A 115,989-nucleotide genomic window follows, 5' to 3' on the forward strand; every position below is an offset into this window, starting at 1 on the left:
TGTTCTTTCTCTCTCATTCAACCACTCAGGACAGGACTGTGGAGAGGGCAAGGATGGGATTATGCTGCCCATTTTAAGAATGAGAAAATCAAGGCTCAGAGGAGCAAATGGGGGGAAGCGATTTGATCAAGGCCACAAAGCTGATTAGTAGTAGAAGAGAAAGAGGGAGAGGCAGCTGAGTGGGAAGAGCATCAGAGTCTAGACCCACGGACTCGCAAAGCTGGAAGGGACCTCCCAGCTCTTACTAGTACACCCAAAGAGTAAAACATAGTCAGCCACTTACTCAATCTCTATGGTTGAGGCACTGTACTAAGTGCTGAGGATACAAAGAAAGGGGGGGAAAAGGTGAGTTTTTGTTTTTGTATGTCCAGTGCCTAGTAAAGTGCCCAGTGTGGAGCCACAGCTTGGAAAAAAAAAAAAGCTTGTTGAATCGAATGAAACAGAAACTTTCTTTATAACATCCTGCACAAGTGATCATTCAGTACCTACTTGAATACCCCCAACAACAGGAAACTCTCTACCTTGAGAGGCATTCCATTCCGACACTGTTAGGAAAACTTTCCTTCCTAAGAGTCAAAATCTGCCTGTCTGAAACTCCCACCCACTTCTCAAGATGGATTTCTGGAGTGCTGAGTCCAAGCAGAATAATGATCCTCCACCTGTCCAGCCTGGAGCTAGATCGGGCTTTCGATCCCTACTACCTGTGGGATGCTGGGTAATTTAACCTCTCTGGCCTTGGGTTTCAAGCCCTGTAGGCCTTGCTATGCTGACACCAGTCATGGTGTTGGGTGCTGCATTGGCCTGGGGACCCCTTCCGAGTGTGGGGTGTGCCGCACGGCTGCCCTAGTGCCTCCCAACTGGAGACAAGGGAACGGGATCCAATAATTGCCAGCCCTAGGTAGAGACTTGTACCTGAGTCTCCAGACTCTCACTCCTCCCACATATTCCAACACACCATGGGGAAGCCTTGGCTGGCCCATGGGCAAAGCAATCCACTCCGGAGATTACATGAGTGCACAGGGACGTGCCTGGCCGTGGGGAGAAAGCAGCTTCTGAGACTGGAGGGTGGGGGTAGGGGCCCTGAAGGAGCAGGGGAGGAGGCAGTGCCCCCGAAATGGGCCCCACTTCCTGATCCCCACACAAAAAACGCTAAGAAAGCTAGACTTAGGCCTGAAGCTGCCTCAAGCCCAGCGATACAAAAGCCATCTAGGTTCCAGGATCTACCTGATACCCCCAGGTCTGTGAAGCTCAGATGGCACAGAGGGAGGGGGCCTAGGTACACAGATGCCACTAACCCTGGGGCGGCGGGAAGCATGGCAGAGGCATGACAGGGTAGAGAAAAGAATAATGGACTTGGAATCTTTTGAATCCTGCCATCGGTAAAATGGGAACCACAGCAACAGCTCTGTGAGGACCAAATGAGATAATTATAAAGCCCTTAGAATATTGCCTAGTATACAGTAGGTGCTATATAAATGTTAGCGATTATTTATCACCTGCACAACCTTGAGCAAGTGATCTAAGTCTTCCAAGCCTTCGTTTCCTCACCTGAAAAAGTTATCAGTTGGACCAGGAGACTTTTGAATTCCCTCCTCTAAGGCTAGCATGGTATCTGAGGTAATATTGGATCAGATATATCTTCCCGATGATAGGCCCAGCACTCTATTCACCTGCATCTACAAAGGCAATACAAGCTGGGTCAAGAGTCCTGGACTGGAGCCCTGGCTCAGCAACTAACTCAGTGTGATTCAAGAAGAGCTTCTTCTCTCTGGGCCTCAGCAATGTCTCCCTCTGTAAAATGGAGAGATTGGCCTAGACAATATCTTAGTTCCATTTCCAGTTCAGCGTCTCTCCTTGGTCTCACCGGGAATAGGTATTTCTCAATTGCTCAGCTATAAAATCAAGGGGGTTGGATTAGGAGGCCTCTAAGATCTCTTTTCAGCTCAGAGGTGGAATTCAAACCCAGGTCACCTCTCACTCTGAGTTCAATAACCTTTCCATTAAATCATATTGACTCCCTTTTCTCCTCTGATAGTGCTCCTCTCCAGTGCAGACCCTTACCACCCCATACCTGGATCACTGCAATAGGCTTTGGGCACTTTGGCCTGCCTCAAGTCTCTCCCCACTGCATCCATCCTCCATTCAGAAACCAAAGTGACTTCCTAAAGGTTGGACCAGCTCACCCCACTACTCAATAAAATCCAGTAGTTCCCAATCACCTTCAGAATCAAATACAAAATTGAATACACACCTCACACCTATCAGATTGGCTAATATGATAGAAAAGGAAAATGATAAATGTTGGAGAAGATGTGGGAAAATTGGGACACTAATGCATCATTGGTGTAGTTGTGAACTGATTCAACCATTCTGGAGAACAATTTGTAACTATGCCCAAGAGGCTATAAAAGTGTGCATACCCTTTGACCCAGCAATACCACCTCTAGGTCTGTGAACCAAAGGGGTCATAAAAATGGGAAAAGGACCCACATGTACAAAAATACTTATATCAGCTCTTTTGGTGGTGGCAAAGAATTAGAAATTGAGGGGATGTCACATCAGTTGGGGAATGACTGAACAAGTTGTGGTATAGGAATGTAATGGAATATTATTGTGCTATAAGAAATGACGAGCAGGCAGATTTCAGAAAAACGTGGAAAGACTTGCATGAACTGATGCTGAGTGAAGTGAGCAGAACCAGGAGAACACTGTACACAGTAACAGCAGTATTGTGCGATGATCAACTTTGATAGACTTATCTCTTCTCAGCAATGCAAAGATCCAAGACAATTGCAAAAGACTCATTATGGAAAGTGCTCTCCACATCTAGAGAAAGAACTGTGGAGTCTGAATGTGGATCGAAGCAGACTATTTGTTTTGTTTTGTTTTTTCTTTCTCATGATTTTCCCCTTTTGCTCTGATTCTTCTTTCACAACATGACAAATGGGGAAATATGTTTAACATGATTGCACATGTATAACCTCCATCAGATTGCTTGAGCTGTCTTGGGGAAGGGGAATGAGGAAGAAGGGAGAAAAATTTGGAACTCAAAATTTTATTAAAAAATGTGTTGAAAAATATCTTTGGAAAAAATAAAATACTATTTACAAAAAAAGAAGACTCAAACACAAAATCTGGTGTTTAAAGCCCTTGATCACCTAACTCCCCTGTCCCTCCCCCCATTTTCTAGTCTTCTTACACCTTACATCCTTCTATACACTCTTCAATCAAGTGACACTGGCCTCCTGGCTGTTCTTCAAACAAGACCCTCCATCTGGGCTCTGGGCATTTTCACTGGTTCTCGCCTGTGCCTGGAATTTTCTCCCTCTTCATCTCGGCTTCCTGGCTTCCTTCAAGTCCCAACTAAAACCCTACCTTCTACAGGAAGCCTTTTCCCAATCCCTCTTAATTTGAGTGCCTTCCCTCTACAAAGTATTTCCTGTTTTATCCTGTCTGTAGCTTGTTTGTATATTATTATTTACATGCTATCTTCCCCCATTAGATTGTGAGCTCCTTGAGGGCAGGGACTGTCTTTTGCCTTTTTTTGTATACCCAGCACTAAGGTGGTAAAGTGGGCCTGGAATCAAGAAGACTGGAGTTCAAATCCAACCTCAGACACGCAGCAGCTGTGTGACCCTGGGCAAGTCACTTAACCCTGCTTGCCTCAGTTTCCTCATCTGTAAAATGAGCTGGAAAAGTGGCAAACCACTTCAGTATCTCTGCCAAGAAAACCCCAAACGGGGTAACAACTGAACAACATATAGTACGTGCTTAATAAATGTTTATTGACCAAACCGACCAACTGATTACTGGACCTACCTTCTTCCTCCCCAGTCTGACCCCTTCCTACCTTTCCAGTCTTCTCACACTTTACTCCCCTCTAAGTACTTTATTATTCAGCTACATAATCCTCAAGATTATGTGCAAGATACAATCCATTTCCTGACTCCATGCATTTATAATGGCTAGCCTCTATCCCTAGAATGCTTTCCCTTCTCCCCACCAATGCCTAAGGTCCTGGACTGCTCAAATCAAACCCTCCACAGGGATGCCTCCCTCTAGTATCTTCCCTCAGGGATTGTCCTCCATTTACACGGCATATATTTTGTACCAATATAACTATTTGCATTTTGTCTCTCCCATTAGACAGTAAGCTCCTTGAGGGCAGGGACTATATATTTTGCCCTTCCTTGTATCCCAGAGCTGAGTACAGCGCCTGCAGGTAGTAACCACTTAATGAGTGCTAGCTTAATGAAGGCTAGCTGAGTCACTGGCTGACTGACTTCTCCCCATCCTGGGCTTGCAGTAGGCCCAGCATTCTCTGGACAACCCCACAGAAGTAAGACTGGATCCTGCCCCACTCTAGACATGCAAAAGTGGGTTGTGATCCCTTAGAGGGAGGTAGTAGACAGAGCTGGAGAATAATTTCTACTCCCATCTCCCCAAAGGAATCAGGAAAGGGGAGAGGTTGAGGGAGGGCTCAAGATTTGCTCTAGGGTGTTGGAGAAGGTGGGGGCAGGGAGGGCTTGGACAATAGACAGCTGGAGTGGCCAGCTCTGGCCACGGCACCAGACACAACATCCCTTCCTCCTCTCCAAACCACAGACCCCACTCCAACATTCTGAGACATTCTCCCCTTGGGCCCCTTCCCCCTCCTCATGGGTTTGTCCCTTCGTGTCATAGGATTGCACACCTGGGAGGGACTTCAGAAGACATCTATTGAATTAGCCCCTTCCACAACTTGCCCAACAAGTGGTCATCCAGCCTTTGCTTGAAGACCCCCAAAGGAAGAGAAACCCAGACTGGCAGTTTGGAAACTGGACCAGGCCCAATCTCCTCTGGGCTCCTAGCTATTCCTATACCCGACACCTCCCCTCCCCCCCACTCCCGAAGCCCCAGTCTGGCTCCTTGGGATCCATTTCTCCACCTCCCCCCCTCCCTCCCCACATCGCCTCTAGGATCCTCAGGCTTTCTCCCTGGGATCAGACCCGCCCACAGATTCTTTTGTCACCACAAAATGCCAAGAATGCGCCGGCTATTTTCTTTGTAAATGAAGAGCAGCTGTTCCCAGAGGTTTAAACTCTATTGCCAGTAGTCTGACAGGCCCCCTCAAAGCCATTCAGGAGGGGCTGGCTGGGCCTAACCAAGTGGGCAGGGACACCAGAGTCCAGGGCCACTCCCAGGCCAAGTAGTCCTGAAACCAGCCTCAGTGGGCTCCCTATCACCAAGCAAGGAAAGTTGAAGGATAAGAGAAGTTGGGGCTGGAAGAGGTCTTACAGTCTTCATCGAGTCCTGCCTGCTCTTTTATACAGAGGAACCAGACGCTCAGAGAGGTCAATCAATTTGCTTAGGGTTGCACAGCCAGTCAGGGACAGAGTTGGGATTTGAACCCAAAGGCTTCTACTTCCAAGCTGGGGAAGTCCCCTTGAGAAGCTGAAAGTCTCTCTCTGTTGGAGGGCTAAGAGTGAGACTCTTCCTGGGCCATTAAGTAGGAGTTCTGAACAGGTCAAGGCAGGCCCCCTCTCCTCACTCCCCCACACCCTGTACAGACCATAGAGAGCATCCTCTGGAGAAAAGATGATGCAGTAGGAAGGATTCTCCAATTAACTGTTGGCCAGAGAGTACCCCTAGTCCACCACCCAAATCCTCTACTATACCACACTTCAAATACCTCAGCCTGGTATTTGAGGCACTCCACACCTTTTGTGACACTGTGCCTTTGACTCCCTCTCCCCCTCTATTTCTGCCCCACCCCCTGATTCCTGTCCTTCAAGGTCTCCCTCAGCAGCTTTCTCTGTTCCCCCTCATCTGGAAAGAACCTCTTCCTCCTCACCCCCCTCATACAAGACCATGTTTATCTTTCTCCCTATCCTAAGGTACCTATCCCCTCCCACCTCATGTAGTGATAACATGTCTCAGTCTGCTCTCATCCCACCCCCCATCTTAGATGGGGAGCTTCCCCCCAAAGGCAAGAAGCCGTGTCTTATTAAGTCTGTTGTCTCCATAGTGCCAAGCACAGGGCTAGGCGCACTTGGCCTGGTGTCATCTTTGGCTCCAAGGAGGGTGTGGGAGCAGTTCAGCTGGTTTTAAGCAGGTTGTTTTGCTGCATCTTAAGAACTCATGTCTCCGCCATAGCTTGGATCATCTTTAGCATCATTTTCTAGAAGATTCCGTACATTTGGGAGCAGAGCTAAGCCTTCGACTTCTGTTCTGACTGAAAATACTCTCCAGAGGCTAACAAAATATAAGGGAAAACTAGATTCCTAAAATGTCCAAGTTGGAAGGGATCTTAGAACATAGAATATCTGTGGTGGAAAGGACCTTAGAACATTAAAAAGTTAGTTTTGGAATGGATCTTAGAACCAAAAATTAGAACCACCTAACAATGGAGTCACCTCAGTAGAAAGTGAGCTCCCTATCCCTGGAAGATTCCAAGCAGAAGTTGTCAGGAATGTTGTAGGGTGGGGGTGGGGGGTTGTTCAGTTAGGTGTTAGACTAGGTGCCCTTCCAGATTTGTGATTTTCAGGATTCTAAGCTTTAGTGGATGTTGTTGAAAAAGTGATGACTTGGGGAGGGGGGTGGAGGGTGAGGGAGAGGAAGAGTTTCTAGCTTACACCAACAAAAACCAAGGGTCTTTCTGTCCCAGCCTGGGAACACTGAATAAGTCACTCTCCCCATTGGGTCCTGGCCAGTGTCCCCAGATTGCCCACTTGTTCAGATTAGCTTGTACTGTGATTACGGAGGTTCCCCATACAGAGTCTTCTGTCTTCCCACCTCCAGGAGTGGCTCTGAGTCATGCAAGAAAGCCCAAGAGGTTGACACAGAACCCTGAGACAAATGAGGTTGGCATCAGAAAGTCCATTCAAAGAGAACTCAGGAAGACCCCTGCCTGATGCCTTCTGTTTCCCCATCTGCAGAATGGGCATTATAATGTAGCTTCTGGGGTCAGAGGGTGGGGGGAACTGTGTAGAGATTGGAAGAAAGGAGGCATCAGAGAATCACAGATTCCTTTGGTGTCCAAGTCAGAAGAGATCTTAGAACACAGAATGTCGGGGGTGGAAAGGATCTAAGCACATAGAATGTCAGAGCTAAGAGAGAATTTAGAACATTGGGAGTGACTTTATAAAACTGAATGCCAGAGCTGGAAGGGACCTTAGAACATAAAATGTCAAAGCTGGAAGAGAACTTAGAACATCAGATGTCAGGGCTAGGAGGAACCTTAGAACTGAAAGAGCTGAACCGGACATTCTCTTAAGAGAACAACATTTTTATTTCACAGAAGAGCAAATTAAGATCCAGAGGTGAAGAGTGATTTGCTCAGGCCTAATCTACCCTCCCACCCAAGTCCCTGGCTTTATATTCTTCCTGGATTCCAGAGGCTAAGAAAGGTCTGCTTGGCACCTCTTCCCCCTTCCCCAACATTAGTCACACTCTTCGGAATGGGAAGAAATAGCCCAGTGAAATTAGACTGTTTCTATGGTGCCTGAGAGTGGGACCATGTTCAGCCTGGTCCTAGATGTTTCCTGTGGACAGCCAGCAGGGGTAGGCATGTCCAAGCAGGCTGTTGGGGCTCCCCCAACCTTTGGGCTGGCATGCGGGGCCTTGCAGGGCTCTGCCAACAACTATGTTGCCACATTCTGTGGTGCCACTTGAGATGCCCATTCCTGACTCAACCTTAGCCATGGAGGTGGGGTGTGATGCAATCCCAGAGTGCACCACCACCATGCCTCTCCCCAGTTCCCAAATAGCTCAACATGTAGACCTGTGTCCATTCATGTGGCTTACAGAGTGGGGTTTGAGACACCAAGATCCTGGGGCTCTTGCACACTTGGAGCGTGGAAATCAAAAGATCACCCCTTTCTGTTCCCCCCCAAAGGATACCCACAAGAAGCCATCAACTAGGAATCAGGAGGGCTAGGTTCTAATCTCACCTTTTTCTAGGTTCTAATCTCACCTTTTTCATCAGGTGTTTAGGTGCAAGTCCTAGCCTCAGTTTCCTAACCTGTAAAATGAGGGCAGTTGGAATGGATGATTTCTAAGGTCTCTCCTAGTTCTAAACTTCTATATTCTAGGATTCCCAGCTCTGAAATTTTATAACCTCCTCCCTTCTGGAGGTCTAGGATTGTGGAATTTGAGGTTTGGGAATTATAGAGCCCAAACCGAGGCCCAGAAAGGGGAGGTTAGGATAGGAGGGAAAGGCACAGTGAGAAGCTCTGGGTAAGTTTAGAGTCTGAGACGCCCTCCAAGTCTCCACCCCATCCCACCCCTGTCCCTTTAAACTTCAGGGAGGAGATGGGGAAGGAGCAGGAGGCTTCTGTTTAAGAAGCGGTGGCTAACTCCACCCACCCCCACTTCCTCTTTTTGAATCCCTTCTTCTCCTCCCCTCCCCCCTTAAGGTGGCCAGCAGGTGCTGGCTTTGGCTAAGGGGAATTCCTCCTCACACACCCCCTAACCCCACCCCCACAAATACAAACACACACCCTTCTACAGAGCTGAGCCAAACGGAAATTATTGTAGGGTGGCTCCAGGAGGGCAGGGTGCGGCACCAGCCACCAAGCATCTCATCCCTAGGAATCCGATGAAAACCTTCCCCCCCAGATCCTGTATCCACGTACGTCTTCCTCTCCCCGCCCCCCCCAATCCATTCTCTAGCCTCGGGATAGGATCCCGATAGAATCCCAGAAGGTTGGACCGCAAGGACATCAGAAACCAAGTATTTCGCCCAGCTTTATTCGACTGACTGGAATGCAGAAATCGTGGCCCAAAGGGGAAGGGACTTGCCCACGGTCATACAGCGAGTTAGCCTCCTCTAATTCCTCTTAGAAGACAGAGCTGGGGAAGGACAAATGCTCAAGAGAGGCGCCCCAACTTTAGACGTGGATACATGGGTGAATGAAGAGGATCCTAGAGAAGTTGCAAATCTCTCTCCTAGAAGAGGGAGACTGCGGATCCAAATGGGTCAGATTCTAGAGTCCTGCCCATAACAAGCCAGATCTCCCTCCAGAAGATGCTTGGGGTGAGGAGAGGCTCCTCTGGGAATAGCCAAGAGGAGTGAGAAATTAGCCAGAAAGTCCCCCCGGGTCACTCCGAGATCCGCCACTCCCCAAACCCGGCAGGGAGAGCCAAGCTTCCCCCATCCTCTCCCACAAGCCCTCCTCCTCTTTACTCTGTCCCTGTCTGGGGTCCTGCCCCGCCACTCACCCGGTTCTTGACCTCGGCCGACAGACCGTAGGACGGCCCCTTGTTGAACTGAGTGGAGCTCATGGCGTGGCCGGGTCAGGCTCGAGGGGACTGACTGACAGGCCTGGAGTGGACGGGAGCTGACGGGACGGACTGGATGGGACAGGACAGACGCGATGCCACTCTCTGGACTCTTTCTCGGCTTCGGAGTTTGGGACCCGGCCACGCCCCCGGCCGCGGATTGGCCGCGAGTGGAAATGCCCTTATAAGGGCCGAACTCTTCAAATTCCTGCGGGGTGGGAGCTTCCTGAACCCCCCTACCCGCGCCCCAGCCGCCCCTCTGCCCCCTGCCTCCGGGGCGCCTAGCCCGGACCCCTCCTTTTTCTGTCTTTGTGCAACTCCCGCCCCCAAGCCCCCAACCCCTCCCGATGGAGTGACATCGGAACCAACCTGGCCTTCCAGAGCCCGGGACCCTGGCCAGGGGCACGCCTACGGACGTCAGGACCTACCTACACTCAGGCCGACGGACACGGACACCCTGGACACACACCCAAGAACCATCCGTAGGTACATGTCCACACACCGGCATGGGCAGATGGACACACACACACACATCCAGGCAGAGCATTTAACCCAGGAACACACCTGGATGGTGTGATTGACACATACATACATAGACATATACATCTCTGAATGGGCCCTAACACAGCTGGACGGACTGATGAGGTGCACATTCGATGACAGACACACCAGGATGGAGGCTGGAGTGCACGCACATGAACACACACGCCTAAGTCCAGGTGACACACACATGCACACCTGGAAGAAACCTGGACACAATGGGCTGGATACACAGGCCCAGACTTAAAACCCCCAGCCAGACGGAGAAACTGAACAACACTGCCAAACACCTGGAAAGAAGGAAATGCGCAAGACGTCTGCACAGATAGAAACCTTGGATAACCAGATCAGATACAGATCAGGAGTAGGGGTGGAGTGCGTATGTGGAGAGGCACATGCTCCTACAGCTGTCCTCCCTTGCAGCTGACTTACTGCTGTGTGTTATGCTTTCATTGTTTCAAGTGTGGGAACCTTATCTCCCCAAGTGAACAAAAGCCAGCGCTGTCCCTGCCAGAGCTCAGTGACATATTGACACCTTCTTGTGTCAATTTTTGAATATTCCCGAATACTTTCCATTTGTTGTTGGGTCTCCTTGGACTCTTTGTGACTCCTTTTGGGGTTTTCTTGGCAAAGATGCTGGAGTGGTTTGCCATTTCCTTCTCCAGCTCATTTTTCAGAGGAGGGAACTGAGGTAAACAGGGGGTACGGACTTGCCCAGGATCATCCAGCTAGTAAGTGTCTGAGGCTGGATTTGAACTCAGGTCTTCCTCACTCTAGGCCCAGCACTCTCTTCATTGTGTCACCTAGCTGCCCTACTTCCCATTTACCTTATATCTATCTTATATGCATGTAGTTGTTTGCCTGTTTTCTACATTGTTAGAATATAAGCTCCTTGAAGGCAGGAAACATGGTTTTGCCTTTGTGTCCCTAGCACAGAGCGTGGCATACAGTAAATGCTTAATGAATGCTGGTCGATCTATTGATTAATTGAGGAGTAGCCTGGGACACACTCACAGATAGGGTCCCTCTCAGGTACTGTCTTAGATGTGTATAAATCTATAGTTACAATCAGATATTCATGTGTGTTCACATGTAGCTACACGCAGACACCCTAGAACATGTGCACATTAACACAAACATGGAAGTGCTCAGTCAGCCCTCCAACATACACCATACTGGATACATTCACCAGGCTGGATCCTGAGCCAAGCACACAGCTCTGTCTTTAGGTTCATGCCTCACCTTTGAGATAAGAGTCTTAGGCTGGAAGTACCTTCCCCGGGATTCCACACCCTCTATGTCTCCTGAGGTCAGAGCTTGGCTTTTACTTTCCCCCCACTGACACCACCTAAGAGGCCTGGGATCTAGGCTGCTCTGGGTCTTCCCAGTGCTATGGTCCTTTCTCCCCCTCTCCACCCCCATGCCCTGGGAATCCTTAGCTCAGAATTCCCCCAGCCCCTCCCTGGAGCCAGAGCCCAGACCCAAGACTGGGGAGCCCCAGGGCTTCCTGGCTGCCCCAGTGACTCAGATGCCAGGCCAGTGATGTCAGGACTGAAGAGCTGGCTAGCAGCAGGAAAGAATGTATGAATGAGGTGTGGGGGGAAGGGGGAGGAGAATGGGATGCTCAGGACCCCTCTTACTGTGGAACAAAAGGACCTGCCAGCTATGTTAGCCTCCGACCCAATAGAGAATCCACGAAGTGAAGCCATAATATAGGAGGTTTTGAACTTAGCAGGAGCTGTTTTCCAAAAAGCTATTTGCAAATTGGGTATTTGTGATTTGGAGCACGTTTCCCCAGAGGAACAAGGTTAAAAATAAGGGTTAGTTCCCAGAACAGTTCACAGAAGGCCATTGAGAATTATGAAACATGAAGAATGCAAATGCCCTTAGAAAATACTGGGATGGACCTTCCAAAACAGAATGTCAGGATTGGGAGAGCTCTCAGGTCACAGAATGTCAGAGGTGGGAGGGATCTTAGAATAGAGAATTCAGGCATGCAATGGCCTTTAGAATCTACAATGTCAGAGTCTGGAAGGGCCCTCAGGACACAGGATGTCAGAGCTGGGAAGGCCCTTAGAATCTACAATGTCAGACTCTGGAAGGGCCCTCAGAACACAGGATGTCAGAGGTGGGAGGGCCCTTAGAATCTAGAATGTCAGAGTCTGGGCATGACAAAAATCCCAGTACTGAGAAGGCCTTTAGAGATCATCTAGTAGTTCAACCCAAAGGCAGCTGGGTGGATCAGTGGGTAGAACACTGGGCATGGAATCAGGACTGCATCTTTTTGAGTTCAAATCCGGCCTCAGATGATTACTAGCTGTGTGACCCTGGGCAAGTCACTTAACCCTCTTTGCCTCAGTTTCCTCATCTGCAAAATGAGCTGGAGAAGGAAATAGCAAACCACTCCAGCATCTTTGCTTAAGAAACCCCCAAATGGGGTCACCAAGCGTCTGACATGATTGGACAACAACAAAGTTCAGCCGGACATCATTTTGCACATGGGGAAACTGATACTGAGAGACATAAAATGACTTGCCCAAGGTCACATAAATGGTGAACTTCCAGGGACAGAATTCAAACCCAAGTCCTTTGATTCCAAGTTGAGTATTCTTTCCATGACTCCATCATGCCTCCTATGTCCTCAAAGGAGTTGGTGATTAAATATTTCAGTGTGTCCATAATCTCACTAATTTTGGAAGCATAAAGAAGGAAATGCTAGGCTTCCAGTCTGGAAGGCTTGAGTTCAAATCCTGCTTCTGTCACTGCGTAGCCCTGTTTAAGTCACTTAACCTCTTTTTCCCTCAGTCTCCTCATGTGTAAAAGGGTTTAATAGTACCTTATTACTGCCTGCCATTTATTCTATGCTTCAAATAAGCTGGGTGAATCTTTGCCTTCCTGACTTGTACTTTCCTGCCTCCAAGTCTTTTCCTGTATCCGGAATGGATTACTCCCCACTTTCCTTATCAATCAAATAACAAGCATTTATTTATTAAGTGCCTACTTCGTGCCAGGCACCGTGCCAACGGCTGGGGATACAAAGAAAAGGTAGATGAGTCCCCATCCTCAAGGAAGGCATACATTTATTTTTGAGGGGCACCAGGGAATGGCGAGGGAAGGAAAGGATTCATGTAGAAGATGGTCCTCGGACTGATTCTTGCAAGAGAATAGGGTTTCTAAGAGGCAGAGATGAGGAAGGAATAATTCCAGGCGTGGAGATGGTGCCCACCAAGGTAGGAAAGTGAAAACAGAACCTCACACGAGGGAAATGGAAACAGGCCAGTTTGGTGGGAACACGGAGGAGGTGGGGAATCTGAGTCAAGCCGGGAAGCTCACCGTCCATTCTCAGCTGTGCCAGCCCACAGAGGAATGAATGAGGGAGTGAATGAATGGATGGATAAACGAGCATTTGTTAAATGCTTACCAAGTGTCAAGTACCATGCTACACATTGTGGGGATGGAGAGGAAAAAAAAATCCAAACAGTCTGTGCTCTCCAAGTAGGGTGGTAATTGGGGAAGAAAGCTCAGCTCCAGGGTGAATGGAAAGGCCCAGAATGCCTTAGGTTCCACAGGTCATAGACATGATCATGCCAGGGAGGAGTGCAGGGAATTGAGGCAGGGGAGCTGGGAAGGCCTGCTGCTTCTCTATCTCATCAAAAGGAACCGAGAGCAGTCAAACAGACTGGGAGAAGAGGGAAGGTAATCCTTCCTCCATGGGTGCAGCTTTCCCTCACGCCTAGCCCTCCCAGATGGGATATAGATGTTGTTGTGGTCCAGTTGTTTTCGGTCATGTCTGACTCTTTGTGACCCCACTTGGGGGTTTTCTTGGCAGATATACTGGAGTGATTTGCCATTTCCTTCTCCAGCTCATTTTACAGATGAGGAAACTGAGGCAAGCAAGGTTAAGTGACTTGCCCAGGGTCACACAGCTAGCAAGTGTCTAAGGCTGGATTTGAATTCAGATCTTCCTGATTCTAGGCCGGGTGTTCTATCCACTGTACCACCTAACTCATAGACTTCTCATCCAGCAGCATGCTGTAATCCATGTAATGTATACTACTGAAAGTGTGGTGAAGGGGATGGAGCTAGAGCTAGACAGAGTCTGGAGGACCTGGGTTTGAATCCTGCCATACACACTTTGTGTAACTGTCCATTTCTCAGGGTCTCAGAATCCAGCAATTAAGTGACAGGTAGAACACTGGGCCTGGAACCACGAAGACCTGAGTTCGAAACTGTCTTCAGATACTTACCGGCTGTGTGATCCCAGGCAAGTCCCTTAACCTCTGTCCACCTCAGTTTCTTCCTCTGTAAAGTGGGGATAATAAAAGCAACTGCCTCCCAGGGTTGTCATGAGGATCCAGTGCCTGACGCATAGTAGGTGCTTAATAAATACTTGTTTGTATCTCACACATACCCTTCCATGTCTGTAAAATGAATAGAAAGAATACTTGCAAACTCCTCGCCTCCCAAGCCAGCTGTGTAGAAAGCGCTGTCTAAGCCTCACAGGCGTAAGAGTGGAAATGTGAATGTTTATTTAGCTTCGCACACTTGGTTTTTCAGCTGTTGTGATGCTCACTAGGGAGTTTCTGTCGTTTTCTTTTCTTCGAGGGGGGAAGGCAGGGCAATTGGGGTTAAGTGACTTGCCCAAGGTCACACAGCTAGTAAGTGTCAAGTGTCTGAGGCCAGAGTTGAACTCAGGTCCTCCTGACAGCAGGGCCGGTGCCCTACTCACCGCACAGATGGACTGTCAGTTGCAAATGGGGGCATCTGGAGGACTTCAGATGGATCTCCAGGCAATCCCACTTTAGGGCTCAGCACTGAATGTTCTCTGGGACACTGGCAAAGACCTCTGAGGTTGAGCAAATGGGTCCCTGTTTTCTATCGCTTTTGATATAAATAATTGGAGGACAATTGAACAAAGTCGCGATTGGAGTTACAGCCCTCTTGCTGTTTCTCACATAGGGCACACCATCTCTTGACTTCACATCTTTGTGGAATGATCTCCCTTTTTTGTCTCTTGGAAGCCCAAACTTCAGCTGAAACAATTCCATCTATGCTTACTGGTCCACCCCAGCTGCTAGAGACTTCATCCCCAAGGTTACCCTACATCCGTAGATACTGGAGAGCTAGGGTTGTGTGTTCAATGGAGAGCCTCCAAAAAGCCAGAAGACCTGAGTTCAAGTTGGACTTCTTTTTTTTTATAAGTTTGTTTTATAAGTTAATTTATTTATTTTTAGTTTTCGGCATTCACTTCCATAAGTTTTAATTTTCTCCCCCTCCCTTCCCTCCCTTTCCCTACCCCAAGACAACATGCAATCCAATATAGGTTCTACATATACATTCCTATTAAACATATTTTCACATTAGTCATGTTGTAAAGAAGAATCAGAATGAATGTGAGTAACCATAAGAAAGAAAAACATAAAACAAAACAAAAAAAAGAAAATAGTCTGCTTCGACCTGCATTCAGATTTCCTGGTTCTTTCTCTGGCTGTGGATGGCATTTTCCATCATGCGTCCTTTGGAATTGTTTTAGGTCCTTGCATTGCTGAGAAGGGCTAAGTCTGTCAAAATCAGTCAAGGAACACTGTGGCTGTTGCTATGTACAATGTTCTCCTGGTTCTGCTCCCATCACTCAGCATCAGTTCATATAAGTCTTTCCAGATTTTTCTTAGGTCTGCCTACTCCTCATTTCTTATAGCTCAATAGTATTCCATTTCATTTATATACCACATCTTGTTCAACCATTCCCCAATTGATTCCCCTCAATTTCCAGTTACATGTGGGTCCTTTCCCCATTTTTATGATCTAGAAGTGGTATTGCTGGGTCAAAGGGTCAAGTTGGACTTCTGACACATATCAGCTCCGTGACTGGGGCAAATCGCTTGGACTCTCAGTGTTCTAGTTAACCCTCTGTTCAATTGTCTTTGTTTTTGTTTTGTTTTTTAGCTGTGTTGGACTCTTGATGACCCCATTTGAGGTTTTCTTGGCAAAGATACTGGAGAGGTTTGCCATTTCCTCCTCCAGTTCATTTTACAGATGAGGAAACTGAGGCAAACAAGGTTAAGTGACTTGTTTAGGGTCACCCAGCTACTAAGTGTCTGAGGGCAGATTTGAACTCTGGAAGATGAGTTTTCCTGACTCCAGGCCGGGTGCTCTGTCCACTATGCCACCTAGGTGACCTTCTAAGACTGTAAATTGCAGTTTTGTCACCTAGAGAGTTCTCTAAACACCAATGACATCACCCATCTAGTCCCTCTCTTTACATATACCTATACATACATATGCAAGTTTTCTCCTCCATTTGAATGAAAGCCCTTGAAGGTAAGTCAGGCAGTCAGTCAGTCAACAAGCATTTATTAAGCACCTACTATATGCCAGGCACAGTGCTGAGTGTTAGGCATACAAAGAAAGCCAAAAAACAGCCTCTGCTCTCAAGCGGTCACCATCTAACCAGGGAGACAACATGCAAACGAGTATGGACAGACCAGATGGGTAGAGGACAAATTGCAGATCGTCTCAGAGGGGAAACACCAATAATAAAGAGAACTGGGAAAAGATTTTTGCAATAGATGGTGTCTTTAACTGAGACTGGAAGGAAGCCAGGGCAGCCAGAGGGCAGAGCATTCCAGGCATGGGGGACAAGCAGAGAAAATGCCCAATCAGAGCTGGGGTGCCATGTTTGAGCAATAGTAAGTATGCTAGAGTCACTGGGTTGAAGTGGATGTGAAGGGGAGAGTGGAGAGGTAGGAAGGAGACAGTTTATGAAGGGCTCTAAAAGCCAAGCAGAGGCTTTTATATTTGCTCCTGGAGGTTAAAGGGAGCCGCTGGAGTTTATGGAGCAGGGGGATGACCTATGCTTTAGAAAGATCAATTTGACAGCTGAGTAGAGGGTGGATTGGGGTGAGAAGAGACTTCGGGCAGGGAAATCAGCCATAAACTATTGCAATCGTCTAAGTGGCAGTGTCAGAGGAGATAAGGGGACATATTTGAGAGATGTTGCAAAGATAGAAATGACAGTGATGTGGATACAAGCAGTGCCCTAAGGGTTAAGTTGCCTTTTCTCTAGTTTGTCCTCTAACTTGGAGATGCCTTAAAGTTTCTTGATACAAAGGTACCCTAAGGGATGAGTTTCTCTCCCTGGAGCCCTAAAGTCTCTTCCCCTTATCTTGAAATGCCACCTAACTTACCGTTACCCTGGGCCATGGAATTCTTTCTCTCCACCATCTGGGGTCATAAAATTTCCGGTCTCCCTTATCTTGTGTCATTGGTTGTCCTCTACCTATGTAAGGCTTATCCTGTCCCTAAATCTCCAACCCCCATAAGAAACCCTAAAATCATCCTCCAGGCTGTATAACTTTTTGTCTATATACATCTGGTCCCTTTCCTACATCAGTGCCTTTGTTTTAGCTCCTTGCTAAATCTCAGGCCCGCTGCTTTTGCGTCAATAAAGCTCCCAATGGCTACAGAGAAGATCTAAGTGAATTCTTTCACATTTGGTGAACCAGCTCTCCCAACTCTGACATCATCAACAGGATATGACATTGATTGGATATGGGGGGTGGGCGAAGAGAGATAGTAAGGAGTCAGGATGGGATCGGGTTATGAGCCTGGATGACTGGGAGCATGACAATCCTTTCAACAGTGGTTGGCAAGTGTGGAAGAGGAAATAGCTCTGGAAGAAAGATATTGAGTTTTGGTTTGGATATGTTAAGTTTAAGATGTCGACAGAACATCCAGTTAGAGATGTCTGACAGAGGTGGAGATGTGATTGGACAATCAGCACAGAGGTTCAGTTGAGACAAATTGATCTGGGAATCATCAGCATCGAGATCATAATTGAATCCATGGGAGCTGATGAGATGGCTAAGTGAAATAGTATAGAGAGAGAAGAGAAGAGGGATACCCAGGACAGAACCCTGCAGGATACCCAGGGTTAGCAGGTATGACCTGGAGGAAAATCTGACAAAGAAAACTAAGAAGGTATCGGAATAGCTAGCAGGAGACCCAGGAAAGACTGGTGTCACCAAAACTCAGAGAGGAGAACATGATGGAGAAGAGGGCCAAAGCCTACAGAGAGGTCGCAAAGGATGAGAATTGAGAGAAAGCCCTTAACCTTGACAATTAAGAGATCATTGGTTACTTTAGATCAAGCAGTTTCGTTCAGGTGAATGAGGAAATCAGAAGTAAGACAGCAGAGAGAGTTAGGAAGAGTAAGAGGAAAGGCAGTGGAGAGCTCAGGTCTCCCTGTTTCTAAGCCCAGCACTCTCCCTGCCTTACCGAGCTGCTTGGTTCCATACTTGAGTCAATTTATTTATTTATTTATTTTTTGAGGCAATTGGGATTAAGTGACTTGCCCAGGGTCACCCAGCTAATAAGTGCCAGAAGCTGGATTTAGACTCAGGTCCTCCACCTAGGTACCCCCTCCTTTTTTTTATTTTTAAATCAACAAACAATAAACACAAAAGAATCATGCATTCTCAACGGTGTCACGATGAAGATATGATCTGCTGTGAAAAATGATTTTCCCAAGTCTGCCTGTTCTCTTATACTATCATCAAGGAGGTCCTCGTACATATGCAAATTACTTACAAAATCTTTTTGGGATTTTCACCTTCGAGCAATTACTAAGTAGGTACATGAGTCTGTGGTCGTGAGTGTTTTCTCTGTCATTGTTTTATATATCGATGACAATACCATCTGTGACTGCTTCCATTTTTTTTTTTTTGGAATCTTCCCTTTTTAAAGATATTTTGAAAACCAACATCAGCAGAGATTTCTCTAGGTCCAGCTTCAGTTTCCACCTTCATCTTCTTAAATGCCATTTCTACTTCCTCTTCAGTTCATTGGGTACTAAGGTATTTCAATATGGTGTTTACCCTGCCAGACATGATGAGAGGTGATCGATCCATCAGACTGGGAGCTCCTTGAGAGCTGGGATTATTTTTGTCTTTCTTTGAATCCCCAACGCTTGGCACGGTGCCTGGCATACATGAGGTGCTTAATAATGCTTGTTGACTAGACTTTGGAAATGCGTCAGATCTGTTCTATTTTGTGTCCATTTGTTGTCCACTTCCAATCTCAGCTATATGTAAACGAGAGGGGAGGGTAGAGGGTGGAGTTGCCTCATTCCACAGAAGTATTTTCTTTACCCTGGTAGTAAGGGTTAAAGAAAAGGTTGAAAGAGCTACTCAGAGTATACAACCTCTGAGTACAAACTCTGTGCAGGTGAGAGCTGGACCCAGCTGGTCCAAATTCTCTGATACACTCCAGGCCTTCCAACTTTTCTTTCTATACCCTGACCTGGATTTATTCTAACCCAGTGGAAGAATTTATAAACCCAACAATCCATAATTAATTTGGCTCATGTTCATTCTCCTTCTATTGAGAATCTTATCTTCCCATCTTTGCACAACCCAAAAGGACTACTTGCTCTATTTAGATTAGACTGCATTTTGCTAAGGAAATTAAAGTTAAAAAAAAAGTTAGGAGCAGAGTCTGCAACCTCAACTTCCTCAGAATCTTCACTACAGTGAAAATGAAATTAGCGGTGTTTGCTCTTAAAATGCACAAGCTGAAATCTCAGTTTCTCTCCTCCCAGTCTGACCTATGGGTGTTTCCCTGGGGCACCCAAATGATTTTTTAGGGAAGCAGTCTCCAGTGGGTCCTGCTTTCAAAGTCTCATGAGGAAAGGGAGAAAATCATCTTGTTGCCCATCCTTCTCCTTTTCATCACTACAAAACAGGGTGAGAGCTCTCCCTTTCCAGTTCTAATTACTGTTATATAAACTCCAAGTTGCCACTTTGGCAGGTCTGCCCCTGTATTCCTCAGCTCAGAAAGGGCTGCTGCCACTAGGTGTTTCAAATATAATTCTTGCAATGGTCTGACTTAATTGTAACTCATGCCAAACTTTCAGCAATCACCTTTTCCTTTCTGGCTTTTTTCTTTCTTTTTATTTCTCGTGTGTGGTTTATTTTTTATTTTTTTTGCAAGGGGGAAAGTAGGGCAATTGGGGTTAAGTGACTTGCCCAAGGTCGCACAGCTAGCATGTATGTCAAGTGTCCAAGGCTGAATTTGAACTCAGGTCCTCCTGACTCCAGGGCCTGTGCTGTACTCACTGCGCCACCTAGCTGCCCCTTTCTTTTTATTTTTCAAGGATAATGCTCTTAATCTCCCATTATCTTTTCCCAAAGTACAAATGAGTTTGTACTCTAAAATAGTTTGTCCCTGGCTTGCCATGTTGATTGAAAAGAAGATCAAGATTTTACTGGCTGAGGAGATTTCCGGATTCTTTTGGCATCTTCCTTGTGGTGACTTCTTTGATAAAGGAAAAAATAGAGAGATAAGGAGAGACAGAGACAGAAACACTGACCTGTGCATCAGGCCCTGTGCTGAACCCTAGAAATGCAAAGAGAGACAGAAACAATCCCAGCTCACAGTCTATATATCTAGCCAGGGAAATACCATACAGAGGCTGGATCCCTTAGGTTCGAGAAATGGTGGGGCATAGGGTAAATTAGGTGGCTGCTGAGGTCCCTTCCAATTCTCAAATTCTTTGTGACAGGAGAAAAAGACAAAGGTAGAGAGAATGAGAAATAAGAGGTGGAGGGAAAGGGAAAAGGACCTTCACGTACAAAAAAATATTGACAGCAGCTCTTTTGTGGTGGCAAAGATTGGAAATTGAGGGGATGCCCATCGATTGGGGAATGGCTGAACAAATTGTGGTATGTGATTATGATGGAATAGTATTGTATAATGGGAAATGATGAATAGGATGCTCTCAGAAAAACCTGGGAAGATTTACATGAGCTGATGCAAAGTGAAACGAGCAGAACCAGGGGAACATTGTACACAGTAACGTAACAGCAATATTGTGTGATGATCAGCTATGAATGACTTAGCTCTTATCAGCAATGCAATGATCCAAGACAATTCCAAAAGACTCCAAAATGGAAAATGCCATTCACATCCAGAGAAAGAACTGATGGAGTCTGACTACTGATCAAAGCATACTCTTTTCATTTTCTTTGGTTTTTTTTTGTGGTTTTTCTCTTTTGTTCCATTTCTTCTTTCACAACATGACTAATGTGGAAATGTTTAACATTAAAAAAAGAGATTTATCAGTATCAATAGATAATAAGACATAGCACTCCCTCACAATGGAGAGATCCTTCCCCCACCCCCTCCACAAACTAATGGTTCTTCTAGAGGAGAGATCTTTCCAAAAAGACCATAATAGCACTGTTTGCCTTGGAGGGAAGGCCCCAAAGAGGATGGAACAGAATCAGGAAGCTGTCCTAGGGACCAAACAGGGAGAAGCGGAAGTCCCCTAGGGTGAGAAGCTCTTAGACCCAAGCTGCCTGGGCAACCCCAGGGACTCTTGAGGTAGAGATGATATGGGATTGCCTAGTTCTCTCTTTTCCTCTTTTCTTTTTCTTTTTTTCCTTCTTACAATAACCATGAGAGAAAGAGAGAGAGAGAGAGAGACAGAGAGAGAGAGAGAGAGAGAGAGAGAGAGAGACCTTCAGAGTTAAGCCCCTTTCCCCTAATCTGGAACTGTTGTGTGTATCCCCACAAGGATAGCATGAATATTATTATCTCTATTTTGTAAGAAGATTGAGGTTGAGAGAGATTAACTAATTTGCTCCAGCAAAGCCCAAGACTTCTGACTCCTGGTCTAGGGCTCCCAGAGTCTAGCCTTGTCCCTGGCCTCCTTCCGCCTCTACTTCTTCCTAGTCTCTCTCCATCTTTTAGGTCTCTTTTGTTTTGTTTATTACTGAATTATTTATTCAATAATCATAATGACAGTTTACATAGAGCTTTGTTATTAAGCACCTGTCGCATGCCAGATATTGTGGTAAGCACTTGGATTATACCGATAGAACCTGAAAAAGTTCTTACTTTCAAGGAACTTATATTTTGCTGGGGGGCGGGGAGAAGCAGAAGGGTGATGGTGGAATATAATAGGTACAGAGATCATAGGGATGAGAGATTTCAAGCCAGAAATAAACCCAAGGGATAGGCAAGGCAATACTAAGTAATTTCAAATGGAGACAGCACTAAATGGGGGAATTAGAAAGGCTTCTTGAGGGAGGTGGCATTTGAGCTAAATCTTTGAGAGGCTAGAGATTCCAAGAGATGGAAGTGAGGAACAAGGGGTATCCAAGGAACTGGGCACGGCCCAAGCAAAGGCCCAGAGGTGGGAAACAGATGCTCCATACACAGAATAGCAAATTGGCCAGTCTGACTAAAATATAGAATATATATAATGGGAAGTACTAAGAAATCAGTCTGGAGACTCATGGAAGCTGATGATAGAGAAGAATAGAGGGTCTAGGACAGCACCTTGGTGAATATCGAGTTAGGGGACCTGATCCAAAGGCAATAGGAAGCAACTGAACAGAGGAGGGCCACGATCAGAGCTTTGCTTTTGGAATACCCTCTTGGCAGCTGTGTGGAGAATGGATAGGGAGTGGAGGTGGGGTTTGAGGCACAGATATCAACTAGGAGGCTGTTGCAGTAGTATAAATCAGAGCTAGATCTGACAGTATAGTAGATAGATCTGGTAGTATAGACCAGATATGTCTTGAAGGTAGATTCAATAGGGCTAGGTAACTAATAGGAAATGTGGGGTGAAAAAGAGTGAAGAGCTAAGTTTCACATTGGGGTTGTGAGCCTGGTTGACTGGGGAAGGAGGGTAGTACCCTTGACAGAAATAGGGAAAGGAAGGGGATAAGCATTTATATAGCACAACAATGGGTCAGGCACTGAGTTAAGTGCTTAATAAATATAATTTCAGTGGATCCTCACAACAACCCCGGGAGGTAGGTGCTATTATTAGCCCCATTCTACATACAGATGGGGAAACCGAGGCAGACAAAGGTTAGGTGAGTTACCTAGGGTCACACAAGTAGTAAGTAAGCATCTGAAGCTGGATGTGAACTCAGGTATTCCTGATTCCAGGCCTGATGCTCTGCCTACTGTGCCATCTAGCTAGGAAAGTTAGGAAGAGGGATACATTGGGGTTGGCAGGAGCGGGGAGATAATGGATTCTATTTTGGATACAATGAGGTTGAGTTGCCTATAGGATATCCAGACAGAGGTTAGTTGATGACATGGGAATGGACCTCAGGAGAGAGATGGGAACTAGATCATCTAGGTGGCAGTAGGAATGGAAAGTGTATTGGGTTTAGAGAGGACCCGAGTTTTAATCCTAGCTTTGTGACCCTGGACAAGTCACTTCAACCCTTTGGGCCTCAGCTCCTCATCTGTAAACGCGAAGGACTTGAATTAGATGGTGTCTAAGGTGTCTTTCAGCTTGGAAGCTACGATTCAATGGAATGCAAAGGCCTTGCTGATACACACATGTAATGGGTATCCTATCGCTTGCCTTCTCAACAGGGAGAGGAGGGAGAGAATGTGGAACTGAAAGTTAAAAATGGATGTTAAAAATAAACATAATTCTAAAACACCAATGATATGCAAAGAGAGGATGAGTAAATGCGTGGGACCTGATGAGGTCACCAAGAGAGAGTATAGAACCTTGGGGTACACACACATTAAGGGGATCGGACTTGGACAATGATCCAGAAAAGGAGGTTAAGAAGGAATAGTCAGAAAGGGAGGAGGAAAACCTATGTCCTCTCATACGAAGAGAGCAAGGTCACAAAAACCAAGGGAGAAGAAAGTAGGAGGGTGTGGTAGACAGTGTCAAAAGCTCCAGTGAGGTCAAGAAGGATCATAAGATCATTAAAGGTCATCTAGCCCAACCTCCTTATTCTAACCTTAATTCCCTCATCTGTAAAATGGACTTTGAGGCACTGGTTACACTTGTATTGGTATTCTCAGCATTAACTCACTGGACCTTCACAGCAATCCTAGGAGGCCAGTGGTATTATATTTCAAATTTACAGTTGAGAAAACCAAGGCAGACAGAGATTAAATGATTTGCCCAGGGTAACAGAGCTAGTAAGTATCTGAGGTTAGATCTGAGTTCAGGTCTTCCTGATTCCAGGTCCAGCATTCTATCCATTATGCTGTAAGTTGGCTAGAGCAAATCTGAAGGTAAAATGAGGGAGTTGGCCTTAATGGCCTCTGAAGTCTTTTCCAACTCTAGATCCTTGAGATTAGATGGGCTGGGACTGGAAGACACATCAACAGTTTGAGCCTTAACTCATTGGACCAATCAAGTCTCAGGGACAGCTTCCACGCCTTTCAGGGGAAGCTGTAGCCTTGCCTACATGGTCTGGCCCTGTTGGAGATTTCTTCTACCACAGGAGTGAAGTATTTGAGAGAAACGGAAGCGGGGGGTGGGCTACGGTCACAGAGGGAAAATTCAGGGCTCTAGATTTCGTGGCTGAAGTCAAATGTGAGTTATGAGGGTTGAGAAGGTGGAAGCCAGGGTGTTTGAAGGGACATCGACGCGTATATTGAAGTCCTCCAGTGTTGGGCCTGGGGATGAGATGGAGGAGATCATGGAAGTACTGGGCACTCAGGTAACAGAGGGAGAATAATGTGGTCAGTAAATGCCACCAGGATCTGGCTACAGTTGTATGTCTGGATAGTGTGGAACTTGAAGGTTCCAGAGTGATGAAGAAGGAGGAAGATATGGAAGCGACTGTGGGGAACAAGGAGTGTACCTGCTTTACACTATTTCTGGTCCAGTGTGTGGGGGGGGATGAGAGAAGGGGCATCCTATATGAAAGTTGGGCAAATCAGGGATGTGGTGTCTTTGAAGAAAGCTAGAAGGTGGCGCAGTGAGTAATGCACTGGCCCTTGAGTCAGGAGGGACCTGAGTTCAAATCTTGACCTCAGACACTTGACACACATTAGTTATGTGACCTTGGGCAAGTCACTTAACCCCAATTGTCCTGCTTTCTCCCCTCCAAAAAAAAGATGGAAGTAGCATGAGACTATTTTTTAATAAGTTAATTTATTTATTTTTAGTTTTCATCATTCACTTCTGTAAGTTTTAAATTTTCTCCCCCCTCCCCCTCCCCAAGACAGCATGCAATCCAATATAGACTTTACATATACATTTCTACTAAACCAATTTTCACATTAGTCATGTCGTGTAGAAGAAATAGAACGAATGAGAGTAACCGTGAGAAAGAAAAACAAAAACAAAAAACAAAAAAACAAAACAAAAAAAGAAAATAGTCTGCTTCAACCTGCATTCAGACTCCATATTTCTTTTTCTGGATGCAGATAGCATGAGACTTTTAATATGAAGGACAGGTTGCTAACAACTGATCGAGGGAACACAATGGAAGGGAAGGGCAGCTGGGGATAGGGATGTAGACGGGTAGAGCTACAGAGGATGAGGAAGAGACAGAGGAAGAGGTGGCAATATGGCAGAAAGAGTACCGGGCCTGGAGTCAGGAAGACTTGAATTCAAATCCAGCCTCAGATGCTTACTTACCTGGACAACTCACTTAACCTGTCTACCTCAGTTTCCTCAACTGCAAAATGGGGTTATTAATAGCACCTACCTCAAAGGATGCTTATGAGAATCAAATGACATTTGTAAAGCCCTCAAAGCACTATTTAAGTGCTAGCTGTTATTATCATTATAAGTGAGAGGGAAAGGGAGACAGTCTTTGACTCAAGATTCAGAAAGATTTAGAGACGAGGAGAAAGAGAAGAGAATGGGACGGGATGGTTGGTTGTCATACCATCACCAGTCAGTCAACAAGCATTTATTGAGCACTTACTGTATACGCCAGGCACTGTGCTAAGTGCTGGGCACATGAAGAAAGGCAACAACAGCCCCTGCCCTCAAGGGGGAGACGACAACTCTGTACAAATGGGTGAGTCACTCTGGCCGAGGTCACAGCTTGGATGCTGGTTTGATTTAATTTATCACTTTCTCCCGGGAAGGACCACAGGTTCCTCCCAGTAATTCTGAGAGACAGGGCAGATATTTTCATTTCCACTTCATGGAGGAGGAAATTGAAGTGGAGAGAAAGGAAAAGACTTGTCCACAGTCACACAAACAAAAAAGCATCTGAGCCTGAAATTCAGAGCCCTTTTCTAAACATCCAGCTACTTCTCTACAAATAGCGTTGCCTCCTACACGTGGGGCTTTGTATGGAGTAAGTCTGGGGAGAGGGATGCACCAGGCCTCTTCCTGCTCTCAGGGAGTTTCTGGGCCGTGGGAGCACAAAATGAGGACCAAACTAACCATAAGAAAGAGAGGGTGGGACAAGATTCATAAGAGGAAGGGTTACAAAGTGGTGAAGGCAAAAATCCTTCCTGGCTAGAGAATCAGGGGAGGCTTCCTGGAGGCAATTCCACATCAGCCAAGCCTGGAGCGATGGGGAAGATTGGATAAACTGAGGGGTAAGGCAGATTGCAGGTGGAGAGACCTGCCCCATCCAGATGAGCAGGAAATCCTCCAGAATGTGCTGTTTCTCAACCGTTGCTCCCTCCAGTTCTTCCTGAAGCCCCGAGGGTCTCCTCACCACCATCGCTAAGACCCCTACCCTACCACTATGCCTTTCATCTGCTTCCTCTTCCTCAGAAAAGTCTTATAAGTCTTATAATGATGACTCCAGGCCCAGCAAGCTATCAACTATGACAGCTAGCTGCTTAAATACAAAATCATGTGGCTGGGGCAAGATTTTAGAAGGTAAGGAAAGGGTACAGTTTATACAGGGCCCTCATGGAGCTCCCAAATGTGTAAGAATGAAATGAGAAAATTTGAAGCTTAAGGCCATGGGTGACCGGATGTTACAATTACTTTCTATGCCCTGTGCTTCTGCCTTCCTCCAAAGCATCCTCTCACAACAGGCTAGGACAAATAGGCTTCTTAGTTAACACATCTCTCTGTTAGGCCCACAGCCTTCTGCAGGCTGGTTGTAAAGGCCTCTAACTTGCCCTATTCAACTGAAAGCCCTCAGCCCTCACTCCTAACAGAATTAGGGCAACTGAATTCCGTCTGCCCAATACTTCTCACTTAATCCTTTGCCTCCTGGAAGAACACTCTGATTGCTTTCCACTTGCCAACCTTTCATTCCTTCTCTTCTTCCCTTTTGCTATTGTTAGTCATTCAATTGACTCTTCAGGACCCTCTGGACCAAAGCCATGGCCCTTCCATCCTCCACCATCCGTCCAAGTCTGTCCAAGTTCTTGCTCGCTGTTCTCATGACACTATCCATCTCATCCTCTGTCGTCCCCTTTTCCTTTCACCTTCAATCTTTCCCAACTTCAGGGTCTTTTCTAAATGAGTCCCATCTTCTCATTATGTGGCCAGTTTAAGCTTCGGCTTTGTTATTTGACTCCCAGTGAATCGGCCAAATTAATTTCTTTAAATATTGACTGATTCGATCTCTTTGCTCTCCAAGGGACCCTCATAAGTCTTCCTCAGCACCACAATGTCAAAGCATTGATTCTGCAGCACTCAGCTTTCCATATATAGACCCTCTATCACAGCTATATGTTACTACTAGAAAACCTATAGCTTTCACTATATGGACCTTTGTCGGCAAAGTGATGCCTCCGCTGTTTAGTTATGCTGTCCAGGTTTCCTTCCGAGGAGCAAGGGTCATTTTGTGGCTGCAGTCACCATCTGCAGTGATCTTTGAACCCAAGATTATAAAATCTGATGCTGCTTCCATTTCTTCTCCTCCTATTTGCCAGGAAGTGAGGGGACCATTTGCCAAGATCTTACGTTTTTTTTCAAATGTTAAGGTCCAAGCCAGCTGTTCCACTCTCTTCTTTCACCCTCATCAAGAGGCTTCTTAATTCCCAGTTCATGCAAATTACCCCAAGGCTTGGAGTAGCCTCAAGATGGCACTGGAAAGACAGTCAGCTGGCTCAATCCTTGCTGAGGCCATGAAAGCTTATGTCCATGCAAAGTGAGAGAGTTGGACTGGATGTTTCTGGCTTGAAATGCTATCGATGTCTTGTGGGAGAGGGCCCAGGAAGAATCTACTCTTCTGGAACCCCAGATTTGTCCCCAGCCTAGTTTCTTCCTGGGTCAATGTCTTCTCCCTGAAAAATCTGGAACCTTCCTCTGGCAAGATGCCCATGGGCCTCTTCTTCCTTCAGTGTCTGGTTGGCAGCATCACTTCAGTCATCTATGAGCACATAGAATTGAAAGCTGAAAGAGACCTCAGCAGAGACCATTTAGTGCAACCCCTCATTTTATAGATAAGGGAATTACAACACAAGGCGGTTAAAGTGACTTTCCCCAAATCAGAGAGCTAATAAGTGGCAGTCAAGATTGTGAAGCCAGACCTTCCATTTCTAAATCCAAAATGCTTTCCAGTACCCTGCTGGGACAACCCCTTTACTAGTCGGTTTTCAGGAGCTACCTAGGGTACTCATCATTGTCTTGCCAATCTGGTGATGAGCCTCTCTGAAATTAGTTATGCTGGTCCTCAGGGGATTGACATAAAGGACTATTGGCCAGACTTTGGGTTTTGGCCTTGGAGGGCCAATTTGGAGATACCCTGTTTCCCAGAGCTAAGGTACAGCAAGCAGGTTGCGCCCCGAGCTTGGCATAACAATAATCCTTTGCATTCTGGATGATCTTACCCTCTGACAAAGTGTATTGTACCAGGTGTTCATTCCCTCTATTTCGCAGGGACCTGAGAGGAAATTCCCATCATGTCTCTGACATGCTCACAATCCCTATTCCTTGTACTGTACTCCTGTTCCCGTCACAGAATTCTGGTTCTGTACCCCATAGAGCAGTTATGACCCCCAAGACTTGGGACAATACTGCTCCCACAGGACCTAGGGAACAGTAACTGAAGATCTAAAAACGATTATGTGGTAGACCAGCCCACTTATGTATATAAGCGTTGCTTGTACCCCAACATGTTAAGCCCTCCTTCTCAGGAGTGAGGCTTCTTTGCATACAAGTCATTGCCTTCACTCTGAAATAAATTATACAGCTACTTTGTGTTCTGACACACCTGCCTCTAGCCTGCTCTGTTCTCCTCTGGCCATTTCCAGGTCAGCGACCAGTCCAGGACGGACTTCGAAATTCTGTTGACCACCCAGAGTTAGCCTGTTTTAAGTTGATGCTTTGGAGGAAGGCAGAGACACAGGGCATAGAAAACAACTGCAATATCTAATCGCCCATGGCTTTAAGGTTCAAGTTTTCTCTTTTCATTCTTATACGTTTGGCAGTTCCATGAGGGCCCTGTATAAACTGTATCCTTCCCTTCCCTTCCCCAGCTTCTAATGTCTTCCCCAGCCAAATTATTTTGTATTTAAGCAGCTTAGCTGTCATGATTAATAGATTACCGGGCCTGGAATCAGGAAGTTCTGACCTTGGATCCAGCCTCAGATGACAGTTGTGTGACCCTGGGCAAGTCACTTAATCGCTGCCTGCCTCAGTTTCCTTAACTGTAAAACGGGGATAATATAGCATCTACCTCCCTGAGATTGTTGTGAGAGGATAATATTTGCAAAGCTCTTTTGCCAGCTTCAAGGTGTAATATAATATTAGGCGCATAGTAGGTGCTTAATTAACGCTTAACCGTTAATTGTATCCAGCTCCCTCCCTCAGGTCCAACACGCATGTCTTGAACTGCATGTTTACAACCAGCCTTGGAGGCTAGCACTATTATCCCCATATGACAGATGGGGAAACTGAGGCTGGGGAGATGTTCAGTCACTTACCCTCAGGCACGCAAATAGTAAATGTTGAGCCGGGGTTCAAGTACACCATTCAGTTGCGGTTGCTTCTCTCCCCCTTCCTTCTCCACCCCCTGGTCGTCTCACTACACTTAACCCTGCCTCTATAGGACAATAAAGGGAGCGCCCACCGGGAAGACAGGGATTCTCCTCCCACCCTCACCTGCAAGCTTTGGGCGAAGCGTTATACGTAAAATTGGATTTGCAAAATATGGAACGCTTCACGAATTTGCGTGTCATCCTTGCGCAGGGGCCATGCTAATCTTCTCTGTATCGTTCCAATTTTAGTATATGTGCTGCCGAAGCGAGCACGAATTATCGCCTCTGGCTCCGACTATTTAAAGCTGAATAGTCAATCCATTTTTTGGTTAGAATGATCAAGATTGACTATTTTATTTTAAAATTCTTCCCAAGATGAAGCGAGTTTTAGAATAAGAAGGCAACGTACCATTGTAAAGCATAATTTTCCCACTTTATTCACGTTGCATTAAAAATACTGTTGCATTTTCAAAATTACGAGTCGTGGCTCATGCCGCGGTGGCTCATGGGAGAGAGTATGCAAAATAAGCCTTGGGTTGGCCCCGCCTGGGCGGCCGGTACTGGAGGGGAGGGCAGGAGAGGAGAAGGGAAGAGGGCTGAGGGGCCCGACTGGAGGGCGGGGCCGTTCCTCCAGCGTCCCAGGATTCCCCGCGGGCGGAGCCGTCTCGTCAGCAGGGCCGCGGTCGCGGCGGCGGAGGCGGCGAATGGCGGCCTGTAGGCGTCCGTGAGGAGGCGGCGGCGCGGCCGGAGGAAGAAAAGCGGCGGCGGCGGCGGTGGCCGGAGCGCGGGGCAGGGGCGAGGGCGAGCACCCGGCGGGAGCGCTGCGGCCCGGGAGGGGCCCAATGGCGGCCGGGCCGCCTACCCCGCGAGCCCCGGCCTGTTAGCGCCTCGGCGGCCCAGCTCAGGATGTCGGAGAACCCGCCGCCGCCCCCGCCCGGCCCCGGGAACGCCCCGGGCAGCGGCCCTGCCAACTCGGCCGGCGGGGCCGGGCCCGGGCCCGGGGGGGCGGCGGCCGGAGGCGGCGGGGCCGGGACCCCCCGCGGGGCGCGCACCCCCAACCTTAACCCCAACCCCAACCCGCTCATCAACGTGCGCGACCGCCTCTTCCACGCGCTGTTCTTCAAGATGGCCGTGACCTACTCGCGCCTCTTCCCGCCTGCCTTCCGCCGAGTCTTCGAGTTCTTCGTGCTGCTCAAGGTGAGCCCGAGGGCCGCAGCACCGCCCCCTCCCCTGCCACTTCGATCCCCCCCGCCCCAGCCCGGCCCCGCCCATCGCGGCTCTCCCCCTTCCCCAATCTGTGTCCTGCCCCAAGTGTCTAATACCCCACCCCCAGACCCTGCCCTGGAGGGCTCGGCACCCACCCCTGTGATGGACATCCTGCCCCAAGTCTCCAATACGCCCCCAGACTCCCCTCCCCGCCCCCATCCAGACCCTGCCGCGGAGGCTCGGCACCCAACTCTGTGATGGACATCAGAGTCTTTAACTCCCCCATCCCCTGGCTCTGCAGACCCTGTCCTTGAGATGTTAACTTCACCCCTTTGACATCCTGCCCCCAAAGTCTTTAACACTCATATTCTCCCCTCCCCCCCAAAAACTTTGCGCCCCCAACCTTAACCTGAGAAGGCCGAGTGGTAAAGTGGGAGGAGCTATTTATGGAGTTGGGGGCTCTGAGGCTCAAGAGCCGTGTGACTGTAGACCAGTCACTTGAACGCGTTCAGGGTTTGGCTTCCTGTCCTCACTGTGGTGGACGTTAGAGCAGGTTCTACAGGCCTCTCCCAGCTCTGAAGCTGTGATCGTGCCCCACTGTCCTGCCCCTGAGTCAGCCAACAAGTATTAAAAGCTTGCTCTGTGCCAGGCACTGCCCCGAGTGCTGAGAAGAGGAAGAAACACAGAGTGGGACCCTGTGCCCCGGGAGGTCATATTCTGTGGGAGAGCCACCCTACAGCACATAAAGCATCTACAGCGTAAAGGCCCTGAGGATTCTAATATGCTCCACCGCCAGACCCCCACTGCAGCTGTCCTGAAATCTGTGCCCTCACCCCAAATCTTAGAAGGCAGCACGGTACCGGGAAAGAAGCAATAGGCTTGGAGGGAGATCTGAATTCAAATGCGGTCTCTGCCTCTTTAGAGTTGTGAGATAGACTATTACTTTAACCTCTTTGCCACTTGTTTTCCTTTTCTATATTTCTGAGAAGTTTAGATTAGGTGACCTCTAAGACCTTTATCTGTGTTTCTTTGCTCCTGCCCAGAGATCTTTACTCCCTTCTCTCCTGCCCCCTAGGTCTTTAACCCCAACCTCCCCCCCCACCCACACACACCTCTGGTTTAAGGGCTGGCAGTCAACAAGCTTTCTTATTAATTTTTAATCTTGCTATTTTAACAATTGCAATAAAACAATAATAAATAATTTTAATCTATTTTCCTGCAGGGGCAGCTAGATGGCGCAGTGGAGAGAGTGTTGGGCCTGGAGTCAGGAAGGTTCATCTTCCTGAGTTCTAATCTAGCCTCAGACACTTAACTAGCTGTGTGACCCTGTTTGCCTCAATTTCTTCATCTGTAAAAATGACCTGGAGAAGGAAATGGCAAACCATTCCTGTGTCATTGCCCCCCCAAAAAAACTCAGATGGAGTCACAGAGTCAGACATGACTGGGGGGAAAAAAGACTGATTTTCTCTGCACTGTGCTACATGCTGGGGATACAAAGAAAGGCAAATAATAGGCCCTGTTTTCTAGAAGCATATATTCTAATGGGGGGGCGAATAATACATGAATAACTAAGTACATCTAGAGACAGGTACATAGATATGTATGCACACATATGTGTACAATAGATGATGACAATTTGAAAGGGGCATGTTACAGTCGGTTTTCCTAAGGTTTAGAGCCCAAAAAGGACTTGGAGAGGTCAATTCCCAAATTTTATATATGAGGAAAATGAGGTTCAGAGATGGAGTGACTTGGGCAAGGTCACAAAGGGTTCAGATAGCAAAATGGCATACTTGGGTTGAACCCAGGTCTCTTGACTGCCAGCTCATTACTCTTATCTACTGCACCATAGATGCCTTTTCTAAGCCTTATGCCCTATCTTGCCATATAGAAAATGATAATCTATAGACCATTGGATTTTCATAGGATTTAGAGAGGTGCACTGCTGACCCTTTTCCACCATCCCCAGGGCTTTATCTCCCTTCCCTCTCCCTACATACACAGCTGTCCCTCCTCGGTGTCCCTGATGCTGAGTCCTGCCACGCAGTCTTCTGGGATCCTATGGAAGGGTTTCCTGGCCCTTCTTCTTCCTGCCCCTGAGATCTTTGCTGCATCACACAAGTATTTGACCTCCAGGTCTTCAGCTCTCCCACCTCCCCAGAAGAATTTAGGGTGTCACCTCAGAGGTTATCTAGTCCAACCTCCCTCATTTTTGAAATGAGGAAACTACAGTAGGAATTTGAATTCGGGTCTTCTGACTACAAATCTGTTGTCTTCCCACTACATCTGTTGCTTCATTCTGGGGTCCCACTCCCAAACCCTTCAGCATTCAGCACCATCCCAAAGTCTTCATTGACCCTCTGAGACCCTGAGCCCAAGATCTTCAGCACTTCTGCCTTTTGGGGGATTTATCTGTAAGCTCTTCACCTCAGATCTCTTGCCTCTTTCAGACCCTGCCCCAAAATTACCTTCTGGTCTTCCACCGCAAAAGTCTTTACGCTTCAACCCCCTCAGGACGTTAGAGGTGATTAGGTTTTCATAGGATTTGGAGCTGAAAAGTCATCCTTAAGGAACTGAAGCCCAAACAGGGAATTTACAGGTCACACAGGGAGTGAGTGTCAGAATTAGCAGTGGTGACCTGAGGCCTTCTGACCGCATTGCACCATAATGTGATCTCTTCTAGGGCCCCACCCCAAAAGCAGAGTAGACCCCTAGAAGGGAAGAGTGAAAAGACTTCTGGGTGTGAATCCTGCCTCAGACTGCTACAGATGTGGGACAGAGGCCAGTCACTTCCTTCTTTTTGTTTCAGTTGCTTCATCTGCCAATGGCTTTTGAGGCCTCTGCTAGCTATAAATCCATACTTCTTCACCACCATACCAAGAGTTACTCCTCTGCACCCAGGCAGGTCAACCCATATTCCCCTATCCCATTTCCTGGAGTCCTGTACCCATGGTCTTTATCCTTAATCTCTTGCCCCTTCCAGACTGGGTCTTTACCATTTTCTTTTCACCTTATGCCAAGACTCCTATGTTAAAGAACAGATGATGGTGTATAGACCGGGGTTTTTGATCTAAGATCTATGAACTTTACAAAAATTAACATGTGTATGTATATGTATATACATACATATATGCACGTATACATGACATTATATATGCACACACATAATATAGTAAATCATTGCATATATAAACCAATAGAATTGATTTGTAATTCTCTGTATTTTATGCATTTAAAAATATTCTGGGAAAGGGTCCATAGGCTTTCCCTGACTGCCAGAGGGTCTGTGGCACAGACAGAGGTTGAGAATCTCTGATGTAGAAACTGGATTTTCATGGGATTTAGACAAATGATCTAATCCAACCCCCTCATTTCATAGATGAGGAAGCAGGCCCAGAGAGGGGAAGTGTTTTGACCAAGGTCACACAGGGAGTAAGTAGCAGAGGCCTGGAATTAAGTTGAAACCAGTCCTTCTGACTGTAAAACTAGTGTTCTGTTCATTACATCACAGCTACCTACTTCAGCCCCCACCCCAAAGTCTTCACCACCAAATCAAGATTTTTAATGCTCCCCATTCCCTAAGGTTGTAACCTCCAGTTTCCTGTCCCTTCCAGACCCACTTCTAAGGTCCTCCCATTTCTGGATGTTGTAGGACAAGTGTCAATGTGGAGAAAATTGAATATAGGATTTAAAGCTGGGAGGGACCTTCAATTTCACCTTGTCCAGTCCTTACAGAAGAGCAAAACATGGCCCAGAGAGGTTAAGTTACACAGTGTCACACAGGTATTAAGCAGTTGAGTCAGCAGTTCAACTGAGTCTCCTGATCTCAACTGCATTGTTCTTTACACTACAGCTGACTGCATCATAGTCCCCACCCCCAGTGCTTTCACCATCATGGCAGGATTTTTATTCACTCCTTTCAGACCCCTTCTATAGTTCTGCCTACAATGTTTTTACTTCTGTCCTTTGCCCTCTAGGGCTACACTCCTGAAGTCTTCACCATTACTCTAAACTCTTCAACATCACCACCCCCCTTTCAGTTTTTTACCTGCCTCCATCCCATTCCTGAAGGCATCGTCACAATTCATAAAATCACAGATTGAGAGAAGTCACTTAATCCATCTTATATTCCCTCATTTCGCAGAAAAACTGAGACCCTGAAAGACAGGATGACTTTCCCAGAGTCATACAGCTGGCCAGATTTGAAGCCCTAGTCCTCTAACTCCAAATTGAATTTGTTTTCTGTTGGACTGTACTGCTTCTTATTTCCAGGTCCAACTGTAATCCTACCTCCTCTGCCCCCAAAGTCTTGGAACCTTTTCCTTTCCTTCTAGATTTCCAGGCCCAAGTTCTTCAATCTCCCCATCTTTTCTTAGACATTATCTCCAAAGTCTTCACCCACTACTCCCAGTCTTCTTTTAGAGACGCCCTCCTCTTTTGGAGTGACTTGTCTGAAAGTATTCATGTGCTCCCCACTTGGACCACCCTTTTTAGGATCACCATTCCCAAAATCTTGCCTCACACATTCTCAGTCTACTATTTTTTGCTCATTTTCTAGTTTCATCTACCTCTTCCCTTTTCTAGGTTCAGTTCCTGACATGGTCACAGATGTTGAACACCTGATTTCCTCTCCTGTCTTTGTTCTTCATTCTTCCCTATGTTTTCCATTTTCTTTTTGTGTGGATAGACCCTTGTAGAGACACCCTGTATTCAGTGATCATTGGTTTAGGGGTGGGAGGAACAGACTAGTTCAGGATTGGGGAACCAAGGCCACAGGTTCCCCAACCCTGAACTAGGTCATCTATTCTAACCACTTCTATAGACAAGGAAAGAGAGTTTCAAAGGGTTGAAGCAACTTATCTAAGGTTACATGGGTACCCCCCACAGTTAGACAAAGACTTTTTTTTTTTTATTTCACTTATTAGGTTCTGGCAGATTCCCACAAACTTTTCCTGGCAGGACAATGGGTTTCAGATGACAAAACAATTTTTTAAATTCATTTGGGTACATATCATCTGTTGGTCTCTGTTGAAAAAGGAAGGAATATGTGTGATTTGACAAGACTCTAGAGGTATCCTAAAGGATTGGGCCAGGGGTAAACAGAATGAAGTTGGCCTGGTTTGTTTTACAAGCATGAGCTCTTCACATAGGTAAAAAATCAGGTTTCTTAATTGTGTTTATGATATGGCAGTGACAAGTGTGTAGAGTATGCATTAGCATAAAGCAAAGAGAGTGATTTTCATTTCTTGTTAAGGAAGAACTTCGTTTCCTTAAATAATGGTGCATTCATCTAATAAACATTAAATTTATACTGTGTTGGAGATACAAAGCTTAGATAAGACTCAGTTGCTGCCTTTGTGGAGCACATGGGACAGGGATGACAAAAACACTATGCTACATTATGATACATGACTCACTAAAGAGGTAAAAAGGAAAGTTTGATGCTGCGTGAGGTCCCTGGGAAAGGTCATTCTTGGAGGGATGGCATTTGAGTTTGGTGTTAAAGAATTGGTAGTAATTTAATAGGTGAAATGGAGAGAAGTTGTGTAGTGTAGAGGAAGTGTTCAACATAAGGGTTTTTTCAGGGGATAAAATCCTTTGGGCATTTAAAGAATCAGCTGAAAAACTGTTAAGAAAAACATCTGCCCTGCACAGGATGAGGTATTCAACTGTTTCATCTATTCTCTGTTTTAATTACCCTCATCTTAACAGACTCAGCTTTGACTAAGACATAATTTCCGCATTGATAATGAGCTGAAGACCCAGGGATACAGACACTTAGAGTTGGAGGGGGCCCAGAGAGAGCTCATTGACTTCCCTTATTGACAAATGAAGAAGTGGCTTGCTAGAGTCTACATAGTTGTTGGACCTTCTTAAGGTCTGGTCTGTCAGTGAATAAGTTAGTTCTACATTCTTGAAGTTTAAGCCAAAATTTGGCTACCACTATGAGTGCCCAAATGTATGTGGTTTCAGTTGTCTGACAGGAGGTCAGGAGATGGGTTTTAGTCCTGGTTCTGTCACCACCTTCATTGTGTGACCTTGAGTGACTTGTTTCTTCTCTTGAGGCCTCAGTTTCCTCCCCTGTCCAGGGGCCAGACTAGATGAGGAGTTGGACTATATGACTTTTCAGGGCTCTTCCAGTTCTAAATCTATGATCTTATGATCCCTGAGGTCCTTTCCGTTGCTGACATTCTGTGATTTTTACTGGTTTGGTTTCTGCTTGTTTAGTGAAGACATCGAAACAAGCTGAATCATCTCTGTATACTGTACTTGTGTCATGCACTAATGTTGGCCAATTGGCCTGTGAATTAAGGGTAAGACAAACTTAACCTACTTCTATCATGTTCTACCTGCTGTGGATATATTGGCAAGACTGGAGAAGGGGTGCTTTGGAAACAGCCTTAGATTAAGTTTTAGGAAACCTGGCTTTTAGTTCTTTCCCTGCTGCTAACTTTTTGTGTGTGGGCCAGAGAATCATAAGACTATTGACTTTAGCTCTAGAGGGAGATCTTAGAGATCCTCTAGTGCTAATCAAACACCCTAATTTTCTAATTTACTGTCCTTTTCCACCCATCACAACCCTAGTGGTCTCTCCTCTGAAAAGTAAATATGAAGAAAACTGAGAACCAGAGAGGTTAAGTTACTTTCCTAAATCCATACAGATTGAAATGGCAGAAATGGAGTCAAACCTAGTTTTTCTGATCCCAAATCTTGTCATCTGTAAAATGAAGGGACTGGACTAAATTATCTCTTAAGGTTTCTTCCAGTTCTGACATTCTGTGTATAGTATTTAAGAAGACTCCTCTCCCTAGGCCAGAAATTATTACAAGCAGGGGCATTATTTACAGTAAAAATCTATTTAGTTCATTCTTCTGGCAGTGAGGAGTCATGGGTGTTTCATCTGAAAAGGACTAACTGTTGGGCACTCCTGGGGTGCAGTTGCCAAAGCCATTTGTGCTCACTGTGAAGATGAGGCCCCTAGAAATAACAGAAACCAGCTATGTTAAACATACGTTGGTGGCTGAAAGAGTCTGCACAGTTGCAGCCCCAGTTCTCATATTTGTGTATATTAGAGTCCCTTGGAGGCCAGTTACTGAAGTGTTTATCTTATTCCTTTACCACGAGAATTGAAAGCAGTGATGTAAACAAGGGGAAAAAACCACGTTACTATTTTGATGTAAATTTTAAAAAATAATTATTATATGACTTGGATCATCCATCTGCCTATAGCCATTTGCCAAGGTGCTCCAGACTTGTCAGTGTGTTAATAGCTCTGATATTTGTATATAGTCCATTAGTGTGGAGCAGTCGTTTCATACAGATCTTACCTCACTGAATTCTCATCACCACACCATGAAGTGAGTAATGCCAGTAGTGTTGTTCCCTGTTTTGTAAGTGGAGAAACTGAAGCTCAGAGAAAGGTTAAGGTATGTTCTTAAGGTTGCACAAGTAGTGAGCAGTACAGCCAGGAATCTAAATCAGAGCTAGGCACTCTGATTCCAAGTCTAATACTTTTTCTTTAGAATATAGATGTTTTGTGTATGTGTATGTGTTTATTGTGTCCTAGAAGTCTTAGTGGAGTTTTAAGCTTTAATAATTTCAAAAGTATAAATGCTACAAACCTACAAAGATTTTTGAAAAGTTAAATTTTTAAAATATTGATGTTAAAATTCAATACTAGTCAATTTTTGAACTTAGCAGTAACTTTCATCAGTGACTGAAAGGACTGCTTTTATAAGTCAAGTAGCCTTAAGATCATCCAAAGAATGAGGTTTTGATGCATACATGACAGCTTTGACATGTCTGTCAAAGAAGATCTAATGGAGATCTGGTGATTGAGGTAGCCAAACGAGAGGCCTTCCTGTACTCATCCTCTGACCCAAGAAGTGTCATTCGGAAACTGTAGCTCACAAAGTGCATGATAACAAGGGTGCCTCATCTTGTTAAAATTAAAAATTTACAAAGCTAAATATGTGTAAAATAAATTTAATTAAAATTTCAAGTGATTTTCATAAGTTTGTAATCTTTTAAATGCTTACAAAGTTAATAAAGCTTAGAACTACCCTAAGACTTTTGGAATTCCATATATATACACACCACACAATTCGCGCTTTTTATTTTTTGAAAAGAATTTTATTTTAAAATACCAGTTACATGTAAAAAAATTTAACTTTTTTTAATTTTAAGTTCCAAATTCTCTCCTCTCCATATATTGATTATACAGGTGAAGTCATACAAAACACATTTCCATATTAGACATGTTGCAAAAGAAAACACAGACAAAAAAAAAACCCAAGAAAGTTTTTAAAAAAGTATTTTTCAGTCTATTCTCAGTGTTCATCAGTTCTCTCTTTGGAGGTGGGTAGTGTTTTTCATGATGGGTCCTTTGGAAATGTCTTATAGGACTGATCAGAGTAGCTGAGTTTTTACAATATTACTGTTACTGTGTGTGATATTCTCCTGATTCTGCTCACTTCACTTTGCATAGTTCACATAAGTCTTCCTCCTAGGTTATTCTGAAACCACCTACCTTGTCATTGTTTTATAGCACAATAGCATCCCATCACAATTATGTATCACAATTGGTGGGTAACCCTTCAGTTTCCAATTCTTTGCCACCCCAGGAAGAGCTGCCAAAAATTTATTTATTTATTGCAAATAAGTCCGTTTTCCCTTTTCTTTGATCTCTTTGAGATACAGAGAATTAGTGCTATAGGAAAAAAAAATTACTCATTTCCCAGTAACACCTCCCAAAATATTCCCCTCCTCTGGAACAAAGAAGTACAGTTAAACAAAACAGTGCACAATATATGCCTCATTACCATACCCATGAACTATCTCCTGTGAGAGGAAGGAGATTTATTTTATCAGTCCTTTGTAATTGGCTGTCATTTCACTGATCAGAATTCAGATGTCTTAGTTTAAGCCCCAAATTTTACAGTGCAGGAGGGAGTGAAAAGCGTATGGATTTGGAGTCAAGGGATTGGGACCTTAGAGGCCAAGTAACCTTCCCTCTCTGGGCCTCAGTTAATTCATCTTTGCTGGGAAAGGGTTGTACTAGATTATTTTAAGGCCTTCCCTGCTAAAAAGCTTGATGAGTTGGTGATATTGAGAACAGCAAGTGCATTTTTATAAGCCCCTTAAAATGTCTATAGGATGCTGAGCTGCATTGGTAACCCTTGTAGCCAGTTAGGAGGAAGTACAAATAGTCACATACTATGTAAAAACTCAGGGCAGTTCAGTTACACTGTTTCATGTTGAGTTCCAAGAATTCTATCCAGTTTATTTACTTCCACTTTTCTCTAGTTAGTTACAGATTACTGTCTCCAGTGGGCAGTGTTGTGAGTTTTTTCCCTTGTTAGCTTGCCTTCACTTCCCCTTTTCACTCCTCTAATTCCTGGACTAAGTTTTCTCTTTGAAAGTGTTTTATTTCTGAACCTACAGTAGAGGCCCTGAGTAGAGGTAGTGCTGTTGTGGTGGTGACTGTCCCTGTGGGGCTGTTTGTTGGTATAGTATTAAGAACCTGTTTTCTCCCTGAGCTGACTAAACATTTTCTGTGTAATTGAAACCTCTTTCACATGAATTGGTCCTTTCTGACTTCCTGGTCATATCTATTCAGGCTCCATAAGAATTCAGAATTGAGCTGAGCTGGTGGTTAGGTTTCATTTAAAGCCATTTGTTTGTTTTTAAGTCACAGATGAGATTTTTTTCAATAACTAAATCTTTTAAATATTTCTAAATTTAGTATTTTATTTTTCCCCGGTTACATGTAAAAACAATTTTTAACATTAGTTTTAAAAAAATTTTTGAGTTCAAAATTTTCTTCCTTCCTCCCTCCCCAGCACCCATGATTGAGAAGAAAATCAATTTGACAAAGATTATACATGTACAGTCATGCAAAACATTTCCATGTTAGTCATGTTGTGAAAGAAAACACAGACAAAAAAACCCAAGAAAAATAAAGTAAAGAGGAGTATGCTTCAGTCTGCATTAACTCCCATCAGTTCTTTCTCTGGAGATGGATAGCATTTTTCATCATAAGTCCTTCAGAATTGTCTTGGATCATCATATTGCTGAAAACAGCTAAGTCACAATTGCACATTATAATATTACTGATACTGTATGAAATGTCCCCCTGGTTCTGCTTATTTCACTTTGAATCAGTTCATGTAAGTCTTTTCAAGGTTTTCCTGAGAACATCCTCTCATCATTTCTTATAAATAGTATTCCATCACAATCATATACAACAACTTGTTTAACCATTCCCCAGTTGAAGGACATCTCTTCGATTTCCAATTCTTTGCCACCACTAAAAGAGCTGCTATAAAATTTTTTGTACCTATATCCTTCTTGTTTTTTGTCTCTTTGGGATACAGATCTAGTAGTGGTAGTGTTTGGTCAAAGGATATGCCTGGTTTTATAGCCCTTTGGGCATAGTTCCAAATTGCCCTACAGAATGGTTGAATCAGTATACAACTTCACCAATAGTGCATTAGCGTCTCAATTTTCCCACATCACCCCCAGCATTCATCATTTTCCTTTTCTGTCATATTAGCCAATCTGATAGGTGTGAGGTGGTAGCTCAAAGTTGTCTAAATGTGTATTTCTCTAATCAATAATGATTTAGAGCATTTTTTTTAATATGACCACAGGTAGCTTTGATTACTCCATCTGAAAACTAACTTCATATCCTTTGACCATTTATCAATTGAGGAGTGGCTCTCATTTCTACAAATTTGACTGAGTTCTCTATACATTTGAGAAATGAGGTCTTTATCAGAGAAATTTGCTATAAATTTTTTTTACAGTTATGATTACTGTCCATGTACTTCCCTCCATCCTATTCCCCCCCCCCCCGCCATTTATCCTCCTCTCTCTCCATTAACCCTGTCCATTCTCAAAAGTATTTCGCTTCTGACTTTTACTTCCCCCAGGCTGCTGTTACTTCTATCAGCTAAACCTCCTCGTGTCCCGTCCCCCCACCCCCTTTTCTTATTCTTTTCCCTTCCAACTCTCCTGTATGGTAAGATAGATTTCTGTACCCAACTATGTGTGTATGTTATTCCCTCTTTGAGCCATTTCCAATGAGAGTAAGGGTCATGTACTCCCCATCACCTCCCCCATCTTCCCTTCCACTGTAAAAGCTTTTTCATGCCTCTTTATGTCAGATAATTTACCTCATTCTACCTTTCCCTTTCCCCTTCTCCCAGTGCATTCCTCTTTCTCCTTTATTTTTTTAATTATCCCATCATATTTAACTTGTACGTGTGTCCTTAGTGTCTGTCTGTCTATCTCTCTCTCTTTTTATATATATACTCCTAAATGAAAAAGTTTTTAGGAGTTACAAGTATCATTTTCTTACGTAGGAATGTGAATAGTTTAAGCTTATTGAATCTCTTAATAATTTCTCATTCCTGTTTACCTTTTTATGCTTCTCTTGAGTCTTGTATTTGAAAGTCAGGAATGTTTGAAAGTCCTTTATTTCATTGAATACCCATTTTTTTCCCCCTAAAGGATTGTACTTAGTTTTGTTGGGTACATGATACTTGGTTGTAACCAGAGCCCTTTTGCCCTTTAGGCTATCATATTTTAAGCCCTCTTGTCCATCAGAAACTGTTAAGTCTTGTATGATTTTGACTGTGGCTCCTTGATATTTGAATTCTTTCTTTTTGGATGCTTGCAATATTTTCTTGTTGACCTGGGAATTCTGGGATTTGGCTATAATAGTTTCAGGAGTTTTCATTTTGAGATCTCTTAGGAGGCGATCTGTGGATTCAGTTTCTGTTTTACCCTCAGGTTCTAGAATATCAGGACAGTTTTCCTTTAAAATTTCTTGAAAGGTGATGTCTAGGTTCTTTTTTTGATCCTAACTTTCAGGTAGTTCAATAATTCTTAAATTGTCTCTCCTGTATCTATTTTCTAGGCCAGTTATTTTTCCAGTGCCATATTTCACATTTTCTTCAATTCATTCTTCTGGTTTTCTTTTATTGTTTCTTGATGTCTTATAAGGTCATTAGCTTCCATTCGTTCAATTTTAATTTTTAAGGAATTCTTTTCTTCATTGAATTTTTGTATGTCTTTTTCAATTTGGCCAATTCTGCTTTTTAAGACATTCTTCTCTTCATTGGATTATTGTGCCTCTTTTACTGTTTGGTCCATTCTGTTTTTTAAGGTGTTATTTTCATCAGTATTTTTTTGTGTTCCTTTACCTAGCTGTTGACTCTTTTGTCATGATTTTCTTGCATCATTCTCATTTCTTTTCTCAATTTTTCTTCTACCTCCCTATCTTGATTTTTAAAATCCTTTTTGAGCTCTTCCATTGCCTAAGACCAATTCATATTTTTTCTTTGAGGCTGTTGATGTAGCAGTTTTGACTTTGTTGTCTTCTTCTGAGTTTGTTTGATCTTCCCTGTTATCATAGTAACTCTCCATAGTCAGGATCTTTTTCTGTTGTTTCCCAACCTATTTCTTGATTTTTACTCTATGCTAAAGTGAGGCTCTGCCTGTGGAGCAGAGGGGCATTGTCCCAAGCTTTAGGTTTTTTGTGCAGCTATTTTCAGAGATAATTCTGGGGACCTGTAATTTTTTGGTTCTTCCCAAGGTGGTAGGATTTATGTTGAGATGTGTTAACTACTATCCTGGCCTGTGCTCTTTTCTATGAGCAAGGACAAGCACTCTTTTCCACCCTGTGATCAGGGTCCCAGCTTCCCTATGGCTGTAAGCTCTTGTGTGCTAGTGCTCACCCTGGAACTGAGACCCAGGTCTATGACCCAAATCCAAATATAGGCAATGCAACAGAGTCTTGCTCCCGGTGCCGACAAAAGAACCTCTATAATTTCCTTCTGACCCACTTCTGTGGGTCATCTGTGGGCAAAGAGGTCCAGAAACGGTCACTGTTGCCGCTGATTCAGTTGTCCCCAAATCCTACAGCTGATTTGCTGGGGTGTGGCCTGCACTAGACTGAGCTCCACTCTCACCCCAGTACAGCAGACCTTTCCTCCCCACCTTCTAAGTTGTCTTCGGCTGGAAAACTGTTTCACCCCATCTGCCACTCCAGAATTTATTTTGAGGCATTATTTAAAGTTGTTTTGGGGAGAGCTCAGGCAAGTCCCTGCCATTTCTCCTCTATCTTGGCTCTGCCCCTCAATATCTAAAGGCCTTTCTCATTGTGTGAGCAGTTCATGTTTAGCCTGGAGAAGAGAAGCCTTAGGGAAGGACATGAGTATTAGCATGGTCTGGTGGAAAGAACACTGGGTTCAAATCCTGCCTCTATGTGACCTTGGGCAAGTTATTTAACCTCTTTGGGTCTTAGTTTCCTCATTTATAAAAGAAGGGATTGGATTAGACTTTAATGTCTCTTTTAGATCCATATTTATGACCCTATAAAGGACTATTGTAACCAAGAGTAAACTGTTCCCTGGAAATGGGATGGTTTGGGGTGGGGTGGGGATTATGTTTGTTTTTGCCAATGTCCTTGCCCTTCACTAAAGCATTGGCTCTGCAGCACGTCTGTCTGAGCCTTTCTAGTCATCTCTGGGGAGACGTGCAGTACCCCGCAGTGCATTCTTTTAGATATCTTTTTGGCCTCTGCTGTCTGTCCTATTTATCTCACTGATCCCGAAGGCTTTAGTGCTCTCTTTAATGTGGACTAAGCGTTGGCACATACTTCCAAGTTTCAAAATCCTGAATGGTAGGGAGGGAGCAAGTAAACACCTAGACAAAATGGGGGGAAAAGTAAATTTTCACCTTAACAATCGCAGAATGTCAGTGGTAAAGGAGTGCTGAAGCCAAGGGGATAAGTATCATAGGATTTAGAGTTGGAAGAGACGTGATTAGAAGTCTTATGGTTCAAATACCTTGATTTCACAGATAGCAAAACTGAAGCTCAAAAAAAGTTGCCCAAATCAAATTAATTAGTGACAGAACTAGGCCCTGAACATTTCTGAGCTTCACTTTCCTCTGTAATATGGGGGTAATACCTGCCCCACCTTCCTAGCAGGAATGTTTGAGAGTTAAATGAGATATAATAATCACTCCCATTTTTGAGAGCCCCACATTCTTCAGATAGGCAGGTTGGTAGTTGGTACTTGGAAATCTGAAAGTCTGAGTTGTTATTCAAAACATTGCTAGTTCCTTAATTTTCTCCCTTTCCTGCACTCTTTTATTTCATCTTCAGCCTTCAGTCCCTAATTCTTCTATTCTTCCAGTGTTCTTGGCCCTTTCCAACTTCTTATACTTTACATTTAATTCATATCTTTATTGAGCACTTAATGTGTGCCTAGCCTTGGTGCTATGGAGGCTATAAATGAAATTCATAAAGATGTTAAGAAGACTGGAACTGGAAAGACTTCCCTTTCTCATCCTTCTGCCTTCCCTCCTCTTTTGTTTTTCATATGAGACTAACTACCCACTGTAAAATTTTATCCAGTGAAGGGGGTTTTAATCTTGTTTGTGTCTTGGCAACCTGTTGAAGCTTATGGTCCCCTTCTGAGAAAAATGTTTTCAAATGCATAAAATAAAGTAGGCCAATTGTATTGAAATACAATTGTCAAAATATTTTTTTAATTAAGCAAGTTCTTGAAACACTTAGTAACTCTGATCAACACAGTGATCCATCACAGTTCCAAAGGACTCATTATAAAACATGCACTCTACCTCCAGATAGAGAACTGTTGGACTAAAATTTATTTTGCATGACTATACATATTTGTAATAGGTTTTGTTTTTCTTGGTTTCACGTTGGGGTAGGGGGAGGGGGAGGGAGAGGGAGAGAATTCAGAACAGGAAAAAAAGAATCAAAAAATTCTGTTTTAAAAAATAATTTAAAAAAAATTTTTAAAAAGCAAGTTCACAGACATGGTTAAGTATTCCCCTAATGTAATGCATTATTATTATTATTATTATTAATTTTGAAATTCCATATGATGGTTGCTTTTTATTTCTCCTTTGGAACTTTTGAGAGGGTAGTTCATATGTATTTTAATATGTTTTTTATATATTTACATATAGGAATTTGTCATAGAAATATTGACAATTTTTCCCACTTGAATGGGGCTGGAATGAAGCATTTAACAATAGGATGTTAAGCTGTATATGTCAGCATATGGCACTATATTGTGAAAAGAGCCAGTGGACTTGAAGTCAGGAGACGTGGTTTCTATTACTGGCTCTACCACTAACTCACTCTGTGACCTTCAGCATGTCATTTGTCTCCTTCCTACCTTTCCAACATTCTTATACCTTACTCTTTTATAGTCACTAGGTGATCTTGCTACACTGGCCTGCTTGCATTTCCTTAAATATGACGTGACATCTCCTTCTCTGAGCCTTGGTGCTAATTGTCCCTCATACCTAGAAGGCTCTGCCTTTATGTCCTCCCCGCCCCACCCCAGTTTCTCTGGCTTCCTACAATACTTAACTCAAATCCCATCTCCTACAGGACAACTGCTTCAGCAGCTGCTTATGCATTCATGGTAATGCCTTTCAGATTACCTTCATCTACTCTGTACGTACATTTACATACAGACAGACAGACAGACACACACACACACACACACACACACACCCCATATATATTTTCTGTGTACATGGTTTTTTATATGTTGTTTACCTTGTTTACATATGCTACTTGAGGGCTTAGACTGTTTTTTGCTTTTTGTGTGTGTGTCCCTACTGCTTAGCACTATGCCTAAACATAGCAAATGTTCAATAAATACTTGGTGACTGATTGATTCTGAGACTTAGTTTCCCCATTTGTAAAAAGGGAGAATTGGATTCAATGATCTTCAAGGTCTCCTCCAGCTCTGACATTTGTATAATTTATTAGACTGTGGTCTCTACCCTGTCTCTTGGGAAGATAGAACTTTAGCATAAGAAACAACCAGAGCATTAGAGGATGATATATTTTAAAGTTAGAAATTTATCATAATCAAAATGACAGAAATGCTAAGAACCTGTCAAGTTCCTTTGATTACACCAAAGATAAATTTCCTTGTTTCTGTCCTTTGTTGCAGAAAGGTTTCATGTAACCATTGTCAGGGAATGGTGAGGGGCTCATTAAGGGTACGTCCTCCTGAGAACAATCTAAGAATCACACAGATAGCTTTGTATGGATTTTTTTTCCCCTAGTGGAGTGACCAGAACTTGTTCTTAGGAAAGTGAAGCTGAACCAACTCATCAGATTAACATTTTATTTTCTTATTTGGCAGTTTGAAAAACAATGCAGGGATAGGCCTTACATTTTTTTACTGCTTTAAGTGGAGGGTAAAGCCTAAATGACTTCACAAATCTGAGGTGCCAGGTTGTAGAGCCCAGAGATTTGATTCTGGTGGCGTGTATTTCTAGTACTATCTTTCTCAAATCTACAGAATTGTCCATAATTGATTACATTCAAGCACACACTCAGCTTGACATTTGAGGCCTTTAACAAGCTGATTCCAATTTCTCTTTCCAGCCTTATTCCATACTATTCCTCTTTATGTGGGCTGCAGTCCAGCCATATAGGATTGATGTTACTCAAACTTGTCATTTGATCTCCTGCCTTTATGCATTTTCATGAGCTTTCCCTCATACCTGGAATGTACTTCTCAGAATCCCTATCTTCCTTCATGACTCATATGTGTTACCTCTTGTATGAAACCTTTCTTGAACTGCCAGTTGTTACTGCTAGCTCTCCCTCCTTAGATTACCTTTATTTACTTATCTGTGAATTTCTACTTTCTCTTAGTAGAATGTAAGTTCCTTGAGGAATTTTGTTTGGTTTTTTGGTCTTTGTATCCCTGCTTCCCAGCATCTTAGGTACTTAGCAAATGTTTGTCATATTGATTAGTAGAATTGATGAGACTTGGATATGTAGGATGTGGGAAAGTGAGAGGTCAGAGGTTACAAACCAAAGAGACTGGAAGAACAGTACTACCTTCCATAGAAATAGGAACATTCAGAAAAGGGATGAGTTTGGGGTGGTAGGGGGGATGAGTTCTGTTTTGGATGGTTGGGTTAGAGGTGTCTACTGGGTATCCATTTTGAAATGCCTAGTAATGGTGCTGGAGCTCAAGAGAGAGACTGCCCATGAGAGCTCACAGGATCACCTAGTATATAGAGAAAAAAGAAAACTTGGAACCAAACCTGTTTAGTAGGTATGGATGAAAATCAAGCAAAGGAGCATGAAGAAGGTTCAGACAGGTAGAAAGGAGAACCAAGAAAATAATGCCATAGAAACCCAGAGAGCAGAAATTGGCCAGGGGGAGATTGTAATCACCAATGTCAAATGCTTCAGAAATTTCAAGAAAGATGGTAATTGAGAAAAGGCCATATCAATTATGGGTAACTCAGGTGAGTAAATAGTTTCATTTAACTGATGAAGTCAGAAAATAGATTGCAGAGAGTTAAGAAGAGAGGAGAGGAAGTGAAGATGCCTACTATAGTTTTTCAAGTTTAGTTGAGATGACATCTGTTCCCAAGAGGAATTGCTACTAATACCAAAGGAGTCTATCTGGCCCTGCCTAGCTTTAGGAACAAAGGAATGGATGGCTTTTTCCTTACTAGTACATTGGTGACAAGTCATGACGAATGTCAGTTTTTAACATAAAGGGTAGTGTGTATCATATGCTCTGAATAGCATTAGTGTAGAGGTGAAAACAGTAGCCAGGACTCTGGAGATCCATGTTCTGGTCTTAGTTTTGCCACTTCATACCTTGTGACTTTGGGTCATGAAAAAGATCTGTGAGTTTTGATGGATCACTGTATTAAAATGAGTCAACAGTGTAACATGACCACCAAAAAAAGCTAATGCTATCTATTCAAGAGAGGCATGGTATCCAGAACAAGGGAGGTGAGAGTCCTGCTGTAGTCTGCAGTGATCAGACCACATCTAGAATATTATGTTTGTTTGTTTTTGTGGGGAGGACATTGACGATAGGAGGGTGAGGAGACATAGCCACCACCCTGGTACAAGTTCTCACCACCTCATGCCTGGACTGTTATAGTAACCTGCTGATTGGTCTCACCTCAAGTCTCTCCCTGTTTAATTCATCCTCCACTCAGTTCATAAAATGCATGTCTGACCATATTAGTTCCATAGTCAATAAACTTGCTCCCTGTTACCTCCAGGATCAAGTATAAAATCCTTTGATGTTGAAAGTCCTTCCCAGCTTTGCCTCCTCCTGCCTTTCTAGTCTTCTTACACTTTATTCCCTTCCCCATGCTCTGATCCAGTGATACTGGCTTTCTTGCTGTCTCTCAAACATAGCACTCTGTCTTCCCACTCTTTGCCCTTTCACTGGCTGTCCTCCATTCCTGCAGTGCTCTTCTCCTTCATCTTCACCTGCTGGCTTCCTTCAAGACTCAGCACAAATTCTACATTCTATAAGCTCTCTTTCCCAGTCATTATTTTGCTTCCTTAATGCATTCCCTCCAGTGTCTACTGCATCTATCTGGTGTGTGCCTGGTTGTTCGCATGTTAGTATGTCCTGTTAGTATGGGCTGAGCCCTTTGAGAGTAGAGCCTGTTTTTTTGCATTTCATGGTATCCCCATTGCTTAGCACAGTGCCTGGCACAGAATACTTAATTAGCTATTGCTGTTTTTGTGGTTGATTCTGAGCTGAAAGGAACTTCAGAGATAATCTAGTCCAGTGCTTCTTAACCATGGGGTCTCAACCCACAGTTTAAGAAGCGCTGAAGGGATCATGAGTGGAAAAAGTTGAAGAAGCCCTGGACTGTAGTCCAGCTCCCTCATCTTAGACGAGGAATGTGTCTAGTAACTCACCAAGGTCACACAGCTAGGAAGGAACAGAGCTGGGGTTTGGACTGAGATTCTTTGACTCCAGACCCAGCACTCATTCCATGCTATCATGCTGTGTCAGAGAAGACCGAAGAGACCTTATAGTTTGGTCTTCAAGTGTTTAAACTTTAAAGTGTTGGTTAAACTTTAAGCTTCCACTTGTGTCCCCAAGTGGAAGGGAACTAGTCTTGTTTTGCTTGACCCCAGAGAACAAAATTAGAAGCAGTAGGTAGAAGATGCAAAGAGATAGATTTAGGATTGATGTAAGAAAAAATAAAATAGAATTAGTGCTCTTCAAAAATGGATTAACTTGCTACGGAGAGTTTCTTTTGTCTACAAGTTGAGGTTGGATGATCACTTGTCACTTACGTTGTAGAAGGGATTCTTGGTCAAGTCAACAAGTATTTTTCAAGCACCTGCTTTTGTGCCAGGCACTGCTGGGGATACAAAGAAAGGCAAAAACAGTCCCTGCCTTCAAGGAACTCAGAGTCTCATGGGGAAGACAGTGTGCAAACATTGATGTACAGACTATATGTGTTAAGTATGTGTATGTACATGTGTGTTTATATACACACACACAAATACAGGTTAAATTGGAGATGGTCTTGGGGGAAAGGACAACATTAAGGAAGATTCTGGGTTGGACTGGATGTGCACTGAGGTCCTTTTCAACTGTGAGATTCTGTGACTCTCCTTCTCTGGGCCTCATTTTCCCTAAATTTTCTCTAAGACCTATCCAACTCTTAAATTCCTGTGATTTAAAAGGATCAAGTGAGATCATGGATATAAAAGATATTGTAACCATTAAATTCTGTATAAATGTGCTGTCATCAACGTTATCATAATCACTACCCCAATGGTCACTTCGAGTTCTAAAAATAGTCTTTTAGTCTTATCTAGATAAAACCTTTTGTGCTTTTCTTATATTTGTACTTAAGGATCTGAATTTATGGACTCCAGTAAGGAATTTGGATTGTAGTCCCAAGCACTTAATAAGATCCTAGAATGCTGATGACTGGTAGACTATGGAGGCTGATAGACTCATTTATATACTTCCAGAGTAAACATCTCAGCCTCATGGACTTGCTGGTGTCGATCTTCCAGTGAGTAGCTGATAATTGAGAACATTTGAACTTGAAATATTGTAGTAGAATCTGGTTCTGGAAACACAAGTCTGTGTGAAGAAAAAGAAATAAAGCAAGGATCTAAGGGACAAGCACCATGAATCCAATGGCCAGTTTAGAATCTAGGCATTTGGAAATAATTTTGAGGGTATGGGGAAATGGGCAGTTGGTAGGTGGAGAAGAACGCAAAGGGACAGGATATCTTCTGCATGTGGGATTTGGGAATAATTTCTAACTACAGAAGATGAAACTGAGGCTCAGGTACAGTGTCTGCATCATGGTCACACAACGATACAGCAGTGACCCAAACCTATATGGTGTGACGTATTGTACAGTGTTTGCTTTGGAGAATTTAGTTAAAATTTAAGAGTATTTGCTTCTTCATGTAATGATACTAATAATAGCAGGCATTTATGTAACTCTTTGTAGCAGTGGTTCTCAATTTTCTTTTGCTCATGGCAGCTCAGTCTTCTTTGCTCTTTGGAATCCCAGCTGTCTCTTGCTATGGGAGAGTTGAGAGTCTGTGTAAGTACGTGCCATTGCAAGTACAATTTTCTTAAAATCTGTGGCCTCCCAAAGGTGATTGTAAGTATAAGTTCCATATGACCTAGGGCAGTTCTTTGAGAACCAGTGTTTTTTAGTTACAAAGCTCCTTATGTCCGTTGTACTTTGATTTACAGAACTACAGAACTGTGAGGCAGTCAGTGTTGCCAGTGTTAGGATTTATAGATGACAAAACTGAGGCCCAGGGAAAAGAATTGACTTTGCCAAGGTAGTGGCTGAGCTTTGACTAGGATTCATGCGTGACTTCTGTTAGTTCAGAAAGGCACACGGTCTTTCTTCCTCAGCTACTGAAAGTTATATCTTCTCCACAGCAAGCAGCACGGTAGTGAACACTTAGTAGCTACTCAGTAAATACTTGTTGATTGAAAAGGCATAGTAGTATATTAGAAAGATGATGAAGACCCTGTCTTAATTCTTGGCTTAGCCATTTTCTGTTTGAAATAGTCACTTCTTTCTCTGAATCTGTTTCCTCATCTTTTAAATAGAGTTGACAAATGCTTGCCCTTTGTGCTTTATGGGAAACCCTCTCAGGTCAGTGCCCCAGAGGCAGCATAGTATTGAAGAGAGCAGAACATCTGCATTTGAAGCAAGCCTCCAACATTTACTAGAAAAGAATATGTTAGTACTGAATAGTCTGGCTGTACAGAAGAACCCCTTTCCATTCTAGAGATCCTTATGATTGGAGAAAATGCTCACAAGGCATACTTTCTCTCCTGGGGATAGGGCTCTTGCCCATTTGCCATACTTCCATTGGCTTGTGTTTGTGGCATTTTGATTAAGGGAATGGATTCATGCTGAAATTCAAAAAGGATCTTAATGGCATCCATTCCATGAAAACTGGATAAATTCTTATCATAGTTGTAATACAGTAAGAGTGTACAGTCTGAAACTGACTGGCAAAAGGCTTTTCATCTTCTGTCAGGTTCATCCTTTTTGAGCCATCAGACAGCACTATTCACAGAATCCAAAGCTGCATTATAAAAATTTTTGGTCCATAATGGAGAGCAATAAGGCAGTTTAGGTGTTGCTGGTTGTTAGGCTCCTACCTCAAGAAAGATTTAATTTATACATACTTTTGATCATGTATGTCCTTCCTCTTCTCAAAATACTTCAGTGTCTCTCTTTAGCCTCTTGAACCCCTTCACAACCCAGTGCCAGCATGGCTATCCAACCTTATCTCACGTTCTTCCCTCTCAGTAAACTGATCCAACGGGGCACAGGCCTTTCATTGTTCCCTGAACAACATGTATTCTTTCCCACCTCCGCGTTTTTGCTCATGGTGTTCTCTTCCATTGGAATGTGCTTGCTCATCACCCCCATCTCTATCACTGCCTGTTGAATTCAACACACAGCTCAGATTACGACTCTTCTGGAGATTTCCCTGATCACTTAGTTTGAAATAATCCTACTTTCTTTGGATCTTGTACAGTTAATTTTAAGTCTTATCCCCCCTACTTCCTCAGGATGGCAGCCATATTTTACTTACAGAATGTCAGCATTAGAAGGGCCATCAGAAGTCAGCTAGTCTAGCCTATACAGTGATCTTCTCTACAACATTGTCAACAAGTGATCATCTCACCTTTGAGGACCTCTAATCAATGCAGAACTCAATAAGTCCCAGCATGGCCAGTTCTACTTTTAGTTAGCTTTCTAATGTTGTCTTCACGTGAAGCCTGTATCTGTCTCTCTGCAACTTACTCTTATTTGTACCACCAACAAGCACAAAGCACTACATATGTTAATTTTATTTTGTATTAATTGCATGTCTCTTTTTCTTTGTTGGACTGAGGTGTTTCCCAGAGGGTCAAGGTCACACCTCACTTAGTTTTGTACTTCCTCCAACACCAAAAATATCATCCTGCATATGATAGTTAATACATGATTGTTGGACTGAATTGAAATAAATATGATTATTGACTTTGGTTTTCTTGTTTCCTGGTGTTTTTAGGCACTCTTTGTGCTTTTCATCCTGGCCTACATCCACATTGCCTTCTCTCGCACCCCAATTAATTGTTTGGAGCATGTGCGAGACAAGTGGCCCAGAGATGGCATCCTTCGAGTAGAAATTCAACACAACTCCAGCCGAGCTCCCATCTTCCTCCAGTTTTGTGATGCAGAGAGTTTCCCAGGCATGGTGATAGAGTCTGAGGAGGAAGAGGAGGAGGAAGAAGAAGATGAAATGACAGTAGAAATGTTTGAGAACAGCTCAGTCAAGGTAAGGTGAACCAATGTGGTATGCTAGATGACTAAAGTGGCAACTGAGGCTTTTGCCCCCACAGAAAAACATATAAAAACTTTTTTAAGAACTAGAATTGAATTTGCATATAATCTAGTTTAAACCTTTCATTTTAAATATGAAGAGGCTGGCTTAAAGAGAAGCGATTTGCCCATAGTCCTGCTCTCAAGGAGCTTATAGTGTTATAAGACTACATACAACATGTAAATTACTATGTACAGATGTGGACAGGATAAATTGGAGACAAGCAACAGAGGGAAGGCACTAGTATTAAGGAGGATCAGGAAAGGCTGATTGCAGGAAGAGTACTTTAGCTAAGACTTGAAGGAAGCCAGGTGGTGGAGATAAGGAGGGAAGGCATTCTAGAAGTGAAGGATAGCCAATGAAAATGCCCAGGGTTGAGAAATATAGAGACATTTGCGGGGAAGGAAGAGAGGAGAAAGGGGAGAGGGGTCAGGAAGCAAGGAGACTAGTTTCACTGAATTGCAGAGTACATGGGATAAGGTGTGAAAAGATAGGAATGCTAAACAAAGGATTTTATGTTTGATCTTGGAGGTGATGGGGAGCCATTGGAGTTTATTGAGTAGGGGAGTCACATGGTTAGATCTGTACTTTAAGAAGATCAGATTGACAACTGAGTGGCAGATGGACTGGAGTGTGACCAGACATGTGGCAGGCAGACGCACCAGTAACCTGTTGTAGGAGTAGATATGAGGTGATAAGGGCCTGCATCAGGGTGGTGGCAGTGTCATAGGAGAGAAGGGGGTGCGTTGGAGGGGTGTTACAAAGGTAAAATCAGCAGGACTTGGCAACAAGCAACCAGCAAGATAGTGGCAGAATTAAGATCAGCGCCTGGTCTCATAGCCCTGGACTCTTGCTATGTCAATTTCAAGTATTCACATGGAATCCTACCATTTAGAAAAGCCAGACTAGACTTTCACCTGGTCCAATTCCCTCATCTTCAGGTGGGAAAACTGAGGGTTAAAGAAAGAAAATGACTGGACTAAATAAAGTTAGAGTGAAATAATAGCAGAGTCAATCAGTTAGTCAGCTGGTCTCCCTATCTTGCCCAGACTGAAGCCACTCAGAGACTCAATTCTACTGCTGTTTGGTACAGAAGCTTTAACCTACACCTCTGTTTTTCCCACCTTGGCTAGCCCCTTGTTAGATAGCCCAGTGGCCCTTCACTCCTAGGGGTTCACCATATTAATGTGGGACTTCTTGCAGACACCTGGTTGGCTTTAGTCCTACTGAGGCTTAGAGCTCCCAATCTCAAGCCATCCACCAGCTCTTGTTTCCCTCCAGGAGCAGGGATTGCATGTGCCTGCCACCACACCTGGCAACAAGAATTTTTCAAATGCCACTGTGTAATGCTGCCTTTGTATTTGTATGCCCAGTACCATTTTGCCAGGTTCTGAGAATACAAATATAAAGAATGACACAGTCCCTATTTGCAAAGAGTTTACAGTTCTAATCCAGAAGGCAAGTACATATAAAAATATATATAGCTTAAATATAAAGCAAATTGATGCAGATATGTCCACAGTAGTTAAAAGACATGATCATTTAGGAAGGCGGGCACTAGTTGGGAGGAGTCAGCCAAGGCTTTGTGCAGAAGATAGATGGTTGTCGAGCTTTGTCTTAAAGGAAGAAAGGGACTCTGAGGTGGAGGTAATGAGGGAATGTACTCTAGGTGTCAGGGGCAGACAGCATAAAGGTACAGCATTAACACTTGAACATCAGTCTCCTGGTCCCTGCTCTAGTTCTTCCCACTACACCAGGTATACATCCAATTGAATGTTATCTCTTTGAAAAAAGTCACTTTTGAGGCCAAATACTTTCCTGAAGAGGATTTCCTGGCTCATAGTTTTTCTGAATGATAGCTCACTTTTCTGTAGCACACCAGTTTATAAATTAAGGAATGCATATATTATTACCCCCATTTTGTAGATGAAGAAACTGAAGTGACATGTTCATTGTCATACAAAATAAGTGGCAGAGCCAGGACTCAGACTTAGGTGTTCTGAGTCCCAACTATAATGTTCTTTACATTATTCTGGTCTTCTGATCATCTGGATGAGGTGGGATCACAGTCTTCAAATATCTTAGTGTCATATGGAAGAAGAATTAGACTTCCTCTGCTTGCCTCCACAGGGAGAGCTAAGGTCAGTGGGTAGAGGTTGTAGTAAAGCTGTATTAAGAATCATAAGCTGCAGCCCTTCTGGGAGATCCTCAGCTTGTTTTTTCTCAAACTGAGAACTTCACCCCCTGAGAAAATGACATTCTCTCCTGAAACTTTTAGCACACCCTTTTCCATGGCATAATTTATAAGTAATTTCATATAGCAAAAAGAGCTCTGGACTTTGTATGTTTGAGTTCTGGGTTTGCTGCTTTCCAGCTGTATAACTTTATACAAATTACTTCTTATCTCTAAAATGAGAGTGCTAATGATATTTGTGTTTCCTACTTATTTCACAAGAGTGTCGTGAGGACAAAATATTATATACGGAAAACACTTTGTAAGGAACTTTGGAAATGTCGGCTGTTGTTGTCAGAAGCCATAGGATCATAGGACTTAGAGATCACTTAGTTCAGCTACCTCATTTTAAAGAAAATGAAGCTAGCCTAGGTTTCTGCCTGACTGAAGTCACCTGATTCGTTTGTCTTTCTTTTACTTTTAATATGTCCCATGTACTTGGTCCAATACTGTCATTATAAATAATTTTGGATTATAATAGCTAATATTTATATAGAACTTTCATGTTTGCAAAGTGCTTTGCATATATTATCTCATTTAATCCTCAGCTTAAGCTGTTCAGTTTTTCAGCTTGGGGCTAGGTCTTTGACAGTAATTTATTGATATATAAAGCATTCTTTTTTTACTGCATGCTCAACATCCTGACAGACGACTCAGTCTAGTAAAGAATTTGGTTTATCTCATGTTATTCCAGTATCCTTGAATCCTCAGGGAGTAGTCATCCATGAGAAGAATAGGACTTCTCTTGGTCCCAAAGCAGTACAAGTTTTTGGCCACTTTATTGCAACTAGTATGTCTGTGTTTTTTGGAATAGTGATCCAAGTCCCTTTAGATTACAGTAAAAAAAAAAAGCCAAACTGTGGACTCGGAGGTAGATGGCCTAAGATTGAGTCTTGGTGTTGTCATTACCTTGTGGTCATAGGCCATTTCTCTTCTCTTCTCAGAGTCTAAGTGTCCTTACTTGTCCGGTGGACTACATCTTTCCCAGCATTGTATTATTCATTTGTGAGACCTTGCTAACTCTCTTGCATCTTTTTTTTTTTTTTTTAAGTTTGAGCTGGACATTGAACCAAAGGTGTTCCTGAAGCCTTCCCGGGTGAGCAACCCTGAAGCTTTGACCCAGATGGCCAAGAACCAAAGCCAGGAGCTTTCCTTCACTGAGGCGACGACTAAAGGTATGCAGCCTCTGATCGAGACTGTGTCGGAATTTGAGATGCTAGCCAGAGCAGGTAAAGACAACTTCTTTTGGTACCCTGTTCTTTCCCTCTCCACCAACTTTCCCCCTTTCCTTTTCACCTCAACTTTCCATCCATTTATCTTTCATTCATTCCCCTGCCTCTTTCTGAGTCAAGTCACCATATGAGTGATAAGCATGTCAAGCAATGGACTGGCCTTAACCAATCATGTGGCTATCTCCCTGGGCATCTGTCTGGGGAGAGGAGAAATTAAGGGGCTCTTTGAGCCCTGAGGCCAGTGAGTGCAGTTTGATGTAATTTCTTTAATCAGTGTTGTTCCCAAATCTTTGATTTAAATTAAAGAACAGAGAAATTTGGACCTGCGTCTTTAGAGATTAACATGATGTAGTGGAAGAAAGCAGCTGCCTTGGAGTCTTTCTAGTCATAACATTGACAAGATTTCAGAATTGGAAGGGAACAGAGAGGACTTGTAGGTCACAAACCCCAAAGAAGAATCTCCTTTAATACAGGGCACTTAGCACAGAGTCTGAACTTTTTTTCGTATCATTGTATTTCAGTAGGGTTGATTTCTTGTGAAATCCTATGTGTGTATTCTTTTGTTTCTGCTTATTTCACTCTACATCAGTTCATTTAAATTTTCCCTTGTTTCTCTGAATTCCTCATATTTGTCATTTCTTACTGTATAGTAATATTCCATCACATTCATATCCCATGGCTTTTTCAGCCATTCTCCAATTGGTGGGCACCCACTTGGCTTCTAGTTCTTCCCTACTATAAAAAGTGCTACTGTGAGTGTTTAAGTATATATTAGACCTTTGTTTTTCTATCTTTTAACTTCTCTGGGGTATGTGTCCAGCAGTGAGATAACTGGTTCAAAGGGTATGGACAGGTCACTTTTCATGCATAATTCCAAATTGCTATCCAGAACAGTTAGATGAGTTTAAACCTCTGCCAGCAGTGCATTGGTATGCCTGCCTTATCCTCCAAGACTGGCTGCTCCTTTTGTTTTTTTTTTTTTTGTTTGTTTGTTTGTTTTGTCATCTTTGTCAGTTTGCTTGGTGTGAGGGGAAACCTCAGATTTGTTTTGACTTGCATTTCACTTAGTATTAGTGCTTTTAAAGCAGTTACTTATAGTTTGCAATTCTTCTTTTGGGAATTATTCATGTCCTTTGACCACTTACTATTTGAGGAATGACTCTTGAATATTAAATATTTGTGTCAGTTCTCTATATATCTTGGATTAGCAGACTTTTATCAGTGGTATTTGATGCAAATTTTTTTTCTCTTTTATCTTCATTGGTTTCATTAATGCAAAAGCTTTTTAATTTTGTGTAATTAAAACCATCTTTTTTTGTCTTGTATAGTCTCCTCTCCTATGTTGTGTTAGTAATTTTCCTGTTAGAGTACAATTGAGATTTTTTGAGGGATGTGGCCAATGTGAGAATTTCTTTCGCTTGTTAGTACATCTTTGTAACAGTTTTTTATTTTGTTTTATTTTACTTGCTTTCTCAACTAGGGGAGGGAAGGGATGTGAGAGGCAAGAGAATGCAGATACCAAAATAAAATCTAATTAGAGTAAAAAAAAATTCCCTTGTTAACCATAATTGTTAAAGGTCCTTTCATTTTCTTTGAATTTTTTTTCACAGTGTGATCTATTATATTCAGGTTGTCTCTTTTGAGGCAACCAGGGTTACACAGTTAGTAAACATCTGAGGCCTGGGTTTGAAGTCAGGCCCTCCTGACTTTGGGGCCTGTGCTCTATCCACTGGGCCATCTAGCTACCCCTGTCTACCTTTTTAAAAGTTTATTTTGGTATGTACTGGAAGGTGTTAATTTAATCTAATTACCATACTGCTTTTCAATTTTCCTAGTTTTTGTCAAAAAGATGATCTTTCCCCCAGTAATTTATATTCTCGAGTTTATTGGACAGTAAGTGGGTTACTGTTCTCATTTGCTTCTAGGCTGTTTGGCAGATCTATTGTTTGAAAATCAGAGCCAAATAGTTTTGATTACTGTTTATAATATATTTTGAGGTTGAGTAATGCTATGCCCCTTTAACTTATACTTTTTTTCTCATGATTTTCATAGTTTCCCTTGAAATTCTAGACCTTTTGTTCCTCCAAATGAAGTATATTTCATCTGGTTTTATAAAATCACCTTTTGTCCCTTGTAGCTTTGATTGTTATAGCAGTAACCCTACCCCTAATACTGTAAGTCAATTTAGGTAATAACAGCATTCTTTATTATGTTGGTATGGCCTAACCGTGATTACTGAATGGTTCCCTACTAATTTGTCTTCCTTTGTTTCTTTAAGGAATGTTTTGTAGTTGTATTTATAGAAATCTTACTTGTGTCTTGGTAGTTTTAGATATTTTCTGCATTCTTAGATGTTTCGAATGAGATTTCTCTTACTGTTCCTGGTTTTTGTTAGTGTTGTATAGAAAGGATGGTGATTTTATTCATTTATATCCCACTGCTGTATGAAGCTATTAATCATCTCATTTTCTTTTCTGATCCTCTGGGATTTTTTAAGGGCATCATCCTGTCATCTGCAAACAGGGATAATTTTGTCTTCTCTTCGCCATTGTTTTGCTTTTCAATTTTGTTCAGTCATCCTATTGTCATAGCTTACATTTCTAGAACTATGTCACAGCTGATCTTGGAATCACAGGACTTGAATTCAAACCCTGGCTCTGTAGGACCTCAAACAAGTCACATAATCCCACCTTGCTCATCTCTGCAGAATCTCTGAAGTCTCTTCCAGCTCTAAGGGTATGATCCCAAGTAAGAGTGTGGGGGAGGGGGACATCCTTGCTTTTATACTTGTCTGTACCAGGAAAGCTTAATTTTGGATGTTAGCTTTGATTTCAGACGTAATGTCCTCTTGATTATATTAAAGAAAGGCCTTCCAGGTTTGTGGTTTTTAGTCCTCCTGATTTTATAGAAGAGGAGACTAAGGTCCTTAAGGAGATTCCTATCAGTTTTCTGGCTGTGATCAATTCGCTTGCTTTCTATGAGGCATTTATATAGACTCTTCAAGGTTTACCAAGTGCTTTATAAGTGTTATCTCATTTAACCCTCACAACAGCTTTATGAAGTGCTAGTATTATTTATGAAAAAAAGAAAACTCTTATCACCACCTGTCCTACTTACCTGTTGTAAGGATCAAATATGTGTGTAAAACATTTTTAACTGCAAAGTACTATAGAAATTTGAAGTATTGTTTTGAATGAATGTGGTTAATAACTTTGACTGGATTAAGAGGGTAGTTACAAAGATTGGCTATGAGAGGTGACTTTAAAGCACTTTGTAAATGTAAAATGGGGTGTGCGCGCGCGCGTGTGTGTGTGTGTGTGTGTGTGTGTGTGTGTGTGTATGTTTTGGTACGTGTCCACCTCCATGCCAGAACAGACTTGTGGCAAAACTGGTATCCAGTCCTGTTCTATCTTGGCTTGAATGAATAGAGTATTTAAGCCAGACTTTTCTTCGTTAGCAATACAATGCATATACTGCTTTAGCAGTTCTCTTGCTCTTTCCCTTCCTTTCACATCCTAGGTCAATCTTTCTTACAAACTGCCAATGACAGTCTTAGACATATATACATTTTACATATATAGAAAGTAAACAGTCTGTCCTCATTGAATCCCTGTAATCAGTCTTTGGTATGTACCTTATGTTTGTCTTGGCTCTTGTGTGACAAATCTTCTATTAAGTCCATTTTTTTTTTAACAAAGTCTTGAAAGTCTGAGAGTTGATCAAATGTCCATTTTTTTTTTTTCATTCAGATTTATGCTTAGCTTTGCTGGGTATGGTATTTTTGGCTGGAGTTTTGATATATAGTGTTCTGAGACCTGTGGTCCTTTAGTGTTGCCACTGCTAGGTCTTATGTGATTCCGATTGTGGCACCATTATATTTAAATTGATTTTTTTTCTTGTTGCTTTTAATATTTTGTCCTTTAGCCGGGGGGTTCGGAATTTGATTATAATATTCCTATGAGTTTTCCTCATAGGATCTCTATCAAGTGGTATCTAATGGATTTTTTCTAGTGCTTATTCTAATACTTGTTCTAATGCTTCAGGACAATTTTCTTTAATTATTTCTTGTATCAAGATGCTTTTTTGATCATAACTTTCAGGTAGTCTGATTATTCTTATGGTTTCTCTTCTTGATCTGTTCTCCAGATCAGTTGTTTTTCTTATGTTTCACTTTCTCTTCTATTTTTTCATTCTCCATGTTTTCTTTAGTTATTTCTTGATCTCTTATAACTTCACTGGCTTTGCCTTGCCTAATTCTAATTTTCAAGGTATCATTTTCTTTCTTAAGATCCTGGATCCCCTGTTGTAATTGGTTGACTTTCTTTTCATAATCTTGTTTTTCTTGGATTATTTTTATTTTTTCATTAGATTTTCCTCCATCTCTCTCATTTGATTTTTAAAGTTCTTTTGTGAATTCTTTTTGAACAGGTGACCATTTGATGTTACTCTTTAGAGTAGAAGAGGGTTTCTTTGCTTTAGTATCTTCCTCTGAAGACGAACAGTGTCTTCCCTATTCCTATAATAACTTTCTGTGATTGGATTCTTTCTCCTTTGCCTGTGCATTTTGTAGTAATAGCTTAATTTTTGTAATCACCTCTAGCCCTGTGGTATGGGGGATGGTACCTCTTGCTCCAGATCTTCAGTTCTCTCCTCTAGCCTGGAACCAAAGCCAAACCTCCAGCTTCCTGTAAGTGCCCACAGCCAGGGGCATTCTCCCCCACTGCTTCTGCACTCACTGGGTAATTGCTGGTTCCTTCTTGCCCCGCAGCTGTCCATAGCACAGCTGTGTCTGGCATTCCTTGTCAGCAGAAGTTCCCTCCATCTTCCATGACTCAGATGCCCAATTCCCCTCACTGTGGGGGGAAGCGGTTAAAGTTCCAGTGCCTGGGGCTTAGATGGCCTCTGAACCCAGCTGTCCCCGGTATTTATTCTTCACCAGGACCAAACCTCATCCTGGGATTGAAAAATCTGATCTCCAGTTGTCCCAGGAAGACCCCTGTTATGCCCCTATTCCTATTTATTGTACCCAAACTTTGTTCACTTACCTAAGGTGCTATTTTATCTCTCTTGTGGGGGAAAATCTTGAGAGCTTGGAATTTTCTGACTTACTTCACCATCTGCCCTTAAAGTCTTTAAAAATTGTTTTCCTCTATAATGTCGTACAAATCGTTGTTGTAGTTATTTATGCTCACTTGCCTGTGTGTCTTCCCAGTCTCCTCAGAAATGGTCTGTTTTGTCATTTTTTTACGTCACAGTAGTATTCTGTTGCATCCATCTGCCGTTACTTGTTCAGCCATCCTCCAATAGGATGCTTCCTTAGTTTCCAATTTTAGGCAGCTGTAAAAAGAACTGCTATAAATATCTTCATACATATAGGTCCTTTTCCTCTTTCGTTGAGCAGTTTGGGGTATAGTCCTAAGTATACAGCTGGGTCCCACTTTAGTGTGACCTTCTGGACTTAGTTCAAATTGCTTTCCGAAATAGCTAGATCAACTTGCAGCTCCCTTAATGGTGCACTAGTAAAGCTTGTTTTCCCACAGCCCCTTCAGCACCTGTTAATTTCTCCTTTTGTCATTTTTGCCAGTCTGATTGATAAGTACGAGGTGGATCCAACCTCAAAGTTGCTTTAATTTTAATTTCTCTAGAAAAATTATTAGTCATTTAGAACAGGGCCGTCCGACCTTAGGTTATCTTAGGGCCGAATTAAAGTAAAATAATTATTTGAGGGCCACACCCAGAATAAAAAATACAGTACACTAATAGAAAGTGGGGGAACACGTGGCATCAACATGGCAGGCCAAGGCGCGAAGTGCGAAAGCAAACACAAAACAAAGCAACAACACAACAGTATAAAGGTAGGTGCATACTGACTACTCTGCGTTGTACAGACGGAACGCATCCCATAGATCAATTGAAAATTCCATGTGACATGTTCCGTCCGTAATACTGCTTAAAAACAGCAAAGAAAATTAACATCAATGAGAGTATTTATTAGTGATGGAATTTAAAAATCTAATATGCATTCCGTGCAAATTATTTTTATTTTGTTTTTTCACTCATGAAAATTAAAGCCCACAGGTGGGCCACATAAAATCACACTGCAGGCCGCATGCAGCCCACAGGCCATATTTTGGACAGCCCTAATTTAGAACATTTTTCATATGGCTGTTGATAGCTTAGATTTCTTCCTTTGAAAACTGCATGTTGCTGTCTTTTGACTATTTAGCTATTGGGGGATGGCTCTTAGTTTTATAAATTTGAATCCGTTCCCTCTTGTATATGAGACCTTTATCAGAGAAACTTGCTACAGAGGTTTTTCCCATTTATCTGTTTGTCTTCTTATTTTAACTACATTAAGTTTGTGTAGCTAGATGGTGCAGCATGTAGAGTGCCGGGCCTGCAATGAGGAAGACTTATATTACTGAGCTCAAATCTGGCCTCAGACACTTACTAGCTGTGAGACCCTGAGCAAGTCACTTCACCCTGTGTGCCTAAGTTCCTTATCTGTAAAATGAACTGGAAAAGGAAATGGCAAACCACTACAGTATCTTTGCCTAGAAAATCCCAAATGGGGTCACGAAGAGTCAGACATGACTGAAAAATGGCTGAACAATAAATTTATTGCAGAAATTTCTTAATTTTATGTCATCACAACTGTCCATTTTATCTTATGTGATCTTCTCACTTGTTTAATCATTAACTCTTCTATCCATAGATCTGAAAATTACTTCCTTGTTGTTTATGATTCATATATATATATAATGTATCTATTTGGAGTTTATCTTGGTATATGGCATGAGGCTTGGTTTGAACCTGACAGTTTTTGTCAGTGAGCCCTTCTCCCTGTAATTTGGGGTTTGGGGGTTTATCAGTTTCAGCACTGCTGCTTCTTTGCTTCTGTGTGTTGTACATCAAATCTCTTTCAGTGATTGACCTCTCTATTTTTTAACAAGCACCAAATTGTTTTTAAAACTACTGCTTTGTAGTGTAATTTGCAATCTGGTACTGATAGTCTCCTTTCCTTCTCACTTTTTTTCATTACAACTCTTGATTCTGTTTTTCCATATGAATTTTGTTTTTTTTTTTTCCTAGCTCTATAAAATATATCTTTAGTAGTTGTGTTGATATAACACTGAATATTAAATTAATTTAGGTAGTGTCATTTTTGTTAAATTAGCGCAGTCTACCCATTAGCAGTTAATGCTTCTCTGATTATTTAGGTCTGTCTTTATTTCTGCAGTGTGGATTCATAAAAGTTCTTGAATGGATCCTGAAGAATACACGCCCAAGTATTTTATAGCTTTTGTAGTTACTTTGAATGCAATTTCTCTTTTCTAGCTCTTCCTGCTGGGTTTTGTTGTTAACATACAGAAATGCTGATGATTTGTGTGGATTTATTTTGTATCCTGCAACTTTGCTGAATTGATTGTTTCAATTAATTGTTGGTTAATTCTTCAAGATTTCTAAATAAATCATCATTTGCAAAGAGCAGTAATTTCATTTCCTCTTTGCCCATGCTTATTTCTCTTTCTTGTCTTACTGCTACAGCTAGTAGCATTTCTAGCACTGTGTTAAATAGTAGTAATAATGGGAATCTTTGCTTTTGGATTCAAGTTCTAGCTCTTCTTTTTACTAGTTATAATCTCCTCTGGCCTCTTGTCTTTCTCTGTAAAGTGGAGAATTGGACGGGATGCCTAATGCATCTTTTAGCTCTAAATTCTATGGTCTTGTTCCTTGTTGTGTTGCTTTGACCTCTTTCAGACTGTGTGGTGGGGAGGGGGTGTCTAAGGAAACTGGAATTTCATCTTTTCCATCTGAAGTGCTTATTCCTCTTTTCCTTGTTCTCTTCCAGTATGGCCCCAAGAAGAGTACATAGTGGAGTATTCCCTGGAATATGGGTTTTTACGGTTGTCTCAGAGCACTCGGCAGCGCCTCAGCATCCCAGTCATGGTGGTGACACTGGGTAAGTTAAGCGCCATTGGAGGCTCCATAGGACGTGTAGCAACAGCCCATTTTCAGGATGAGATTATTTACATGCTTACTAAACTTTCCCTTTGTGGAATTGTGCAGATCAGTTCTTCTTTGAGATTGTTTTCCCATATGCAGAAGGAGGGAGTTGGGCTAGATGCTATGTGAGGTTCCCTCTAGCTTTGATATCTGTGTTCTGTGGTCCCTGAAGAGAAGTCCTCGAGGTAGATTTGAAACTTTTCAAGCTGTCATGGGGAAGAGGAGGGATACTGAGGCTGGTTGGCCCTGGCTGCAGAGTGGAAGCACTGAGGGGAAGTGACACAGTATCAGGGAAAACCCGCAGGTGATTGGATCGTTTCTCAATCAAAGAAGATCAGACTGCTCCAGGAGGTCAGTGAAGTCCTTATAGTGAGACTTATTCAGGCAGGGACTAGATGACTTCTGGGGGATATTACAAGGGCAGCATGTTAGAGTGCAGAGAGTGCTGACCCTAGAGAACTGGCTAACTCTGGGTCTATCACTTAATGTCACTGAGCCTTGGTTTCCTCATGGGGTTGTATCATAAGGATTCTGTAATGAGATGTTTGTAAAAAAGCTCCATAAAAATTTAAGCTATATTAACATGAGGGCATTCTTGCTTGAATGAGTTGGTCAAGATAAGAGGTGTCAGTCACACAGTCCAAACCATATTAAATGTAATTGAAAAATATTTAACAAAATAAATAAAAATACAGTACATCAATAATGTTAATTTGTGGATTTTCAAGTCAAAGTATGACACCCCCAATCTATCTTTTATGTTCAAAGACCCTTTTCCTTTACTTCCAGGGTTCTCGGGGATTAGAGTGCCAACAATCTGTGATCATAAACCAGCATTTTAGACTTTAGAGGGATCTCCCTTGCCTCATATTCTATTTTCAGACTCCCTAGAAGGCCAGGAAATCCTGAGCTGTCAGGAACAACCTTGTGTATTTGCCCTTGCCTCTGGTTCTGTTTGTGATCCAGAGAGCATGTGTGCTGCTGGGCTCTAGATTCAGCCCCTGTTCTTCAGGTTTTGAGTTTTCACTTTTGGATGAGATGACAACCATAGATTGTAATCTACTCTGGTGCCTCCTCCATGGTTTTTCAGAGGCATTGTTGATGGTAGAAGGTGTTGGGGGGGGCAAGGTGGGAGGACTCTAGCAGGCTCTGTGAGCTAAAAAGGGTTTGTATATGGGTCTGGTGAGGAACTGTTTATTCATCAGAGGACCTACCCAGATAAGTTTGGAGAGGCTTACCCATCCCCTCGCATCTCAGTTCAATCCAACAAGCATTTGTGGAGCACCTCATGAGGTTCTGTGCTGGGTACTGAGGATACAGAGACACAAATGAAACAAGCCCTGACCTCAGCTTGCGTTCTACTAGGGTGACACAGCGTGCACACACATGTGTAGTACAAATAGTGTTAGCTAGTGGAGCTATCAGGAAGGGCTTTTTGATATTAGGAAGCACCTGAGCTGTCTTTTGAAAGCATTCCAGGTGGTGAAGGTAAGGATAAAGCGCATTTCAGTCATAGGGACCCAGCTGTGTGTGCAAAGGCAGGCTCAGAAAGTGTGAGACAGAATATTGTGTACGTGGTATACCTAGTGAGCCACTGTGACCAGAAGCAAATTTCAGGGAGTAATATCAATTGAGACTGGAAAAGGGAGGTAGAAGAGAGATTATGGATTTGTATTTGGTTATAGCAGGAGTAGAGTGCTATTGGTTTTTGAGGTGGTGGTAGAGTGTGGGATGGTCGGGGCTCTGTTACGTTATGTAACAGAGTATTATGTAACATTATTGTAATATTTATTTGGAAACTATGTGGAGGACAGATTTGCAAGGGGAGACACTGGAGGCAGGGAGAACAATTCGAAAGGCTGTTGCAGTAGTCCATACGAGAGGGGATGAGGGCCTGAGGAGAGAGGCTGTATGAGTAGAAAGAAGAAAGACACAGAGGCAAGGAGTACTGTGGAAGAACAGGACACGGCAGCCGATGGCATCCAGGGAGTGAGTGAGAGTGAAGACCTCACCCTGCTCTGATCAGAAGAGTGGTTCGGAGAATCCAACAGAAATGGGCAAGTTTGGAGGAGGACCAGGTTTAGAGAAATTAGCTTTCATGTACAAGATGGCAATTTAAAAAAATTTTTTTTTCTTAAACTATAGTAACCCTGAATACCAAGCCATGGGTAGTTGCTGTCTGCATCAGTGGAAGAAATACTTAGACCCCACAAAATCATGGCTCTTTGAAGTGTCAGACCAGTAATAACAGCAGTGATAACTGACATAGAATGCTTTTAAGTTCACACAGTGCTTTACATACATTTTCTCACTGGAACCTCAATATACTTGGCACTATAATCCTCGTTTTATGGTTGAAGACACTGAGGTTCAGAGAGTTTGTATGATTTGCTTACAGTCCTACCAGTAGCTGGCTTCCCAGTCTTTTCTGACTACAAGACAAACAACAAAGTCTCAGAAGATGTGTCTACAAGTTCTGCTCAGGCCTTTGAGCATAGGTCCTTACCTGTGTGTCTGCTGCCTGACAACCAGCTGCTTGGGTTGTTATCATGAAGCTGGCCAGCACATATGAATTCTTTTGGTTTTAGCTACTCAAAAAGACCATCTGCTATGCTACACACAGAGTTGGGGTCAGTGTCAGTAGAGAACAGATCCAGATTGATGGAACCACCACTCAGAACCTTTATAGTAAAGAGCATACTAAAGAGAAGGGGGTTTGCACACCACTGGTGACATTCTGCTGGCCTGGATGTTACATCCTCAAAATCCTGTGACTCAAGTTTTGCAGCACCCATTTGGAAAAGAGCAGATCCAGGACGTTGAAAGTGTCATCTGAAGTTTGAAGGGCTGGGGCTGACCTGTGAAAGCAGAACTAGGCTTTCCCATGTGACTCTAGAGGGCAAAGCTGGGAACAGTGGTGAGAAGTTGCAGAGAGTCAAGTTTCAGTTTGATGTAAGGATAACCTTCCTAACAGCTGTCCCTTATTGGAGGCCTTCAGGAAGAGGATGGGGACAACTTGTTGGGTACTTTGTAGAGGAGGAGAGGTAAGATTTGGATTAGATAATTGCTAAGACCAATTTCAGTAATAAAATTCCGTAATATTTCTTGATCTGCCCAACTCTTTGTATTTTTCCCTTGCCCCTATTATGTGAAGAGAGTACACAGCTGACCTGCTGTTGCTTTCCTGGACAGATAAAGTTCCTGGAGCCAAATTGTAGTATTTCTAGGAGATCAGGACCCATCTTGCTCCGATCCATCATTTCCAAAACTGTCACAGACCACTTACAGGAACCAAATGTAATTTTGACAAGTTAATTCACCTGACTATTTACCTAAGCTAATTTGACAAGCTTTTCACCTAATATTAAATGCACTGGCCTAAGAGCCAGGTTTATTCCTAGCATTTAAAAAAAAAAGTTTATTCTTGATTTAGTAGTAACCTTCAGCAAAAAAAACCAAACACTCAAAACCTTGCCATCAATGTCATGGTGTTCCTCCTCAGCAACATTGAATTTTATGATTTTTTAAAATTACCTTTTCCAGGTTAATGAGTTATTTTGAATTGGTTCTACATGATTTTCAGAGCATTTGGACAATTTTTCAAGTGGTTATTGACAGTTATTTCTTCAAGTACTGTCTGTTCATAACTTGACAGTTTTATCTATTGTGGAATGCACCTTAACTCATAAATTTGTACTAGTCCCTTAGACGTTAGAGATGTCTGATCTGGGTTAGCCAATAGCTTTTTCCTCATTCTTTTTGCTGCCTTTTTTTGTATACCTGAAACATAAGTCTTTACAACATATCACCTCACCTCACAAAGATGGATGTCATGGCCATCCTTGTTATGAATAAATGAGGGAATGAAAAGGCATTTATTAAACACCTAGTATGAGCCAAGTACTTGTTGTGGTTTGTGCAAAGTAGTTTTTAGAATAGCTGAAACACAAAGAATCCTGGCTCTGTTCTCCTGGAAGGAGCATGACAAGTGAAATCCCACACTTTGAAATATACTCAGCTAGTGGTACTGTGCATCTTCAGTTCCTCATAGTTAAAATTGTTTCTAGATGTTTGTTGCAGGTGTTATATTCTGTCTTCAGAAATGCCATCCGTTCTTTCCACTGCCCCAAAATGTTTTCTGACTTAACTATTTGCTTCAGTGCTATGGCCTAGCAATAGTTGATTTCCTCCCTGTTGTAATATTGTGATTGGAATGTATTCCAGACCACCTGGGTATAAAGAGGAAATACTGAGTTTAGGCTCATAAAGCATGGTACAGAGGCTTGATGTAGTAGTGATGGGGACTTCAATTATCTGTATATCTGCTGTGGGTGTATGGAATGTTCAAGGAGGACTAGCACCTCTGGTAGGAGGGCTTTTAATCCACCTTTGGAGTCCACGTGGCACTCAACTCTTCACCCGTGGCTCCAAGAAGCTGGAGAATGTGCAGCAGCCATACCCTAGTAAAACCATCTCAGGTAACCAACAGATCTCAGACCTGTCGGTGAGTTAGAGGACTATTTACCCAAGCATGTGAAGACTTCCCCTAGTGGAATGGGTGAATAAAAACAGTTTGTTCCCACGGCCATGAAGGTGGCTGAAGCAGGCACTGTGGAGCAGATACTAAGCTCACCCACTGTATCCTGGGCCACTGACAGTCATCCTGACTTTGGTCGTGCTTTTGGACCTGGATGGTTCTGGAAGAGAGAGTAACTTTGTGCAGCTGTGCTTCATTTAGATCTAGTTCACAGACAAGTCAGGATATCACCCCATGATGTCACTGGTCCTCTTAAAAAATACAGGACCAGCAACAATAGCTGCTATAGATTGCTCTATCTGCAGATCTGCTTGACTTGCTTTAATGATAATTTCACCATTCAAGGGGTGGAGCAATCAATAGGGAATTTTTATTCTGGACCTGATTTGCATTAACAAGAGAATCTGGTTGTGGGGATGGAAATGATGGAAACCTTGGGAGGAAGTGGCCATTTCATCTTAGAATTTGTGAAAGAAGGCTAAGATGGGCAGCCATCATCTGACATGCAGTTTAGATTTTGGGAGAGCAGATTTCAAAGAACTCAGCAGAAGGATAGGTAAGATCTTAGCCTGGGAAAGATAGAAAGCTCTCAGAAATTAAATTCTGAAGCCATAAATAGAAATAATTCTGATGAAGAAGAAAAAGGGGAGTGGGCCAAAGAGACTTATGTGGATGAACATGAAACCCACCTGCCAGTTTATATTTTTAAGAGACATAGAAGGATTTCCTTCCACAAATAGTAAAACTCCTTTAATACCCCAAGCTTCCCATGAAAACAAAGGCCCACAACAGTTTGCTGGGGTCACTGTATGGCACTGAGACACGGAATGCAACAGTCTCAAAAGATGAGTATCAGATGGGGAGGGGCAGGGCAGAGTAGGCCGTGCAACACAAAACCATGGAGGAGGGTATTTCCTCCCTTCTGCCAGATCCGGGAGCAGCTGGCGGAACAGGAGATCAACATTTACCAGTTTCCAGACTGTGATTCCGATGAGGATGAAGACTTCAAGAAATAGGATGCTGAGATGAAAGCGAGCATCCCCTTTGCTGTGATTGGCTACAGTAGCGTGGTGAGGGATGGGGCTGCCAGGCCGGTGAGGGGTCGCCTCTACCCCTGGGGAGCAGTGGAAGTGGAAAATCCTCATCACTGTGACTTCCTCAACCCGAGACATATGTTGGTACAGACCCACTTACATGACCTGAAGGAAGTGACCCATGACCTGCTTTATGAAGGCTACCGAGCCCATTGTCTTCAGAGCCTGGCCCGTCCTGGGGCCCGGGAACGAGCCAGTTGAAGCAAGTTGTCCCGTCAGAGTACCACTGAAATACCCCTCCCTATGCTGCCCCTGGCAGAGACAGAGAAACTTATCAGAGAAAAGGATGAGGAGTTGCGCCGGACGCAGGAGATGCTGGAGAAGATGCAGGCCCAGATGCAGTAGAGCCAGGGAGAACAGTCCGATGTCCTCTGAACCCATGTCTTCCTCTTCCCACTGCTTTTTTTTCTCCCCCAGTCTCTCGGGAACCAAGCAAATTGCTCAGCATTCACCTCCCTTGACTCCCTCCCAAAATGTCCCTGGCTGAACTCTAATCCTTACCTTATCCCACCCCACTGAGGCTCGTTTCCTTCTCCACGGGTATTTGGGAGTCCTACTGCTCTCCCTGCAGTTTCCTCATCCCCATTTCCCATTCCCACAATCCTCTATTCCATCTGATCTTGTACAACACGAACACTCTTCTCCATTTGCTTCTTCTGCTCCTTGTTCAGTCAGTCGCCTGTCAAGGCTGATCTTCTTCGCAACAAGCATTTATTAAGCGCTTACTGTGTACCCCCAATGTCTTGAAATAAAAGTTGATTTCCTTAAAAAAAAAAAAAAACGAGTAGGTCCAAAGAGGACCAGGATGAAAAATAGCATTCACTGGTATAAAATGAAGAAGAGGTGGTCTGTTCACCATCAAGAGGATAAGATGACAGGTAAATAACCAGCATACTCTAATGGTGTCCTCAGAGTCCAAAGAAAACAAGAAGATTGGGTGCACCTCCTGTGGCAAACTTAGGGAAGGGTATGGACGAGAATTGTACAGGATAGGGCAGGCATGGATGGGCTGTGATCTGCATCACTGGAGGAGAATTCTAAATTGGTGAGTTCACATTTGTATCTGAATATGAACAGATGCTGAATCCAAGGGTGGCATAACAATCCTGTGTAAAACAAGTGTCCAGAATGCCTATCCCACCCTGTTGCAAAGGTGAGAGGTCCATAAATTTTGTACATTGCACATATTTTCAGACTTTTTTGATGTATTGATCAGTTATGTTGATTTCTTCATCTTTAAAAAGTGGCTCTTTGGGAGGGGAAGGATTCCAGAGAAAACTGGTGATGTTAGAAAAAAAAAAGACATCAATAAAGGCACTTTATAAAACAATAGTGTCTGGAGTATTAAATCTAAGGTACAACAGAAAGGTTTTCAATGAGATTCTTTTAACTGAATTAAGGGAAAGAGGATCAACAGATAGGGTTATCCTTTTCAAGTGAGCGTTGATCATTACTGATAGAAAAAAGGACAAACCTCCCAGTTCATGTTTGTTATTGTTGACTAAGGAGAATAATCATTAGACTGTAAAGGATAGAATAAAAATTTTATAAGGACCAGGATAAGTTAGGAGAAAGAAAGCACTCTTATAGCTTCAAGTCAAGAGGCTAAATTGTGGAACCACTTGCTGAGCTGTGAATAATAGAGTAGGCATTTTGTAAACCTTATAGAGCTATGCTACTTCCAAAAAGCTAGTTCAACATGGCATGTTTTTAGGAAGAACCTTGTTCACATCTGTGCTGGACTGGTTAGTTGGCTGCCTGGAGACCGATTCTGCCTCTTCATGGAAAAAGGTTCTGTAGCATCTGCTTCGTGCAGTAACTTCCTGGACCACTTGGCAGATATAGCTCAGGTTCTAGAATACACACATAGAGCAGAAAGCCATGTTGAACTAGATTTTTTGGGAATAGCATAGCTCTATAATGTTTACAAAATTCCTTCCTGCCAATAAGGAGGCAGGCAATACAAGGATTATTTCTCCCTCTTAACAGATGAGGAAACGGAGGCTTACGGATGATAAAAGCTTATATGTACACACACATATATATACTACATATATGTTTTGTTCTGAGTTGTTCGCCTCTTGCAGAAGGTAGGGAAATATGTTTTATCAATAGTCCTCCAAAATTGTGGTTAGTGACTTCTCTGATCAGAGTCCCTAAGTCTTTCAAGGTTTTCTGTCTTTACAATTTTGTTGTCTTTGTGTAAATTGTTCTGTTGGTTCTGTTCACTTCACTCTGCATCAGTTCATGCAAGTCTTTTATCTGTTTATTCTTCCAGACTTCTTCCTGACCTTCAACTTGTTAGGGCTGGGCTCTGCATACTTGTGGAGGCTTTCTTGGGGTAGTGAGTGTTGCACTCTCCTAGGATCTCAGGGACAGTTCAGGCTGGAGACCTGTAAACCTTCAGTGCTCCCAAAGTGAGCTGATCCAGGAAAAGTCTGATTGCTGCCCTCTGTGGTCTGAGCTCTGCTAGTTCTTGCCTTGGGTTCAGGTCTGAGCAGGGACAGTCAGCCAGCTGGGAAGTACTGTGATAGAAGTGGGCTAGAATTCCTGCCATGGTTATTCTTTTGCAGGCTTTAGTTGGGCTAGAAGTTACAGCCGAGATCCCACTGTGTTTCTGGGGTCTGAGCTACACCCCTGCAGCTGCTTGCTTCTGGACTTGATCCTCTTGATAGATAGCATAGGGCTCCTTCCCCCAGAATGTTGTTCTACCCGTGCCCTGCACATAGGTCGCCTACTAGGCCCACCCTGAATCTATGACTCAGAGCTGGGTAGTGAGTGACAAAGCTGCCAGTTAACATCTGTTACGTTGAGGGGCCCTATATGGGTCTGAGAACTGCACTTACTCTGGTGCACAGTCTCTCCCTGGGCTAGACTGCTCTCTGTGGCCAGTTGTGGCCAGGAGCTGTCCTTAGTGCCCACAGACCTCTCTTGTCTCCCTCCCTACACCAGCCCTGACTCGACACATGACTCATACCCTCTTTTGTGGATTTCCCCATCAGCATTCAGTCTGGAGGAGTTTGGGGGGTTGCTCACCATACTTCTGACTCTTACTCCACCATTTTGCTTCCATTTACCTCCTTCTTCCTCCTGCCCCCGACCCTCTACTAACCTCATCTTTAAAAACTCTCCACTTTACGTGATTATCTCATAACACTTCTTCTTTTTACTGTTGAGTCTCCTGAGTTCTCTGCTCTTTTTTGATAAACCACAAATCCATTCACTTTTCTGCCCCTTTACAATCAAGCTTCTAATCCTACCACTTTACTGAAATTGCTTTCTTCAAAAGCTTTTATCAGTTGTTTTGCCTTCTAAGTCTCTTATTAATTGATCTTTTTAAATATATCTTGTTTTTATATCTTACCTACAAACTCTGATGGCCTTTCTTGGTCGAGATACCTCCTGACCTTTTTGTAGTTATTGAGACTGTTGACCAACCCCTTCTCTTGGATTCTCTATGCTGCCTTGGCTTCTATGACACTTGTTTCTTGTGCCTACCTGCCAGACTTTTCCTTCTGTCTCCTTTGTCAGACCACTCAACTTCTGCCTTTGTGTGGTTAGAACTCATGCCTCCTTTCCTGTCTCAGTGTCTCATCTACTCCTCTATGTTAAATTTTCTATGCAAATTACTCCACTTCCAGAGAGGTGCTATCCACATTTGTATATCCTCCTGAGTCTGTCTTGCACACTAGGCTTAGATTGCCAACTAAATGTACCATAGGCATTTCATACTCAGCATATCCAAAACCAGACTCCTTATCTTCCTTCCCTAAACCTGTGTCTCCAAACTTGCCCACTTCTGTTGTGGTCACTACTATCTTTAAGATTTTAGTTTCCCTATATGAATTGTTGCGCTCGTGTTCTCTCTTTCTCTCTCTCTCTCTCTCTCTCTCTCTCTCTCTCTCTCTCCCTCTCCCCCTCTCTCCCTCTCTCCCTCCCTCTCTCCCCTTTTCTCTCCCTTTCTCTCCCTCCCTCCCTCTCATCATTTCTCTTCCCGTTCCATGTTCTGGCCTAACTGGAGTACTGTCTATTTCCCGAAACTGAATATTACCCTTCTCCCCTCTTTGTATTTGCACAAAGCATTCCCCTGTGTCCATAATGTACACACTCCTCATCTCAGCCTTTCAGAATGTTTGTTTTCTCACAAGCGGCTATGTCCGCTAGAAATTATTCCCTTTGCCATTGACTACTGGATGAATTACTAGGTTATAATGTCATCCCAGAGTCTCATGTGAATGATCTTCCTTGTCTTAGCTCTCATTCCTCCTCCCCCTAAAAACCAAAAAAGAAACCGCACATGCACCCTTTAACAGGCTCATAGGTTGTCAGAGCTGAAAAGAACGTTAGAGACTAGCTGGTCAGAGCCTTTCAGTTTACAGAAGCAGCAGTTGAGGTGGAGAGGGAAAAGTAACTCCCCTGGGTACCCAGCAACTTTATGGCAGAGGAAAGATGTGGGCCCAGCTCTTCTGGCTCTCAAGACATTATTCTCTCCACTGGGAGAGAACAGGACAAGATGGCTTGTTTCTTGAGTGGCCTGTCACTTTGGAGTAGTCGTAGGTTAAAGGAAAGGCAGGGCACAGTGTCCAGAAGTTCTGGCCGAAGCCCCAGGCACAGGCAGAAGGCCTGGTTCAGGTTCTGACTCCCTCCTTCAACAAGTCCTTGGGTAGTTTTCTTAACACAGGCCTTAGGTATTATCTCACAGGCTTTTAATGAAATTCAAATGAGATGATCTCTGTAAGGCCCTGTACAAATAGGAGCTGGGTTTGGGATTTAGGGGATGTGACAAGCGAACGGCCCAGGAGTGAGGACATTCTCATCTAAATCTTCCATTGAGTAGTTTGGTGTGACCTTAAGTTGCTTCTTATCTCAGAAGGTGTTTCCTCATCTGTGGAATGTGGCTTATGACCTCTGCCTTGCCTCCCTTGGAATAATTAGGGTCCAGTGAAGATGGGGGGCAGGGTGCAAAGCACAATGGAAAGAGGCAGTGGGAGGCAGCATTTGGAGAGGCAGGTCTTATATTCTCCTCTTTAGGGGTTGCCACGAAAACATTGGCTCCAAACTGACCTGGATTTTCAACTCACAGACATGTTTCTCCTCTTCCTCTAATCTAGATCCTACGAGGGATCAGTGCTTTGGAGACCGATTTAGCCGTTTGCTCCTGGATGAATTCTTGGGTTATGATGATGTTTTGATGTCCAGCGTGAAAGCCCTGGCGGAAAATGAAGAAAACAAGGGTCAGAACTCAGCCAAGGAGCTGAAAACCCTGGGAGAGTTGGAGTGGGGGGGGGAGGGGGCAGACAGCTCATGGGGGCAGTCTTCTGTGGGGAGGGGGGGTGTACATGTACATGTACAACATGTGCCCAAGAGCCTGAGTTTTTAAGAAGTTCCAGGTCCTTGACTCACTCATAATGTGACCACAGACTCTGCTTTCTTGAGCCTCATTTCCTGGGGATGAAGCAGTGTGACCAAGTAAATGAGCTGAGCTTACAGCCAGGAGGATGCTGGGCATCTCCCTAGAATTTATCTACTAACTCGTCAGGATGTCATCTGCTTTGGTGGAAGGAGTTCCCACTTTAGGATTTCCCTGTATTAAGTGTGTAATATGACCATGACACACTCACGGTCCTACCCAATTATTGTCAGTAAAGAGCTTTGCAAACCTTAAGATGAAGAGAAATAAACTATTAGCACTTTTCCCGGTTTGTGTCTGGCAAGCTTGGAATTCCCTCTCCTAACTCTTCTCATTTTCCATAGGCTTCCTGCGCAACGTTGTATCTGGGGAGCATTATCGCTTTGTCAGCATGTGGATGGCGAGGACTTCTTACCTGGCCGCCTTTGTCATTATGGTCATATTTGTAAGTGTGAGAAAAGCCATGTGGCTCATTAACTCTTCACAAACCTGGACCTACAACTGCTCTAGGCTTGCAGTGGTCCTTGGGAGGCCTGGGCCAAAGACCCTGGTTTTTTGCAAGGAATTTAGGAAAGGATGAAGCCCTGTGCTGGGCAGGGGACATTGAGCAAGGACTGGAAGGGGCCTCCAAGATTATTTAGAGGCGCAGATGGATGACAGAGGCATAGCAGAAGAAGCGTCTTTACCGGTCATAGCTAGGGATCTGGAGAGAAGCAGAGCATGGCATCCCTTCCATAGCTGTTGAAATGAGTGGGTTTGGAAGGTAACGAGTTCTTGATGTGAGACATCTTTAAGCAGCGCCCCTCTGACTGCTTGTTGGAGATGTGAGAGTGGAGATTCTTGGTCAGCCAGGGTTTGAACTAAAGCACTCTGAATTTGTGTGGCTTTCCTAACAGGCAGGGCCAGAGCTTTAGTTCTGATTCCCTGTCTAGTACTGGGTCTGAGTTTTCCCACCCATAAAATGGATTGGTTGATGTAGGTGAACTAAGAACTCTTCTAGCTCTGAAATCTTAGGACTAGTAAATCCCTCTGGCAGTGAAGGTGAAGGATCAGGAGCTGAGAGATAAAATGTAGGGCAGTGGGCATAGAAGAGTCTGCGTGTAGTATGGGCCCACCCAGTGTGAATGTTAGAAGACCGTGGTACTCATCACTGCCTTGGACTATGAAGACTTGGAGCTACAAAGGCTCATCATCCGGTTCAACCTCTCCTGAGCCCTAAAGAGATTAAATTAGAACTATACTTTACAAGGCAAAACCGAGATTCTGAAAGGATGGATGGATGGACAGACAGACGAACGAATGAATGAAAAGGCATCTCTTAAATGCTCCATCCCAGGCACTGGACGTCCAAACACAAGCAAGCAAGACAGCTCCTGCCCTCAAGGAGCTCACATCTAATGGAGAAGACCAGGACAGTTTTCCTCTCACCGCGCTGCCAAATTTTATTTTAAACTATAAGTGCTGAATTACTTTACTCTTTACAGATTTTAAAAATCAGCCTCCAATTTAGGTTTTGACCAAGAAGAACATAAGGAATTGCTTTTTTAATAACAAGATGTCCAATTCAGTAGTTCCATCTCACTGTGTGGAGCCTTGGGCCCACATTTCCTTTTACATCACTGCCCTTTCTGGACATAACCATCCCACTCCCTTTGTGGCACTTCTTCCGTCTTCGGTGATTGAACTGCCCTTGTAACAAGACTGTTAAACAGAAGCAGCTGATAAAATGACCTCATCCGTCACTGTCACATTCTGCCTTTAGTCCTTCATCTGTTCTCTGAGATCACTCCTGGTTTTTCAGTTTCTCAGAGTTGTCTCCTTTTAGTGATCTTTTCATTTATATTGTATTTACCTGTTTTTAGTAAAAGCCGCTGATCTGCCGTCAGAGTGTCTCAGGATCTTTTCAGAGAGAGCTTTTGTCCCTCATTTAACTGTGCTCTAGTTAACTCCCTGTGAGAGGAAGGGTAGAGAGTAAGGTACTAGATCCCATAGACTGCTTGAGCTCTCCAGGTGCATGCATCATCGGGGCCTCCTGGGGAGTCATCCTGCCTTAACTATGAAGCTGACATTTTTCCAGTAGCCCAGGTTGTACGCTCTACCTCCCCAGTTAGGAAGTCATGCTTCAATTTCCACACAGTTCCACAATAAAGCAAGGCTTCTAGGTTAATTAATTGAAGTCTGTGTGGGTCAAGAAAGTGCAGGCATCCATCATAATTGACTACCTTTCCACATTTGGAGAGGGCAGCATGTCAAATGCATGGGTTCTTAATCTGGGTAGGATCTGTGAACTTTGTTTTTAAAAAAACAACATTACTTTGAGAAGGGGTGCGTGGGCTTTACCGGACTGACTGCCAGTGGTGTCCAGGACACAGAAAGATTAAGAAACCTTCTGGTAGTGGAAAGAACCCTGTGTTTGGGGTTTAAATCCTGGTTTTAACGCTGACCAGGGTCAGGCTCTTGTCCTCTCTGAGCCTTGTTTCACTAAGCTGTGAAATGGAAATAATGATATAGTTGCTAGGTTGCTATTAAACTCAAAAATGAGCGCACGTAAAGCCAAACCAGAAAGGCTTCCTGTGAGGAGGCCCTTAACTGCCTCCAGCCAGAGCCCAGGTCTACCCATTCTTCCTAATACAATTGTACTCCTGTCCTGTGATTGCAGACTCTGTCGGTCTCAATGCTCCTGCGGTATTCGCACCATCAAATTTTCGTCTTCATTGGTAAGTTCAACTCTACAGACACTTGTTAGACACCTAACATGTTCAAGATTGTAATCCTAGGCATTTTTCAGTTACATGAAAGAAGTCATTTAGTGAGGCCTTCCTACCCAGTGGCCCATCATATACCACACACGGTGGACCCAGGGTGGTAGAGTTGGTCTTGTTGGTCCTACTAGCTACCATTGGCTAGATGTCCCAAGAACCCAACCCCTAGCAAACCAGCGCATGGCTTATAAGCTATCTTCAACCATTTCTATGTTCTTGCTGCTCAGTCAAAGGTCCATTTTTCCCTTCCAATCTGAGAGTCACCAGCACTACATGCTGTCGGGCTCTGTGGTCCTCCCTTGTATGGCCCAACAAGAGGCTTCCAAACACTCTGATAAGTTGGGGATTTTTTCTATCCTCATCTTGCAGTGGACCTCCTACAGATGCTGGAGATGAACATGACCATCGCTTTCCCCGCTGCACCCTTGCTCACAGTGATTTTGGCTCTCGTTGGTAAGTGTGGCTGCCCTTCATGTTGTAGATGGGATAACTAGTTTCTCCTGCCTGCCCCCACATCCCATCCTGTCCCACAGTGTTGGCCTGAATGTCATTGAAGCCTACACCACAGATGCAAAGTTAGCAGAGTTGGGCATAGCCCCAGATTTTACCCTCTCGTCCTTGGAATTTGAAACCGTAGATTGAGGATGTCACTAATTCTCCAGAGTCTTAGCAAGTGCTCATGTTCTTCTGAACTCATCTCTCCAAGTGTCAGAGCTTGGAGGAAGCATTTTTGTTTGGCTTTGGTGTAGAGCTCAAAGCAGTGAGAATACCTGAAGTACAGTGACCTGAGCTATTCTCATGAGGGAGAAAAGTCTGCGGCCACTCATGAAATCATCTCGTCAAGCAGGGGAGGGCTAGGAGCCGGTCTGTCGAGGGGGTGCCGACCAAACGGTCCATTTGGGATGTCCTCAGGGAGCCCAGAACACTCTCTAGACCCACTTGTTCCTACTTGTTCCTGCCAGGTATGGAAGCCATCATGTCTGAATTCTTCAACGACACCACAACAGCATTCTACATCATCCTCATCGTGTGGCTGGCTGACCAGTACGATGCCATCTGCTGCCACACCAACACCAGTAAGAGGCACTGGCTGAGGTAGGTGCCCTGCACGGGCTTGGCTGCCCCAGGACAGTGCCCCATACTGGCCACAGGACCAGGCGCACCTCTGTGAGGAGAAGCCCTCATCCTGAAGGCTGAGGAAGAGGTCTCACAGACCTTACCTTTGCTGTGCCCTGCTCCTCGCAGGACGTGATGGACAGAATGCTGGACCCCGAGCCAAGCATCCTGGGCGCTACTTAATGATAGCTGGGGATGTGGAACTCTGTTCTTCTAACTTCGCTGACCCTGTTTGTTGAGACTGGGAGCAACCACCAGTAAGGAGCCACAGGCAGGCCCTCACTTGTCCTTTCTCCGGTTTCAGGTTCTTCTACTTGTACCACTTTGCCTTCTATGCCTATCACTACCGATTCAATGGCCAGTACAGCAGTTTGGCCCTGGTCACTTCTTGGCTCTTCATCCAGGTAAGTTGGTGAGGACTAGGCAAGCCCCCCAGTAGCCCCAGCCCCTCTCCTCACTCTGTGCTTAGGCCTCTGAAAGGCAGTCTGTGATTATAGAAAAGGATACTGAATTCAGAGTCAAGGACCTGGATTCAGATCCCAGCTGCGCTTTTTACTGGCTCTGTGACCTTAGACAAGTCATTTTAGGTTATCTCACTTGGCCTTAGTTTCCCCTTTTACAAATGAGGGGACCGGACTCATTATCAGTAATGGTCATTAAGGTTTCTTCCAGCTCTCAAACCTAAGATGTTGGATATTTTAGACTCATAAGAGATTGGGCCAGATCACATTTGGAGAATATGCAAATACAGGGTATAGAGAATGGATGGGGCGGGAGGGCCAGCTGAGGCAGTGTACTACATACTGGAGGTGCTGCTTTTTTAGGGTGCTCACCCCCACTCTTAGACCCAAGGCCATCTCTTTAGGAAGAGTTGAATGATCCTCTAGAAAGGGGAAAGGAAGGGGCCAGAAAACTCACCTGTACTGGAAGGGAGAGAGACCTGAATCTCATGGCAAAGCAGTTGTTGTGGGGCATTGGGACCTGAAGGAATCCCACTGGGTTTGGCATTAGGAGCCCAGAAGAGTCTGATTGTGGCCCTGGGACTTGCTTTGTGACTGGGGGCAACTCCCTGGCCTTCTCTGAGCCCTTGTGGTGGTGCCACACTGCACAGAGCGCCGGGACTGGGGCTAGCAAGACCTGAGCTCAGATCTCTGCCCCAAACACTGACTAGCTGTGGGACCACCACCTTCCTCAGTTTTCTCATCTGTAAAATGGGCATTCTAATGCCTCCTTTCTCCCAGTGTTGTTGTGCTATAATAATTACAAAGCCCTTCACAGTGCCAGGCTGGTCATCTTCCCTTTGAAGACTTCCACTGAAGGGGAATTGACTGCTTTTGAGGGCAGCCCCAGTAAGCCTGTGTTGGGCTTGCTCATCATGGCAGTGTTTGTTCTGTGCTCATTGTGTACTCGAGGGGAGACTTGTGGGCCAGAATTCTCAGTCTTCATTTCCTTTTCTCCCAGTGCATTGACAGCCCCACATGATGTCATTTTGGGGGGTAAGTCTGATTTTCCTGCTCTCCTCTGTTTCTTTACAGCATTCCATGATCTACTTTTTCCATCACTTTGAGTTGCCAGCCATCCTCCAGCAGATCCGCATCCAGGAGATGTTGTTGCAGAACCAGCAGATTGGCCAGGGCACCCAAACAGCCCTACAGGACAATCTCAACAATAATACTGCAGCCTCAGCTATGGCCCCTGCGAACTCCAGGCCCTCTCTACAGGATGGGAGCAACAGCCAGCCAGCCCCTGGGGAGGGGCCCAGCCCCACCTCTGCCTCTGTAGGGGGCGAACTGAACTGGATGGCTGAGACAGCCACTATCTTCACGGACCCTTCGTTTCTCTCTGATCTGAGCGCTTCCCTCCTAGAGCAGAGAGCAGGACATGGAGCCCTGGCCAATGGAAGTCCCCCCAGTGTCCCAGCTGCTACCACCTCTCCTGGCCTAGTTGCCCAGATCCGAGTTAGTGAGAGCTCTGGGGCCACCACTAGCTCCATCACCATTGAAGTGACATCAGCAACACTGGTCACCCCCCAGGCAGAAGGTACAACCCCTGAGCCTCCTGCCTCCCCTCCAGCCCACACCACTGGCACCCCTGAGGCAGCTGCTCCCCTCGCTGATCAGCCTAGGGTCAGTTCACTCTCACTTGGTGGCCAGGACATTGTCAGTGTCTCCGAGAGCAATGTCTCCAAGGTCCTTGTCCAAGGCCCCACCTCAGACAAGAGTATGAGCCCAGATCTTCAGGCCACACAGGAGAGCCATGCCTGCTCCAAAGACAATGGTGCCCCCCCAGACATGCTTTCAGAAGCAGAGTTTAGGAGCCCCTCGTGAGCACTTTTGCTGATCTTTGATAGGGCAGAGGGAATCTCTCTGTTCCTATCAGACACTGGCTCTTTTTCTCCCCCATCCAGATTCAGATGAATTTTTAAAATTATTTTTAAACCCACTGAGTGAAGGCAGCTTCGGAGAAAGCAGCCTTTCAGAAACACGGGCCTTACTCACCAGGGACGGTTGGTCCCAGCTCTTGTGTCCCTGGGCTCCATGGGCAGACGTGTGACTGATTTCAGCAGTCTCCAGAGCAGCTGGTCTCTTTGCCCAACTCCCGGCCTAAATCTGGGGGCTTCCTGCATTGCTCTCCTTGGGTTTCTTTTTCCCCTCCAAAGTACTACTCCTTTCCTTGTCTGGGAGATGTGCTCCTGCCTCCCTCTGTGGATGCCAGGCCTTGTTGGAGCCCAAGATAGAACCTTCCCATCTCCTTGCTTTGTGCAGACACATCCTAATTTCTGGTGATTTCAACTCTTCTCTCCTCCCAGGGCATGAGGACTTTTTCACAACCCTTTTTTTCCCTTTGACTAGAGGAAACCTGGAAGGAGACTGCTCCACTCAGCCTCTGTTTGGGAATTGTTTGAATGGGGTTTTGTCCACCACCAAATACTCAGTGTGTTCTCAGTCCTACAAAGCAGCAAGAGCTAGGGCTGTGGTGTGGAATTTGGAGAAGTACCAAGGATGGGGAGGAGGCAGAAGGGAGCTGCTCTGGTAGAGCCCAAAGCCAAAGCCTGTGTGAGCCAGGGTCCCATGGGCACATTCACTGGCCTAGTGCAGAGCAGTCAGTGTCAGGAAGGAAGGACCTGGGGGAGAGAGATGGAGTAGCACCTCTCCATGGCGAGGAGCACTTTTGGCAGCCCCTCTTACACTCCTCACACTCCAGATTGGCCACCTTCTAAAGCCCCAGATGGAGAGAATCAACCCCTGAGCATGCAGTGATGGTGTTGGTTGAGAGTAGGTTTGGCTTGGGGTGCAATGCACATAGTGGGCAGACGGATGGAGCAAATGGCCCACAGCTGGTGAAGTCCAGCCCTCAGCTGGCACAGACAGGCAGGGCCACTGGAGAGAGGAGGAATGAGGCCTTGAGCATGAACGCTCACTGGCTTCTCTTCCCTCTCCATCCCTCCACAGGGGTTTCTGCTTGGTGCTTGGAGCTCAGTGCCTTCTCTTGGGCCTGGAGTGTGGCTTACTCTCCCCACCTGCTTCTAGCCAGAGCCTGATTTTCCCATCAGCTTTTGAGGAGGTGGTCTGGGAGAGTCTGTGGAAGTAGTGGTAGATCTAGTGTGAGCCTAGGATTCTGCCTAGTGGAAAGCAGCGTGGTATCCACAGGCCATTTCTTAGCCCCCTTGATCGGCTGGGGAGTACCTGCCCTGCTCACTGACTCAGGTGCTCCATATAGGGTGTTGCTTCCTGGCAGCTGGAAGTGGACGGTTATAAGTGTGCCCATTCTACCCTGAGAGGAGTCCCTAGAACTGCCTGAGGAAAGAGAGTGTGTGTGCGCGTGTGTGCGTGCACACACCTACATACGTGTGCAGCACTCTGGAATAAGGGAAGGGGAGAAGGCCATCCCCACATGTGTGGCACTGAGCACCATGTGAAGCCACTGAGTGACATCCATAAAGAGTCTTATTCATTCGAGGCAGGATTTGACTTTAGGTATCCCCATGTTTCCTATTCCCCACCCTGTACCTGGTTACAGAGCTGCACCTCGCAAAATGTTCTATTTATAGGGGAAACGTATGAGTGGGTATCATGGCCCTGGGAACTATGAGAATTTGGTGGGAAAGCTGATGGTCCCCTGGCTCAGGAAATGAATTTGAAGAGTTTCTGGGCCCCAGCCCCCAGCAGTCAAAAGGAATGAAAGATTATGGGGAACAGGAGGACAATCCCTTGCCCAAACCCCTCCTTTTGCTACCGTGAGCAGACTTGGAAATCTGACTTGGTCTGTCTGGGCCATTGGGTGAGAGCTTTGGATGGTGAGCCTGGAGGCTGAGTAAATCAACCAAATTACTTGGTGAGGAATGAAGAATAAAAAATTCATTCCATTCTATTTAATTGTAATGTACAAAAATTGTGTTTGTATATATAATAAATAGTCTATCTAACAGTTGCTCTCTCTGTACTGACTCTTCTCCCTCCCCACTTCTTTCATTGAAGCCAGGAGAACAGCACTTTCCCCAGGAAGAGTTAAAAGGGCCCGGGGTTCTTCAGTACTTGGGATAGAGTCATGATGTCATTGCCATGGGTATTCCCCCCACATTTCATCCCCCAGCTCTCTTCTGTCTGTCCAGTAGATGAGAGGCCTTCCTCAGGGAAGCACTGGAGCTGGCAGGCTGTGACTTGTCACTGGTGCCCTCTTTCTGGTTAAGCATGTTTTGGGTTACTCCCTCCACATTTACTCATCATTGGCAGTTTGTTGCAGCCTGCATCTGGCCTGATTCTGCTTCAGGCCCATAGGAAAGTGAAAGATAAACATCTGTATTTTCTCTCCAGGCTCCTATTTATGGTGTCTAAAATATTTTTTAAATGATTAAGTTCTTTGCCAGCTGTAATTGAAGGATTATGGAATGTAGAGGCCCTAGGATGAGAGAAACTGCTGGGGCCATTCGGGCAGAGGAGCTGACCTTTGCAGTCTCAAGCTGACACCATGGTAGAATTGGGGGAGAGGCTGGGATCCATGCTTCCTAATTAATGTGAAGCTCACAGGCATGCAGGGGGATGATGCTTCAAAAAGCCAGTACCCTTAGCCTGTGCTGGGTCCTCTCGGGATTACCTGCATGCGGTTTCTGCCATAGCCAAAGGCCTGTAAGACTTTGTGGCTGCTCCACCAACCTTGGCCAAAGTTAGGCTCAGACTTTCCCTGGCCCTTGTCCTGGCCAGCTGACACGAAAGGTTGGGTCCATCCTTACTTAAAAGTGGTCTCCATTTTGTGGAGGGGCCTGAGGGCAGCAGCAGGTGAAGGATGAGCCAGGATATAGTGTCCTGAAAGGGTGACAGGAAATGGGCCAGGAATGCCCAGAGCAGAGCAAAACAGGAGCTCCGATGCCGCCGCCACCTCTGTCCACTGGGCAGAGCGAAGTTCCCACTTGCTGCCTCCCAACATGCTCCAGGCAGGGAGGCTGCTTTTCCAGGTCCTGGCCCCAGAGAGTCAGCGCCAGGTAACAGGAAGGCCATGGGAGTGGTAGGCAGTCAGGCACGGTTACCTCTCTTCGCTGCTCTGCTGGGGAGGCGGCAGGAGCCGGCTGCGGGGGGCCAAGTCCCTCCCAAGCAAGAGCACCAGCTCACTCTTTCTGAGCAGGGCAGCCCGTAGCTGATCTCGCATGCCCTCGATTCTCTGCTCCAGGGCCTTCAGCTCACTCTGGGTGGTAGGAGTAGTGTCACCCGCAGCTGCCAGAGGAGGGGGCTGTGGCAGTCCTTCTGGCTGCACTGCCAGTTGCTGCTGAGGCAGGCGCCCGTTGGTGAGCTGAAGGTCAGGCCCCTTGACCTCCGGCTCCTGAAATCGGACCCTGCGCTCACCCTTCACAGTTGTCCTAAGACTGCTCCTACTGCTCTGCTCACACTGGGGATCGCAGCTGGAACAAGAGGAATCATTATCACTACCCCCAAAAAACGTCTGTTTTGCCCCTCCCCTGGTCATGCCTGTGTCGTGGAATATAGCCCATTGCCTAGAGTTTCCTCCTCTGAATCCTCACCCAGCCTTTAAAATCTCTTAACTCAAATGTTAACCCCAGAAGCCTTTCCTGATGCCCTCCTTCTCCCTCAGACTAGGGACTCCCTGAGGTCAGGCATGAAGTACCCGCATCTGATTGGCAACTCCCCTGGTAGGGAGGAAGTCCAGGCCTCCCAACAACGAACCTTGGCTTGGTCTCTGGTTCCGGCTCCGGCTCCGGCTCTGGCTTCTGATTCTTCTGCTGGTCTAAGCCAGTATTTAAAGCCCGATGGATTTTCTACCAGCCCATGCAAGAAACAGGGATGGGGACAGTGAGCCAGCATTCCTACCCTTTCCCTGCTACTCCTGGGGTTTCTGAGGTTAGAACATTTCCCTCGACCCTGGTGTTTGGGTCACCAGAATTAGAGCAAAAGGATCCATTTGTTTTCTCTGGGTCTTTTAGGGGAGACAGTGTGATAGAGCAGCCTTAGAATCAGGCCACCCCAGTTCCTGTTGGACATTTTTCTCTATTGTAAAGTGGATATGATAATACGTGGAACTCCTTCTCCACAGGTTTGTTGGGTAGAAAGCCTACAGAAGTGGGAAGGGACCTATAATGGTTACTATTTGTAGCCCTGACTTAATCCTCCCTCTCCTGAGCCTTGAATTCTGGCCATGCTGTTGGGACTCCTGTATTCCATTTGGAGTCCATGCAGGGCTCTCCACACCCAAGAAGCCAGGGCCACTCACCTGGCTTGTGTGCAGCCAGTACTGGAGCCTGGTGTGCTTGCGGATCCGAGGTAGGACCAGGCGGTAGAAGATGTGTTCACCCAGAGAGGTGAGGAGGGCGCATCCAAGGCCCAAGCAGAGTAGTACGAAGAGCCCCGAGAAGTGGTAGATGCCCATCTGCAGAGTCTGAGGGAGAGGTGTGTCATGCATGTGTGTGTGTGCACGCACACGTGCTCACATAAAACCTGACAACTTTGGGGATACTTTGCCTAGCACATGCACATGTGTGTAGATGTGTACATGTGTATACACGCCAATCTGCACATAGTTCTTTTCCACCTCTAACTCTTTGGTGGAAGGAGGGACAGAGTAGGAACTAATGTATTGTGTATTAAATTATTCAAGATCCAAAAAGATCTATGTAGAACTAAAGACCAAATCTAGTAAGACTGGTAGGGAAGGAAGGGACAGCATTTTTGAAGCACCTGCTCTTTATCATACACTGCAAACATCTCATCTTGTCCTCACAACAACCCTAGCAAGTACATGCCATTACCATCCCTACTTTCCAGCTGGGGAAACTATAAAAGGCCTACAGGTTAAGTGACATGCCCAGGGTCACACGGCTAGTATCTGAGGCTGGATTTGAACTCGGGTCTCCCTGACTCCAGGCCCAGCACACTATCCACTATACTGTGCCATGGGGCAAACATGTAAAGTCCGACACTTAGTTTCAAAAAACAATTTACAGAGAGAGGGAAATATGACTAGATAACAGTTCATGTGAAAAATATCTAGAGATCTTAGTGAAATGCAAGCTCTCTTAGTCCTCAGTGTGATATGCTAGCCCCCCAAAAAAACAAAACCCTAACGTGGTCTTAAAGCTGTGTGTCCATTAAAGCACTGTGTCCATAACATTGTGGGGAGAGCTAGGGGTCTCAGTGCGCAGAGCGCCGGGCCTGGAGTCAGGAAGACTCGTCTTCCTCAGTTCAAATCTGGCCTCAGACATCTGGGCCAGTCACTTAACCCTGTTTGCCTCAGTTTCCTCATCTGTAAAATGAGCTGGAGAAGGGAATGGAAAACCACTCCGGTATCTCTGCCAGATGGGGCCAGTCAGACATGACTGAAGAATGAACAGCAACAATAAACCAGAATGTGGTGGTGGGGCATGGCGGGAGAGGTCAGTTCTTCTGTACTCTGTCCTAAACCCATCTGGGTTATTGAGTTCAGATCCAGGTACCACATACTCGGAAAGAGAAAATGTTAAAAGGTGCCCAGGATGGTGACGGAACAGGACACAGTCCCCCTGTTTTTAAACCACCCGTAGAGCGCCGTGCTAGGCACTGATGGAGAGACTGCAGACCATGCGTGGCAGACTGGGTTTGCCTTTCTTCAAGTCCCCAGCTCGCCATGGCACCTGACGCATAATGGGCTCTTAATAAATGCGTGCTGACTCGGGGAGAGGAGGAGTCCTCGGGATCCGGCACCTGTGAAACACTCGAAGGGCTCACGTGGGAGAGAGGATTGGAATCAAGTAAATGGGCAGATTTCACCTAATCCAACATGAGAGCATCCCCAAACAGACTGCCTGGATGGATGATGAATTCCCTGTCACTCCAGGGCTTCCATACTGGGAATTCCAACTCAGGTACAGGTTGGTCCGGATGCTCTGAGATCCCTCCCTGTGATTGAGGCTGCTCGGTTCCCCTATGCTATGGTTTCCCCATGTCCCCCTGCCTCCCCAGGGAGGACAGAATTTGGGGTGACTCTTTCCCCATCCCAGTCCTCCATGTTCTCATCGATAGAATGGGGGTGGGCTGAGACTTGCTCGATGAGGGGGCTTTGAGCTGTGCCATTCTACGAAACCTCTCTGGGCTCCTCCATAAAATGGGGGCAGTAATTTTCCAGTGACTTCACAGCAACTACAGAAAGTGCTTCAAGACACCAAGGAAATGGATGGCTATTGAGTAAGGAAGGGCTTCAGAACCCGATCTGGGCCAACCTGGACCAGAATGCCCTCTCTGACTTCCCTGGCGGAGTCCCCAGCCTCTGCTTTCAAGGAGGAGGAACCTGAGAACCTCCTGGGACACCCCACCCCAACTTCAGGGGCAGCTCTAACCACTAGCAAGTTCAAGCCTACGTCTGCCTCTGCCTCTTTACCCTCTTGCCCTTTCCCTTGTCCTCCTGTCCTGGAGCCAGACAGACATCGAACCCTTCCTCCATACCTTTAAATACCCAAAGACACCCCCCCCCCATCAGTCAACAAGTATTTATTAAGCGCTTACATATGCCAGACGTTGAAAGGCAAAATGATGATGACTGTCCGTATCTCCCTTCCCCTCAACCAAGGATTTCTTTCTTGGAGCACCTTTAGCTGACCCATTGAGGCCTTTCACTACCCTGGCTGCCCTCTTAGGATATTCTCCAGCTTTTTAAAATTTTTTAGACAAGCATTTATTAAGCACCTACCATATGCTGGGTGGGGCAGCTAGGCGATGCAGTGAATAGAGCACTTATTAGCCATGTGACCCTGGGCAAGTCACTTAACTATCTGCCTCAGTTCCTCTTCTGTAAAATGGAGACGCACTAAAGAAAGAAACAGTAAACCACTCCAGTGTTTTTGCCAAGAAAACCCCATGGACAAAAATCCACGGGGTCACATAGGGTCAGACCAACTGAATGACAGAACCACAGCTGTGCTAGGCACTTGACACATATTTCATTGAGCTCTCACAACAACCCTGAGAGGTAGCCTCATTTCACAGACTGGAAACTGAGTCTGAGACAGGTTGTGTACCTCGCTTAAGGTTACACAGCCAGTAAGCGGCTGAGGCTGCATTTGAACTCGGCTCTCCCTGACCACAGGCCCAGCATTCTATTCACTCCACCCAACAGAATATAAGCTCCTTGAGGATGGGTCTGCTTCATTTTTGTCTTGGTCACCCCAGTGGCTGGGAACAGTGCTTTGTGTAAAACTGTTGGCTTTGGTTTTGAACCAACCTTTGTTAGGTGCACTCTAACCCTGGACAAGGGCTCATTCTTCCTGTATTTTCAGCTGAAGCTGATGATAGAAATGTTATAGAATGGAGAAGAGGAGGAGGAGTGGGGGGAGGTGGAAGAGGAGGGGGAGGAGATTGGGGCTCACCTGCCGGGGAGTTTTCACTCACCTCCGTGACGGCAATGACCCTCTTGCCACAGGGCACCATTTTGTACCATTTGTCGTGCAACAGATCGATGAACCCCGATGATTTGTAACGACTGATGAACTCGGACAGGTTGGAGGTGAGCGGCGAGTTCCGAGGCAGGCCGATCCCATAGCCTGCAGACAGGACCCAGGACTCTTCCTCACCTCATTAAGGCAGGGAATTTAAATTCCTGGGCCATGTTTACTTCCCAGGTCCTCCCGGTGCTCGAGACTTAAGGGGAGAGGGGATAGCTGGAAGCCCCAAGGAGAAGAAGGAGGCTGCAAACGGCTTAAGCCTCTCACTGGACCACAGTACAAAGGTCCTGCCTCACCTCCCTGTCTCTCTATCCCTCTTCCAATCTCTCCTATACAAGTGGCCAGAATCATCTCTGGGTTTACAAACTGCCTCTGGCTCCCACTGCCCACTAGACAAAGTCCAAACTCTTCAGCCTGGTGTTTGAAGCTCTGTCTCCAAAGGTCCTCCATCCTTCCCTCAAGATGCTCTCCAAACACATTCTTCCCCTAAAGTGGATCATGTATGGTTCCCTAAATGTGCTCTTTCAGATTTCTGCCTCTATAACTTGCTCAGTGTTCTTATCTGAAATGTTCTCCTCATCCCCCTTCAGCCTAGCCACATCTTCACTCTCTTTCAAAGACAGGCCCAAGTCCCATCTTCTCTAGGAAGCCCCCTAACTGCCTCGGCCCACAGGAATCTCTCTCTGCTGAGTTCCTATAGCCTTGAATGTCTCTACAAGCTCTGATAAACTGTGTCCTATGTTCCCAGCTCCAACCCGGCTCTAACACTGTTCTAAGGGCCCTCCTAGCACTGACATTCTGTGTTCTAAGGGCTGTCCCAGCTCCAACATCCTGTGTTCTAAGGTCTCTCCTAGCCCTGACCTGTTATGTGCTAAGGGCCTTCCCAGCCCTGACTTTCTGTGCTCTAAGGCTCTTCCCGGCTCTAACACTCTGATTTTCATAATTGGGGTTGGGGAATTGAACAATGGGGCACAATAACTCTCTCATCAGCCCCCTCATGCCCCAGCCCCCACTGCCATCAGTTACCGCCACTGCCACCTGCCAGAGTCAGGGTCTGAGCCACCCATCCCAAGGTGCTGCCTTAGCCAACGTCCTCTGCCAGGGTTCCCAGCTGTGTCCCTGCCCTTTTCCTGAGGGAGAAAAGAAGGGCACTCACCTTCAATGGCAAATGGCTTCCCCACAGTCAGCAGTTTGCAGTCAGCATCAATGGAGACCTCGTAGTCCAGCAGAGACTTGTCCATGATAAAGGCATTGAGCTTTGGAGGGTCTGTCCTGGGCCAGGAGGAGATGCCCAGTCATGGGCAGGGACCTCAGCTCAGCCTAGCCCAGCCCAGGTCTCTGGGCCGGCCCACCCCCGCCCCACCCCACCCCCACCCCGCCCTCACGTGAGCATGGTGACCCCATCAGGCGTGGTGGGCACGTTATGCCTTCGCATGTACTCAGCCATCTCCGGGAAGCTTTTCTTAATGTAGGCCTCTGCACTGCTCTCCCACACGGTGCCAAAGCGAAAGCCTTGGGATGGGTGGTGGAGCTGGGGAGGGTTGGGAGGGGGACCAAGAGTAAGGCGCCTGATGGGGCTTCTCCTAAAAGCCCTGTCCCTTCTTCTGGGGACCCGGCAGGGACCCTTCCACAGACACCACAGCCGAAGTGAGCCCCAGGAGGACCACAGCACTTCGGAGGGCCCTGGCAACCTGAGATGCTGTTTTCCGCTGTTCTGTGAGCACAACTAGACCTGGGGTGTGGTCCTACAACTGGGGTGCGGCCATATCTGGGATGCAGCCACATCCAGGGGCCAAATATACCTCCGAATGACAGTCACAGGCTAGAGTGGAAGGAGGAGACAACACTCCATCTGGGTCAGAGGCATCTCCTACGTGTCCCCCAAAGCTGGGGAAGGCTGCTTGAGGACATCCCAAAGCCTCATTTATGCCAGAGCAGCAATGCTCCATCCCCTCCCTCCACCCCACCCCTCCTTCTTCCCACCCTGCCCTGAGTCACCTTGGGGTCATGGATTCCTGACAGCTCCTCAAAGGTCTTCTCTCCCACCATGACAGCGGCCAAGTTGGCCGTGTAGCTCGAGAGGACAAGGAGGCCAAAGATGGCCCAGAGATTCATGAGGAAGCGTCCCGTGGGACACTTGGGCGTCTTGCTGGAGACTGTGCGTCCAAAGAGGATGGCGTAGCAGAGGTTGAGGGCAGAGGAGTAGGAGAAGACCTTGAGACGATTCCGCCCATGGGGCGTCATGCCGTAGGGGCTGCGCCACTCATAAAGGGTGAGAAAGAGCGCAGTGAGGTGCAAGGCCACGAAGACACCCACCCACATGGTCCAGTGCAAGGGCCACATGAAGGCCCCAATGGGGGAGGCTGTGTCCCGAGTCCGGACCAGGATGCCCAGGCTGGTGGAGAAGAAGGGGCTGGTGAAGTCAATGACCTGGCTGCGCGCTGAGTTGATGCTGAAGCTGGTGACGGCCATGTGGGCAGTGCCTGCAAGGAGGTCTCCCACCAGGCCAGTCCAGCGCCCATCACGCCAGGCACCGTACTTGCCATCCCCCACGATGTACAGCTCAAAGGTGAAGGGTAAGTCCTCTGCCAGCCGCTCGAGCAGGTCAATGCAGTACCCGTAGCAGCATTTGCGCAGGTCATGGGGCACTGAGCTGTTGCCTGGCTCATCTAGTGCTGCAAAAAGCTCGCCCAGTACAGCCGAGTCATTGGTGCCTGGGTCCAGGCACAGCTGGCCAGCAGGGCAGTGCCCGTCTTCATCCACCTCCCGGGTGAATACAAAGGGGTGTTCCACCAGGGTGACAACCCGCAGCTTCTGCTGCCCAACTTCATTCTCCAACAGAGGAGACTGGGGGGGCATCCGTCCTCCAAGTCCCCCCGCCCCTGGCCACATCCCACCCGCTGCTGGTTCTAGCCTCCCATCTTGCCAGTGGCCCACAGTAACCCAGGCTGGGGCACCTCGGGGGTCCCGCAAGAGGCTCCACACCTGGAAGTGGCGCTGGATGTGCACCTGGGAAGTGTCCGTCACCCACATGTGGCCTGTCCGACCGTGGAAGGAAGCATTGGCCAGGAACCTGTGGGGGGAGTGGGAAAAGGAATGGTTATGACTTGGGGCTTCCAGTGTGGACTGAGAATAGGGCCAAGACTCCTGGTCCTGTCTCTGCCCTCACGAAGGGCCACCATTCCTCGTGGGTCCTACAAAGCAGGATGCTGTGGTAGAAAGAGCATGGGATCACCTAGATTTAGGAGACCTGAGCATCCATCTCAGCTTTAGACACGTGCTAGCTTTAGAAGGGTGCTAACCCCTCGGGTTTAGTGAGAGGACGACAGACCCCAGAGGGGAAGGGACCACCCTCAGAGGCCATTAGTTCAACCCCTTCACATTACAGATGAGGAAAGTGAAGCCCAGGGAAGTGACTTTTGGCTCCAGGTGGGGTCTGACCCTAAGACCTGTTTACACAATGCTTCTCTTTACAGAAGAAAACTCTGAAACTCTGAGAGGTGTGAAGTGATTTCCCCAAACATCACTCAGCCAGTAAATGTCAAAGACGAGATTTGAATCCAGGTCCATGACACAATGTGCCCCCTCTCTATGACCCTGGGTTCTGAGAAGGCATTTGGGGAGCAAGGGTCACTCACCCAGCCAGACGCTGGCCCCAGGACTCAGATCTTGCCAGTCGGGGGCTGTTACAGCTGACTGCTGAGGGTGAGAGGGCCTGGTAAGGGTGGGCATGGGCAGCCCTGCCCAGAGCCTGCACCACCAGCCCTGTGGCATCCTGGGTGAGATCCTCCAGGGGAGGCTGGCTCTCTCCACCAAAGGCCAGTACTCCTGGGGGCAGGCCCTGAGTGGGCAGTTCTGTGGCCTCCAGTGGGGTGCCCAGGAGCCAGCGGGGCCCAGGGGGGGCAGCAGCCAGCACCTGGAGGGCACGGTTGGCATCACAGCCAAATAAGACAGCAGCTGTGACAGGGGGAGGCTCCCCAGCTAGAGCCTCCAGACGCGTCAGGGTTCCAGGCAGCCGGCTCAGTTCCAGGGTTATCCGTGGGGCCAGCCCCGTGCGCTGGGTCCAGAAGTCCAAGAAGCTGCCGGGATCACGGATTCGACACAGGACCAGGGCGATGTCCCTCCAGGCATGGGCCCGAAGCACAGAGAGAAGCACATCCACCAGCGTCTCCATGGGACTGGCCCAGTCCAGCTGCAGGTGGAAGGGATTCTGGGGGATAGGGAAGGGAGGAGAGAATGTCCGTGAGCTTGGGAGACACAGAACCTGACTTCCAGTCCCAGCTCTGCCACTGACTTGATGGGAGAAGGAGAGGAAGGCTCTCCCCAGGGTTGCTCCCCAGTGTGACAGGGTGGAACATCCTTCCCTCCTAGATTGTCTCTAAAGCTTCTCTTTCCGGTTCTGTCATTCTCTGTTGACAAAATAGCAGCTGGCATCTAACCCAACCTGTCCCTGAACAGGAATCTTTTCTACAACATAGCTGACCATCAGACATACAGCCTCTGCTTTGAGACCTCCACTGACAGGGAGCTCACTACCAATATTCTAATTGCACATTCTAGTTTCCAAAATTGTTGAGAAGTTTTTCCCAACATCTGAACAAAACCTGTCTCTCTGCCACCTTCCACTCATGGATCTCTGTCCTCCCCAGCCCCCATGCCTGGAGGCACTGGCTGGGGATCCTCCCCTTCCCAATACAGTCTGGGGAGGGGGAAGGGGTTGAGATACACCCACAGGGAAGTACGTCGCCAAATTGAATGTGATGGGAGCAGAGGCTGACAGAGACCAAATGGTCCAAGATGCTAGAGAAGGGAGGGATCACCTCCAATGGGCAGGGTCAGAGTGGACCCCATGGAGGACGTCATGCTGAGCCAGGCCTTGAAGGAAAGGGAGGATGTTAATAGGCAGAGAAGAGGGGTATGTGGGTATGACTCCTCCAAATGCCCAGACCCAAGAGAAGGCAAGATAAGAATGACAGACTTGAGGAGGGCCAGTAAGGCTGAAACCTAGGAAGCAGAAGGGAAGACAGAAGAAAGATGAAATGAAGCTGGGCTATTGGGGTGGGGGGGGCATTGAATGTAAGTATTTGTATTTTAGGAGCTAAAAATCAGGGGCCACTGAGCAGAGGAACAACGTGGTCAGATTTGGGGAGATTATTTTGGAATTTGTGTGGAGGAGTTATGGTCACTGTCTTCAGTCTTGGAGAAGGAAGAGACTGGAAATCTGGAGACCAAAGGGGGGAGGGGGCCTGTGGCAATAATCCAGGGAGGAGGTTTAAAAAAACAAAAAGCCTGAGATAGGACTTGAGGGGGGTGTCCAGGGAAGTAGAGGGAAGAGACTGGATCCAAGAGAGTGTGAAGGGGGAGGGGGCAGTATGAAAGGGAATAGTCAAAGGGGACCCCGGCTTCAGCCTGGGGGCTGAGAAAACAGTGGGAGTCTAACCTTGGTCAACCATTCTGGTTAAACCCTTATCGCTGCTTACCTGGACTACTATGGCAGCCTCCCCCTCCATGCACTTGGAGGCTTGGTATTCCTGAAGGGCAAGTCTGACCACATGACTCCCCTGCTCCAGAAAGAAGTTCCAGTGGCCCCACTCTGGTGCTTACAGCCCTCTAGAATCTGGTGGCACCGGCCTACCTTCTTCCATACTGATTTCCTATTTCTCCCCATTTTATACTCTGCTTTGTTCTTGAGTCATTTTTCAGTCGTGTCTGACTCTTTGTGACCCCATTTGGGGTTTTCTTGGCAAAGATACTGGAGTGGTTTGCCATTTCCTTCTCCAGCCCATTTTTCATATGAGGAAACTGAGGCAATCAGGGTGGAATGACTTCCCCAGGGTCACCTCCCTAGTAAGTGTCTGAGGCTGGATTTGAACTCAGGAAGATGAGTTCACTATAGCGCCCCCTAGTTGCCCTTCTATAGTCTGCCTTCCAGCCAAATTGGTATAATTGCTATCCCCAATGCACAATATTCCTTTTCTCATCTATTTGCAGGAGCTGTCCCCAATTGGGCTCCCTGCCTCCAGCTGTGCTCACACAGTCCCTAAAGTAATTTCCCATAAGTATGGGTCACTCTCCCTCTCAAGAGACTCCAGAGGCTCTCTATATGAACGCCTTTCTTGACCTTTCAGAGTATTTCTCAATCTATCTTTCAGGTCTTCCTTTCTCCACATCCAGCCATCCTAGCCTTCCCTCTCTTCCCAGCATTGAGCATTCCGTCTCTCTTCCAGGGTCTGGTCCTCTCTCCTCACCTCCACCTCATAGAATCCCTCTCTCCTTTCAAGACTCAGCTGCAACACCATCTCCAGGAAGCCTTTCCTGATTGCCCCCAAATACCTTGTATTTATTTGGTATTTATATTCTACAGGTTGTGTCCTCCCCACCTCCACCTTCTCCCCCGCCCCGCCCCCGACCCCAAGTAAGTGCCTCAAGGGCAAAGCCCAGATCCTCAGCTCCTAGCACATGAGGTGTTTGGTGAATACCCCCTCATTTATCATGGAACATTGTTGAATCACTAAGACCCGACCTTAGGGTGCCATTTGGAGCTCTGTCTGGCAGAGGGCGACAGAGAACAGGACTCTGAGACCCCAATGAGGAATCCAGGAGTTGAGAAGGCAGGCTTCAAGGACAGAATATTAGGGTGTCCCCCAGTGGACTCCCAGCCCCTGAGCCTTGCTTCCTGGGGGCCTAGGTAGATCCTGCAGCCATCCCCCTCCTTACCACCCATCACCAGTCACCCTGAGAGCCGGGCTTTTCCCTGCCCAGAGCTCCCAGGTTCCCCAAGGCCCTGGCACCCCATCCCACTGCCGAGCCTGATCCACCTGAAGTCTCCCCCACCTCTCCCTTTCCCCTCCCAGCCAGCACCCTCTTGGGGACCCGCAGCACTGCTTCCTCCTTCCCTAGGTCTCAGTCACCCCTCCCCTCCCCCCACCTCAGGGGAGCCCTCCAGTAAATTTCTCTCAAGCCAAGGTTGAGGGATATCCTTGAGATCTTCCTTCTCTCTGTCCCTACCTTCTCCCCTTGCCTCAGGGCACCCCCCTAAAGTCCGGGACTCCCAGGTGCCCCTCTCCCTCTCCTATCTCACTTCTCTCATCTTTCCCCTGGCAGTCCCACCCTTAAGGAGGGAGGGACCCGGGGGAAGCCTGTGACGACACTGGGGGCTCCGAAGCTGGAGCTGGAAGTGAAAGGGGGGTGGGGACCTCCAAGGAGGAAAGTCTGAGCCTCCAGGGTGGGGCAGGCCTGAAAATGGATCGGGGGAAAACAGATTAAGGAGCAAAGCAAATCCTGAGACCACCCCAGAGGTTGTGAAGAGGGTTGGGGGGGGGGGATTCCAGAGATGAAGAAGGGCTTGAGGAACCAGTGAATGGGAGTTGCTGGATCCGAAAGGAAGAAGGTACGCACCAGGGGTACCCAAGAGAATCAGAGATGTAGACCTTGGGAGGACCAAGGTGGAGAAGACGGTGGTGGTCTGGGACTTCGGGACTGTGGGAACCAGAGAGGCAAGACGGGAGATCCAGGGGGCACAGATTGGGGGACGAGGAGCTTAGAGTGTTGAGAAGAGGATGATATGCTGGGAATTCCACATTGACAGTGGTGAGGGACAAGGGGGAGGATAATCCCCAGGGTGGGGACAGGGGAGTGAGCGGGTGCTAGATGCAATTTGGGGAAAGAAGACTCCCGGAGACAAGACTGACGGGCTGGGTGTCCTGGAAAGGAGGTGCAGTCCAAGAGATCTCCCTGAGGACTACGATGGGAGACAATCCGGGGGCTCCCCGAGTCAAGGCTGGGAGACTTGGGAGTCCCGGGAAGAAGGGCCTGCCTGAGGACCGGAATAGGCGCCAATGGGGTGCAGTCTGGGGGCTCCCCGAGTCAAGGCTGGGAGACTGGAAGTCCCCGGAATGTGGTGCAGTCCGGGAGGTCTCCTTGAGAACGGGGATGGGGGGTCAATGGGGTGCAGCCTGGGGGTTTCCTTGAGGCAAGACTGGGATGCTAGAAGTCTCGGTGAGGTGGTGCAATGTTGGAGGGCTCTTGGGGGCAGATATGAGGAACGGTGGGGTGCAGTCCAGGGGAGCCCTCTCCACAGGGAGGTAGGGGTATGGGAGTCTGGGAGTCCGTGCGGGGGTGGGGGGAGCTGGGAGCCAGTCTACGGGCTCCGTAGGGAGAAGATGAGGTTCAGTGGTTGGGGGGTGGGGGCCGTACCGGCGTGGCAGGCGGCAGGCGCGCGTCCAACTGTAGCAGGCTCAGCACGGGGGTCTCCAGACTGGCGGCCAGGAAGTGAAGCTGCAGCAGCTCGGGCCGGGACTCGGGGAAGGCCAACAGTGCAGCTAGCCCGGGCCGGGCCAGTAGGCGGCACAGCCAGGCGGCCAGCGAGGCAGGGTCCCGGGAGGGGGGCGCGGGGGCCTCCAGCTCCAGCTCCGGCTCCGGCTCCGGCCCCAGCCCCAGCCCCAGTCCCAGCTCCGGCCCCAGCTCAGGCCCCCATGCGCCCTCCGAGATAGCCCGGGCTAGGGCGCGCCGCAAGCGGCGCTGCAGGGCCGCCGCCCGGGGCAGGAGGGCGCCCAGGCGCAGCGGCCCCCCGAGCTGCGCACCCCGGGGACAGGGCTGCGGGTGGCCCAGCCCCGGCCCCGGCCCTGGCCCCGGTCCCAGCCCCAGCCCCAGCCCCAGCCACAGGCAGAGGCGCAGCGCTGCCACAAACTCCATGGGAAACTTCGGGGCTACAAGAGAGCGCCCCGGGAGAGATGGAAGGAAAGCACCCGGAGGGCGGGAGGTGTGAGGGGCGGGGCCAGAGCCGGCATCCAGACCCACGTGCTCCCCAATCCCGCCCCCCAGGACCGGCCAGATCACCCCCAATCATTGCCTCCCAGCCAGGTCCCAGACACACGTTCCAGGTCTGCGCTCCCCAAGCAAAATCCCAAGATCTCAGTGCGGAGTCCAGGAGGGGCTCCGAGGGCGGGGGCGGCGGAGTTGGAGCCAGACCTGGGCTTCTGACCATCTCCATCCCCATCCCCTCTCCAACACCCCCAACAAGTGGCCATCCGGCCTCTTCTCCACCGCCAGCGAAGGCGGATCACTCCGTCCTCCGGCTGGCTGCTCTGATCTGCAGGAAGCTTCTCCTTAAAACCAGCCGGTCTGCCTACCTGTTTACCGCCACCCATTTCTGCCCTCTGGGGCCAAGCGGAACAAGTCTAATTCAGGCAATATTGATTAAACTCCCACCGTGTGGCTACGTGGGCAAAAAGAACAAAAGACTTTTCCCAATCCGCCACCCTCACCATCTAAAGAGCTCAGGTTGAGGGCAGTGGGGAATGCTCCATTGGGGAATGGCACCTCGAGGAGGAAGGCTTGCCCCAGGGCACTCCCGGCTCCCCTTCTCCCCCACCCCCCATTTTCTCCCAGTAGTCCCACCTGTGAGGTGACAGGGACCCAGGAGGGTTCCAAAGGTGGAGCTGGAAGTGGGGGTCTCAGAGAATTCAGAAATACCCCTCCCCAGGAGGTGGTTCGTGAAGTGCTCACCCTTGACAGCTCTTCAGGCTGTTTGGATTCAGGTCCAGTCAAGAATATTCATGGAGCATCAACCATGTGCCAGCCACAGTGCCTAAGGGAATGCCAAGACAACCCAGCCTCAAAAAGGGCATCCTATTTGGGAGGACCCAATTGTAAACGGACTATAACTAGGATTTCAATGGTGCATGGATGGGGAACCTGCAGCATCGAGGCCACATGTGGCCCTCTAGGTCCTCAAGGGTAGCCTTTTTTTTTTTTGCTTTTTTGGCAGGGCAATTGGGGTTAAGTGACTTGCCCAAGGTCACACAGCTAGTAAATGTGTCAAGTGTCTGACGCCAAATTTGACTCAGGTCCTCCTGACTCCAGGACCGGTGCTCTACTCACTGTACCACCTAGCTGCCTTTTTAACTCAATCCAAACTTCACAGAACAAATCCCCTTAATAAAAGGATTTGTTCTGTAAAATTTGGACTCAGTCGAAAGACTGCCCCCGAGGACCTAGAAGGCCACGTGTGGCCTCAGGGCCACAGGTTCCCTAACCCTGGTAGAGAACTTCCAGGTGAGGAAATTCCCTCTACCAATGCAGTGGGCATCTTCTCTTCAATGTATATATGGTGTAAGGAAGCTGCCTGGAGCGTTGGCGAGGTGAAGTAATTACCCAGGCTCGCACAGCCAGTTTGTGTGAGAGCTAGATCTTGAAGCCAGGTTCACAATTTATAGATAGGCAAATGCTAGACAAAACAACAGTATGTAGTTAAATAAATATAAGATAATTTGAGGAAACAAGACAGTACTAACAATTCAAGGGATTAGGGAAGACTTATGGTAGAAAGTGGCATCTGACTTGAGGACTGAACAAAGCTAAGGATTCTACTTGGCAAAGAAGAGGGAGTGCATTCCAGGCCTAGGGCACGGTTCAGGCAAATGCATTGAGGTGGGAGGTGGAATGTTGAGTTCTAGGTTCTGAGAACAGCTCCAGCCCCTTTCTTCCAATGGAGAGCTCCCTTATGACCGAGTAGGGGCAGGCTAAGCTTCATTCCCCTCCTGACTGTGCTCTCCAGATTTCACCCTGTGCCCACATCTTTCTCTCCTCTGCCATCTAGATTTTCAGCTCCCTTTTGTGTACTACCTTCTCCTTCCTTCCCAGAGAAGATTGAGAATCCGTGAGCTCACCTCCTCTCTTCCTCTGTGTTCAGCAGCATCAGCTTTTCTTTCCTCCTGCCCTCACATCACACATGCACAAAAGGACTGTTCACTGAGAGTAATCTCTCTTCTTGCACTCTTGATCCCATTTGCCCAACCCCTCTAGGATCTTCCTCCAGCCCTTGTTTCCTCTCTTTCTCATGCATTTTTTTAAAAATTTTTATTTTTTTAAAAATTCTGAACTTACCAAAAGTGTTTCTACCTACAAAGCAGGATGGGGAAAGACGGTCGATAGATTGTGCATAGACCAGTCAATGTCTATTGCTTGCTTTTCTTAAGTATATAACAAATTCAATATGTAACTTCTGTGTATTTTTTTAAAACGTTTCAACAACCCTCTTTTTTGGGGCAAATCTATTACTAGCCTCCCTCCCATCTCATCCCCTCAAATTAAAAAAAAAAAAAGGAAATGCAAAACCCTATTAACAATAAGTTGTCAAGTAAAACAAATTCTCGCATTGGCCATATCTAAAAAATGTTGTCTCATGCTGCCCCTTGAGTCGATCACACGTCTATCACAGGGTGGGTAGCATGCTTGTACACCATCATCGTTTATATAGCATTTTAAGGTTTGCAAAGTGCCTAACAAATATCTCATATTATCCTCACAACAATCCTGGAAGGTAAGTGCCTTTCTTATCCCCATTTTCCAGAGGAGGAAAGTGAGGCAAACAGAAGTTAAGTGACTTGCCCAGGATCACACAGCTAGTAATTGTCTGGGGCTGGATGTGAACTCAGATCTTCCTGACTCCAACAGTAGGTTCTTAGTAAATGTTCATTGATAGGTCATGTGGCATTTTCTTTATTTTTTTTATTTAATATTTTTAGTTTTCCACATTAATTTTCACAAGGGTTTGAATTACAAATTTTCTCCCCATTTCTACCCTCCCCCCCACTCCAAATGGCATATATTCTGATTGCCCCATTCCCCAGTCAGACCTCCCTTCTGTCACCATCTGTTGGCACTGTCAACACATCCACCAGCACATCCATCCTTGGGACTTTCCCTTCCGGACTGCTGGCTCCTGGTCCATGATGTGACTTCAGTTATGGGAAACTTGGCAGGACAAGGAAGCAGTCATGCCGCAGCCTCCAGTGTGGGAGTAAAATATTAGGGCACCACTAGGACTCAAAAAAGTCCTGCCAAGAGGGACAAATCTAATGTCCATCAGTCTTAGTGTCCAGACTGTGCCCTCCATCAGGCTCAGAAATCACTCAGCCCTTGACTACAACTGATAATGAACGGCTGGGGGTGGAGTCCTGGGCAGGGGTGACTGTGGGAGGAGGAGAAGGCCCTCAGCTGAGTGGCGAACAACCTAATACTCATCAGATGACAGTGATCAGCTTCGGTGACCCAAGAGGGGAAGGGATGCTGCTGATACTTTCTGCAGATACTGATGCCTGCCATTGTAGTACTTTATCACAAGCAAGTGCTCCCTTGTTCTCCCAGCCGACTAACAAGCCATCTGTCAGCCCCCATCCAACTAACAGCTGGCAGGGCTGGGCAAAGGGAGCCAGGCTGCGTGGGGCTCAGGCCCTAAGGAATCATGATCTGTTAGAGCCATGAGGAACTTTGGAAAGGAGAACGTTAGAGCTTAGAGACACAGACCAGAGGATGTCAGAGCTGGGAAGGACCTGAGAACCCAGAAGGTCAGGGCTGTGAGGGCCCTCAGGACCCAGGATGTCAGGGCTGGGAGGGTCCTTAGAACACAGAGTGTCAGAGCTGGGAGGGCCCTTAGAACACTGGACGTCAGAGCTGGGAAGGACCTAAGAACCCAGAATCAGGGTTGTGAGGGCCCTTAGAACCCAGGATGTCAGAGATGGGAAGGACTTTAGAACAGAGAATGTCAGAGCTGGGGGCGGGGGCAGTATTTTTATATATTATACCCATTTTATTTTATTTTATTTTATTTTACTATGACATTGGTAGATGCTTTCTACTTTTTTAAATAAATTTATTATTTATTTATTCCTAACACCGTTTTAAAAATTTTGAGTTCTGAATTCTCTACCTCCTGCTGGCCCCCACCCATCGAGAAGGCAAGAAATGCGATACCAATTATGCACTTGAAATCATGCAAGATGTATTTCAATACTAGCCATGTTGCAAAAAAAAGGGCATTTTTCAGCTTAAGTCCTTCAGAATTATCTTGGATCATTGCATTGGTCAGAATAGCCAAGTTACTCTCTGTTGATCAGTGCTGCTACTGTGTACAATGTTCTCCTGGTTCTGTTCACCTAAGTTTGCATCAGATTGTGCAAGTCTTCTGAGAAGGCCCTTAGAACAGAGGATGTCAGAGCTGGGGGAGCCCTTAGAACAGAGGATAACAGAGCTGGGAGGGCCTTAGAACCCAGAGTGTCAGAGCTGAGAGGGTCCTTAGAACCCAGGATGTCAGAGCTGAGAGGGCCCTTAGAACACAGGATGTCAGAACTGGTTAGTGTCTTAAAATACAGGTCAGAGCTGGTTAGGGTCTTAAAAAATAGAATGTCAGAAATAGGAGGGCTCTAGGCCAACCCTCCCCTTCCCCCAGCTTGTAGATCCTCTGGGCTGGATCAGGATGAGAGGGAGCTAAGGATTTATCATCCAATGCAGTTTCCCTATATATTCTTAGCTGGCATCAATCAATCACTCACCAAATGTCTGTTAAGTTGTTGCTGTGTGGCAACTGCATGCCATACTAGGTTCTGCGGATACAAAGATGAAAGGAAAAGCATTCCTCACCTTCAGAAAGCTTACAGTCTGGCTGAGCAAGTCAGCATATACATATACTGGGATATAGAAACCTGGAGGCAAGAGGGAGCCCCTGGAGGTTCTGGAGGAATCACTTGAGAAAATCACTTCAGCAGTTGTATAGAGAAAGGTGACAGACTGAGGAAGGTATGGTGATCACCCATGTGAAAGGCAGTGAAGCAGAAACACCCCACTGGCCTCAGCACAGGCCAGACACCAGCTCTAGGACCTTGGCTTACCAACCCCTACGCTCTCCCTTGGAGGAGGTAGAAGGTCCACAGGAGTCATATATGGCATATATTTTTAGACTTTTTCAATATATTGATGGGTTGTGCTGACTTTTTCCTCTTCTTTTTCTGGTCTTTAAGAATTATTATGTGAGATGGCTCTATGAAACAGGGAGGGGGAAGATCCTGGGTAAAATTATAGTGATGTAAGAAATAAAAGACATCAATAAAAAGGTATTTTTTTCAATTTATTTTATTATTTATTTGATATTTTAGTTTTCAACATTGATTTCCACAAGATTTTGAGTTACAAATTTTCTCCCCGTTTCTCCCCTCCCCCTACCCCAAGATGGCATATATTCTGATTGCCCCATTCCCCACTCAGCCCTCCCTTCTGTCACCCTGCTCCCCCCACCATCCTCTTTCCCCTTACTTTCTTGTAGGGCAAGATAGATTTCTATGCCCTATTCCCCAATATACCTTATTTCCCAGTTGCATGCAAAAACAACTTTTTCTTTTGAGCATCTGATTTTAAAACTTTGAGTTCCAAATTCTCTCCCCTCTTCCCTTCCCACCCACCCTCCCTAAGAAGACAAGCAATTCAACATAGGTCACACATGTGTCATTATGTAAAACACTTCCACAATACTCATGTTGTGAAAGACTAACTGTATTTCCCTCCATCCTATCCTGTCCCCCTTTATTAAGTTTTCTCCCTTGGCCCTGTTCCTTTTCAAAAGTGTTTGCTTTTGATTACCTCCTCCCCCATCTGCCCTCCCTTCTATTGTTCCCCCTTTTTTATCCCCTTCCCCCTACTTTCCTGTGGGGTAAGATACCCAATTGAGTGTGTATGTTCTTCCCTCCTCAAGTCAAATCCGATGAGAGCAAGATCCACTCATTCCCCCTCACCTGCCCCCTCTTCCCTTCCTGTAGAACTACTTTTTCTTGCCACTTTTATGTGAGATAATTTACCCCATTCTCTCTCCCTTTCTCCCTCTCTCAATATGTTCCTCTCTCATCCCTTAATTTGATTTTTTTTAAGATATCATCGCTTCATATTCAACTCACCCTGTTCCCTCTGTCTATATATATTTATATTCCCTTCAACTACCCTAATACTGAGAAAGGTTTCATGAGTTATAAATATCATCTTTCCATGTAGGAATGTAAACAGTTCAACTTTAGTAAGTCCCTTATGATTTCTCTTTCTTGTTTACCTTTTCATGCTTCTCTTGATTCTTGTGTTTGAAAGTCACATTTTCTATTTAGCTCTGGTCTTTTCACTGAGAAATCTTGAAAGTCCTCTATTTTATTGAAAATCCATATTTTGCTTTGGAGCATTATACTCAGTTTTGCTGGGTAGGTGATTCTTGGTTTTAATCCTAGTTCCTTTGACCTCCAGAATATCATATTCCAAGCCATTTGATCCCTTAATGTAGAAGCTGCTAGATGTTGTGTTATCCTGATTGTGTTTCCACAATACTCAAATTGTTTCTTCCTGGCTTCTTGCAGTATTTTCTCCTTGATCTGGGAGCTCTGGAATTTGGTGACAATATTCCTAGGAGTTTTCTTTTTGGGATCTTTTTCAGGAGGTAATCGGTGGATTCTTTCAATTTCTATTTTACCCTCTGGCTCTAGAATATCAGGGCAATTCTCCTTGATAATTTCTTGAAAGATGATATCTAGGCTCTTTCTTTGATCATGGCTTTCAGGTAGTCCAATAATTTTTAAATTATCTCTCCTGGATCTATTTTCCAGGTCAATGGTTTTTCCAATGAGATAGTTCACATTGTCTTCCATTTTTTCATTCCTTTGGTTCTGTTTTATAATATCTTGGTTTCTCATAAAGTCACTAGCTTCCACTTGCTCCAATCTAAATTTTAAGGTGGTGTTTTGTTCAGTGGTCTTTTGGACCTCCTTTTCCATTTGGCTAATTCTGCTTTTCAAGGCATTCTTCTCCCCATTGGCTTTTTGGAGCTCCCTTGCCATTTGGGTTAGTCTATTTTTGAAGGTGTTATTTTCTTCAGTATTTTTTTGGGTCTCCTTTAGCAAGTCATTGACTTGTTTTTCATGGTTTTCTTGCATCATTCTCATTTCTCTTCCCAATTTTTCCTCTACTTCTCTAACTTGCTTTTCCAAATCCTTTTTGAGCTCTTCCATGGCCTGAGACCAATTCATATTTTTCTTGGAGGCTTTTGATGTAGGCTCTTTGACTTTATTGACTTCTTCTGGCTGTATGTGTTGATCTTCTTTGTCACCAAAAAAAGATTCTAGAGTCTGAGTCTGAATCTGAGTCCGTTTTCACTGCCTGGCCATGTTCCCAGCCCTTTGAGCTTTTTGTTGGGGTATGACTGCTTGTAGAGAGTGCTTTGTCCCAAACTTTGGGGGTGCGCTGCTGTTTTCAGAGCTACTTCTACTCCACTGTCACACAAGGTCTGCCACACTAGCACTCCTCCTCCCCCAAGAACTGCCAACCAGGATTGTGACCCAGATCCAAGCAGGGCAAAGCAAGTCCTGCACTCCTGCTCTGGTCTGCTGCTTGATTCCTCCCACCATATGATGCAGGGACTGGGCAAGCACCTGACGCTGGGAGCTCTGGAAGCCGCTGCAGGAGCTTCCTGCTGCTGCTGTCATCACCACGCACCACCTCCACCACCCCCAGGGCTGGGGCCAGATCGCTTTCTAACCCAATCTAGCAGTTTTCCCACTAACCTGCTCCATGGTCTTTGGTGTTTGTGGGTTGAGAAGTCTGGTAACTGCCACAGCTCAATGATTCATGGCCCTAAGGCCTGCTCCAGGCCGACTCCTGGTCTGGTGTGTCCTGGCACGGCCCAGGCTGGGCTACGCTTCATTCCCAGCTCCCTGCAATAGACCCTTCCCAGTCACCATACAGGCTTTCCTGGGCTGGAGACCTGCTTCCCTCTGCTATTTCATGGGTTCTGCAGCTCTAGAATTTGTTCAGAGCCATTTTTTTACAGGTGTTTGGAGGGATTTGGGGGAGAACTTAAGCAAGTCCCTGCTTTCCAGCTGCTGTCTTGGCTCCGAACCCCCAAAAAGGTATTTTTTTAAAGAAAAAAGTGAGAAGGTAGTGATAAGAAAAAGGGGAGGATGAATCTAGAGGGAAGACAGAGACTAGAGTGGTATGATTGGAAAACAGCCTTTGATCCTTTGCAGAACCTAGCTATGCCCAAGTCAGACCCAGTGAGTCTGCTGCTTGGACACTGGGACACTGCCTGCTCAGAGAGGCAAAATGGGGAAGTGGAAAGTGACCTCCCCCCCACCCCACTGCGTGTCTGTCTCAACCCTTATCCCTGGCTTTCCCACTTTGGAACTTAGGGTTTCCCCCCAAAGGGAGGTATCTGTGTAATGGAAAAATCCCAGACATCAGAAGAACTAGGGCCTAGGTTAACTGGCTCTAACCAATTGTGGTTGCTGGGACCAGCCACTTTCTCTGGCTTCAGTTTCATCGTCAGTAAAATGATGAGGTTGGATTAGACAGTTTCTCCCATCTCTTCCCTTTTCTGCTTTAAGGTCCCTCTCAGATCTGACAGGCTAGAATGTAACAGCAATCACACTGGCACACCCAGGATGGCTGCCGGTGCAGGTTCTTTTATCTGTTTTACTGGGAAAGCAATTTAAAAGGGGTCAATGATCATCTTTAATTAAACAGAAAAAATACAGAGAAGAGAAATAAAGACCAACAGATAGGACTCTACTGCCTGAATCAAAGCTTTACATCTATCACTGAATCGAGAGAGCCTTTACCTCGGAGGAGTCCAGGAGCTCTGAACATATGGACACTCACTCAGAGTCTCGACCAAGGAATCACAACATCTTTCTCATAAGCGAACCCCCAAAGCAGAAGCTCACCTTTCAGAATATGTACTGTTTTGGCTCAGTGCCCATTGATGGGCAGGGAAGATCTTATTTCCTATGGACTACATAGGATTGCATGAAATTAACAATAATAACTAATGTTTACAGAGAACTTACCATGTGTCGGGCACTGGGCTAAGGGCTTTACAGTGATCATCCCAGTTGTTCCTCACAACCACCCAGGGAGGTAGGTGCTAGTGTTCCTTCCTCATTTTATAAATGAGGAAGTGGAGATAAACAGAGGTCAGGTGGTGCCCAGAGTCATGCAACTAGTAAGTACCCGAGGCTGGATTTGAACTCAGGTCTTCTGGTCTATGCTCTATCCACCAAAAGAAAATCAAATTTATTAAACATTTACCATGTGCCAGGCACTGTGTTAACCCCTGGAGATAAAAATAAAAAAAGCAAAGGAGTCCCTGTCCTCAAGAAGCTTACATTCTAATAGAGTAAGACAATACATGTAGGGGAATGGTGGTCAGGGTGACCTAGAGGGTCGGAGTTAGCTGGCAGAGTGGATAGATCTATGTACCTGGAGTCAGGAAGACCTGAGTTCAAATCTAGCCTCAGACACTTCCTTTCAGTGTGACCCTAGGCCAGTCACTTCACCTCTGTGCCTGTTTCCTTCACTATAAAATGGAGATAATAATAGTACCTACCTGGTAGAGTTGTGAGGATCAAAAGGGGTCATATTTGTAAAGCTCTTAGCACATAGTAGGTGCTTGATAAATGCTTGTTCCCTTTCCCATCCTCCCAGAGGTGTTTTGTTTTGGAAAGTTGTGGGGATGGAAACATAGAGAATAGAATGACATGACCCTCCCACCAGCAGTAACTAGGTGGTGCAGGGGCTACAGTGCTGGGCTTGTGGCCTCAGGAAGACCTGAGTTCAAATGCAGCTTCAGGTACTTTCTGGCTGTTTGACCTTGGGCAAGTCTCTTAACTTTTGTTTGCCTCAATTTCCTCACCTGTAAAACAGGGATAATGATCTCACCGACTCCCAGGATTGTTGATAATCAAATGAGATCGTATTTGGGAAGTGCTTAGCACAGAGCCCGGCACACGTTTGTTGCTGTTGTTCAGTTGTGTCTTGACTCTTTGTGACCCTATTTGGGGTTTTCTTGGCAAAGACACTGGGCTGGTTTGTCATTTCCTTCTCCAGTTCATTTTACAAATGAGGAACCTGAGGTAAACAAGGTGAAGTGACTTGCCCAAGGTCACACAGATAGTAAGTTTCTGAGCCCAGATTTGAATTCAGGAAGATGAGTCTTCCTGATTCTAGGCCTGACACCATCCTCTGTGCCACCCAGCTGCCTCTGGCACATAGTAGGCATTTTGTAAATGCTTGTTCCCTTCCCTTCTCCCCCCAGTATTCATTTGATTTTGGTTCCAGAAGGTAGATGCACAGCAATAAGGTGGGTAAGAAGAAAATTATTAACATAAGTGAAGTAAGACGGCTGCAGGCCCAGAGAGAGCGGGTCACATAAGAAAACCAGAGTCAGAACCCAAGAATGGGCAGAGGGCGCTAGGGAGGCTGAAAGCTTTAAGTCTTCCTGGTCCATGTGGCTAGGTTCCTTCCAGTTGTGGTCCTGTGTCCTAAGGGCCCTCCCAGGTCTGACCTGTATTCTAAGGTTTTCCCAATTCTGACATTCCATATTCTAAGCTCTGACACAATGGGTTCTAAGGGCCCTCCCAGCTCTGACACCCTGTGTTCTAAGGGCTCTAGCGATCCTTTATCTATGATGCCTATAGCCCATCTATAGAAGACAGTAAAGACAGAGGTGAGATGAGAGAGGAGGAGGATGGGAAGAGGGAGGAAGGATGGGCGACTCCCCAGCAGGTGGGAAGTGCAGAGCCTATCTATATGCGTTCCAGCCTTCCCTCTTTCAAGGTCTGCTTCTTTTTGTCCCAGTCAGATCCTAGGATAGTGTAGGTGCATAATAAATACTTGCTAGTTTATTGATTGGTCCTCTCTCCGCTTCTTTTAAGGTTCATGGTTAAAAAACAAAACGAGAGAACCTGCCTGAGCAGCTTCACAAACCCTCATCCCCTCCGATAATTCATTCTAATGAAGTTAGCAGTGGCCAAATGGCCATTAACCAAATTTCCAGAACGAATCATTTGTCTGTTTCCAGACATTGCAATATTGTGCTGAGTTGCAGGCAGGACTCAGCCCCAGGGGGAGAGGAAACAGAAGTGGGTGGGGCGGGGGGAGAGAGGATAGAAGGGCAACAGGGAGAAAGGAGCCAAGGGGCCGTAGGGGGCAGGGACGTCTGGGGGCTGAGGGCCCAGTCTCGGAGCCTGGTCACCCAGGAACCTCAGTTCACCTTTCCACCACTTCTCAACCCCAGAGGGTGGTATGGTTAGCATTACCATAGCCTAGCAGGAAGAATTTGGGGCTTGGAATCAAGAAGGTCTGAGTTCAAATCCTGCCTTTTTTGCTCACTAGTTGGGTGAGTCACTAAAACTGGAAGCTTCAGCTGCCTCATTTATAAAATGGCTTATTCTAAAATCTGGAAAGTAGACACCAGGATCCACCAGCCAGGTGATGCAGTGGATAGAGCCTTGGTTGTCCCCTCTGGAAGCCCAGGGATCAAATCCCGTCTCAGATGCTTTATTAGCAGAGTGACCTTGGCCAAGTCACCTAACATCAGTTTCCTGATTTCTAAAATAGGGATAATAATTGTGCCTGCTTTGCAGGGTTATGGTGAAGACCAAATGAGGTGCTCTGTGTGTGGTGCTTTGCAAACATTAAAATGCTTTAGAAATGTCTTTTAGCATTAAAGAGGCCTGGGAGGCCATCTAGTCTAACTCTTTCATTTTATGGATGAGGAAGCTGGGCCCTGCCATGTGGGAATGGGTGTCAGGGGTGAGATCTGAGGCCAGGGCAGCATTCTCGGACCTGTGCTTCACAGCCCCACACCCAGAAATCCACCGGCCAGACAGCATTACATTGTTTAAGCCCTGCAAGAAGCAGTAAAATAAAAAGAAATAGGAATAAAATAGAAAGAACTCTGGATTGGAGTCAAAGGACCTGGGTTCAAATCCTCCCTTTGTTACTTCCTGGCTTTGAGTAAGTCATTTTGCCCTGGCTGAGCATCAGCTTCTTCATCTTTGAAAGGAGGAATATGGATGAACGCTAAGGTCCCTTCCAGCTCTGAAGCCAATCCTTATGGCCACTCCCTTTCCCCCTCATCTGCTTTAGGACAGAGTGCCTCCCTCTGAGCAAGTTCTCTCCAGGTTGGAAGAGGCAGTACAGACACTTACTAGCTGTGTGACCCTGGGCAAGTTACTTAACCCTGTTTGCCTCAGTTTCCCTATCTGTAAAATGAGCTAGAGAAGGAAATAGTAAACTACTCCAGTATCTTTGCCAAGAAAACCCCAGAAGGGGTCACAAAGAGTCAGACATGACTGAACAACTAAGGTACTAGGCAGGGAGGGGAGCAGCATGTCTGGATTCCAATCCAGCCCCGCCACCTCTTGGCTGTTTTCCTTGTCTTCAAAAGCAGGTAACCCCTGGCAAAGCCCACCCTGACTCACAGGGCTTGTATCACAGCTTGATGAAATAGGTCAAAATGTGCTGGAAATGACCAATTCGGGAAATTTGAATTTTAAGATATTATTTTCCCCCAAGTGGCTCCCGCTGAGTCCAGAGATACCTCAAGGAGCAAAAGACAACATTGGGAAGTCAGAGGTTCAAAGCACAGAGTGTCTGAGCTGGGAGGGCCTCACAGGCCGCCTCAAACTGACCCAGAATTCCCTCTACAACATCCTGCACAAGTGATTATGCGGCCTCTGGATGGAAGACTTCCAGTGACAGGGAGCTCACTACCACTCCAGATGGCTCACTCCACTTTGGGGTGTCTCTAACGGTTAGGAAGTTTTTCCTGCCATAAAGCCTAAATCTACCTGCCTCTGCAGTGCCCATCCTGATTCTGTCCTCAGGGGTCTAACCCAGGATTCTTTGACTTTGTTTATGTTCTAGACCCTTTGACAGTTGGTCTGGTGAAGCCTATGGACCCTTTCTCAGAACCATGTTTTTAAATGCATAAAATAAAATACAGAGGGTTATGAGGGAAAGCAATCATGGTGAAATAAAGTTATCAAAATATTTTTAACATTTGTGATTAAGTAATATATGTTTCTTTATTAGCAAACAAATGAAAGGGTAACAGTTTAAAATAGTCAAGTTAAAAGAGTAAAAGTTTATTTTAAAAAACATATCAGTATTGTGGCAGCTAGGCGGTGCATGGGATAGAGCACCAGCCCTGGAGTCAGGAGGACCTAGGTTCATATCCAGCCTCAGACACTTCCTAGCTGTGTGACCCTGGGCAAGTCACTTCACCCCATTTGCCTCAGTTTTCTCATCTGTAAAACGAGTGAGGGAAGGAAATGGGAAACCACTCCAGTATCTCTGCCAAGAAAACCCCAAATGGGGTCATGAAGAGTCAGACGTGACCGAACAGTGGAACACCCTGTGCTAGGTGCTGTGTCCTTGGGATACAAAGGCAAAAAGTGAAACCCTCCTCGGACTCAAAGTGCTTGCATCCTGCAGGGGAGGGGCACAGCTTGGGTACAGACACAGCTGGAGTTGGATTTTAAGGCACAGGGGAGGGCGGACATTCTAGGGATTCAGAGGGAATAGCAGAAGAAAAGCCCGGATGGCAAGACTGGGGGGCAGTATGTAGGTGAGAGAAAACCCTAAGAGCTGTGGGCATCAGAAAAAGCTTCCAGTAGGAGGCTGCAGCTGAACTATGCTCTAAAGAAAGCCCGGTATTGATTCTGTGACATGGAGGGGAGGAGAAAGGGAATTCCAGACTTGGGGGATACAGACTTTGCTTGTGCAAAGACCCGGAGATGGGAGACCACAGGAGCAGAGGATTTTGAGCTAAAAGACGCCTTGGAGATAATTTAGTCCAACTCCTTCATTTTTCAGGTAGGGAAGCTGAGGCCCAGATGGAAAGCTAGTTTTCCCAAGCCTTCTCTTCTCCCCAGTGAAGATCTGGGCTCCCACACCTGCTCTCCAGAGGGACTGATTGATGGCCAAGTGCTCTCACCCTTCAGGTTGCCCTGCTCTGGACAAAGTCTGCATCTGCCTTACGTCCTGGTGTTCTAGGCCTGGGTGCAAGGAATGGGAGGTGGGCTGAGGTGAGACAGGGGGCTTGAGCCTCCCTGCCCTAACCCTGTGGTCCTTTCCTGGGAGCTGGCAGCCCAATGGGGGCAGGGAGGCTCCTTGGCCATGGGCAGAGGCAGTGATGATGATGCGGTGTGCAGCCACCAGTCCAGGAGTCAGAGAAGGGAGCAAAGCCCCCAGGGTGGGGGTGGAGCGGGGGAAGCCTAGGAGACTGGAAGCATGAGCTCAGTGCTGGCAGCAGCCTCCAGCTCTCCCTCCAGCTCCACCTCCCCCTCCCGCTACAGTCAGCCAGTTATCAGCAGCTGTGGCTTTGGGGGAGGCTCCGACCATGTAGCCGGCAGCTGCTGGGGCAGCAGTGAGATGGCTCAGGGAGTCTCCAGGATGGGGCTCTGGTCTCCCTTGTCCCCTGGCAGGCAGGCCCAGCGCCCCTGGGAGGCTCCTCGGGCATGACAGCACTTTCCTTTAGGCACATTTAGTGTCTCCTGAGCTTTGTGAATGTTCTAAGGACTCCCCACTTCCTTTCTCACCCCTGTCTAAACCATTCTGCACATTCAAGCCAGAATGCCTTTTTTTTTTTTTTGACTAGATCTGGTCATTGGAATCAAAAAATCCAGATTCAGATCTTATCTCTGATGCTTACCTCCTCTGTGATCTTAGGACCTCAGGTCTCAGTTTCCTTATCTGTAAAATTCGGGGTTAAAATTAATGGCCTCTGAGGTCCCTCCCAATGTAGTTTTATGATCTTAGATCCGGTCTTTGGACTCAGAGATCCTGGGTTCAGATCCTACCCCTACCCCACCCCTAACCCTGAATGACGTTGGACAAGTGGCTTAGCCCCTCTAGCCTTTAGTTTGAGAAGGGTTGGACTTGACCTCCAAAGTCTCTTGCAGCTCTAATCTAGGGTCATACAATCCACTGTCACCCCTTGCTCAAAATGTTCTGGGTCTCCCTGTTGCAAACTGAGTCAAGTTCAAGATCTTTTGTTTGGCACCGGAGACTTTCTACAAGCTGACCCCCTGCCTACCTTTCCTCACCTCCCACTCTTGGCTTCCCTGAAGGCTCAGCTCAGATGTCCCTGTCTGCAAGAGTCCTGTCCAAGGCTAGAGCCTGCCCTCTCACATTGCCTTCCATGTGCTCTGTATAGGTCTTGTATATACCTAGTCATTTACATCAATCCATCAACTTTCATTAAGCACCTACTACGTATGTGCCAAGCACTGTGCTAAATCCTGGGGATACAAAAAAAGAAGCAAAAGACAATTCCTGCCCTCAAGGAGCTCACAATTTAATGGGGACAACAACAAGCAAACAAAAGATATACAAACCAAGCTATATGCAGGATAAATTCATTGTTCAATTGTGTCCAACTCTTTGTGACTCCATTTGAGTTTTCTTGGCAAAGATACTGTAGTGCTTTGCCATTTCCTTCTCCAGCTCATTTTGCAAATGAGGAAACTGAGGCAAACAAGGTTAAGTGACTTGCCTAGGGACTCGATGGATATTTGTTGAAGGAATGAATGAATGAATGTTTGTTGAGTGAATGAATGAATGAATAAGGAATGGCACTTCTAGCCCTAGGGTTCTGTCAGCCAGCTCCCTGGCCAGCACAGTGACCAGGGCTTCTTGGGGTGCTGGATTCCTGACGATGGTTCCCCTTTTTGTATGGACAAGACTTGAAGCTTAGTCAGCATGCATTAAAGGTTTGCAAGGTGCTCTCCTCACTCTAGCCCAGCTAGGTGGCCGGCGCCATCATCCTTGTCTCCAAAGAGCTTTGTGACTGTGGCCGGGACCCATCCCACTGTGCCACGGCATCATGTTGCCCTTTGCCTGGTGCTCTTTATTGGGCCCTGGCCCAATCCAATCCACCAAGCGTTCATTATGGGCCTACTGTGTATGGGCACACAAAACAAAATTTAAAACAGCCTTTAGGGGCAGCTAGGTGGCGCAGTAAGTAGAGCACCGGCCCTGGAGTCAGGAGGACCTGAGTTCAAATCCAGCCTCACACACTTGACACATAGTAGCTGTGTGACCTTGGGCAAGTCACTTAACCCCAATTGCTCTGCCAAAAAACAAAAAAAACCCAGCCTTTGCCCTCAAGGAGCTTACATTCTACTAGAGGAACCAAATATTGACACTAATAAGGAAATACATCGTAATTTGGAGGAGGAGGTGGTTAAGGGACACAGGAGATAGAGTGCCACATACTAAGATCTGAGTCTAAATCTTCCTTTGGTCACTTAACAGCTGCATGACCCTGGGCAAATCACTTAACCTGCCTTAGTTTCCTCACCTGTAAAATGGGGTACATAATAGGCCATATCTCACAGGGTTGTTGTGAAGATCAAATTAGATAATATACATACTTCTCTATGTAAATGTTAGCTATTATACTTACGAGGGAGAGAGCATTAACAGGGGTGGGGGGAGATGAGGAAAGGCACCCCATAGAAGGTAGCACCATGGGATCACTCATAGGATTATCTATTTAGAACTAGGAGGAACCCCAGAAGCCATCTTGTCCAACTCACCTCATTTTACAGTTGGACAAACTGAGGCAGCCTCAGAGGTGAAGTGACTTGCTTAAGATCACAAGGATGGTGAGTGGAAGAGGTAGGATTTGAACTCAGTACCTCTAACTCCAAATCAGTGCTCATTCATCACCCTGAATCACGCTGCCTTCCCAAGAAAGCTGCATTCTGTGTCCCCTTTCTCCTTCTGTCTCTGCTGACATCATCTTCCAAGGCCTCGTCCAAGTGCGGAGGTGACCCTGGGTTCTGGAAGGCTATGCCAGTTGAGTACATCATCTGGCAGTCTCTACCAAGCCAGGAAGGCCCAGCCCAGTGGCAGAGGATGACGTATCTGTTATTGCAGTTCCAGCCTGTCTAAGGGCAGAAAGGCACTCCACCAGAAGGCTGGGCACCAGCTAAAGGAGTTTGCTTTTTGGCCCTGGAAACTCATGGAAATCTCCTTCTGAGGCACGGGGGCCTGCATCAGTGGAGGGACTGTGGGGGACACCCATAACCTAAGGCCTCCTATCTTTCCAGTCTTCTTTCATCTTCCTCCCCAGGTTCTCTCCAATGCAGTGACACCGGTTGCTTGGCTTTTCCATCTCTCAGCTCTGGGAATTTTCTCAGACTGCCTCCCATACCCAGAATGCTCGACCTTCTCATTTCTACCTCCTGGCTTCCCTGGCTTCTTTCAAGTCCCAACTAAAATCTGTCGTATTCTATAGGAAGCCTTTCCCAACCCCTTTTAATTCTAGCACCTTCCCTCTGTTAATTATTTCTTATTTAGCCTCTCTATAGTTTAGATATGTTTGTTTACATGTTATCTCTTCCATTAGACTACGAGTTCCTTAAGGGCAAGGAATGTCTTTTGCCCTTTTTTTGTACCCCCCCCTCCCAGTGCTTAGCATAGTGCCTGACACATAGTAGGTGCTTAATAAATGCTTATTGGTTCACTGATTGAAAGTATGCATATTTGGAAGTGAACATTCTCCCTTTGACTTCATGTTCCCTTTGACTTTTAATTTGCTCTTATCTCCCATTTCAATTCAATTCAACAAATTTATTCAGTGCCCATGATGTGGACAAAATGA

At 45.7% G+C, this 115,989-nt stretch overlaps 3 protein-coding genes and 1 non-coding gene across 4 annotated transcripts in view; 1 reads left to right on the forward strand and 3 right to left on the reverse strand.

Annotated features, from left to right (window-relative positions):
• CNN2 (calponin 2) overlaps positions 1 to 9,393 on the reverse strand; it is a 19,019-nt gene extending 9,626 nt beyond the window's left edge. Inside the window, exon 1 of the mRNA XM_036741885.1 lies at positions 9,202 to 9,393. Coding sequence (XP_036597780.1) covers positions 9,202 to 9,264 — 63 coding nt within the window. The 5' untranslated portion in view covers positions 9,265 to 9,393. The remainder of the gene's footprint in view (positions 1 to 9,201) is intronic.
• Positions 9,394 to 29,653: 20,260 nt separating this feature from the next.
• Positions 29,654 to 29,760, reverse strand: LOC118835146. Its single transcript, XR_005009480.1, has one exon. It is a non-coding gene; the product is annotated as a U6 spliceosomal RNA (small nuclear RNA).
• Positions 29,761 to 30,393: 633 nt separating this feature from the next.
• Positions 30,394 to 84,241, forward strand: TMEM259 (transmembrane protein 259). The gene is made up of 11 exons (XM_036756783.1): positions 30,394 to 30,684; positions 53,108 to 53,374; positions 56,704 to 56,881; positions 64,737 to 64,847; positions 75,634 to 75,756; positions 76,277 to 76,377; positions 78,592 to 78,649; positions 79,064 to 79,147; positions 79,657 to 79,789; positions 80,115 to 80,214; positions 81,346 to 84,241. The coding sequence occupies exons 1-11, from the start codon at positions 30,394 to 30,396 to the stop codon at positions 82,135 to 82,137; spliced, it is 2,238 nt and encodes a 745-aa protein (XP_036612678.1). The 3' UTR covers positions 82,138 to 84,241.
• Positions 84,242 to 85,036: 795 nt separating this feature from the next.
• GRIN3B (glutamate ionotropic receptor NMDA type subunit 3B) lies at positions 85,037 to 98,423 on the reverse strand. The gene is made up of 10 exons (XM_036734561.1): positions 97,926 to 98,423; positions 93,368 to 93,939; positions 91,728 to 92,802; positions 91,115 to 91,260; positions 90,886 to 91,001; positions 89,677 to 89,828; positions 86,531 to 86,695; positions 85,987 to 86,078; positions 85,335 to 85,703; positions 85,037 to 85,265 (listed from the first exon to the last, which is right to left on the reverse strand). Exons 1-10 carry the CDS (start codon positions 98,421 to 98,423, stop codon positions 85,037 to 85,039), a joined length of 3,414 nt encoding a protein of 1,137 aa, XP_036590456.1.
• Between the last annotated feature and the right edge of the window lie 17,566 nt (positions 98,424 to 115,989).

This window comes from Trichosurus vulpecula, chromosome 1 (assembly GCF_011100635.1).
Source record: "Trichosurus vulpecula isolate mTriVul1 chromosome 1, mTriVul1.pri, whole genome shotgun sequence".
In the NCBI taxonomy this organism is placed as follows: domain Eukaryota; kingdom Metazoa; phylum Chordata; class Mammalia; order Diprotodontia; family Phalangeridae; genus Trichosurus; species Trichosurus vulpecula.

Bases quoted from the DNA above. Each gene is read 5' to 3' on its own strand.
- TMEM259 (XM_036756783.1), top strand. From the start codon at position 30,394: ATGTCGGAGAACCCGCCGCCGCCCCCGCCCGGCCCCGGGAACGCCCCG. The intron at 78,650-79,063 runs GTAAGTTCAACT...CTCATCTTGCAG, and splicing joins TCAAATTTTCGTCTTCATTG to TGGACCTCCTACAGATGCTG. The intron at 80,215-81,345 runs GTAAGTTGGTGA...GTTTCTTTACAG, and splicing joins CTTCTTGGCTCTTCATCCAG to CATTCCATGATCTACTTTTT.
- GRIN3B (XM_036734561.1), bottom strand. From the start codon at position 98,423: ATGGAGTTTGTGGCAGCGCTGCGCCTCTGCCTGTGGCTGGGGCTGGGG. The intron at 92,803-93,367 runs GTGAGTGACCCT...CTCCCCCCACAG, and splicing joins TGGGGCCAGCGTCTGGCTGG to GTTCCTGGCCAATGCTTCCT. The intron at 86,696-89,676 runs GTGAGTGAAAAC...CCTCTCCCTCAG, and splicing joins GGGTCATTGCCGTCACGGAG to ACTCTGCAGATGGGCATCTA.